General features: G+C 42.8%; 3 protein-coding genes across 5 annotated transcripts; 2 read left to right on the forward strand and 1 right to left on the reverse strand.

Moving 5' to 3' along the window:
• Nucleotides 1–5,641: 5,641 nt before the first annotated feature.
• On the reverse strand, nt 5,642–37,536 carry LOC139413006 (gamma-aminobutyric acid receptor subunit beta-3-like). 3 transcript variants are annotated; one of them, XM_071159968.1, is made up of 10 exons: nt 37,494–37,536; nt 36,728–36,819; nt 36,522–36,589; nt 19,167–19,387; nt 17,146–17,228; nt 15,806–15,943; nt 11,468–11,620; nt 7,867–8,114; nt 7,654–7,737; nt 6,768–7,201 (listed from the first exon to the last, which is right to left on the reverse strand). In XM_071159968.1, the coding sequence occupies exons 2-10, from the start codon at nt 36,798–36,800 to the stop codon at nt 6,845–6,847; spliced, it is 1,425 nt and encodes a 474-aa protein (XP_071016069.1). In that variant the 5' UTR covers nt 36,801–36,819; nt 37,494–37,536; the 3' UTR covers nt 6,768–6,844. The 3 variants fall into 3 exon arrangements, with proteins under 3 accessions (XP_071016068.1, XP_071016069.1, XP_071016067.1); XM_071159966.1 differs by lacking the exon at nt 37,494–37,536 and adding an exon at nt 36,906–37,041; XM_071159967.1 differs by lacking the exons at nt 7,654–7,737; nt 37,494–37,536 and adding an exon at nt 36,906–37,208 and having other exon boundaries at nt 5,642–7,201.
• An 859-nt stretch (nt 37,537–38,395) lies between these two features.
• Nucleotides 38,396–75,977, forward strand: LOC139413007 (gamma-aminobutyric acid receptor subunit alpha-5-like). The gene is made up of 10 exons (XM_071159970.1): nt 38,396–39,215; nt 39,858–39,942; nt 40,127–40,251; nt 41,742–41,809; nt 49,594–49,814; nt 52,770–52,852; nt 64,276–64,419; nt 68,946–69,098; nt 72,565–72,776; nt 73,039–75,977. Exons 1-10 carry the CDS (start codon nt 39,197–39,199, stop codon nt 73,342–73,344), a joined length of 1,416 nt encoding a protein of 471 aa, XP_071016071.1. The 5' UTR covers nt 38,396–39,196; the 3' UTR covers nt 73,345–75,977.
• Nucleotides 75,978–77,134: 1,157 nt separating this feature from the next.
• On the forward strand, nt 77,135–120,095 carry LOC139414144 (gamma-aminobutyric acid receptor subunit gamma-3-like). The gene is made up of 9 exons (XM_071162025.1): nt 77,135–78,015; nt 78,603–78,754; nt 91,214–91,281; nt 96,641–96,861; nt 98,707–98,789; nt 109,437–109,574; nt 112,429–112,581; nt 115,733–115,941; nt 118,348–120,095. The coding sequence occupies exons 1-9, from the start codon at nt 77,963–77,965 to the stop codon at nt 118,627–118,629; spliced, it is 1,359 nt and encodes a 452-aa protein (XP_071018126.1). The 5' UTR covers nt 77,135–77,962; the 3' UTR covers nt 118,630–120,095.
• The last annotated feature ends 24,084 nt before the right edge of the window (nt 120,096–144,179 follow it).

Raw genomic sequence — 144,179 nt, forward strand, 5'->3', positions numbered from 1 at the left:
GGGGGAGAAGAGAGTGTACTGTGTGGGGAGGAGAGAAGGGAGGAGAAGAGAGAGTACTGTATGGGGAGAAGAGAGGGAGGAGAAGAGAGTGTACTGTATGAGAAGAAGAGACGGAGGTGAAGAGAGTGTACTGTATGAGAAGAAGAGAGGGAGGAGAAGAGATTGTACTGTATGAGAAGAAGAGAGGGAGGAAAAGAGAATGTACTGTATGAGAAGAGAAAGGAGGAGAAGGGAGGAAGAGAGTGTACAGTATGGGGAGAAGGGAGGATGGAGTGTACTGTATGGGGAGAAGGGAGGAGAGAGTGTACTGTGTGGGGAGAAGGGAGGAGAAGAGAGTGTACTGTATGGGGAGAAGGGAGGAGAGAGTGTACTGTATGAGGAGAAGGGAGGAGAGAGTGTACTGTATGGGGAGAGGGGAGGAGAGAGTGTACTGTACTGTATGGGGAGAAGGGAGGAGGGAATGTACTGTATGGGGAGAAGGGAGGAGAGAGTGTACTGTATGGGGAGAAGGGAGGAGAGAGTGTACTGTATGGGGAGAAGGGATGAGGGAATGTACTGTATGGGAGAAGGGAGGAGAGAGTGTACTGTACTGTATGGGGAGAAGGGAGGAGGGAATGTACTGTATGGGGAGAAGGGAGGAGAAGAGAGTGTACTGTATGGGGAGAAGGGAGGAGAGAGTGTACTGTATGGGGAGAAGGGATGAGGGAATGCACTGTATGGGAGAAGGGAGGAGAGAGTGTACTGTACTATATGGGGAGAAGGGAGGAGGGAATGTACTGTATGGGGAGAAGGGAGGAGAAGAGTGTGTACTGTATGGGGAGAAGGGAGAAGAGAGTGTACTGTATGGGGAGAAGTGAGGAGAAGAGAGTGTACTGTATGGGGAGAAGGGAGGAGAGAGTGTACTGTATGGGGAAAAGGGAGGAGAAGAGAGTGTGCTGTATGGGGGGAAGGGAGGAGAGAGTGTACTGTATGGGGAGAAGGGAGGAGAAGAGAGTGTGCTGTATGGGGAGAAGGGAGGAGAGAATGTACTGTATGGAGAGAAGGGAGGAGAAGAGAGTGTGCTGTATGGGGGAAGGGAGGAGAGAGTGTACTGTATGGAGAAAAGGGAGGAGAAGAGAGTGTGCTGTATGGGGAGAAGGGAGGAGAAGAGAGTGTGCTGTATGGGGAGAAGGGAGGAGAAGAGAGTGTACTGTATGGGGACAAGGGAGGAGAGAGTGTACTGTATGGGGAAAAGGGAGGAGAAGAGAGTGTGCTGTATGGGGAGAAGGGAGGCGAGAGTGTACTGTATGGTGAGAAGTGAGGAGAAGAGAGTGTACTGTATGGGGAGAAGTGAGGAGAAGAGCGTGTACTGTATGGGGAGAAGGGAGGAGAGAGTGTACTGTATGGGGAGAAGGGAGGAGACGAGAGTGTACTGTATGGGGAGAAGGGAGGAGAAGAGAATGTGCTGTATGGGGAGAAGGGAGGAGAAGAGAGTGTGCTGTATGGTGAGAAGGGAGGAGAAGAGAGTGTGCTGTATGAGGGGAAGGGAGGAGAGAGTGTACTGTATGGGGAGAAGGGAGGAGAAGAGAATGTGCTGTATGGGGGAAGGGAGGAGAGAGTGTACTGTATGGGGAGAAGGGAGGAGAAGAGTGTGCTGTATGGGGGGAAGGGAGGAGAGAGTGTACTGTATGGGGAGAATTTGGTAGCCGTATCCTACACTAAATATGGGTGACTCAAAGAACGTATGCCTTATTTCAACAATACAGGAATATCATCCAGGGTTGAATGTGTTGATAATTATTTCATGAAACAAACTGGGTGGGCAAATTACCATACCTCTGCCTGCTCAAAGTGCTGAGTCCTGTTATCTTTAGATGATTCTAATAATGGTATGTTATGTAATGCAACTTTGGGATCGAGATCCATGGAGCCCAAGTTTTAAGTAAGAAAGTATACAAATCTATCATGAGCAACCCTATTGAAGCTGGGGGTGCCTGGGGTTTGAACTGCCTACCGCAGCAGTTTCCCTGCAATTATTCATATACACTATTGTTTTTTACCTCAGAGAACTGGTAGGCTGCAAAGAAATTCATTTCCACCGTCTATATGTAGTCGCCAGATCCCCATGGTACCTTAGGGTGGATAAATATTGCATACTGTATATGATTAACTCTTGAAACCACTGCATATTAGGTATTTTATACCGATACTACGTAAAGTTTAATCACAATGTAGAGTGCTTGTGATTGGCTGTATTTTGTCATGGGGTTTGTGCCTTCATATCTGTAGAATCATAATAGTAATGGATCAAATGAGGTTGATCATTGGTGTAATAAAAGTGAGAATTAGTTCAATGGTGCCTACTGGTCAGTCAAAGCCTGAATATCACCATTATTATCAGGAATGAAGGTAAGACCCAGATGCAGACAATGTCGAATTAACAATGGTTTAATAATCCAACAATGGCAGGCAATAGACAGGTCAAGGCGGCCAGGGGTCAGTAAAACAGAGGTGGGGCAAAGGTACAGGACGGCAGGCAGGCTCAGGGGCAGACAGAGTAGTCAGGCAGGTGGGCTCAGAGTCAGGACAGGCAAGGGTCAAAACCAGGAAGGTGAGAAAAAGAGAGATGAGCTGAGACAAAACCACTGGTTGACTTGACAAACAAGACGAACTGGCAACAGACATACAGAGAACACAGATATAAATACACAGGGGATAATGGGGAAGATGGGTGACACCAGGCGGGGGGTGGAGACAATCACAAAGACATGTGAAACAGATCAGGGTGTGACAATTATTCCACAGTTGCCTCTGTCACCTTTCTGGCAGCTGTACACTCTAAAGCTGGGTTGAGATCCCCTCTAGGAAATACAGAATCATTTTCCCTCAGCCTGTTATTACAACCAATTTATCAACCACACCTCCTACACAAAATAGGTGTATTCTATGGCGACCCCCACAATCACACCACTTGCCCCATAAGGTTACTGGTAACAGAGTCATAACACTTATGTCTCTATCGTGTTATATTGCCTATAGTGTATAAGTGCGTTTTATTGGCTCCATCTCAACGTCTCCTTAGATGTGTTGTTTTGTTGGCGGCAACCACGATGAGTAGGCTGCACTTTGGCATACAAAACCCTGTTGGGCTTACTAGTAACAGGGGTGGCAGCAAGCCTAGTGGTTAGAGCGTTGGGCCAGTAACCGAAAGGCTGCTAGATCAAATTCCTGAGCTGACAAGGTAAAACAAAATCTGTCGTTCTGCCCCTGAACAAGGCAGTTAAACCACTGTTCCTAGGCCGTCATTGTAAATAAGAATTTGTTCTTAACTGACTTGCCTAGTTAAATACAAATAAACAGTATGATAAATTCAGGACTTGGAGTCGCATGATTCATTGATGCCATAACTTTGAAGGGAAAGGGTTGTGTTTTGGGGCACTTTATGACATAGTGTAATCCCTCGGACCGTGCGGGTTAAGTGTGTTGTTGGTTCTGTGCCCCAGACAGGTTGACCTAAAGTGTGGATGGTTCCTTACTCAGATAAAATGATCGTATGTCTAGTGGGTCCAACTTTAGAGTAATGGACGACTTATACTGTAGGTCACGGCCCAGGGCCCTTGCTTTAATTAAGCTAGATGGCTGGATGGTGGAGAGGCAGAGTGTGAAGCATTTTTTGGACTTGTACTAGAGTATGAATACCCAATTTGTAGGAGGCACAGACCTACAGTCCATGATTGCCGTCGAAGATCATAATTGTAGCAAATTAAACTGGGACAGTGTTAAATGTAACACTTTCAGTGTACACATGAATCCCACTAATCCAGTGTTAAATTAAACCCTTTGAGTAATGAAAAAAACACTTCCTTAAGAGTTAATATGCACACTGTGAGAGATAAAAATGCATTTATATTCAGTGTACATGGCTATGAACACCTATTTTGTGTATTTACAGTCACGGAAGGCATATCAGAACATGCAACACACACACACACACACACACACACACACACACACATGAATTGATAAATACAGTTTTAATCACAATCCAGGAATACTGGTAATCATTTGTTTATCTTCACCGGACATATAAATCATAACCTATTGGGCTTTTTCTAGATTCAATCATTCAACAGAAATGCATTAGGAACAAGAAATGTTGTCTTTGACGTCTGTCCATTGTTCATCCTGTTGCTATAGCTTATAACAGAAGTGTTACAGAAAACATGGATTTGAATGGATGCAAAACCCGATATTACTGTCATACAATTTATATTATTTCATTAATAGAGCAACATTATAACCTAAAGAAATAAGGGAGAGAAACATAAACACAGATATCTATACCTAAATATACATTTATGGCAGAACAGAACATGTTGACATTCCATAATGGGCCAGACAACATTAGAAGCCAGCAAAGATGAGTGCACTTAATGCATGAAACAGTGTCAGATTGAAGGTGCCAATGTGAATGACTGGGATTCAAACCCAGGTCTCCTGCATGCCACAAGACCGTCAGCCCTCTGATCTAAAGACTAGGCATTAGCTCTGAAGGGCTAACTCAAGTCTTTACGTCTCGGGAAAGATTACTCATCTTACACCAAGAACAAGATATTTGATTAATCTTGCACCAAGAACAAGATAAATGACTCATCTTACACCAAGACCAGGATATATTAGTCATCTTACACCAAGACCCAGCCAACACGGCCTCATCTACACAGTAGAGAAGGGAAACCCCGGGGTCTGGAACTGTTATAGGCCAGCGTGTGCAACCACACACATTACCATTATATCACTCAAACCCAAAACACACAACAAGCTTAATGATCAAGTAGCAAAGCATATTTACATACCAGAGATACATGTCACTACTATAAGCAATTGGCTGCAAGTTGGTAATGGTAAAATACATGGGCACGCGATTTATTCTTTATGCGTATATAAATGTGTTATATATTTGAAGACTGTCGTTGTGAATCCCAGCCATTGACCCCAGGATATGATTGGTTGCTCTGTAACCAACCAGTGAATGGCAGTTTATCACAATCTCTTGGAACTATACTTGTAACCTGCGATACAGGTTTTTTGTTTTTAATCGACATTACTCATGCAATTTAACATGCATAGAGAAACAAGAGACAGTGCCATCTAGGCATCGTCTCTCGCCTAGAGCAGCATGATATGAACAACGGCAATGTTTCACCAAATGTTAGCTACTTCCATGCCGTTGATTACATTTCCTAATGGGATGCGTTAGATGTTTGGTTACAATCTAATGACTATGGCTCGTTGTCCTTGCCCTGTAGAACAGAATTCATGCATCAGTTGTAAAACTGAGAGACTGACACGTCGTATGGGCTTCTATGATAGCTGTGCAGAATAGATGTACTGTGTATATCAGTGGTTCGCAATGCCCTTGATTTACAATGTGTTTCGTTGTATTATTTATATTGTCTGTGCATTTGACAGATAGTCTCATGGCATTCATCGCTACTAAACCTGAAGAAAGGAATTTTAAAAAATATGATCAACCCCACATGTTCATTCAATAGATTTTCAAGCATTTAAAGAGGACAGAAATGTATTTCACACTGTCTTATAAAAACAGACAACTAATTAGACAACCCCAAATAAAAAAAATGCACACTTACATCAAATCTGTTATATACATTATATTTACAGTTGGAGGTCATTTCAGCAGTAAATATCAGTCAAATGCTAAAAACCAAACAAACCCTCAACCCTGCCACTTCCATGGAATGCTGTGAACCGAGGGAATCTATTTTCTACAATGCTAGCGCGCAAGAGAGGGAGTTAATATACTGTAGCTTTAGTCAACGTTACACCTTACAAAAATATCTGAACATTTCACAAAGACATGTGATACAGTATATAGCACTAGGCCGTTGGCAGGAGAGTTCGACAGCTATCAAAGATGGAGCTGATTTAAAGGAATGTCGTCAATTTACTGAGTGAAATCCTGTCAAGCATTCACAATATCAGGTAGAAAATATGTGAACCGTGACAGATTCATTGAGTGCAGTGGTGGGTATGTTTAGATTACCAATCAATATTCCAATTTCAAGACTGTTTGACAGGATTTTGAAAACGTAATGGTTGCCAATTAGCAAAATGCAGAACCTGAGATATGAAACCCTCAACAGTAGACATTAATTTGCACCTATGTAATAATAGCAACACTACTACTAATAATAATACACTGTACATAGACATACATTAACAGGACCACTTCACTGTAAAATTTGCAAATACTGTATGTGCACTTGAAAATTATATTATCTGACCAAGACAAAAAATATATACAAAGCATCACAAAACATGAGTATATATTTTTTGCATTGATTCGCATAAATGACAAATAATATGTAAATAATGATAAAGTATTCATTACAATTCATTGTGTATATGCATAATACATTACATAACATTTTTATTTTATTTGGGTTTGTTAAAAAAAAAAAAAAAAAAAAATGTAAGAATGACCTTTTCTTTCTTGCAAATTGCACATATTGAATTGGGTATAAAGATCTCCATTATCAAACTACAGAGGGGCAAGACTACTGGGAAATATACAGTACCAGTCCTACGGTATGTGTATTTATTCACATAGTTCTGTACAACATTTTCAGAATTAGCAATCCACCGCAATCCATAATTTGAGTATGACTGCAAATATAAAAACTTTAACAAAGAAGTCAACGCATTTTGTCTGTGCCATATAGAGGCAGTCCTTTGTTTTTCGATAGCAAAACATTTCCTGTCGCGTAAAAAAGACAAAACAATGACAAAGGGATTTTTTTTTTAAATACTCTTAACACCACCTAACCCTAAAATCAGTCAATCAGTTGACATAATACATCCAGTAGATTAGATTAAAGAGGGAGAAAACGGAGGGGAAGATAATCCGCGACCACCTGTCGATGGCGTTTACGTCCGTCAGGTCAGGGATTTTGATTTTGAGCTGCGACGAGCGCCGCCGCAGTTTGTGCCTCTTGAGCTGGGCGTGCCTGTCGAGGCTGTGGCGAGGACCCGAGGACCGGCTCGCCTTCCTGCACTGGACGCCGGTACCTGTGCTGGTGTTGTCAAATCCCATGACGGAGGAGTTCCTGCTGTCCGCCAGGCTGGTGGTGACCTCATTTCCTGCCACCTCGTTATGGATCTCCAGGGTGGTCAGCAGGATATTACCGTGGGACTCCGCCTGGAGACGGAAGTAGAGCATTGATGTATTATCTGGAGCTACGACAACATGATGGTCCTGCTCTGGACGGGTTCAAGGGTGAGATGAGAACCGGAACTATGTCCACGATAAACCCATTTAGACTAATGACATACATTGGAGAATCAAGATATGAGACTATGCAGGAATGAGAACAAGGCACTTTGAATGAACGTTCGAATGGACAACACAGCACAATATCTTTTTTTGTAGCGACACTATGGAACATAGACATTAGCGGGCTTGCAGACTTGCATTGGACGTGCAAACGTCAAACCAGAAGTTGAACAAAGGACAATGACAACTTCGGTAACAAGCGACACGTACAGACTCATTCAATTCTCATGCGGACATGAAACATGTAATGTCAGTCAATGGTGACAGACAAGTCAGACAGATCGTGAAAAAATACGTGTCCGCTGGTCAAGACTCACCGACTGTGAGACACGGAGCGTTTTTGCTCTATTAGGCTGCTTAGTCAGCTTAAGAGATGACGTTTTACCTCCTTCCTGAGGAGACTAACCACAAGAAACACAACACCATATTTATAGAGTTTCTGATCTGCCGTCGTAAGAGTGTGCGGACCGCAAAGATAACGCCTGACAACTTGGAAGAACTTTGAAGAAGTTAGAGCATCTTAGACTTACTCGATTGGTGTCATATTTGGCCGCCCTCTCATTGTTGGCCCTCTCGGCTTTCTCTGCCAGCTTCTTCTGCATTTGTGGTCCTCGGCCGAAGAAGATGTAGTTGACGAAGGCGTACTCCAGCAGGGCCAGGAAGACCATGACGAAGCAGCCCATCAGGTACATGTCGATGGCCTTGACGTAGGGGATCTTGGGGAGCGTCTCTCTCAGATGGGTGTTGATGGTGGTCATGGTGAGCACAGTGGTGATCCCTGGATTACAACAGACAGATTAAGGCAGGGTTCCCCAAGTGGCCCCACAAGTTTTCTGAGAATATTTCTAATTTTCATTGTTGGACATAAAGACTGTAAAAAAGCCAGGAAATCAGCTCCAAGTGATTTTAATTAAATAAATATGTTCCCAAGTATGGGAACTAAAACATATTCATTAACAACCATGCTTACATTTGAGTATGATCACGTATCTCTCCATTAAACGTGGGGACGTTTAATGGAGAGACACGTGATCATATTCAAATGTAAGCAAGCTTTTAAATAATTATGTTTTGGTCAAACATTATGTCTGTTTGGGATTCTTGTGGTCAATTTTCAGTCTACTAATTATTTGTAATTACGTTCTGGCCAAACCACCTCCCAGGACAGAGCAGAAAATTATTTGATTGAATTTTGGATTGCGTCGTTGTAGCTTGGTGCTCCAGTCTGTTTGTGCTTTGGCCAATTAACTCCTCCTCCAAAACACGCATGGTGTGACAATGGTAGAAGAGTTGGCTACAGTATATAACGAATGGGACTTGGCTAGTCTTGTTGTGCTCTGAGCCAAAATAACTTCCCCTGGTAGAAATTCAAAAATGTGCCCTCTACTTGCCCCTCGGACACCACCGACCCCAAACAACTCATTGAATAATTGTGTACATTCAGCCTCCAGCTGTGAGTGACATTTTAACAGTGGAAGAAGTTGAATTGAATGTCTCATGTTAAATATACTATATGTTATGTCCTAAAGAAAGGTCTCTTTATGGAGACAATGCTTTCTTTGCACATGCTTAATCTGTTGTCCATGCAGAAATGTATTCTCCTTTACAAGAAATATAAACCATGTGCACCAGTAGCTAGTACTGTCATAAAGCAACACTGGAGGTAGTTAGAGTGTAGGATCAATCTGGCCCTTTCCTTGATTTATTGGTACATTAAAGGGGACAGTTTTAAGTATTACCGGTTTGCTGTGTCAGTGTGTGTGTGTGTGTGTGTGTGTGTGTGTGTGTTTTTCTCGCTCTGAGGAACAGCAGCGTTCTCCCCCTTTTGCTTTTATTCATTGCAGCGATCTCTGGGGTTTTGCTGAACGGCAGCCATCTTCTTTATCGGTGTTCCCTCTGTGGTTCTATTACTCTCTGTCCTTCACTGCACCCACCGACCTGACAATTTAATCACAGGGCCATGTGCCCGTGGGCCTCCCTCCTTTTTCATCAGGAGACCGGACTCTCTGGGGATAAACATATTTTTATGGAGCTTCTCTCACTCTCACTGCCTCTCTCTCTCTCTCTCTCTCTCTCTCTCTCTCTAGCCACTTTCAAAGGAAAAATGTCAGATGTGTAGGTATTATGCATTTAAATAGTACCTCCCATAAGTGAGAAAGTGGTAAGTACTCCACATCTGCTAACATACTGGTCTGCTACTGAACAATAAACTAGATGTATAATAATTGCTCCCACAGGTGATTTCTTCAAATCAAGCTGCTTACCTATTGCAGATTTAGTCTTCCCAGCCTGGTGCAGGTCTACAATTTTGTTTCTGGTGTCCTTTGACAGCTCTTTGGTCTTTGCCATAGTGGAGTTTGGAGTGTGACTGTTTGAGGTTGTGGACAGGTGTCTTTTATACTGATAACAAGTTCAAACAGGTGCCATTAATACAGGTAACGAGTGGAGGGCAGAGGAGCCTCTTAAAGAAGAAGTTACAGGTCTGTGAGAGCCAGAAATCTTGCTTGCTTGTAGGTGAACAAATACTTATTTTCCACCATCATTTGCAAATAAATTCTTTAAAAGTCCTACAATGTGATTTTCTGGATTTTTTTTCTAATTTTGTCTGTCATAGATGAAGTGTACCTATGATGAAAGTTACAGGCCTCTCTCATCTTTTTAAGTGGGAGAACTTGCACAATTGGTGGCTGACTAAATACTTTTTTGCCCCACTGTATATACAGTATATATCATTCATTTAAAAGTTTTTAAAAAATGGATCCACCAATCCCAGACTGCCCCTTTAATGTCTCTCTAATTGTATGTTTCAGACAGCCTCCCTACTCTATTTCTGCTGCATAATCATTATGAAGACGCCACTAAAGCATCGTGCAAATGACTTCAGATCCTGTAGCACTCTGCTTGCTAACGGCATTATCGATACCTTATTCCTATCGTCTGTTCTCTGAAATTGGGTGCGAGGTTATCAAGAAATGAGATTTGGTCCACACTCAGGTGTCAGAAGATACCCTAGTCTAAAATTGAGGAAGTATGATCACATCAGCCTTAGCAACTCTAGAGGCACAGTTGCTTTGAACAAACATTCGGAGTGTTACATTGCTGAACACTGCACGTACAGGTCCAGGTTATTGTACCCTGCTTTACTCGCACCATGCATCCTGTATATCACAGAATGCATGGAGTTGGTGAGCTACACTGACTGCGCTGTAGGTCCTGCGTGGCTCAGCTGGTAGAGCATGGTCAGAGTTGTGGGTTCAATTCCCACGTGGGACCCAGTATGAAAAAAAAGGATTGCTCTGGATAAGAGAGTCTGCTAAAATGTACGTACTGTAACTCAATGGGGAGTTTTATTTCTTTTTGCTCAGAGTTATTGAGTAAAGGTACACCACGAGAGAGTGAAGAAAATGTGCTGGAACAAGATTAGGGCCAAGTGGGTCGTCTGGATTTGGAATTCACTGTAACATTGCTCCCTAATCAATTTTACCTTCAAACAATTCAATTGTTTCCCCACTGCATTGATATCTTGATTGCTGCTCTTACCGGGATGCAGCCTCCACAAAGCACCCTTCTGGGTGGCAACGGAAATCCCATAACGATCCATCACTGAGGGAGTTAATGTTTTTCTCTGGTGGACTCCTTATTAGCAAGCCACCGGATATTGCAGGCCTTTGCAAAGACCTCCCAATTCTCTGCTTTATGTTCATGAGAGAGTGCTGGGGAATCTGTCCACTCAGCAATACAGAGTAGACCATCAAAATAGAATTAGAATATAATTATCTCACGGACTAGACCGTATGTGTGACCCTACAAAAGTGTTCCAAAAGGGTTCTTCGCCTGTCCCCTTCGGAGAACCCTTTTTGGTTCCGGGCAGAACCCTTTTGGGTTCCATGTAGAAGCACCTGTGGAAAGGGTTCTACATGGAACGCAAAATGGTTCTACCTGGAACCAAAAAGGGTTATTCAAAGGATTCTCCTATGGGGACAGCCGAATAACCCTTTTGAGTTCTAGATAGCACCTTTTTTTCTAAGAGTGTATAATTAGTGGGATGTTGTGATCAGTCACACATGATAGGGAAACGGAGGAGGCCTGTTAATATTGTACAATGTGTAACATATGGGGCTGTACACCAACCTAATGCCACTCTTGCAGCCGAGGCATCGTAATTGATCCAGAAGGAGACCCAGGACAAGATGGTGATCAGGATGGAGGGCATGTAGGTCTGCAGGATAAAGTAGCCGATGTTCCTCTTTAGCTTGAAGCTCAAAGACAGTCGTGGGTAGGCACCTATGAAAACAAGATGTTGAGCGGTTGAATAGAATGAACGACTTCTTGGTTCGAGGAGCATACTGGAACACCTCGTGTTTTTGTTTTTGTTTCTATGGCAATGGCAGCATGGGTTGAATTTATCACTATGGAAACAAGCATCCTTGAACCATACTTCACAACAATTTGACACACGGTGGCTGAATGCGAGGCAAATAATAAAATATTTCAATACTAACTGTGATGATAGAAAATGTTGCACTTTCAATCGACATATATTATTTATTTTAAACTATTTCATAATTTATGCATGTATAAAAGTCTTGGAGCTTGATATGTTAGGCATTTGGTAATGTACGTATTTCTTCTCTGACCTGGCTTATGAAAAACACACTTTATCACATATCTGTCATCGTAAATGTCCATTTGAGTTGCACATTCCTCTCTGTATAGCATTACACCAGTGATGCATGACTCTGGTCCTCAAGGGTCATAGCGTCTGCTGGTTTTCGTCCATGCCTTGCCTTGTTAATCAGAGACAAATTAACATCTGGGTATCCAAGTGTGTGGACTCCTCAGCCAATCAATGACACTTATTGATCCATTAAGCGCCAAGGGCAAAACGAGTACCAGAAGGAATGCAGAACTCAAGGGTGTCAGTTGTACACCTCTAAGCGATAGGAAGAAGTCCTTTCACTGCTACTAAAGTTGACCTAAAAAATGTCCTCCAATACTACACATTACCGTGGCTATTTATTTAAGCACGGGGTTTGAGTCACGCTAACATGGATCATACCACTCCCACTGATTTGCACACAAACATTCAAAAAAAAAAAATCTAACTCTCGAATCACAAACTACCTGGATCCACGGATTGCTGTCCGTGTACTGTATACGTGAGATGTGGTACATTCGTCAAGGGAGGGAACTGTCCCTTTAAGAAAGGTAACATTATGCAAGGGATAGTGGGAGGCGAAAGTAGGTGTTGAAAGAAGATTGGTGATACAGAGGATGTAGGTGTGCAACTAAGCGTTCACACTAGCTGTGTCTCTGGACGTACGTCAGCGAGTGGGAGAGTACACCATATGTTATGAGGAGGAGGAAGAGGGGGATGAGAAGGAGGAAAGGAAGGAATAGGAGGATGGCGATGATGGTGATACGGTAACCAGGACAACACCCTTGACGACCACGACCGCGAAAACTCTCGTAATGCAAGGGTGCGATGTCCGACAACGTTCTGACAGCGTTCACCAGTTCAACACAGATCCCCTTTATGCACTACTAAAGTGAGGGGGGGGAGGGGGGGGGAGCATGGGAAAACAACCAATCTGAAACAACCAATCGGATTTGACCTTTGTATTTCATTTATTTACATTGTACTTTCTCTATGCACACTCACAGGGCCCTGCACACTCACGCACACAGACACTCCAACACACAAACACTCAATTCATAATTTGCTCACACACACATAATATTATGCACATACATTTATACTGACTACACACCCGCACACCGACTCATATACAATCATCATATACGCTGCTACTACTCTGTTTATTATATATGCCTAGTCACTTTACCCCTACACATACCCCGCTACAGTATCACTGCACATTGTAAATATGGTACTGGAACTGACTAACCCTGTATGTAGTATGCTTACTTACTTTCTTGTGTACTTCTTATTTCTGTTTCCTGTGTGTTTTTGTTCTACCTCATGTTATTTTTAGCACTATATTGTTGATTGATTACTGCATTGTTGGGTTCAAGAAAAAGGCATTTCACTGTACTCGTGTACATGACATTAAAACTTAAAATCCTTATGGCAATGTTTCCTTGTGAGCTTGGGGGGGAATAATTGATGCTCTGGGCCTTATTTTCCACATGAATTTCTGATGCCCTGTTTCCCAGGCTGCTTCTCCGTGGCTTCCCTCTTTTAAAGAGCTGAAGAAAACAGCTGGGTAATTGCCATCCTACCATCATTCACTGCTCCTGTGTGAGTCTCTGTGAGTGAAGCCAGCAACAGTAGCACATGGAGGAAAGTTGGTCTTTAGCCAGGCTCGGGGAGGGAGACAGGCCTTTGAAGTATGATGCAGGGGTCCTCAGAGGAGCCAGGGAGATAGTAGAGAGGGGGCCCTCCAGGGAGAAGGGAGACGGGGTCACACCAAGGACCCAGGGAGAGGGAAGAGGGGGGGCCCACACTGAGGAGCCAGGGAGAAGGGAGACAGGGGGCCACAGAGGAGCCAGGGAGAGAGGAAAGAGTATAGAGGGGCCACACTGGACGCTCAAATGTAATGGCTGCCATCGGGTTCTCAAATAAAGGTAAACGAGGAATTCTCCCATACAAGCAAGTGCATATACAGTGCCTTGCGAAAGTATTCGCCCCCCTTGAACTTTGCGACCTTTTGCCACATTTCAGGCTTCAAACATAAAGATATAAAACTGTATTTTTTTTGTGAAGAATCAACAACAAGTGGGACACAATCATGAAGTGGAACGACATTTATTGGATATTTCAAACTTTTTTAACAAATCAAAAACTGAAAAATTGGGCGTGCAAAATTATTCAGCCCCTTTACTTTCAGTGCAGCAAACTCTCTCCAGAAGTTCAGTGAGGATCTCTGAATGATCCAATGTTGACCTAAATGACTAATGATGATAAATACAATCCACCTGTGTGTAATCAAGTCTCCGTATAAATGCACCTGCACTGTGATAGTCTCAGAGGTCCGTTAAAAGCGCAGAGAGCATCATGAAGAACAAGGAACACACCAGGCAGGTCCGAGATACTGTTGTGAAGAAGTTTAAAGCCGGATTTGGATACAAAAAGATTTCCCAAGCTTTAAACATCCCAAGGAGCACTGTGCAAGCGATAATATTGAAATGGAAGGAGTATCAGACCACTGCAAATCTACCAAGACCTGGCCGTCCCTCTAAACTTTCAGCTCATACAAGGAGAAGACTGATCAGAGATGCATCCAAGAGGCCCATGATCACTCTGGATGAACTGCAGAGATCTACAGCTGAGGTGGGAGACTCTGTCCATAGGACAACAATCAGTCGTATATTGCACAAATCTGGCCTTTATGGAAGAGTGGCAAGAAGAAAGCCATTTCTTAAAGATATCCATAAAAAGTGTTGTTTAAAGTTTGCCACAAGCCACCTGGGAGACACACCAAACATGTGGAAGAAGGTGCTCTGGTCAGATGAAACCAAAATTGAACTTTTTGGCAACAATGCAAAACGTTATGTTTGGCGTAAAAGCAACACAGCTGAACACACCATCCCCACTGTCAAACATGGTGGTGGCAGCATCATGGTTTGGGCCTGATTTTCTTCAGCAGGGACAGGGAAGATGGTTAAAATTGATGGGAAGATGGATGGAGCCAAATACAGGACCATTCTGGAAGAAAACCTGATGGAGTCTGCAAAAGACCTGAGACTGGGACGGAGATTTGTCTTCCAACAAGACAATGATCCAAAACGTAAAGCAAAATCTACAATGGAATGGTTCAAAAATAAACATATCCAGGTGTTAGAATGGCCAAGTCAAAGTCCAGACCTGAATCCAATCGAGAATCAGTGGAAAGAACTGAAAACTGCTGTTCACAAATGCTCTCCATCCAACCTCACTGAGCTCGAGCTGTTTTGCAAGGAGGAATGGGAAAAAAATTCAGTCTCTCGATGTGCAAAACTGATAGAGACATACCCCAAGCGACTTACAGCTGTAATCGCAGCAAAAGGTGGCGCTACAAAGTATTAACTTAAGGGGGCTGAATAATTTTGCACGCCCAATTTTTCAGTTTTTGATTTGTTAAAAAAGTTTGAAATATCCAATAAATGTCGTTCCACTTCATGATTGTGTCCCACTTGTTGTTGATTCTTCACAAAAAAATACAGTTTTATATCTTTATGTTTGAAGCCTGAAATGTGGCAAAAGGTCGCAAAGTTCAAGGGGGCCGAATACTTTCGCAAGGCACTGTACATACAAGCTCTCACACCCTGACATACATGAACATGCAAGCACCCACGCACCAAACGATGTCAATGATACTGATAACATTTCTTCCGAACTGGAAGATACAGCCACTAGAAAACTGAAGTAGCAGTGAAGAGTTTCATAGTGGAGCACTGGTTGGGTAAAACGCTAGATGGAAAATAACATGGTCGGGCTTTGTATTTTCTGAGAATGTGTTTTTTTACCTGTGGAAAAGACAACATTTCTGGACACCAGCTTGTAGTCCACTATGGAGAACTGTGGCAGCTCAATGCGTGTCACCCCCGTCACCGCATTGTCTCCTCCCTTCCAGTAGAACTCAATGTCATCTGTCGTGTATCCATCTGAACCACAGAAAGAAAGACAGGGTTAGAATGCACCTCCTGGAGTGGGATACCATGTGAAGAAACTAAGTCACAGATCATTAAAACTCCACTCTCTCAATTTAACCATTAAAAAGCCCCAGGGCAATTAAAAACATGATTTTTCTGTGTTCTGTATACAAGTATACAAAACATTAAGAACACCTGCTCTTTCTATGACATAGACTGACCAGGTGAATCCAGGTGAAAGCTGTGATCCCTTGTTGATCTCATTGACGCAACTCTAACACTTGTTAAATCCATTTCAATCAGTGTAGATGAAGGGGAGGAGACAGGTTAAAGAAGGATTTTTAAGCCTTGAGGGTGAATTCAGAGGGTGAATGAGCAAGACAAAAAATGTAAGTGCCTTTGAACGGGGTATGCTAGTAGGTGGCAGGCACACCTGTTTGTGTCAAGAGCTACAATGCTGCTGGGTTGTTCACGCTCAACAGTTTCCCGTGTGTATCAAGAATGCTCCGCCACCCGAAGGACATCCAGCCAACTTGACACAACTGTGGGAAGCATTGGCAGCATATGGAGGAAACGTGCTGCCAATGTAGTTAAAACACAGGCCAGCATCCCTGTGGAACGCCTTCGATGCCTTGTAGAGTCCTTGCAACTCAATATTAGGAAGGTGTTCCTAATGTTTGGTGTACTCAGTGTATATTTCCACACTCAGAGGTTGCAATAGTACTGTGAACTTGTGAAAATTATGATAATGCCCTTTTAGACATTTCAGCGTGTTTTGGTGGGATGGAGTTTTGGCCTTCCTGGTGACATAACCATGTGGTAAATTAGTATAATAGACGAATAAGAAAGAGAGTTCCAAACATCTCTGCCAATAACAGCTAGTTTTCCGTTTTCCCCTCCCCATTCCGACCACTCCCAAAGAGTCCATTTTTGTTTCTCGTTTAACATTTGAACTGAAAATAAGATGCTTATTAAGGTGCTTAATTGTTACCCAGAAGTGATTTGATATTGAGATAAAAACGTCTGCATTGGACATTTAACATCCAGTCTCACCGTAATCTCCATTGTGGTTGTATATCTTTTACTAAAATGTTATTTATACTGAAATAGTAAAATGGTATACACAATTTTGTTTTATATAGTAAAATATTGAAATACTGAAATCTAATAGAGAAATAGTCATTTCAGAGGTTGATGGTATTGAGGTCACTCACAGCTCTCGATCTCCAGAGTGCAGTTCTGCTCGTCCAGAGGGTACCTCCTCAGGTCCATCATACAGGCTGCCGTCGTTGTGATCCTGAGGTCAACACACACACACACACACAAGGGGGAAAGAGGATCATGTTAACTTAAGCTTTACCGGAGCCCACACACACGTTCTCCAGCCATAGTGCCTGCTGTGGATCCACCTAATCTTCTCACCTGTGCATGAAACCATATAATTACAGTATGATGTTATTCACCCATCACGTTATGATCTCCTGAACAACCACAGTCAACTCCACAGAGAGAAAGGCTCTCTCTCTGGTCCCACTTGTAAGCAAGAAGAGCTGAAACTGAATACATACCAGTATAGACTATAATTGTATTAGAGAAACTATATATGTGCATTGATCTTCACTCATAGTGTTTCAGTTGGTATCAGGTTCAGCCAGGTAGACCAGATATGACAAAATAAGCCTTCAGAACCAGAACTCATCATTACAGTACACTCACGTCTCGGTTACTTCACTGGACAGGTAATGTAACATCTGAACATTCCACATAGTAATGTCTGGAGATCCTACTCTGGGATTCCATTCCATACATTATCACTTACAGTTTGACCGTGGGTTTCAGGGTGAGTGATTGATTGAGTTGGGATAATGACGAGTGGACTGTGGTCCTGTATGGCTCAGTTGGTAGAGCAGGGTGTTGCAGTGCCGGGATAATGGGTTTGTTCCCAGGGCCACCCACACGTAAAATATACGCACTCGTGACTGTAAGTTGCTTTGTATGAAAGTGTCTGCTAAATGGTATAGCTATGAACCCTAGGGGTTTTGTCCTTTTGGTCAGATCGTGAGGTTGAATATTTTCGGTACAACAACGATTGATCTTCCCCAAGTACCCTTGGCTTGAAGAAGTCAGAATCTAATCATGTTTGCACAAGTTGCTGAATTCCTGGACTCCATTAGTGAAGCTGTGACCACTAGACAGTTTAAGCTCCACAATCTAAAACATATATGTCATATATGTCTTTATGGATAAGAATGCCAGGTCACATAGCTATACTGTCATCTCAGAAATGCATTACATCCAGACGAGTGTGTTCGTCAGAAGCTATTAGACAAGATGGATGATTCCACCTACACACGTGCAAGCACGCACGCACGCACGCGCGCGCGCACACACACACACACACACACACACACACACACACACACACACACACACACACACACACACACACTCTTTAGAGGGGGTACATGAAACAGATTTACAGGATGTTAAAAGAACAGAATCAATGCATTGTATTGAATCCAACTACGTATAATTCAAAACGAGTCCAGTGTGAGTGAATAATATGCTAAAATCATTGAATTTCCATGCTGGATGGCTCAATTTGGAAGAAAACCCTGCATCATACATATTTATTATCCTGATGAACAATTCAGGACTTGTCAAACAACAAAGACCAATGGCTATGGATATTGAAACAGGCAATCATAACAAAGCAACAGCTGAGCCTGCATCATCATCTATACATTATCTATATATTATTATTTATTTTTTATGTTGTTTTCTTCTGATCTTACCATATGTTTTAAAAATACACATTTCAACAAAGCTTGACAATGCACACGCTACTGCACCAATATGTCGAAATTGAGCCTATAGGAAGGGATTATATTTACTAGCCAAAAACATAGCAGCTGGTGGCCTAGAGGTGGACCAGTGGTCTAAGCCACTGCCTCCGGAACACAAAGATCACTGCAGCATGGTTGATAATCTGGTCCACTGCTATTTTTGGGCTCTCTCCTCTATTATTCCTCTCCGTCTATGCTATCCAATAAACAGACAAAAAGAGAGGAGTGGGAATGTCCCACTTCTTTAAAAACACATTTAAAAAAACTAGCATACATACCATACAGCATTTATTACTATAAAAGTATAAAATATTGTGATATCCCTTCAAATGAATCAGTCTTGGATGCATTCATCTAGAACCCATCGGTTCCACTGCCTTGGAACCCACCTCAGGCCGTAGAGCACTGTTCCATCCGGGTGGAGGCGGATCATGCGGTTCTTGACCGTCACACCGTGGACGAAGGACTTCTTGTCATTCAGGAAGTAGGTGTCAGGGACCCAGAGTGAATCTGCTACCCGGTTATCCAGGGTGAGGTTCAGTGGGATCCCTAAGTACGCCAGCCTCTTGTCCCTCCAGTACTGCTGGAAGTACATGGTTAAAGTGTAGTCCTGGAAGGAGATTAACACATGGTGATGTTAGTATACTGTAGTATATACACTTCCTTATTTTTTATTGACATACAGTGCATGTGTGTGTGTTTCTTGAGTCTGCACCCCATAGTCCTGAGAATGATTGTGGATAAGCCTTTTTTGGGAGGAGAGATGTGGAGTTTACAGTCACAAGCTGTCTGAATCGTGAGGGGAAAGGTTGCAACGTGATGGCACACAGTGTGCTACTCTGACACATCCTCCTGCCAACCAAACTGATTTTCCAAATTTCCCCTCAGACCCACTCAACCCACTCCACTTCTCCTCAAAACCGACCCTCTGTGTCAAAATGGCCGCCGCAGTAGAAGGCTTCCCACCAGGTAGCAGGAGGAACAGTGTGGCATGGCTGTGTGATTCAGCCACAGTCCTAATGGCGATTACACAACAGCCATACTGTAGGCAGGGCCAGGCTGTACCAGGAGTCTGTCCAAGTGGCTCCGCCACACACTCCAAAATACCCGACAGCAATGTGTTTCTCTCTCTACGCCAGCAGCACTGTTATGAGTGGAGCCAACCACATGGTCTCTGACTAAAGCCAATTACATTGTGTAGTATTGGGTCCAATATTTCAGTGCAGCCTACTCAGTCTTTGCAGCTTGCTATGGAGGAGAGCCAGAGGCAAGACATCATGCCAATTGAAAGTGAGGGGGCACGTACTCCCTCCATTTGATCAGTTTTTAGGATAAAGAGATACAAAATGTACACTAAATGTATGACTCCGTACACCTCCAACCAACTGTTCAATGATGTCCCCAGAGATTATTTCAGGTATTTCAAGATGGGAGTGTTCCAGGGGTGAGAAGTGTGAACCAGTCAGGGTTGTAGTTTTAGATAAGTCTTTACATGAAAGAGCATGAATGATTTAAATAACCACTGTAGACGGGTCCTGCATTCAAAGCCGCAGCTGCCTTGGAATTCTTATAAATCTTGCACGGGGACAATCACAGAGCATTTCAAATAAAGGAGTAGTTGCTCCCCTTGTGAAGTCTGACTCTGAATCAGACAGTTTATCACACTGATGCTGTCATGCTACAGTGGCAATTGTGGTGATTCCAGGAATCAACCTGGTATCAACCTGGAAGGACTGAGGGGAAGGCTCTTTGCATGTTTAATGCGCACTGTTTAGCTCTGTGTGTGTGTGTGTGTGTGTGTGTGTGTGTGTGTGTGTGTGTGTGTGTGTGTGTGTGTGTGTGTGTGTGTGTGTGTGTGTGTGTGTGTGTGTGTGTGTGTATGCTTGTGTATAGCCATTGATTTATTTTCATTCAATAACGCACCCTGTAAGGAATGGTCAGTCATGGTCATCCATATTACTGCAATTTTACTGCTACTACATTCTCCAAGAGAGCGTTTTTTTTTTGTTGTCCTTCTGTAATTCATTTAGTGACCTAATGTTACTGATGACACTGGGCGGCGTCCCAAATGGCACCCTTACACAGTGGACCCTGGGCAAAAGTAGTGCACTGCATAGGGAATAGGGTGCCATTTGGGACGCAGACTTTGAGGGAGTTGAACCTGCTCTTGTTTGGTGGGGTCATTTAAATCAACCTACAGTGTGTGATGATCCCCTGTGTGATGATCAACCTACCGTGTGTGATGATCCCCTGTGTGATGATCAACCTACCGTGTGTGATGATCCCCTGTACACTGACCGACGCAGTAGCCTACTATTCTCATTTGTCATTGCATCTGCTCCCTGTCTCCAACAGATGCTCCTCATTATCAAACAACTAGCTTATCATGATCATGCTTTCACACAAAACCACTCTTTATGAACCGGGCCCTATCCCACCAACAACGTCCGTAATACTTTGATCTCACCCCTTGCCGTAAATCCGTGTATGTTTAGCGCATTTACAAAATGGTCTCCTTGTGACATCATGCATTCGTAGAAAGATTAAGTTATGCGTAGACCCCAAAGTCATTAGCCAATACAATTCAAACTGACATTGTGAGTAGCTATGTAAGGCTTATTTGCATGCGGTGCCCACATGCCATCATGTACTGTAGGCACAAACACAACCTCTATAAGGTGCTTAGCTATATATTATCAAACAGATTGATGTAAATCAGGTAGCCTAGTGGTTAGAGTGTTGAGCCAGTAACCAAAAGGTTGCTTGATCGAATCCCCGAGCTGACAAGGTCTGTTGTTCTGCCCCTGAACAAGGCAGTTAACCCACTGTTCCTAGGCTGTCATTGTAAGTAAGATTTTGTTCTTAATTGACTTGCCTAGTTAAATAAAATGTTAAAACAGGAGATATTCATAGTGCAGTTACAATAGTCAGCTAACATCTTAGTAACCATCAATAACAACATACTAAGCCAAACAGCGATAAACTACACTAACAGTGACCCTCAAATTGCAAACAGTTATAAAAACAAATCAATCTCGCTAATTCGGTTATACATTATTGTCAATCCAAACTCAGTAAAGAATCATTTGACGCAGTCGGTAATTTTGAAAGCAATTCCACAGGCTTCCCCAAGAGATTTCTTCTTTGGAAGCCCATTTTTCACTGCGGGTAATCACCCTCTCTCCCCATTTCTGTGGTGAACCTCAACAGCATATTAAAAATAGCATGCATGGTCTCTGATCTACTCTAAGGGCCTTTAGTGGTAGGAGCTGATTACCCCAGAAATGATCTTACATACACTATGAGAGGGGAGACCCAGAGCCGTATATAGAGATGTAATGGATAATAATGGCTTCTAAACACACAGAGCTTTGGCTGCGATAACAATGAATCTCTCTGTACGTGCATTAGTGGGGTTTGATAGATGAATTAAAACTGTGATAAAAGGATTCATACAGGATTTTACAAGTGATTCCCCAGGGGCAGGAATCGACCAAGAATTACACAGAAGACTGAAGGGATAAATAGCTGCCTGTGTACACCGACACAAATAACATGCTATGATGCTGGGCCAAAGCATTGCACCGGAAATGTGGGCACACATCTTCAGCTTTGCCATGCACAAAAGGAGGCACTCGCGCACGCACATGCAAACGCACACACACACACGCTCACACTCGCTATATAGACTTTGTAGCGGGATCATGCTACTGCAGAGAGCTGGTTTCTTGGATCGATAGAATCATGTCCGATAGCAATCAAAAATGATAAAGTGAGGGTCAGCGTTTAAGCATAACCCCATTACACCTCTTTTAACTCTCCTACAGCACTCTGGGAATTACGGCCGTAACTTCAGGAGACCAATTGCCTCACAACCCCTAGTAGACCTGCCAATATTCATAGGGGTTATGGTGATAATGGTGCCCTTCGACATCTGGTTGCACATAGTTCCTGAAGGAACGTTAAAATGAACCTATATGTAAATTCCAGGGTCAGTATGGTCTATGGGCTATAGATGGGGCAGGATTTCTTCAGATAGACACAGAGAAAAGCTAACATTAATGACAGGAACAGTTGGAGAGAGAAAAAATATCCACTCCATATGACAGATTTTCTGCACCCACACACCCACTCTGCAGAGGGACTGATGGCTGGTTACTCGGGCTATCTCATAGCGAATTCAAATCGGTATCCATTTCTGCAGTCCCTTATGGGTTCATATCTTCTCCATACAACAACAATTTGACTGAAGCTACCCTACAACATTTCTTCTCTTTTTACTCCAGTTGCTTGAGATTCAACTAACCTGAAATGGACAGTCATTTAAGTAAAAATCTATTGTTCAATAAACTGGGGAAATATAACAAAGGAAGTGCACAGTGTCCATTCAGATGGGTCATCAATTTTCTTTGGTCAATACTGTTTTTCAAGTTCTACCATCACCTGGGTGCAGTCAATACACAGTCATACAGTATGTGTTAGTAATTACCCTAGTTCCCATGGTAACTGATGGCTACGGCTATGACAGTCTCTCCCCTGCCTCCTCCATGCAGTGTTAAGAGTAGAGAGAAATCATCCCTTTGGAAGACAAACTGCAAATGTAGCCATCACTGAGGTTCTCACAGAGAGAGAGAGAACAGCTTATTAACCCAAGATCACTGACTATACACAAAGCAGTTTTTACCTACACATGTAGGACCAGCCAGTGTTTTAGAGCTAATTCTGCCATTTCAAAGATATAGAGTCCCCACGGGACTACATATTATCTTCAAAGAGATTCTTCTATCAAAGGGAAAAAGGAGCATCTCATTTACACATTTCCTACAGGCTACTTCCATTGTCTCGGCGCAAAAGAGCCTCCTGTTCCAACGTAAACAACTGTCCCTGGTTTCAGGAAGATCAAAGCATATTAATGGTTTACTTGGTCGGGTTACAGTGCTTACTAGAACGATCGCAATCACTACAAGACCAGGGTCCGTATGTGTCAAGTGTCACAAAAGGAGGAGTGCTGATCCAGGTTTAGGTCCTCCGTGTCAACGTAACCTCAATTTATTATGATCTAAAAGGCAAAACAGATCCTCGATCAGCATCCTGAGACGCGTGAACATCCTCCAGGATGAATATTACATCATCCAAAACTTGTTGTCTTAATTGAACATCACCCAGAACATTCATTATGTAATCAGTGAATTAATTAGTTCATCTCTTTCTTCTATTTTGGCTCTCTGTATATTCAATTTTGCGCCTTGTTCTTGAGAATGTCATGTGTATGAAAAATTGCCACATTTTTCACACTGCTGTCTGTTTTTTTATTTTTTATTTTTTTATTTCACCTTTATTTAACCAGGTAGGCTAGTTGAGAACAAGTTCTCATTTACAACTGCGACCTGGCCAAGATAAAGCAAAGCAATTCGACACATACAACAACACAGAGTTACACATGGAATAAACAAAACATAGTCAATAATACAGTAGAACAAAACAAAACAAAAAGTCTATATACAGTGAGTGCAAATGAGGTAAGATAAGGGAGTTAAGGCAATAAATAGGCCATGGTGGCGAAGTAATTACAATATAGCAATTAAACACTGGAATGGTAGATGTGCAGAAGATAAATGTGCAAGTAAAGATACTGGGGAGCAAAGGAGCAAGATAAATAAATAAATACTGTATGGGGATGAGGTAGGTAGATAGATGGGCTGTTTACAGATGGGCTATGTACAGGTGCAGTGATCTGCTCTGACACCTGGTGCTTACAGCTAGTGAGGGAGATATCAGTCTCCAGCTTCAGAGATTTTTGCAGTTCGTTCCAGTCATTGGCAGCAGAGAACTGAAAGGAAAGACGACCAAAGGAGGAATTGGCTTTGGGGGTGACCAGTGAGATATACCTGCTGGAGCGAGTGCTACGAGTGGGTGCTGCTATGGTGACCAGTGAGCTGAGATAAGGCGGGGCTTTACCTAGAGACTTGTAGACGACCTGTAGCCAGTGGGTTTGGCGAAGCGTATGAAGCGAGGGCCAACCAACGAGAGCGTACAGGTCGCAATGGTGGATAGTGTATGGGGCTTTGGTGACAAAACGGATGGCACTGTGATAGACTGCATCCAGTTTGTTGAGTAGAGTGTTGGAGGCTATTTTATAGATGACATCACCGAAGTCGAAGATCGGTAGGATGGTCAGTTTTACGAGGGTATGTTTGGCAGCATGAGTGAAGGATGCTTTGTTGCGATATAGGAAGCCAATTCTAGATTTAATTTTGGATTGGACATGCTTAATGTGAGTCTGGAAGGAGAGTTTACAGTCTAACCAGACACCTAGGTATTTGTATTTGTCCACGTATTCTAAGTCAGAGCCGTCCAGAGTAGTGATGCTGGACAGGCGAGCAGGTGCGGGCAGTGATCGGTTGAAGAGCATGCACTTAGTTTTCCCTGCATTGAAGAGCAGTTGGAGGCCACGGAAGCAGAGTTGTATGGCATTGAAGCTCGTCTGGAGGTTAGTTAACACAGTGTCCAAAGAGGGGCCAGAAGTATACAGAATGGTGTCGTCTGCGTAGAGGTGTACCAGAGAATCACCAGCAGCAAGAGCAACATCATTGATGTATACAGAGAAGAGAGTCGGCCCGAGGCTAGAACCCTGTGGCACCCCCATAGGGACAGCCAGAGGTCCGGAGAACAGGCCCTCCGATTTGACACACTGAACTCTATCAGAGAAGTAGTTGGTAAACCAGGCGAGGCAATCATTTGAGAAACCAAGGCTGTTGAATCTGCCAATAAGAATGTGGTGATTGACAGAGTCGAAAGCCTTGGCCAGGTCGATGAATACGGCTGCACAGTAATGTCTCTTATCGATGGCGGTTTTGATGTCGTTTAGGACCTTGAGAGTGGCTGAGGTGCACCCATGACCAGCTCTGAAACCAGATTGCATAGCGGAGAAGGTACGGTGGGATTCGAAATGGTCAGTAATCTGTTTGTTAACTTGGCTTTCGAAGACCTTAGAAAGACAGGGTAGGATAGATATAGGTCTGTAGCAGTTTGTGTCTAGAGTGTCATCCCCTTTGAAGAGGGGGATGACCGCGGCAGCTTTCCAATCTTTGGGAATCTCAGACGATACAAAAGAGAGGTTGAACAGGCTAGTAATAAGGGTTGCAACAATTTCGGCAGATAATTTTAGAAAGAGAGGGTCCAGATTGTCTAGCCCGGCTGATTTGTAGGGGTCCAGATTTTGCAGCTCTTTCAGAACATCAGCTATCTAGATTTGGGTAAAGGAGAAATGGTGGGGGCTTTGGAGGGTACCGGGCAGTTGACCGAGGTAGGGGTAGCCAGGTGGAAAGCATGGCCAGCCGTAGAGAAATGCTTATTGAAATTCTCAATTATCGTGGATTTATCGGTGGTGACAGTGTTTCCTAGCCTCAGAGCAGTAGGTAGCTGGGAGGAGGTGCTCTTATTCTCCATGGACTTTACAGTGTCCCAGAACTATTTTGAGTTAGTACTACAGGATGCAAATTTCTGTTTGAAAAAGCTAGCCTTAGCTTTCCTAACTGCCTGTGTATATTTGTTCCTTGCTTCCCTGAAAAGTTGCATATCACGGGGGCTATTCGATGCTCATGCAGAACGCCACAGGATGTTTTTGTGCTGGTCAAGGGCAGACAGGTCTGGAGTGAACCAAGGACTATATCTATTCCTAGTTTTAAAAAAATTAATGGGGCATGCTTATTTAAGATGGTGAGGAAGGCACTTTTAAAGAATAGCCAGGCATCATCTACTGACAGGATGAGGTCAATGTCATTCCCAGGATACCCAGCCAGGTGAATTAGAAAGGCCTGCTCGCAGAAGTGTTTTAAGGAGCGTTTGAGTGATGAGTGGAGGCCGTTTGACCGCTGACCCATTTCGAATGCAGGCAATGAGGCATTGGTCGCTGAGATCTTGATTGAAAACAGCAGAGGTGTATTTGGAGGGTGAGTTAGTTAGGATGACATCTATGAGGGTGCCCGTGTTTACGGATTTGGAGTTGTACCTGGTAGGTTCATTGATAATTTGTGTGAGATTAAGGGCATCAAGCTTGGATTGTAGGATGGCCAAGGTGTTAAGCATGTCCCAGTTTAGGTCACCTAGTGGCACGAGCTCAGAAGATAGGGGGAGCAATCTGGATTAACCTGGATTAACCTCTACATCACCAGAAGAACAGAGGAGAAGTAGGATAAGGGTACGGCTAAATGCTATGCGAACTGGCCGTCTAGCACATTCGGAACAGAGAGTAAAAGGTGCAGGTTTCTGTGCACGATAGCATGGATTAAAGGTATAGTGTACAGACAAAGGTACGGTAGGATGTGAGTACATTGGAGGTAAACCTAGGCATTGAGTAATGATGATAGAGATATAGTCTCTAGAGACGTTTAAACCAGGTGATATCATCGCATATGTAGGAGGTGGAACAACATGGTTGGTTAAGGAATATTGAGCAGGGCTAGAGGCTCTACAGTGAAATAAGACAGCAATCACTAAACAGGACAGTAATGGACGAGGCATATTGATATTAGAGAGAGGCATGCATAGCCAGGTGAACATATGAGTCCAGTGAGTGGTTGGGCTGACTGGGAACACAGCGATTCAGACAGTTAGCAGGCCGATGCTAACACGCTAACAGTTAGTAGGCCGGGGCTAAACAAGCTAGCAGTTAGCAGACCAGGTTAGCAAGCAAGCAGTTAGCAGGGGCTAGTAGTTAGTAGACCGGGGCTATCAAGTTAGCCTTTGGCGGACGTCGCGATGGGGGTAAGTCTGTTTTTGCCTCTTCGTTGGGTGACGCTGATAGACCAGTCGTGGAATTAGTAGGGTTCCAAGTAGCTCTAGGTAGCTAGCAGGTTAGCAGAATGGGCCTTCAGCGGCGTCGCGCCTGAGGGGCCTGTTGGAATCCATTGATTATTGATTGCCATTACCATTAGTATGTATCTATTTATTCTGCTACTGGTCACTATTACACTGTTAAATTGTCAGAGCAAAAACCAAGCCATGAGGTCGAAGGAATTGTCCGTAGAGCTCAGAGACAGGAATGTCTCAAGGTACAGATCTGGGTAAGGGTCCCCCAAAATTTCTACAGCATTGAAGGTTCCCAAGAACACAGTGGCCTCAACCAAGATGGCGTAGCAGCAAGACGTGTTTGTTTTTGTCCCGTGTAAATATTCAGCTTTTAAAAATGTTCTGTATACATTTCAATCTCTTTTTCCATTTTCAAATTAAGTATACCTTCCTGCAACCCGCCTCACCCAACGTGGTACGGATCTGCTATTTTTTTAGACCTAATAACTGGTACCTGCATCAGAAGCTATCCTTCAGAAGCTAGCCATCTAATTAGCTACTAGCTATTTAGTCATTGTTAGTCACTGCTAGCAGTCTTTACCTTTAGCACAGACACCAGCCGCTTTAGCCTGGATAGCCCAGATAATATCTGCCAGTCTGCACAGCGTGATATCAGCCCTGAACATATCAAACTGCTTTTTTCCCCCACTACATCACTGGATTCCTGCCGCATGCTCTGGACCATTACACCGGATCATCGTAGCTAGCTAGCTGCTACCGAGTGGCTATTGTTGCTAACGCCTTTGTCCAGATGAAAGCACCAATTAGCCTCGAGCTAGGCCCATTCCCCCGGCTAGCAAACAAAATACACCAACTACAATCCCTCTCTTGCCAATTGGCCTGGACCCTTTGTCGACACCAAGCCCCGCCGATCCATCACAACTGGTCTGCTGACGTATTTCGGCCGATGTGCTCTCAACCGGCCTCTGCGTCGTTGATGTCGGTGAGGACCCAGCTACTAGCCCCAGCCCGCTAACTCTCTGAGCGCCGTGTCTCCTGCTCGCCTAGCGTAGTGACGACTGCCGAGCAGCTCCCTGTTTCGTCCATTGCTGCTTATTGGACTCTATGATCACTTGGCTACACAGCTGATGTCTACTGGACTGTTCATTAACACGGTACTTCATTTTGTTTATCTGTCGGCCCCAGCCTCAAACTCAGGCCCTGTGTGTAGCTAACTGACCACCCATTCATCTCCATTTACCCGTTGTTGTTGTTGTTGTCTTAGCTGTTTATCCGTTGTTGTCTTAGCCCTCCCAATCAACACCAGTGATTGCTTTATGCCTCCTTCTAATGTCAATATGCCTTGTATACTGTTGTTAAGGGTAGCTCTCATTGTTTTGTTTTACTGCGAAGCCCCTAGTCCCGCTCTACATGCCTCAGTTGCCCCAGCCCCCCACACATGCGGAGACCGCACCTAGCTTAACTGGCGCTTCCAGAGATGCAGCCTCTCTCATTGTCACTCAATGCCTAGGTTTACCTACACTGTACTCGCACCCTACCATTCCCTTGTCCGTGCATTATGCTCTGAATCTATCCTACCATGCCCAGCGTTCTGCTCCTTTTACTCTCTGTTCCGAAAGCATTAGACAACCAGTTGTTATAGCCTTTAGCCGTACCCTTATCCTACTCCTCCTCTGTTCCTCTGGTGATGTAGAGGTTAATCCAGGCCCTGTGTGTCCCCAGGCGCTCTCATTTGTTGACTTCTGTAACCGGAAAAGCCTTGGGTTCATGCATGTTAACATCAGAAGCCTCCTACCTATGTTTGCTTTATTCACTGCTTTAGCACACTCCGCCAACCCTGATGTCGTAGCTGTGTCTGAATCCTGGCTTAGGAAGGCTACAACATTTTCCATCAAGATATAACTGCTAAAGGGGGCAGAGTTGCAATCTACTGTAGAGATAGCCTGCAGAGTTCTGTCCTACTATCCAGGTCTATTCCCAAACAGCTCGAGCTACTACTTTTAAAAATCCATCTCTCCAGAAATAGGTCTCTCACTGTTGCCGCTGGTTATAGACCCCCCTAAGCTCCCAGCTGTGCCCTGGACACCATATGTGAATTGATTGCCCCCATCTATCATCAGAGTTCGTAATGTTAGGTGACCTAAACTGGGATATGCTTAACCATCCTACAATCTAAGATAGATGCCCTCAATCTCACACAAATTATCAAGGAACCTAACAGGTACAACCCGGTACAAAAATCCGTAAACATTGTACCAGGTACAAAAATCTGTAAACATGGGCACCCTCATAGATATCATCCAGACCAACTTGCCCTCTAAATACACCTCCGCTGTTTTCAAGCAGGATCTCATCAATCACTGCCTCATTGCCTGCGTCCTTTATGGGTCAGCGGTCAACGACCGCCCCTCATCACTGTCAAACGCTCCCTAAAAAACACTTCTGCGAGCAGGCTTTTCTGATCGACCTGGCCCAGGTATCTTGGAAGGATATTGACCTCATCCCGTCAGTAGAGGATGCCTGGTTGTTCTTCAAAAGTGCCTTTCTCACCATCTTAAATAAGCATGCTCTTTCACCCAACTAAGAACAGATATAGCCCTTGGTTCACTCCAGACTTGACTGCCCTTGACCAGCACAAAAACATCCTGTGGCGCACTTCACTAGCTTCGAATAGTTTTTCAGAAGTCAAGAAAAAATGTACACAGTCAGTTAGGAAAGCAAAGGCTAGCTTTTTCAAACAGACATTTGCATCCTGCAGCACTAATTCCAAAACGTTTTGGGACACTGTAAAGTCCATGGAGAATAAGAGCACCTCCTCTCAGCTGCCCACTGAGCTGAGGCTAGGAAACACTGTCACCACCGATAAATCCACAATAATTGAGAATTTCAATAAGCATTTCTCTACGGCTGGCCACACTTTCCACCTGTCTACCCCAACCCCGGCCAACAGCTCTGCATCCCCCCGCAGCAACTGGATTGATGGCAGCATTCACGCAAAACAGAAAGCGCGAACCACTGCTTTTAAACAGGGCAAGGCGACCGGAAACATGACAAGTAGTGTAGCTATTCCCTCCACAAGGCAATCAAACAAGCTAAGCGTCAGTATAGAGACAAAGTAGAGTCGCAATCACGGACTATAAAAAGAAAACCAGACAAACTAAACAACTTCTTTGCTCACTTTGAGGACAATACAGTGTCACGGACACGGCCCACTACCAAAACCTGCGAGCTCTCCTTCACTGCAGCCAACGTGAGTAAAACATTTAAACATGTTAACCCTCGCAAGGCTGCCGGCCCAGACAGCATCCCTAGCCACGTCCTCAGAGCATGCACAGACCAGCTGGCTGGTGTGTTTACGGACATATTCAATCAATCCTTATCCCAGTCTGCTGTTCCCACATGCTTCAAGAGGGCCACCATTATTCCTGTTCCCAAGGAAGCTAAGGCAACTGAGCTAAATGACTATCGCCCCGTAGCACTCACTTCCGTCATCATGAAGTACTTTGATAGACTAGTCAAGGACCATATCACATCCACCCTACCTGACACCCTAGACCTACTCAAATTTGCTTACCGCCCCAATAGGTCCACAGACGACGCAATCACACTGCACACTGCCCTAACCCATCTGGACAAGAGGAATACCTATGTAAGACTACATCTCATCATTTAACACCATAGTACCCTCCAAACTCATCATTAAGCTCGAGACCCTGGGTCTCGACCCCGCCCTGTGCAACTGGGTCCTGGACTTCCTGACGGGCCGCCCCCAGGTGGTGAGGGTAGGAAACAACATCCCCACCCCGCTGATCCTCAACACTGGGGCCCCACAACGGTGTGTTCTCAGCTCTCTCCTGTACTCCCTGTTCACTCATGACTGCGTGGCCATGCATGCCTCCAACTCAATCATCAAGTTTGCAGACGACACTACAGTGGTAGGCTTGATTACCAAAAATGACGAGACAGTCTACAGGGAGAAGGAGATGATCGTGGACTTCAGGAAACAGCAGAGGGAGCAGCCCTCTATCCACATCAACGGGACAGTAGTGGAGAAGGTGGAACATGTTAAGTTCCTTGGCGTACACATCTCGGACAAACTGAATTGGTCCACCCACACAGACAGCATGGGGAAGAAGGCAGAGCAGCGCCTCTTCAACCTCAGGAGGCTGAAGAAATTCGGCTTGTCACCAAAAAACTCACAAACTTTTACAGATGCACAATTGAGAGCATCCTGTCGGACTGTATCACCTGGTACGGCAACTGCTCTGCCCACAACTGCAAGGCTCTCCAGAGGGTAGTGAGGTCTGCACAACGCATCACCGAGGGCAACTACCTGCCCTCCAGGACACCTACACCACCCGATGTCACAGGAAGGCCAAAAAGATCCTCAAGGACAACAACCACCCAAGCCACTGCATGTTCACCCCGCTATCATCCAGTAGGCGAGGTCAGTACAGGTGCATCAAAGCTGGGACTGAGAGACTGAAAAACAGCTTCTATCTCAAGACCATCAGACTGTTAAACAGCCATCACTAACATTGAGTGGCTGCTGCCAACATACTGACTCAAATCTCTAGCCACATTAATAATTAAAAATTGGATGTAATAAATGTATCTCAAGCCACTTTAAACAATGCCATTTTATATAATGTTTGCATACCCTACATTACTCATCCCATATGTATATACTGTACTCTATACCATCTACTGCATCTTGCCTATGCCGTTCGGCTATCGCTCATCCATATATTTTTATGTACATATTCTTATTCATTCCTTTACACTTCTGTGTTTAAGGTAGTTCTTGTGAAATTGTTAGATTACTTGTTAGATATTACTGCATGGTCGGAACGAGAAGCACAAGCATTTCGCTACACTCGCATTAACATCTGCTAACCATGTGTATGTGACAAATAAAATTTGATTTGATTTAATTTGATTTCTCTAATGACTGCCTCAACTGGTTCACTAACTACTTCTCAGATAGAGTTCAGTGTGTCAAATCGGAGGGCCTGGTGTCTGGAACTCTGGCTGTCTATGGGGGTGCCACAGGGTTCAATTCTCGGGCTGACTCTTTTCTCTATATACAGTAGGGCAAAAAAGTATTTAGTCAGCCACCAGTTGTGAAAGTTCTACCACTTAAAAAGATGAGAGAGGCCTGCAATTTTCATCATAGGTACACTTCAACTATGACAGACAAAATGAGAGGAAAAAATCCAGAAAATCTCATTGTAGGATTTTTAATGAATTTATTTGCAAATGATGGTGGAAAATAAGTATTTGGTCAATAACTAAAGTTTATCTCAATACTTTGTTATATACCCTTTGTTGGCAATGACAGAGGTCAAACGTTTTCTGTAAGTCTTCACAATGTTTTCACACACTGTTGCTGGTATTTTGGCCCATTCCTCCATGCAGATCTCCTCTAGAGCAGTGATGTTTTGGGGCTGCTGCTGGGCAACACGGACAAAATCTCACGATACATGGCCCCATTCATTCTTTCCTTTACACGGATCAGTCGTCCTGGTCCCTTTGCAGAAAACCAGCCCCAAAGCATGATGTTTCCACCCCCATGCTTCACAGTAGGTATGGTGCATTCTTTGTCCTCCAAACACAACGAGTTGAGTTTTTACCAAAAAGTTATATTTTGGTTTCATCTGACCATATGACATTCTCCCAATCTTCTTCTGGATCATCCAAATGCTCTCTAGCAAATTTCAGATGGGCCTGGACATGTACTGGCTTAAGCAGGTGGACACAGTCTGGCACTGCAGGATTTGAGTCCCTGGTGGTGTAGTGTGTTACTGATGATAGGCTTTGTTACTTTGGTCCCAGCTCTCTGCAGGTCATTCACTAGGTCCCCCCGTGTGGTTCTGGGATTTTTGCTCACCGTTCTTGTGATCATTTTGACCCCACGGGGTGAGATCTTGCGTGGAGCCCCAGATCGAGGGAGATTATCAGTGGTCTTGTATGTCTTCCATTTCCTAATAATTGCTCCCACAGTTGATTTCTTCAAACCAAGCTGCTTACCTATTGCAGAGTCAGTCTTCCCAGCCTGGTGCAGGTCTACAATTTTGTTTCTGGTGTCCTTTGACAGCTCTTTGGTCTTGGCCATAGTGGAGTTTGGAGTGTGACTGTTTGAGGTTGTGGATAGGTGTCTTTTATACTGATAACAAGTTCAAACAGGTGCCATTAATACAGGTAACGAGTGGAGGACAGAGGAGCTTCTTAAAGAAGAAGTTACAGGTCTGTGTGAGCCAGAAATCTTGCTTGTTTGTAGGTGACCAAATACTTATTTTCCACCATAATTTGCAAATAAATTCATAAAAAACCCTACAATGTGATTTTCTGGATTTTGTTTTCTCTTTTTGTCTGTCATAGATGAAGTGTACCTATGATGAAAATTACAGGCCTCTCTCATCTTTTTAAGTGGGAGAACTTGCACAATTGGTGGCTGACTAAATACTTTTTTGCCCCACTGTATATCAATGATGTCGCTCTTGCTGCGGGTTATTCTTTGATCCACCTCTACGCAGACGACACCATTCTGTATACATCTGGCCCTTCTTTGGACACTGTGTTAACTAACCTCCAAAGGAGCTTAAATGCCATAAAACACTCCTTCAACTGGCCTCCAACTGCTCTTAAATGCTAGTAAAACTAAATGCATGCTCGTCAACCAATCGCTGCCTGCACACGCCCGCCCGCCTAGCATCACTACTCTGGACGGTTCTGACTTAGAATATGTGGACAACTATAAATACCTAGGTGTCTGGCTAGACAGTAAACTCTCCTTCCAGGCTCATATTAAGCATCTCCAATCCAAAATGAAATCTAGAATCGTCTTCCTATTTCGCAACAAAGCCTCCTTCACTCATGCTGCCAAACATCCCCTCGTAAAACTGAATATCCTGCCATTCCATGACTTTGGCGATGTCATTTACAAAATAGCTTCCAATACTCTACTCAGCAAACTGGATGCAGTCCATTACAGTGCCATCCGTTTTGTCACCCAAGCCCCATATACTACCCACCATTACGACCTGTATGCTCCCGTTGGCTGGTCCTCACTAAATATTCGTTGCCAAACCCACTTAAAAAAAAAGAATCTTAAATGGAAGAAGTTTGGAACCACCAAGACTCTTCCTAGAGCTGGCCACTCGGCCAAACTGAGCAATCGGGGGAGAAGGGCCTTTGTCAAGGAGGTGACCAAGAACACAATGGTCACTCTGACAGAGCTCTAGAGTTCCTCTGTGGCAATGGGAGAAACTTCCAGAAGGACAACCATCTCTGCAGCACTCCACCAATCAGGCCTTTATGGTAGAGTGGCCAGACTGAAGCCACTCCTCTGTAAAAGGGACATGACAGCCCGCTTGGAGTTTGCCAAAAGGCACCTAAAGACTCTCAGACCATGAGAACCAAGATTCTCTGGTCTGATGAAACCAAGATTGAACCCATCATGTCTGGAGGAAACCTGGCACCATCCCTACGGTGAAACATGGTGGTGGCAGCATCATGCTGTGGGGATGTTTTTCAGTGGCAGGGACAGGGAGACTAGTCAGGATCGAGGAGAAGATGAACGGAGAAAAGTACAGAGAGATCCTTGATGAAACCTGTTCCAGAGTGCTCCGGACCTCAGAATGGGGCAAAGGTTCACCTTCCAACAGGACAACCCTAAGCACACTGCCAAGACAATGCAGGAGTGGCGTCGGGTCAAGTCTCTGAATGTTCTTGAGTGGCCCAGCCAGGGCCCGGACTTGAACCCGATCTAACATCTCAGGAGAGACCTGAAAATAGCTGTGCAGCAACGCTCCCGATCGAACCTGACAGAGCTTGAGAGGATCTGCAGAGAAGAATGGAAGAAACTCCCCATCTTTCCCAAATACAGGTGTGCCAAGCTTGTAGCGTCATACCCAAAAAGACTTGATGCTATAATCGCTGCAAGAGGTGCTTCAACAAAGTAAAGGGTCAGAATATTTATGTAAATGTGATATGTTTTTTTTTATCTCACATCGTAGTTATTATTTAAATATTTTTTTGTTATCTATATTATTATTATCATTAATTATTATTAACACTGCATTCTCAAGGTAAGAATTCCACTGTACTGTTGTATCCTGCGCACATGGCGAATTAAATGGCTTCTCACCTGAAATGCCAGTCCCAGATAGGGGAGCAGCCCAGAGATCATTATTTCTGATAGATACGCGAACAGCTGCTGTGCACATGCTGCACCACTTTCCAGGATGCACACTGCACATGCACAGTTGTAAAAAGTTGAGCCCAGGTGTATTCAAAGACAAGCCACAGATGCAGGAGGGGTAAAGGTGTGTGCGGAGTGTTACTTCAGGTCAATAAGGCAAATTTAATTGAATTGAATTGAATTGAATTGTGTGAGAGAGAGAGAGAGAGAGAGCGAGAGAGAGAGAATGCCCATGTCTAAGTTTCTAATACTCCTCTTTGAAGTGCTGGAGTTGCTGAACATACTGTACTTTTCACTTTCCAATGCCACATACCAATACAGTTAGCACAAATGAAGAACAAGATCAAGGGGAGAATGACTCAGAAATGTTGAGTTGAGTTAGAGTAAAAACACACATACAAACACAAGACAACTGACAAAAGAGTGCAGAGCAGAGTACCACTCTGCATCCTACATGTAGACCATATGTTTTCAGCACTAGTCTGATGGACAGCGGCTGGTATCTAACGTGATATTGGCTGAATACAAACATTGTGAAACATAGTTAGGCACACAATAACTCTAATTGTAGGACATTATTGTATGACTTTGAATGAAAGTTTACGCAGTTCGTGAATCCCAGGAGAAACATATTCAAGTACTATATGAAAGTGGGCAAAGCAAAAAGAACAATTGTGTGAGTCCCAATGTTTACAGTATGGGGGGGGGGGGGGGGGGGGGGTTCACTCACCATGTTGACTTCGGATACCATGTCTATGCTCGCCACATCTATACTCATGCCAACTGCAACAGGGGCCCCTGTAATGCAAATGCAATGGTATTATTTACAATGACAATGAATTCGAAAAATGGCTGCAATATGAGCCCAAGATGTGCGAATCTGCATAGTAAACATGGACACGCTGCAACATGGTTGCCCCACTTTTGAAAACGTACCTCCAAAGTCTGGTCGAAGACGAATATCATATCCCTTTAGTAGTTTGTCCACCGTCTCTTTCACAAAAGACATGTTCCCTGGTTCATTCACGCTGAAACAACAACAAAAAAGATAATGTTTACTACAAAATTGCACGTTCGTTTTTCCCGTCACACTTTTACTAGAGAAATCACTCACCTTTGTGCGCAACAAACGACAGCTACAATCACTGGTGCTGAAAGAACACTAAATAATTTTCCACTCAGAAAAGCCCACATTCCTTACTGTTTAGGTGGGAAAAAGTGCAACGCAAAAACGGTACAATATGTTTACAAATCAGATTATTCCATTGGCAAGTTCTCGTGGAGGAAGTCGTTGGCTTTTCACACCCTTCAGATCTGTTCGGTTTGACATCCCTCGTATTTCGGATTTCTCTCCTCTCTCTCTATGCAACCGGGAGACATGAAAGAACTATACTCCTCACTGAAATGTATGTAGGCTACTGGCAAAGACGCCACCGGTGGAGGCAGTAAAGGTAATGGCTTGGATTGGAGCCAACCCCGCTCACTCCAGATATTCATCTAATTGACTCTAAACCTGAATATGTTCTAATCCCTATAAGATTTCACATAATGGGCCAAATAGATATAGGCCTAGACTGAATTGCTATACCTGATGCAAAGTGTCATAGGGGGTCTATCTCCCTTCCTCCAAGCCCCATTCAATAATCAAAATCGACAATTCGAGCCCGTGGGGACTGTCAGTCTAACTGACTGATGTACTTACCTGGTATCATAGATTGCAAACAACTTCTTGTTTCCATCGACAGCATTCCTGGGGGGGGGGGGGGGGGGGGGGGGGGGTTGGACGAAAAGAGGAAATATGACTCAGTACAACACTTTCATTTACACCTGCACAGTCACACAAGGTGATTATGATTTATATATACGGTGATAACGCACACCTGGTAACATACAGCACAGTGTAAAGTCTGTAATTGAGTCAATTTAGTTGTAGGCGTCGCTATAGTAGGTATGCAGTGGGTTAATTGTTTCTGGACCATGTGATGTTTTTATAATAGGACACACTTGGCATACTCTCTTTCCCAAACACTGGAAGTGCTTTATATGATAAGCATTGTACTTTATGAATGAGTGTTTTCCATGCACATGTTAGTTTCAGCACCACCCGATGGAATTACGGTAAGGTCAGAACGCGCTATAGGGACGGAGCTGTACAGCTCAAACTTGGAGCTGAAACACTTTAGCACCACTTAAATAACTCAGACATACCTAGCAATTTACAATACAGTGCAACATGTGTCTACTTGGTGCAAATAATTCACGCATTATAGATATGTCAAACTGAACTGTCAACTATTGATTGTAATGAATACCGTGCTACAGTAGAGTGAAATATGATTAGTCAGCATAATGTTCTGTCAAAAGATATGGAGTTAGAGTACCCTCTCATGGCAATTGGTATAACGACTTTGTTTGATGTAGTATAACTGTAAAAAATAAAAATAAAAAGTTGTTGTTGATTTATTGCGATCCTTCTTTTAATATTTTATATCTCGATTTCCTCTAGTCATTACCGTTATAATTCTCAATGATAGACCTTAGGCTGGTGACTCATCGTGGCATAATAGGTCGGATCGAAATCATAGGCAGTACTCTGGAGGTAGCAGTACCATGTGCATTAAAGCTATAATAAGCGGTCATTTTCTTCTCAACAAAGCTGACGCATTTCCCACTGAATGAGAGAAAAGGCTAGGTAAACAGAGAGGACCAAAATTGAACATGTAGCTGAATAGGTAAACCGTTTTATTGGGTCCTTGGGATATAGCCTTATTTTTTTCTTCTTCTGGATGGATCAACCCACTGCCCCTCATTCATTAAATTGATTTCGACTAGACAGTATATTAGCTTGCGGGAGAGGATTACGTTTCAACTAATCACAGCAATGTGCATAGGCTAGAGTAGCCTACAGTGGCAAGTAAGATAACAGGGGAAAGTTAAGTGACGCTTGGAGTTCCTGGAGGATCGTTTTCACTGTCGCACCTATGATAACGCACCGGTTAGCAAATCGTTGCAGTGTGTGCATGTGAGCGGCAACTGGAGGTGAGTGTGATTTCTGATTTAGATGGGGCGCCGGGCCGCTAGTCCGCTCTGAGTGGACAAATTACTTGAGACCAAGGGTATGTGACACGAAAAACGTTGTTGTCACGAACAAAGATGAGGGCTCGGCATTAAAACCTCTCATCTCCAAAAGGCGGGAAGGAGGTGGCAGCACAAGACGCAAACATCTGCTTGACATGAGTAAGAAGTCAGTCAAGCAAATCAGGAGAGAACAATACACGATCGAGACTGCCTGCGGTGGCAAATATAAATGGAGAATATCTATATCCCTCTGAAGGAGCAGCAGCATACCCTTGACTTTCACTGCTGCGGGTTTTGTATCGTTTTCTAACCTGGATTTAAATCAAAATGATGGCTCTCTCTACAGGTAATTAATTTCCAACCCTCTTTTATGCATGAGGATGGCATCAGAAGCACCCTCACCCTCCTTCCCTCTTTTGTTAGGGGGGTATGAGTGGGGGGGGGGGGGGGGTGGTCTGGGGAAAGGGAACAGCGAGGGTACATCATTAGCCTACATTGAAAACCTATTGCACTGCCTGCGAATTCATACGCAGTGAGGACCACCAATACAGTGCTACTGCGAACACGAACAGTTGCAGCAAAATGGGGAGATGTTATAATACTGCTGCAACAAGGTGTTTAGCATTGGGCAAAATTAATGCACACAAGGACGTCAGCCAGGAATGTAGAAAGACATGATTGGTATATTCACAGTTTCAAACAGTTATTGTATCAAGGTTAGCCTACTGATTACTCTTGTAGGTCCAATATAGGGCTGCTAGTTGAAAGTGTGTGTGGTCAGGTGTGTGTATTGGGGAAGGGTGGGGTACAGTATAACACCAACGTACCTACAGTATCATTAGTGTACTATAGTGTTAGTAGTACTGTAGTAATAATTGTCTGGTAGGAGTATAATGTAGGAGTATAGTGTAAAAGGATAAGTAGGAGTGGAAGTATGATGACAATACTACTGAAAGTACTGATTGTGGATTATATGTTGTTATTCCAGACATAGAGGACAAAATGCCCAGCTTTTCTACAATGAAACACGTGTGGATCTCTGTCTTGCTGGTGTGTATTACATGTCACGTGGGGTAAGTGAAACGTTTACAATCCAATCTGACTATAAACTGCATTACATCCTCATTTGAACAGTAGATATACTGTACATGCCCAACTATGATGTGCTTTATTTCCATCAACACTAGCCTTGTCAAGCAGTCTCCATGTTACAGTATGTGGAACTAACCAGCCTGATTGATGTTCTGTCTTTCCCAGTCTTGGCCAGACCACAGCAGAAGCATTGAAAGAGGCAGAGGCTAATGACAACATCACCATCTTCACACGGATACTGGACGGACTGCTGGACGGCTACGACAACAGACTCAGACCAGGACTTGGAGGTAATGTATACCGACTTACAGACCACTCTGATCCAAACTCATATCACTAGAGGTTACAGTACAACGCAGTACAATGCAATACAATACAGTACAATGCAGTACAGTACGATGCAATGCAATACAGTACAGTACAATGCAGTATTATATCCGTATTAATTTTCTTGGGGCAAATGTCATTCACTAATACTCTTGTGTTCCGGAAAATCCCTTATTTGACATTAGATTTCCTCAGAGTACACTCAAGCCAGGTGCAGCAGAACCATTGTAGCATGTTGATGCAGGAGATTTATAGAACCAAAATACAGTGTGAAATGTGGATTTTTCTGTTTCAACGTACAGTTTGTCTTTGTTAAAATGTATACTGAAATGTATTTTGGTTCTTTTGCAACTTGAAGGGATTTGATGGGAAAGAGAAACACTAAGAGAGTGTGCCTGCGTGTGCACTGATTTAAAGCAATTCTATTACTGTAGCCTAAAGACTATGCAGGTTATGCTGCAGCAAATTGACCTGTCACAAGAAGAAAAGTTACCGGCTGATGAGATGATAAATGCATTGTGAACTGCGCTCCATACCGAGAGGTGCTGTGTGGGGGGGGGGGGGCAAGCTCTGGGGCGTTTTCTTTTTGGTTGGGGGCCCCCTGGAGGTCACCTCTCCCCCAGATAGCATATGAACACATCATGAGCCATGGCAAAATGTTTAGCAAATTAACTTTAAAACCGCAACATTTTCTCTCAGTTTCATGGCAAAATGTTTAGAATAGCATGAGATAAGCTATTAAACTTGCTCGGACCTTGAGGGGGGGGGGGGGGGGGGGGGGGGGCGCGTGAAACTGCAGTATGCCAATGCTTAGCCTCATACATAATTTGTGATCCAGCATAGCATTTTCCCCCTCTGTAAAATCACACTCGATAGACTTCTTGGATTCAGTGAGAAAAATAGACGAGACTGTTCTAATATACAGAATTGCATTGACTGGAATACATTCCAAGAGCAAAGCAATCACAGTAATAGATCAATCCTAAGTGAGAAGGAACTGCACTGCCAACAAGCCATATATATCACACAGCCCCCCTCATGACCACCACCTCCATCTGCAAAAAGTAACCTTGAGATCCAGACCTCTATTCAGACGAGAGAGAGAGAGGGAGTCGAAGAGTGTTCACCGGAAGATAGAAATATCTTGCATCTCTTAGAGGAAAGAAAATGCTCTTCCACCGATTTGTTCTTAGTGATTTTTTTATCCATTCCCCCCGTTCTAAATCTTGTTTTATAAATGTCGCTAATGTAACACGGATACATCCAACATGGATGTGCCAAAATGGGGTTGGAGAACAGAGCTGCACTCACTTCCTCAGAATGGTTTCTGTCATAGAAGGCTGTAAAGATTTGAAATGGAAATCTCGATGATGATTACTCATAAATTGAATTTGTCCCTGTCCCTTGTCTCTTCATGTTCACGGTCATATTCCAAACCCCATTCTATCCACAGAAAAGGTCACGGAGATCAAAACCAATATATTTGTCACAAGCTTTGGCCCAGTTTCAGATACTGAAATGGTGAGTCAATTTACAGCCCATTTCATAATGCACGGTTTCAATGACGCCCATTAATGTAATTATTTGCGATAGGAGCAACACCAAACCCTCCTGTAGATGTTACGAACACACAATTATCCTAGATGCATATACATGACATGTATTCATAGTTTTTTGTTAAGTAATACATCAATACTTTTATAAAGAAATACATGATGGGCCTGTTTTCCAGGATGCAGATTAAGCACAGTTCTGGACTGAAATGTTATTTCAAAGGAGAATCTGCTTTTAGTATTTTTTTGTTACAGTTTATTATCTTAATTTGACCAGTTTCTCACAGCAGGAAAAGAATCCTGCAGCAACAGGAAATGTGAATTATTATGTGGATTATAATTCATGGATATTTTTGTGGGCGTTGATACACTTTTTGTTAGGGCAAATCAAGTCTGACATTTTAAGGTGGGAATTGCAAACTTTAGAAAGCTTTTTATTCTCATAGTTTATACAGATTGTAAATCAAATATTTTTTGGGGCCAAAAATATGATTCTATTACTGATCGATTGATTATGACTTTGCAGATCACCCATTCTGTAGAAACTATGACATTAGAACGGTTCAGAACTTTTGTGAAACATCACAGCACAGTTGAAATATATATGGCAAATGGAAATCCAACATGGATGGTGTTAAGAGATACAGTTGAAGTCGGACGTTTAAATACACCTTAGCCAAATACATTTAAACTCAGTTTTTCACAAGGTCAGTTAGGATCACCACTTTATTTTAAGAATGTGAAATGTCAGAATAATAGAAGAGAGAATGATCTATTTCAGCTTTTATTTCTTTCATCACATTCCCAGTGGGCCAGACATACACTCAATTAGTATTTGGTAGCATTGCCTTTAAAATGTTTAACTTGGGTCAAACATTTTGGGTTGCCTTCCACAAGCTTCCCACAAAAAGTTGGGTGAATTTTGGCCCATTCCTCCTGACAGAGCGGGTGTAACTGAGTCAGGTTTGTAGGCCTCCTTGCTCGCACACACTTTTTTAGTTCTGCCCACAAATTTTCCATAGGATTGAGGTCAGGGCTTTGTGATGGCCACTCCAATACCTTAACTTTGTTGTCCTTAAGCCATTTTGCCACAACTTTGGAAGTATGCTTGGGGTCATTGTCCATTTGGAAGACCCTTTTGTGACCAAGATTTAACTTCCTCCTGACTGATGTCTTGAGATGTTGCTTTAATATATCCACATAATTTTCCATCCTCGTGATGCCATCTATTATGTGAAATGCACCAGTCTCCCCCAAAGCACCCCCACAACATGAGGCTGTCACCCCCGTGCTTCACGGTTGGGATGGTGTTCTTTGTCTTGCAAGCCACCCCCTTTTTCCTCCAAACGTAATGATGGTAATTATGGCCAAACAGTTATATTTTTGTTTAATCAGACCAGAGGACATTTCTCCAAAAAGTATGATCTTTGTCCCCATGTGCAGTTGCAAACCGTAGTTTGGCTTTTTTTATGGCGGTTTTGGAACAGTGGCTTCTTCCTTGCTGAGCGGCCTTTCAGGTTATGTCGATATAGGACTCGTTTTACTGTGGATATAGATACCTTTGTACCTGTTTCCTCCAGCACCTTCACAAGGTCCTTTGCTGTTGTTCTGTGATTGATTGGCACTATTCGCTCCAAAGTACGTTCATCTCTAGCAGACAGAACGCGTCTCCTTCCTGAGTGGTATGACGGCTGCGTGATCCCATTGTGTTTATACTTGTGTACTATTGTTTGTACAGATGAAGGTGGTACCTTCAGGCGTTTGGAAATTGCTCCCAAGGTGTAAACCAGACTTGTGGAGGTCTACAATTGTTTTTCTGAGGTCTTGGTTGATTTCTTTTGATTTTCCCACGATGTCAAGCAAAGAGGCACTGACTTTGAAGGTAGGCCTTGAAATACATCCACAGGTACACCTCCAATTGACTCAAATGATGTCAATTAGCCTATCAGAAGCTTCTAAATCCATGCCATTATTTTCTGGAATTTTCCAAGCTGTTTAAAGGCAGAGTCAACTTAGTGTATGTAAACTTCTGACCCACTGGAATTGTGATACAGTGAATTAAAAGTGAAATAATCTGTCTGTTAACAATTTTTGGAAAAATGACTTGTGTCATGCACAAAGTAGATGTCCTAACCGACTTGCCAAAACTATAGTTTGTTAACAAGACATTTGTGGAGTGATTGAAAAACAAGTTTTAATCACTCCAACCTAAGTGTATGTAAACTTCCAACTTCAACTGTATGGGAGGGGTTGACTAGAGCTTAAGGGTGGGACTAATAACAACAAGATAACAAATGTAAATACCTACTGTGTCCGTAAAATGTATATAGGTTCAAAACTTTAGTGAAAAAGCACGGTAAAAAATACAAGGCAAATAGAAATCAAACTGGATGGTCTTCAGAAATAGGCGGGAGGGGTTGAGGGTAGTGGAAGGATAGGAGTGAAAACAAATAAAAGATAACTATTGCAAAATATATTGTGTCTAAAATGTACAGTGCCTTCAGAAGGTATTCAGACCCCTTGACTTTTTCCACATTTGTTAGGTTACAGCCGTAGTCCCTTTACTCAGGACTTTGTTGAAACACCTTTGGCAGCGATTACAGCTTTGAGACTTCTTGGGTATAAAGCTACATGCTTGGCACACCTGTATTTGGGGAGTTTCTCCCATTCTTCTGTGCAGATCCTCTCAAGCTCTGTCAGGTTGGATGGGGAGCGTTGCTGCACAGCTGTTTTCAGGTCTCTTCAGAGATGTTCGATCGGGTTCAAGTCTGGGCTCTGGCTGGGCCACTCAAGGACATTCAGAGACTTGTCCCGAAGCCACTCCTGCGTTGTCTTGGCTGCGTGCTTAGGCTCGTTCTCCTGTTGGAAGGTGAACCTTTGCCCCAGTTTGAGGTCCTGAGCGCTCTGGAGCAGATTTTCATTAAGGATCACTTTGTACTTTGCTCCGTTCATCTTTGCCTCGATCATGACTTGTCTCCCAGTCCCTGCCGCTGAAAAACATCCCCACAGCATGATGCTGCCACCACCATGCTTCACCGTAGGGATGGTGCCAGGTTTCCTCCAGACATGATGCTTGGCATTCAGGCCAAAGGGTTCAATCTTGGTTTTATCAAACCAGAGAATCTTGTTTATCATGGTCTGAGAGTCTTTAGGTGCCTTTTGACCAACTCCAAGTGGGCTGTCATGTGCCTTTTACTGAAGAATGGCTTCCGTCTGGTCACTCTTCCATAAAGGCCTGATTGGTGGAGTGCTGCAGAGATGGTTGTCTTTCTGGAAGATTCTCCTTTCTCCACAGAGGAACTCTAGAGCTCTGTCAGAGTGACCATTGTGTTCTTGGTCACCTCCCTGACCAACTCTTCTCGACCGGAAGAGTCTTGGTGGTTCCAAACTTCTTCCATTTAAGAATGATGGTGACCACTGTGTTCTTAGGGACTCCAATGCTGCAGAAATATTTTGGAACCCTTCCCCAGATCTGTGCCTTGACACAATCCTGTCTCGGGGCTCTTCAGAGATGTTCGATCGGGTTCAAGTCTGGGCTCTGGCTGGGCCACTCAAGGACGGACTTCCGGCGCCGACAGAGATGGCCGCCTCGCTTTGCGTTCCTAGGAAACTATGCAGTTTTTTGTTTTTTTACGTGTTATTTCTTACATTAGTACCCCAGGTCATCTTAGGTTTCATTACATACAGTCGAGAAGAACTACTGAATATAAGATCAGCATCAACTCACCATCAGTACGACCAAGAATATGTTTTTCGCGACGCGGATCCTGTGTTCTGCCTTACAAACAGGACAACGGAGTGGATCCTATGCAGCGACCCAAAAAAACGACTCCGAAAGAGAGGGAAACGAGGCGGTCTTCTGGTCAGACTCCGGAGACGGGCACAGCGCGCACCACTCCCTAGCATTCTTCTTGCCAAGTCCAGTCTCTTGACAACAAGGTTGATGAAATCCGAGCAAGGGTAGCATTCCAGAGGGACATCAGAGACTGTAACGTTCTTTGCTTCACGGAAACGTGGCTTACTGGAGAGACGCAATCCGAAGCGGTGCAGCCAACAGGTTTCTCCACGCATCGCGCAGACAGGAAAAAACATCTTTCTGGTAAAAAGAGGGGCGGGGGCGTATGCCTTATGACTAACGTGACATGGTGCGATGAAAGAAACATACAGGAACTCAAATCCTTCTGTTCACCTGATTTAGAATTCCTCACAATCAAATGTAGACCGCATTATCTACCAAGAGAATTCTCTTCGATTATAATCACAGCCGTATATATCCCCCCCCAAGCAGACACATCGATGGCTCTGAACGAACTTTATTTAACTCTCTGCAAACTGGAAACAATTTATCCGGAGGCTGCATTCATTGTAGCTGGGGATTTTAACAAGGCTAATCTGAAAACAAGACTCCCCAAATTTTATCAGCATATCGATTGCGCAACCAGGGGAGGAAAGACCTTGGACCATTGTTACTCTAACTTCCGCGACGCATATAAGGCCCTGCCCCGCCCCCCTTTCGGAAAAGCTGACCACGACTCCATTTTGTTGATCCCTGCCTACAGACAGAAACTAAAACAAGAGGCTCCCACGCTGAGGTCTGTCCAACGCTGGTCCGACCAAGCTGACTCCACACTCCAAGACTGCTTCCATCACGTGGACTGGGAGATGTTTCGTATTGCGTCAGATAACAACATTGACGAATACGCTGATTCGGTGTGCGAGTTCATTAGAACGTGCGTTGAAGATGTCGTTCCCATAGCAACGATTAAAACATTCCCTAACCAGAAACCGTGGATTGATGGCAGCATTCGTGTGAAACTGAAAGCGCGAACCACTGCTTTTAATCAGGGCAAGGTGTCTGGTAACATGACCGAATACAAACAGTGCAGCTATTCCCTCCGCAAGGCTATCAAACAAGCTAAGCGCCAGTACAGAGACAAAGTAGAATCTCAATTCAACGGCTCAGACACAAGAGGCATGTGGCAGGGTCTACAGTCAATCACGGACTACAGGAAGAAACCCAGCCCAGTCACGGACCAGGATGTCTTGCTCCCAGGCAGACTAAATAACTTTTTTGCCCGCTTTGAGGACAATACAGTGCCACTGACACGGCCTGCAACGAAAACATGCGGTCTCTCCTTCACTGCAGCCGAGGTGAGTAAGACATTTAAACGTGTTAACCCTCGCAAGGCTGCAGGCCCAGATGGCATCCCCAGCCGCGCCCTCAGAGCATGCGCAGACCAGCTGGCCGGTGTGTTTACGGACATATTCAATCAATCCCTATACCAGTCTGCTGTTCCCACATGCTTCAAGAGGGCCACCATTGTTCCTGTTCCCAAGAAAGCTAAGGTAACTGAGCTAAATGACTACCGCCCCGTAGCACTCACATCCGTCATCATGAAGTGCTTTGAGAGACTAGTCAAGGACCATATCACCTCCACCCTACCTGACACCCTAGACCCACTCCAATTTGCTTACCGCCCAAATAGGTCCACAGACGATGCAATCTCAACCACACTGCACACTGCCCTAACCCATCTGGACAAGAGGAATACCTATGTGAGAATGCTGTTCATCGACTACAGCTCGGCATTCAACACCATAGTACCCTCCAAGCTCGTCATCAAGCTCGAGACCCTGGGTCTCGACCCCGCCCTGTGCAACTGGGTACTGGACTTCCTGACGGGCCGCCCCCAGGTGGTGAGGGTAGGCAACAACATCTCCTCCCCGCTGATCCTCAACACTGGGGCCCCACAAGGTTGCGTTCTGAGCCCTCTCCTGTACTCCCTGTTCACCCACGACTGCGTGGCCACGCACGCCTCCAACTCAATCATCAAGTTTGCGGACGACACAACAGTGGTAGGCTTGATTACCAACAACGATGAGACGGCCTACAGGGAGGAGGTGAGGGCCCTCGGAGTGTGGTGTCAGGAAAACAACCTCACACTCAACGTCAACAAAACTAAGGAGATGATTGTGGACTTCAGGAAACAGCAGAGGGAACACCCCCCTATCCACATCGATGGAACAGTAGTGGAGAGGGTAGCAAGTTTTAAGTTCCTCGGCATACACATCACAGACAAACTGAATTGGTCCACTCACACAGACAGCATCGTGAAGAAGGCGCAGCAGCGCCTCTTCAACCTCAGGAGGCTGAAGAAATTCGGCTTGTCACCAAAAGCACTCACAAACTTCTACAGATGCACAATCGAGAGCATCCTGGCGGGCTGTATCACCGCCTGGTATGGCAACTGCACCGCCCTCAACCGTAAGGCTCTCCAGAGGGTAGTGAGGTCTGCACAACGCATCACCGGGGGCAAACTACCTGCCCTCCAGGACACCTACACCACCCGATGCCACAGGAAGGCCATAAAGATCATCAAGGACATCAACCACCCGAGCCACTGCCTGTTCACCCCGCTATCATCCAGAAGGCGAGGTCAGTACAGGTGCATCAAAGCTGGGACCGAGAGACTGAAAAACAGCTTCAATCTCAAGGCCATCAGACTGTTAAACAGCCACCACTAACACTGAGTGGCTGCTGCCAACACACTGACACTGACTCAACTCCAGCCACTTTAATAATGGGAATTGATGGGAAATGATGTAAATATATCACTAGCCACTTTAAACAATGCTACCTTATATAAATGTTACTTACCCTACATTATTCATCTCATACGCATACGTATATACTGTACTCTATATCATCGACGGTATCCTTATGTAATACATGTATCACTAGCCACTTTATACTATACTATGCCACTTTGTTTACATACTCATCTCATTTGTACATACTGTACCCGATACCATCTACTGTATCTTGCCTATGCTGCTCTGTACCATCACTCATTCATATATCCTTATGTACATATTCTTTATCCCCTTACACTGTGTACAAGACAGTAGTTTTGGAATTGTTAGTTAGATTACTTGTTATTACTGCATTGTCGGAACTAGAAGCACAAGCATTTCGCTACACTCGCATTAACATCTGCTAACCATGTGTATGTGACAAATAAAATTTGATTTGATTTGATTTGATTTGATGGACAATTCCTTCAACCTCAGGGTTTGGTTTTTGCTCTGACATGCACTGTCAACTGTGGGACTTTATATAGACAGTTGTGTGCCTTTCCAAATCATGTCCAATCAATTGAATTTACCACAGGTGGACTCCAATCAAGTTGTAGAAACATCAAGGATGATCAATGGAAACAGGATGTGCCCATGAGGTCAATTTTGAGTCTCAAAGCCAATGGTCTGAATACTTATGTAAATACATTTTTTTATTTATATTTTTTTTAGCAAAAATGTCAACCTGTTTTTGCTTTGTAATTATGGGGTGTTGTGTGTAGATTGCGAAGGATTATTCATTCTTCAATCCATTTTGGAAAACTGCTGTAATATAACAAAATGTTGAAAAAGTCAATACTTTCCTGAAGATAACATGTAGAAGCTGGAAGTAGAAGCTTAAGTGTTGTTGTTTGTTAGTTTACTCCAATGAGGAGAGGGGTTGTAAGGTTAGTCGAAAATATAAAATAAAATAATCAACAAAATAATAATATTTTTAAACCTTTTTAAATCTCAGGTACACCACACGTTGCATTTCCTCCTGCACAGGAACATCCTCTGAGTCTGAGTGATCAAATTAAAATAGCAGATCTGTATGTGTCCATGTAATTGGCTCCATGGGCTTTGACTCTTGAGTGTTTTCACCATGTATCAACACCATGTTTCTCTCCACCTTAGGAATACACCATCGATGTGTTTTTCCGACAAAGCTGGAAAGATGAGCGCCTGTGTTTCAAAGGACCCATGGAGATGCTGCCTCTGAACAACCTCCTGGCCAGTAACATCTGGACCCCAGACACATTCTTCCTCAACGGGAAAAAGTCTATCGCCCACAACATGACCACACCGAACAAGCTACTGAGACTGAAGGATGACGGGACGCTGCTCTACACTATGAGGTACCAACCACGGGACCGTTCAGTGCTATTTCAGTTAGAAATGTATCACATAGATAGGAGTAATGTAGAATGGGGAATCGTGTCAGGTCTATTCATCGCATTTCTATCTGATAGAAAGGTATGGTGTAGAACAGAGATAGGATTGTCTGTCATTCTAAATCAGTAATCATTCATCACATTTCTATCTGCAACGTTCTATATGTTTCACCTCACTGAATACATCCTTGAATTTGGACTCTGACCATGTGGACTGACCAAGAGAAACTCTGACCCTGAACCATAATCCTTAAGAGTCTATTTACACACCCATGCGTCAAACTAAGTAACATAGTAAAAATATCTCCATCAAAATCTGTCAGTTTAAGCTGGAGATGTCCGTTTCTTTGATTGGGCTGCGTCTCAATCCACCACATCTGCCTATGTCAGAATTCCGCATCTATGGTGGAAGGTGGCCGAGCTGCAGCAGTGCTTTTCAGACCATGAGACATCCCCAAAATCGATTTTCTCACGAAAACCTCTGTAGCGTCTGAACCGTTTGGGCTACAAACTAATATGACCCTACTATGGAAAGGAGAGATTCTCACAAATATGATGGTGTTCTCCGTTTTGGATTTATGATCTCCACAAGTGTCACTCGTCTGAAGGTAACTGTTAAAAAATAAATGAATGGGGGAAAAAAGGGGGTTAAATATGTATCCAAAAAACAAGAATATTTACTTAGCTTTCTTATATCTCTTAAATATAGGAAAGACACTTCAAAATCTGTTTGGCCATTTATGAATGTGTTATTCAATGCATTTCTATGGGCTATAGTAGTAAAGACCAAATTAAATATTTTTGTGGAATACCTACAGGGGTCCTACAATTCCAAATCAAATAGCTAAATGATCCATGGTATGACCATCATAAAACAATTCCATATGTTAGCTGAACCTCCCCTTCCCCACCCGAAAGGCTTAGACTTATAGAGAATAATATCTGAGCTTTGTGTCTGAAAAACAAACGTTACGCTCACTGAAATACAGCCAGCCACGATTCACATATGGCCCTGAACTGGTTTGGTTATTGTTGTTGTCTGTGTGTAGGAGGTAACAAAAGCCTCTGCACAGCTGTTCTACTCAGCCCAGCTCTTGGTAACGTAGGCTCAGACAACTTTCTGTTCTTTTGTTCTTTGTGATGCTGTATTATGTATGTTATGGAACACTGACCAATATGTGGCAGATTAGATGAAATATTCACCCTTGAATTCATAATAGACAGGAACAGGAAGTGATGACAACCAATAGGAATCATACGAATAGATCAGAACTTCCTGGTATCATTTTAGGAGGTATAATTTATTCCATATCAATACCACAAACTAAGATCATCTTAATGCCAGATAAACAGATGCAAGAGAAATAGATTAACCATATTAACCCCTTACGGCCATGTGACCGGGCACTATTTGGCACGATCAGGCATCGCCGTCGCTGGAATCAAAGTCTGATGAGTGAAAGAAGAAGAAGCGGATATCAGGCCCATCATTTAAAAAGATAACAGATTTCCCAACGACTCAGGAAATGAAACATCAGGACGTTTCTGCTTTTAATCGGTCCGGTTTTACTCCTGTCTCCTAATGTATTTCCATTACCAGGAAGGAGATTAGCGCGCTACCTAGATTTATTGCATGGTCCAGCCTTTCAGAATCCACCGACATCAGGGGAAAGCTCCTTCTCTCCAGTGGAGATAATGACTAAATGTGATTGCATTCTCACCCCCCCCCCCCCCCCGAATTCCCGAAACATTAGCCCGAGAGCAACAGAGTTTTCAGAGCAAGTCATACATTTGTCGCCACAAATAATTCATACAGTGTTCTAATCCATTTCCATCATAATGTATGTGCTTAACGAGAACAGGCTGCACCCCATTATATTATGATGCAGAAGAGGTTAAAGCACGAGAGCATCATGTAGTATTCTCATTTCCATAGCAAACTGTACCTCTGATGCATGAAATAAGCATATTAAGGAACTAGTGCAGTCTTTTTGGCATGTCCATTACTTTGACGTGCACTGGTGACATCAGCACATAACACGTAAATGTTAATCACACAACAAATGCAGGTTCATTATTGTGAATGCAAAAAAATGGATTACATGGGATGTTTTAGAATAGATGACACCTGTTACATGTTACTTGAGGGGGGATTTGTAGCCCTAATTTTGTAAGGGAAAAAGGCAGCTCTCTATGCATGGACCTACATTAGGATATAGCTTATCATACCTGTACCTATACCAATATACTTTCCTTGTGAGACAGAAAAAGCAGGTTATTCAATTTCCAGTCCTGCAGTTTCTCTTATAACCACATGATGGCAGCCTTTCCTGTTCATAATGCAGACCAATGAGAATTGGGCTTCATATGATCCAATAAGATCTTGAAACATGTCAGCTGTTTCTGACACATAGAAGCAAAGTAATAACATTGAATAATGATGCAGTGAAGTGAACACAACCTGAGTCCATATGGTCCTCAAGGACTAGAGGTGGCCTCATTTCATTGTTTTATCAATGTGTTACTATGTGTGGTTACTTTGTGGAGAAGTTCTCTGTGAATACACTCTTGACATACAGCACATGGGGGATTTGACATGAACCACAGCCGGGAATTCACAAATAATACAACCACCACAAGATGGCAGTATAATCCATGTAATGCCATGTGCTTGGATCAGGGTGAATTCTTGGTGTTTCTGTCTAGAAATGATGAAGCCTACAAGGGGAGAAAAAAAATTAAATAATAAAAAATAAACCCTGTGATGTAATCGTACAGGCATTGTGCTATCTATGCAACTAACATTAGCGCTGGAGACGAAGATGTCGATGATGACGGCAGCACTGGATTTGTAATGAACAGGATTATCACAGTAGGAGATTTGGGTTTATTGTCTTGATATTTTGGGTCTTTCTCTAGGTTAACCATATCGGCAGAGTGTCCCATGCAGTTGGAGGACTTCCCAATGGATGCTCATGCTTGCCCTTTGAAGTTTGGAAGCTGTGAGTACAATGCCATGTGTTGATATTCAGTGTATTACGCTTTGCCACCCCAATAATACAACGGCACAGATCCCATACGTATAAACATTACTAGGCCCAGACTTCTTATGATCGGAGTATGAGTCAATGACAGCATTATTTATACCTCGGTAAACCTCCAACTCAGCAAACTACCAAATCAATTCCTCTAAAGAGACAATTGAGCTTGCACAGTATAGGATGGTACCTATGGAACAAGGAAAGAACACAGGATCCAGCCACAACGACGGCTCCGCAATAAGGAAGGACCTGAATCCTGAAGCCGGAGGAGCTAAACCTGGTTCAGTTAAACTAGGTGGAGGGTCAAAAGGTTTATCCATCCTTTAATCAAATTGCTTGGCCTTAATTACCTCAGGTAACCTGGCCCTTAATTACCTCAGGTAACCTGGCCCTTAATTACCTCAGGTAACCTGGCCCTTAATTACCTCAGGTAACCAGGCCCTTAATTACCTCTGGTAACCTGGCACGTGGCCTGTGTCCTCAGCACCTGGGCTATCCTACTGTACCACCTCACCAGGGCTCCCAGGGTTGTATTACCATTTACCAATTAGACCTAAAAGCAGACTATGGTCAGGCAGGGCTGGCCCTAGTCTTTGTGTGCACCCTCAGCGAGATTTGGTTGGGGGACCCCACACCTCGCTGGCAAAACATTTTAGTAGCCCCCCCTCTTGAGGGCGGAGAGAAAAAGTTAAAGTACATTTCCTGCAATTCCACACATTTTGCCATGGGCATAGAAAAAAATGTAGCAATTTAAAGCATGTTTTCTGCAATTCTACAAGTTTTGCCATGGGGCGGAGTTTTACAGCTAATTTCCTGTAATTCAACACATTATGCTATTGGGGTGGAGCAAATTATTTGAAGTTTTAAAGCTAGAAATTTGACACATTTTGCAATGACTTATGCCATGTTAATATAGTATTTGAGTGAGAGGGACTAACAAAATCAATGGCCCTTCGTGCCTGGTCGGTAATTCAGCCATGATTACTACATTTACATTTGAGTCATTTAGCAGACGCTCTTATCCAGAGTGACTTTTAGCAGCAATTATGGTTAAGTGCCTTGCTCAAGGGCACAGAGAGAGTGCACAGAGCCGGCTCAAGGATTCAAACAGCAACCGTCCGGTTACTGGCCCAACACTCTTAACCTCCAGGCTACCTGCCGCCACTACAACAAGTTTAAATAGCTGGCTAGACCTATTCACCTTTTTTTTCATGCTGACATGGGCTAATTGGGTGACTGTCAGTGACTGGCATAACAAGAAAAAAACTGCTTATGCACAACCGAGTTTCGAAATTTCACCCGGCGTATTCTACTATTTGAATTCTCAACAGTTAGGTGAAACCCCTCGACCCCCCTCTCAAGTTGAAAACCATACGTTCCTAAACCCAGAGGATTTCCAGAACTGGAAACTGCTTGTACTGTTTTATCCAGGTGTCACACCAGCATCTGCGGCTAAGCATCTCATCCTGTTATGTTAACATTCTCCTGAAGTGTTGTCGGTTGGGGCAAGGCGGGGTTGGTATGGGTGTTGCCTGCCTGGTTTAAGTGCTGGCTTGAAATAGCTCAGCCGTACCTTGACCTTTTAGAAGGGGTCACCACAGATGGATAGTCCCAGGGAAGCTAATAGGAATGCCCTGGGCATGTCACACTATAGTAAACACTGGGCTTTGTCACACCATAGGACGTATATAGCCAGATTACCTAGCTGATTGGACTGCCCCTACAGATGTAGGATCTTAATTTGATCACTGTTTTGTTGCTGAGAATTTTTCTGCTAAGCAGGAAACGCAAACTTGTAGTGTATTTGAGTTTTAAAAAGGCTTCTAAAGTTTAGAATTTCCACTTTGAAATTTCAGACTAGATTTGCCCTAACAAAAAAAGGCCAGACACTCAGAAAACATTTGCATTTGAGTCATTTACATACAGAGCATACCGATACAGCCACTACAGTATAGCCAGTTGTCTGAGCACTGTGACCACAGGCTCTATTTCTCATTCCATCACCCACACATCCCACTTCACCACCAGATACAACTGCTTTCCTGTGCAGCCCAGCTCACAGGGGATATGAAGGACGATGGAAAGTGCATCTTGCCTTAACTCTCCACAGTTGACCTTTTTTTTAAAGCGGCACAGAAAAACTAAGTCTTATAAAATAATGTCCATGATAAATACAATGGATGTGCTAGTGTGTGGGGAGGAGGAGGGTGTATGTGTATGTTTGTACAGATGTGGGATTGTAATTTGATCACCCTGTTGCAGGAGAACTGTTGCAGGACATTTCAAATGTGTAGTCTATTTGAGAGTTAAAAATGCTTCTGAAGTTTGTCATTTCCACATTGAAATTTTAGACTTGATTTGCCCTAACGAAAAATGTATCAACCTCTACAAAAATGTCCATTCATTATTTCCTGTTTCCTGATTATTTTCCTGCTATAACAAACTGGAACAAATAAAGAGCCTACATTTGTATAGGTCTGTGGATTAGCATGGAAAATGTCTGACTTGACCATGCTGCTGCTGCTAAGACGTCATTCGGGGGTCAATGCAACGTCATACTTGAGATGTGGGATCGCCGCCTTCTTATGCTTTTTTGACACACTATTGCATATTGTATTTTTAGCAGGCACTCTTTTTTTGAAGATTAACTCATAACTAGTGCACTGTACTAGAAGGAACAGTGAAATATTGAAATTACCAGCAAAAATACATCACAGGTCAAAAATGGGCACTTTTGACACTATTCCACATCTAAATTCATAAAATGGTTAAATTGGTGTAAAAAACTATATCATGATACAGAAATAATCTACAAGAGTGCTGTAATAAACAGTCATTGAAGTCTATGGAATGATGGCACTCAAGTCTCTCTCAGTCTTCAACCGATCAGAGCTGTGGTGAACTGAAGTGCTTTTCGGGGCTGGGTTCTCTATTGTCGTCCATGCATTACTAACACAAGGTTATCTGTATGGAGAGTACAAAGGACCGCATGCGCCCCAAATGGCACCCTATTCCCTATTTTGTGCACTACTTTTGACTCAGGTCAAAAGTAGTGCACTATATAGGGAACAGGGTGCCATTTGGGACCTAGGCACAGCCTCTTTTGATATACGAGGCTGATTTAAATGGGTTGCGTATTACAGGCAAGGCTCAATCAGTGCATTGCTGTATGCACGGTGTAGCTCTTTTCTATTCCCATGGTCAATTAAAATCACAGGAGGGTTTTAGACGCTGTAAAACCATCCTATTACTATTAGGTACTAGCACAGTCTCCTCACAGGTACAGTAGATGGCTCAGGTTTTCAGATTAAGATGTATGGGTGTGTGGACAGTATGTAAACAAAGATGATATCAAATCTATCCATCCTTTCATTTGTTCACTTGTTCATTGTCCATGTATTTGTTTGTTTGTTTATTCATTTGTTTATTCACTCATTCATCCATTCGTTCATTCAGTTACTCATTCATCTATCGCAACTCCTAATGTTCATGTTATGTAATAGATGGGTTTGTACCGTGCAATCTCAGTCGGGGAGAGGTTGCCGTTAAGTTGGCATAGGTGACAGGCACCGCCTGCCAAATCCTTTAGCTCTACTACTAAATCGTGGTATCTCCCGCGTCATTATCCTTAATGCTTCTAAACCCACCCAACTTTACATTTTGGCCCTGGCTTTCGGGCTAAAGCCATCCAAGAAGTCTGACTGTAAATAGCAATCCACTAGGCATGGCAAGTAGTACCAGTACTACAGCAAAGTGCTATGACATGCTATTGAGCTTGGTTGCTTAGTTACTGCACTTTACATTGATCCATCACTTTCTTTTTCTTTGTTCTTCCCACCCAACACACGCACACGCGCGCACACACACACACACACACACACACACACACACACACACACACACGCGCATTTTCCTCCTACAACGAGGGAGAAATGCTTGTTTAGTCCCTAGGAACATTCACAGTGTACCTCATTTGTATTATTTTCTTTAATCCAGAAAGACACTTTGTCATCCGGGGATTAAACTACAGTCATTCTTTTCATCCTTAATTTAAAAAAATAAAAAATATTTACAAAAATTACATGGAACATGGAAATTAAGTTGAAATGAAGTAGACCGGTACTGTGTATAGCCTTGAAGAACATGACTCACCCTCATATTTTCTTCCTCTCTCTCTCAGTCTCATTTTCTTTCTTCCAGGTTCCTGTGGTTCATCCCTTTCTTAACCTGGTTCTCTAGGCCTTTGTGTTTTTCAATTTTATATACAAACCATCTACAAATGCTGAGGACTCTATACAGATGCAGGATATTAATTTGGTCAACCTGTTGCAGGATCACTTTTCTTCAATGCAGAACATGTACATGTAGTGTATTTGAGGATTTAAAATCCTTCTCAAGTTTGTAATTTCCACCTTGAAATTCATTTCAGACTGGATTCTAACTTATGAAAAATGTCCGTCAATTACAATCGAAATAACAATTCAAATTTCCTGTTGCTGTAGGATTATTTCCCTGCTATAACAAACTCTCTCAAATTAAGATCCTATATCTGTACCTCCACTTATTTCCCATGGTTCTGACTGGCCCATTATTCCTCACTATCCACTTTCCTCTGCATCTCCCTGCATGCTTAAAGAGACCTAGGCCTCAAATTGATAGCAGATAGGAAAGGTGCTGTTTCTGAGGTTCCTCTCAGAATGTTGGCGCTGTATTTTTAGGACAGGTGTGGTTTCACGTCAATATCCAACACTGTTTCTACAGTGACAGTGTCCAAGAGAGGAACAGCTTGCTAGATGTTTCAGTTTAAATGAGGTTAACACCTGATAAAGCGTAAAAGCTTTCCTGAATCCCGAGACTAGGTTTCTGACTACCCTAAAGGTTGCACCCTTATACTTTACATACAATATAAAACGCAGCGTGCAACAATTTCAAAGATTTTACTTAGTTACAGTTCATATCATGAAATCAGTCAATTGCAATAAATTCATTAGGCCCTAATCTGTGCATTACCATGCTGAAACATGAGCTGATGGCAGCGGATGAATGGCATGACAAATATACTCAGGATCTCTTCACGGTATCTCTGCATTCAGATTGCCATCGATATAATGCAATTGTGTTCATTGTCCTTAGCTTATGCCTGCCCATACCATTACCCCATAGCCATCATTGGGCACTCTGTTCCCAACATTGACATCAGCAAATCGCTTGCTCACATGACGCCATACCCGGGGTCTGCAGTTGTGAGACCGAGTGGACATACTGCCAAATTCTCTAAAACAACGTTGGAGGCGGCTTATGGGAAAGAAATTAACATAAAATTATATGGCAACAGCTCTGGTGGACATTCCTGCTGTCAGCATGCCAATTGCACGCTCCCTCAAATCTCGAGACATCTGTGGCTGTCACACCCTGATCTGTTTCACCTGTCTTGTGCTTGTCTCCACTCCCCCACCAGGTGTCTCCCATTTGTTCCCATTATCCCCTGTGTATTTATACCGGTGGTTCCGTTTTTCTGTTGCCAGTTCGTCGTCTGCGTTTTTCCGTACTCCTGTTTTTCTAGTCCCTGTTTTCTATTCCTCCCGGTACTGACCTTTTCTGCCTGCCCTGACTCTGAGCCCGCCTGCCATACCATTCTGCCTGCCCTGACCTTGAGCCTGCCTGCCGTACTGTACCCATCTGACTCTGACCTGGTTTACAAACTTCTGCCTGTCCTCGACCTGCCTCTTGCCTGCCCCTTGTCCATTAATACATATCAAACCATCTGCCTCCTGTATCTGCATTTGGGTCTTGTCCTGTGTCGTTATAGTATGAACTGGCCATGACTGATCCAGCACTCTCCCTGCATTGAGGCACCATTGGAATAATTAGGAGCTACCTTACGGAAGGACATACTTTGGCGGAACGCCATGTCCAGTGTTTCAAATCATTACTGGAGAAATTCCATGGACTGTCAATCAGGCAACATGCCACAACGGAGACCTCCCAGCTGCTCAGTAATCGTGCTACCAATGGTGATTTTGTCCAGCCTACCCCGGCTTCCTGAGAACCCCACTTACCTCCTCCGGAGCGCTATGCTGGGGGTCCTGGAACCTGCCGGGCGTTTCTTTCCCATTGCTCCCTCATCTTTTGAGCTGCAACCCTCTTCGTTTCCTTCGGATCGTTCGAAGATAATGTATCTCATAACGCTGATGTCTGTAAGGGCTCTCACCTGGGCAACGGGGGTTTGGGAGCAACAATCTGCCATTTGCCTTCATCTGGAGGATTTCGTGGCAGAGGTGAGTAAGGTGTTCGATTCAACGGTGTCTGGGAGAGAGGAGGCCCGAAAGCTACTTCTACTACGTCAAGACTCCTGTAGTGTGGCAGACTACGTGGTAGACTTTCGCATGTTGGCCGCCGAGAGTGCCTGGAACCTGGAATCCCTGTTTGACATCTTCCTTCATGGAATATTAGCGGAGATTAAAGACGAACTCGCAGCTCGGGAGTTACCCTTAGACACAACTCCATCATAGCCTTAACCATAAGGATCGATGGGCGCCTACGGGAACGCAGGAGAGAGATCTGTTCTCGGCCACACTCGTCCATGACTGCTTTCTCGCCTCCGAAGAACCCAGGAATTCCCCGACGCCTGCATTCTCGAGAGGATCCGAGTCACCCGAGCCCCCTCTGGAATCATCAGGGACGGGCGACTCGTTTACTCCAGAGCCTATGCAACTGGGCAGGGCTAGATTGTTGCCTAAGGAACAATTATGCAGGCTGAGCTCCAACAGTTGCCTGTATTGTGGTGCTACAGGGCATTACATATCCACCTGTTCAGTAAAAGACCAGGCTCATCAGTAGATACGAGTACGCTGGTGGGCCATACTGGGAGTCTTCTAACTCCTATTACTCATACCCCTTTCCATGTTATCCTGTTGTGGGGTGATTGGTCTAAATCTCTCCGGGTGATCATTGACTCTGGGGCTGACGAGAGTTTTGTGTACGCTACTCTAGTATCTGAGCATCTCCACACAACTCTTCTCCATTCCCATGGACGCCAGAGCACTGGACGGACGCTCCATTGGCAGGGTCACTCACAGTACGGTTTCCATTAACCTGTGAGTGTCGGGCAATCACATTGAGTCCATACAGCTTCTACATATTGAATCTCCCCATGTTCCTGTTGTTTTGGGATTTTCATGGCTCCAGAGGCACAACCCCCTGATTGACTGGACCACTGGCTCTATCCTGGGTTGGAGTCCGTTCTGCCACTCACATTTCCTTAAAGCGGCGCAGTCTGTCCCAGGATGTCCTCCTGCGGGCTCTGGAAAAGCCTTGGATTTCTCCACCGTTCCCGCGGAGGACCAGGACCTCCTGGAGGTTTTCAGCAAGGCTTGCGCCACCTCCCTTCCTCCACATCGCCCCATGATTGCGCCAATGACTTCCTCCACCACACTGCCTCATGGGCGGCTATATTCCCTCTCTGGCTGCTGGGAGACGAGTGGAAGAACGTCTTCAACATCCTTGTTTGCTCCCGTTCTGCTCAAGCGCATGTCCGACATGTCCTCCAGCGCCTCCTGGAGAACCAGTTGTTTGTGAAAGCTGAGAGTGTGAATTCCATCGCTCCACTATCTCTTTTCTGGGATACGTCATCGCTGAAGGGGACGTTCAGATGGAGCGTGACAAGGTGAGAGTGGTGATGGATTGGCCCCAACCCACCTCTAGAGTGCAGCTGCAATGTTTTGTACTGCTGCTTCATTCGGAGCCACAGCACCCTGGCTTCTTCCCTCTCTGCACTCTCTTCTCCTAAGGTTCCCATGGTCTTAAGCTGCCGACAGGGTATCCTGTCAGTTCGTGGTGGAGGTTTACTCCTCGGACATTGGAGTGGGGGCCGTTTTGTCCCAACGTTTGGCCCAGGACCAAAAGTTGCACCCCTGCACGTTCCTTTCTCATCGCCTGAATTCTGCTGAGAGGAACTATGACATTGGTAATCGAGAGCTTCTTGCGGTCAAGTTGGCGCTGGAGGAGTGGAGGCACTGGCTTGAAAGGGCAGAACACCCATTCTTAGTTTGGACCGACCTTAAGAAACTTGAATATCTTCGCACCGCTAAACTCCTCAACTCCAAACAAGCTTGTTGGGCTCTGTTATTCACTCGGTTTAACGTTACCATCACATACCGCCATGGGCCCAATAATGTTAAGCCTGATGCTCTCTCTCGCCTGTATAGTTCTGTGGCTACACCAGCAGACCCAGAGACCATCCTCCCCTACCTCCTGTCTCGCTACTACACTTGTCTGGGGAATCAAGAGCCTGGTCCACAAGGTGCAGCATTCCCAGCCGGACCCCAGGGGGCCCTGATTCAGACCCCCTCCCCAAGTCCTGGAATGGGAACATTCCTCGACGCTTACCTTTCATCCCGGCTCCTACCGGACCCTGGCTTTCATCCAACAAAGTTTTTGGTGGCCCACTATGTTTTCTGATGTCTCCACACTGTGTACGCTCAGAACAAGATTCAGCGGCAAGCTCCGGCTGGCCTCTTTCAAACACTCCCTGGTGCCTCATCGCCCCTGGTTGCATATATCCCGGTCACTGGTCTCCCTCTGTCTGATAGCAACAGCACCATCCTTACAGTGATGAATAGGTTTTCTAAAGGCGCCCATTTCATTCCCCTCCCCAAGTTACCTTCAAGTTACCATCAAGTTACCTGTACCCTCATTGGGTTGTCGGCTAGCCTGTCCTCCGGGTTTCATTCTCAGTCCAACGGCCAGTTGGAGCGTGCCAATCCCATGATGACACTCCGTGCCTCGTCTCGGCCAATCCCACCACCAGGAGCCAGCAACTCGTGTGGGTGGAGTACGCCCGGAACGCCCTTCCCTGCTCGGCCACTGGGCGCACACCTTGCGAGTTTTCCCTGGGTTACCAGCCTCCACTCTTCCCAGAGCAAGAGGAAGAGGTCAGCATACCCTCAGCCCAGATGTTAGTCCGTCGCTGTCGGTGTACCTGGAAGAGATCCCGGTCCGCTCTCCTTAAGAACTCCTACCGTTATCGTCTCGGGCAGAGGGTATGGTTCTCCACTCGGGATCTGCCCCACAGGGTGGAATCCCGTTTAACTTTCCCCCCTCTTTATCGGCCCCTTTCCAATCTCTAAAATCCTTAGTCCCACTGCTGTTTGTCTTCTGTTGCTTCCCTCCGCATACATCTCATGGTTCATGTGTCTAAGATTAAACCTTTGTCTCACAGCCCTTTGTCTCCTGTTTCCAGGCCCACCCCCCTCCCCGTCTCATTGATGGCCATCCGGCATACACGGTGAGACGCCTCGTGAGTGTTCAACCTCGGGGCAGGGGTTTCCAGTACCTGGTTGACTGGGAGGGTTATGGCCTGGAGGAGAGGTGCTGGGTCCCCGCTAAGGACATCCTGGACCCGGCCCTCATCGCAGACTTTCACCGCCGGCATCCCGGTCAACCAGGTATGCGCCCGGGTAGGACGCCAGGTGGTGCCCCTAGAGGGGGGGTACTGTCACACCCTGATCTGTTTCACTTGTTTTGTGCTTGTCTCCACCCCCCACCAGGTGTCTCCAATTTGTTCCCATTATCCCCTGTGTATTTATATTGGTGGTTTCTGTTTGTCTGTTGCCAGTTCGTCTTGTCTCGTCAAGCCTACCAGCATATTTTTCTGTACTCCTGTTGTTTTTTTAGTCCTCCCGTTTCCAACCTTTTCTGCCTGCCCTGACCCTGTCTGCTATACCATTCTGCCTGCCCTGACCTCGAGCCTGCCTGCCGTCCTTTACCCATCTGACTCTGACCTGGTTTACGAACTTCTACCTGTCCTCAACCTTTTCCCCCGCGCAAGGTGCACCTGTGTAATGACCATGCTGTTTAATCAGCTTCTTGAAATGCCACACCTGTCAGGTGGATGAATTCTCTTGGCAAAGAAGAAATGCTCACTAATGGATGTAAACAAATTTGTGAGAAAAGAAATTGCTCTTTTTATGTGTTTAGAATAATTCTGGGATCTTTCATTTCAGCACATGAAACATGGGACCTACACTTTACATGTTGCATTTATATTTTTGTTCAGTGTAGAATGTGCATAGTATATATCTCATGAGAGTAACAATACTTTTGTTAATTAATTTAAAAAAGGAAAAATAGATACATTTGTACTTCAAATGATAACTGTCTGTCATGAGTAGTGTAAAAAGTGTGTTTCTGGTTGTAACAAATCTTAATATTTGACATGCCCTACCTGGCTACTGTAAACTGTAGCTGACCTGACCTGAACTTTGTATTACTCCTCGATCCAGAATGTTCTATTGATACAGCCTATTAAGAGATCCTAATGGTTGGCAGGCCTTTGTGTTCTATCTTGGGTCAGTGTTTCAGGAGAGGAGCCAATGCAACTCCTTGTGGATGTCATGAGTCTTTAGGGCTTTGCCCCAGCTTTAGAGTGACCTCCACACTGGACCCTCCTGTAATCCACACAGAGAGCTGACAAGATAAATAATTTCCCTTTTAGATTAATTGGGAAATAATTTGATTACAGATCACTGACTTGAGCAAAAAAACTAGTAGGCTACAATCTGAAGTTGGTGGGTTTGTGTGTGTTTCTGCCTGCCTGCCTGCCTGTCTGTCCGTCTAACCATTTGTCTGTCTGTCTACGTATGCATCTGTGTCTTTCTGTATGTCACGATGCCTGATGACCCTCTCTGCTGTGGCAGAGGCGTAATTTGGACCAGACCTTGGGGGTCAGCGTTAGCAGACACTGTCAGCTACAATCAGCCACTGTGGCTATGTGATTAACAAGCTGTGTTGCGTTGCAAACATGCACTCAACCACAGTTCAATCCAAGCCTGAAGTCCCCAGAGGGCCAAAGTTGGCAGAGTCCCTTATTCTAGTCTATACTGTACAGCTTCCGGTGGATTTCCTTACTATGGTAAAGGAAAAGAGATTGGGTATAGCTATGTTGTCTTTTAAGATCTGTTCTTAGAGAGAAAACCATTCACCACATAACTGACAAATCCACAAATGCAATGGGTGCCTAGCTGTACTCAACACAGCAGGATCAGAAGCAACTTTTTGGCACTGCTAAATAAATCAACTTGAACACCAAACCACTACATAGTTTCACTTAGAGTAGAATATGAGGAACCTTGTGTCCTGGACATAAGTAACAAACTTGTTATGTTCCTTCCCCAGCATGCATGTCATGCTTACACGATATAGGCCTCCGATTGTGTTGCCAGAAGAACGTTTAGCCCTAGAAATAGCTTCATCCTAGTGTCGCTTGACTCTAGATCTGAGTTTCAACTATAATTTCTATCTGAGACATGCTAGTTCCTGATATGTTCCCTGGCCTGTATAATATCTCATTAGCATCCTTACAGTGTCCTGTTTCTCTCTTTCAGATGCCTATCCAGTCTCTGAGGTGGTGTACCTCTGGCAAACCGGTGCTGCCAAGTCTGTAGTGGTGGCAGAAGACGGATCCCGTCTCAACCAGTACCACCTGATTGGCCAGACCGCAGGCTCTGAGGACATCTACACCAGTCGAGGTGAGGTACAGTTAAAGTCAGAGGTTTACATACACTTAGGTTGGAGTCATTAAAACTTGTTTTTCAACCACTCCACAAATGTATTGTTAACAAACTATAGTTTTGGCAAGTCGGTTAGGACATCTACTTTGTGCATGGCACAAGTAATTTTTACAACAATTGTTTACAGACAGGTTATTTCACTGAATCACAATTCTAGTGGGTCAGAAGTTTACAGACACTAAGTTGACTTTGCCTCTTTACAGCTTGGAAAATTCCAGGAAATAATGGCATGGCTTTAGAAGCATCTGATAGGCTAATTGACATAATTTGAGTCAATTGGAGGTGTACCTGTGGATGTATTTCAAGGCCTACCTTCATACTCAGTGCCTCTTTGCTTGACGTCATGGGAAAATCTAAAGAAATCAGCCAAGACCTCAGAAAAAAATTGTAGACCTCCACAAGTCTGGTTTATCCTTGGGAGCAATTTCCAAATTCCTGAACGTACTTTGGTGCGAAAAGTGCAAATCAACCTTGTGCCGGAAGTAACAGGTACAAAAGTATTTATATCCACAGTAAAACGAGTCCTATATCGACATAACCTGAAAGGCCGCTCAGCAAGGAAGAAGCCACTGCTCCAAAACCGCCATAAAAAAAAGCCAGACTGCGGTTTGCAACTGCACATGGGGACATAGATCGTACTTTTTGGAGAAATTTCCTCTGGTCTGATGAAACAGAAATACAACTGTTTGGCCATAATGACCATCGTTATGTTTGGAGGAAAAAGCGGGAGGCTTGCAAGCCGAAGAACACCATCCCGACCGTGAAGCAGGGAGGTGGCAGCATCATGTTGTGGTGGTGCTTTGCTGCAGGAGGGACTGGTGCACTTCACAAAATAGATGGCATCATGAGGAAGGTCATAGTATTGGCTACTTGCCGAGTACACTCGCTAACGTGCTAACGTATTAGCTAGCATGGCTAACTGAAAATGATGTGGATATATTGAACATCTCAAGACATCAGTTAAAGCTTGGTCACAAATGGGTCTTCAGAGTGGACAATGACTCCAAGCATACTTCCAAAGTTGTGGCAAAATGGCTTAAGGACAACAAAGTCAAGGTATTGGAGTGGCCATCACAAAACCCTGACCTCAATCCTATAGAACATTTGTGGGCAGAACTGGAAAAGGAGGCCTACAAACCTGACTCAGTTACACCAGTTCTGTCAGGAGGAATGGGCCAAAATTCACCAAACTTACTGTGGGAAGCTTTTAAGCAATTTAAAGGCAATGCTACCAAATACTAATTTAGTGTATCTAAACTTCTGACCCACCGAGAATGTGATGAAAGAAATAAAAGCTGAAATAAATCATTATTTCTACTATTATTCTGACATTACACTTAAAATAAAGTGGTGACCCTAACTAACCAAAGACAGGGAATTGTTACTAGGATTAAATGTCAGGAATTGTGAAAAACTGAGTTGAAATGTGTTTGGCTAAGGTGTATGTAAACTTCCGACTTCAACTGTATATACACTCAACCTGTCCCAGGCCTCTTCCGATATCCACACTTACATACCCTAGAATTAAGCTATGTATTACGGTATGCATTCTAATTGCTATGCACATATGGATGTTGGAATGGAATGTAGATTGAGACATTTTGATTTAGATTTGTAGGACCCCTTTAGGTATCAAAGAATATATTCAAAAAATGTTTGATCAAATATTGTATTTTGGCCTTTACTACTATAGCCCATAGAAACGCATTGAGTAACACATTCAAAATTGATTAAAAAGAAGGTTTTGAAATGTCTGTCCTATATCTAGGAGACATAAGAAAGCTCAGGAAATATGTGTTTTTTTTTGACACATTTAACCCATCATTTTTGTTGCCACAAAACTACCTCCATTCTTCCGTTCATTTGTATGGGTTACCTTCAGACGAGTCCTGTGACACTTCTGGGGGTCGTAGAGCAAAACGAAAGCCTCATCTTTCCATAGAGTGGTCATCTTAGTTGGTAGGCCAAACCGTTCGGACGCTACAGACGTTTTCGTGAGAAGACCAAAGCCTGGGATGTCTCATGGTCTGACAAATACCGATGTAGCTCGGCCACCTTCCACCGCAGGTGCGGAACGCGGACATAGGCGGATGAGGTGGATTAAGAAATAGCCCATGCAAATATCTCCATCTTAAACTGACCGATTTTCATGGAGATTCTGTTATTATGTTACTTAGATTGACGCACAGGTGTGTCAGTAGACTCTTGGCGATTAAGTTAGGGAATTTATATTTTGGGGAAAGTGTCCTATTCCTTTCAATGTAATTTTTAGTTTGACTTCTCCAAACTCCACTGTACTTCACTATAGGCTAGGGGGGGGGGGGAAATAGTTTGGAGAAGGAGCAAGAGCAGGAAGGGAAGTAGCCAGCTGTCACTTAGGCTACACGTGGACTCACTTATTCCTGTCCTGAGTCAAGGGTTAATCCCATGTTGACTGCCCCATCAAGGCTTTTGCATAAGAGGACGACATCACAGCCCCCCAAGGGATTGGACATCCCAGGCTCCCGGGCAGGGACACGTGGGACTGAAAGGCTTAATTCCCTTATGTAAAGTGGAACTGTAATACACATCAGCTGCTGTCTGCAGAATGGCTATTAAAAAGTGTGGATTTCCCTAGTATTGTGCGTAGAATAGCAGAAACCATCCAGCCCAGTCAGAGTCATCATCACAGCCGTTTAACTCTTTGGCCATGAAAGGAGAGGAGAGGCAGGACAGTCCCTCCATGGCAATCTCCCTTGATCATGGATAAGAACTAAAACCCTCCCTGCCTGTTAAGTAGGCAACGGGATCCTATAAGCTTCCCTGCGGGGCCACTGTAAAGTGTCAACTATAGTCCATTTGTGGACTGACCCCAAACTTCAGTAGGCCCGTGAGCTAAAAGTGTGTTTATGCGCATCTCCTTTCCTCCACCTGCTCCTCTCTGCTTGCCAGCAAGTGACAAATGGGAGCTGCGGAGGTCAGGCGGTGGCTGTAGGCCGTCTGTCTGGCCCAGGGCCAAGTCTTTAGAGTTCACTGTCCCCAATGGGAATCCAGTGGGTCAGTTCTGTTGTGGTTCTTGAATTAGCATGTGCCTAATCTTAGGTACAATCCCTCTATGGCTAAATCAAGACGAGATTATCAAACGGCTCGGTTTAGAGACATGACATCCTATACCCCCTCACAGTACATTTACAAAATAAGTACCGTACTCCCCTAAAATGATATAGTACACTGTTTGGTAAAAGAGGGAAATATAGTTTATCCTGCAAAATGTAGTCCCTTAGTTGGGTTTAGAACAGTGTGCCTTTATGCAATGTCTCCTTTGGACATAATCCCAAAACCCAGCCTATTCCAGTTGTTTTCTTATTTATATTTGCATATTTACAAGGAAGTAAAGTATTTCAAGAACATTCTGGGACCACCGTTGCCTTAGTACTCACCAGTTGACCAACATGACTGCGTTATTGTCTGCAATGAATGGAAGTTCCCCATAAACGCTCCAGAATCCTTGCAGTAAAATCCACCAAAGGTACATGTTCATTCCTCTATGAGTCTCATCGGGCTCCATGCATCAATAGCAAACAGTCCGGATGGAAGATCGGTCCCCGGTCGGTCGCTCGCTCGAGGCGGAGAGAGGCTGGGAGTCATGGGTGTCTCCCCGGTGGGCCGAGAAGACGCCGGCTAGCTGGGGCTTCTGGGGCTGGAGACATGATGGTGCCTGCGTTGGCCCTGCGTCCTTTTGGCTCACAGAAACACAAACCTCCCATGGGGCACCAGGTCAGCCCCCCTCCATCACACCCCTGGGAGAATTGTGATTAACTAGGAGCTAAGGTGTGCAGATATCTGTCCGTCAGTCGCTTGAGATTTGGTAGCGTCGCGTCCTTGTCGAGTGTGTGAGGCCAGAGCACAGCAGAGCCGAGCTGAGTGAGTGGGCAGGACTGAGCTAGCGTTTTCCCTGATGGCAGGATGCAGATTGTGACAGGGGATTAGTGAGATACAGAAATCGGATTTTGCCTGGAGAACGCAGCAGTCATCAGTGGATTTTCTATAGTTTATCAGGCGCCGGCTGTGGGAAGCTGGAAAGGATTTTTTTTAAAGCTTCAAATGCAATCTTCAGTTGGTTAACAGGATATGTTTTTTTTTTTTCTCTCCCCTTTTTTTACCTCTAAACATTTACCTCACACAGCAACTGTCACATTATTGAGTGTAAAACATACATATTGTAGCGACACCATTTTCTATCATATTTTATTCATCTGCATAGTTCTTTTCTTAGATAATTATATTTGTTGCCGATTGTTGCATCCTTGTCATGTGTTTTTTTTATATATCGCTTAAACAAAAGAGCATATTATAAAGTTCGATAAAATTATCAAATATATAATACAATTATATAAAAATGCAGGATGACTTAGCGATTCACTATGTCCTTCTACTGTATATCTCCATCGTTGTTACCACCGCAATAATTCATTTCTTTGTCCCACCGTCCTCTAAACCAACAGGACAGTACACAGTCATGATGTGTCACTTCTACCTGAAGAGGAAGATTGGTTACTTTGTCATTCAGACATACATGCCATGCTTCATGACCGTGATCCTGTCCCAGGTGTCCTTCTGGCTCAACCGTGAATCTGTACCAGCCAGGACCGTTTTTGGTTAGTATGACCTCAACACAACCACTTGGATCAACTCCAGCGAAAAGTGTACTTTCAACTCAAAATGGACACTATGTGTTGCCCCATCACCCAACACATACAGTGGGTCAAAAAAGTATGACTATGACAGACAAAATGAGAAGAAAAAAAATCCAGAAAATCACATTGTATGAATTTTAATGAATTTATTTGCAAATGATGGTGGAAAATAAGTATTTGGTCAATAACAAAAGTTTATCTCAATACTTTGTTATATACCCTTTGTTGGCAATGACAGAGGTCAAACGTTTTCTGTAAGTCTTCACAAGGTTTTCACACACTGTTGCTGGTATTTTGGCCCATTCCTCCATGCAGATCTCCTCTAGAGCAGTGATGTTTTGGGGCTGTTGCTGGGCAACACGGACTTTCAACTCCCTCCAAAGATTTTCTATGGGGTTGAGATCTGGAGACTGGCTAGGCCACTCCAGGACCTTGAAATGCTTCTTATGAAGCCACTCCTTCGTTGCCCGGGCGGTGTGTTTGGGATCATTGTCATGCTGAAAGACCCAGCCACGTTTAATCTTCAATGCCCTTGTTGATGGAAGGAGTTTTTCACTCAAAATCTCACGATACATGGCCCCATTCATTCTTTCCTTTACACGGATCAGTCATCCTGGTCCCTTTGCAGAAAACCAGCCCCAAAGCATGATGTTTCCACCCCCATGCTTCACAGTAGGTATGGTGTTCTTTGGATGCAACTCAGCATTCTTTGTCCTCCAAACACGACAAGTTGAGTTTTTACCAAAAAGTTATATTTTGGTTTCATCTGACCATATGACATTCTCCCAATCTTCTTCTGGATCATCCAAATGCTCTCTAGCAAACGTCAGACGGGCCTGGACATGTACTGGCTTAAGCAGGGGGACACGTCTGGCACTGCAGGATTTGAGTCCCTGGCGGCGTAGTGTGTTACTGATGGTAGGGTTTGTTACTTTGGTCCCAGCTCTCTGCAGGTCATTCACAAGGTCCCCCCGTGTGGTTCTGGGATTTTTGCTCACCGTTCTTGTGATCATTTTGACCCCACGGGGTGAGATCTTGCGTGGAGCCCCAGATCGAGGGAGATTATCAGTGGTCTTGTATGTCTTCCATTTCCTAATAATTGCTCCCACAGTTGATTTCTTCAAACCAAGCTGCTTACCTATTGCAGATTCAGTCTTCCCAGCCTGGTGCAGGTCTACAATTTTGTTTCTGGTGTCCTTTGACAGCTCTTTGGTCTTGGCCATAGTGGAGTTTGTGTGACTGTTTGAGGTTGTGGACAGGTGTCTTTTATACTGAGAACAAGTTCAAACAGGTGCCATTAATACAGGTAACAAGTGGAGGACAGAGGAGCCTCTTAAAGAAGAAGTTACAGGTCTGTGAGAGCCAGAAATCTAGCTTGTTTGTAGGTGACCAAATACTTATTTTCCACCATAATTTGCAAATAAATTCATTAAAAATCCTACAATGTGATTTCTCATTTTGTCTGTCATAGTTGAAGTGTACCTATGATGAAAATGACAGGCCTCTCTCATCTTTTTAAGTGGGAGAACTTGCACAATTGGTGGCTGACTAAATACTTTTTTGCCCCACTGTACACTCATCACAATTTTCATGAATCGTGTTAGATTTTTTATTTAAACCTTTAGTTAGCCCAATAAGTAATTGAGAACACATTACCTTTCACAATAACGACCTGGTTAAACTACAATTATCTGTATCATCCATGATAAGGCCAATTTGAAATAGATTTTCAGGCAATTATAGACTTCACAGGTGATGAACACCTTTCTCTTGTCCCTAAAAAAACCTTAAATGTTTTCAGGGTTCCCCAACTGGCGGGTGACTTTATTTGTTTTCTGAGCAATAATAAATGCATTGTTTTTTTTATACTTTAATTTATTTATTGTTGGAAATAAGACTGTAAAAACACCAGCAAATCATCTCGAAGTGATTTTCATTTTGAAAATCTATTCCAAATTATTCCCACCCATAATAGAGAGAGCTATTATTAGTGACCAAAAAAAGTATGTGGACACCTCATCGAATATCTCATTCCAAAATCATGGGCATTAATATGGAGTTGGTCCCTCCTATGCTGCTATAACAGCCTCCACTCTTCTGGGAACATTGCTGCGGGGACTTGCTTCCATTCAGCCACAAGAGCATTAGTGAGGTCGGCCACTGATGTTGGGCGATTAGGCCTGACTCACAGTCGACGTTCCAGTTCATCCCAAAGGTGTTCAATGGGGATGAGGTCAGGGCATTGTGCAGGCCACTCAAGTTCTTCCACACCAATTTTGACAAACCATTTCTGTATGGACCTCTCTTTATGCACGGGGGCATTGTCATGCTGGAACGGGACTGAAACAGGACTGTTGCCACAAAGTTGGAAGCACAGAATCGTGTAGAATGTAATTGTATGCTGTAACGTTAAGATTTCCCTTCACTTGAACTAAGGGGCCTAGCCCGAACCATGAAAAACAGCCCCAAACCATTATTCCTCCTCCACCAAACTTTACAGTTGGCACTATGCATTCGCGTCTCCAGTCCAATGGCGGCAAGCTTTACACCACTCCAGCTGACGTTTGGCATTGCGCATGGTGATCTGAGGCTTGTGTGCTCGGCCATGGAAACCCATTTCATGAAGCACCCGATGAACAGTTCTTGTGCTGACGTTGTTTCCAGAGGCAGTTTGGAACTCGGTATTGAGTGTTGCAACCTAAGACAGATGATTTTTACACGCTACGCACTTCGGCACTCGGCGGTCCCGTTCTGTGAGCTTGTGCGGCCTACCACTTCGCGGCTGAGTTGTTGTATGACGGTTCCACATTGAAAGTCACTGACCTTTTCAGTAAGGCCATTCTATTGGCAATGTTTGTCTATGGATATTGCATGGCGGTGTGCTCGATTTAATACTCCTGTCTGCAAATGGGTTTGGCTGAAATAGCAGAATCCACTAATTTGAATGTGTGTCCACAAACTGTTGTATATACTGTATACTGTATGTTATTGAATACAAATGTAGCAATGTTTGAAATTATTATGTTTTAGTCAAATATATCTGTTTGGTCTTCTTGCGGTCTATTTGCAGTCTACAAGTGATTTGTAATTATGTTCCGGCCCCCTGACCACCCGCTCAAGAACAAATGTGCCCGCGGCTGAATCTAGTTGATGATCCCAAAATGTCTACAGCTTCCACACGTCACTACAGATTATGTCAACCACTCGATTCCCAAACACTAAATAATATATTACAACCTGTTGCTCACTCATCATACATGGGTAGGGTTCATTAGGCAGAGAATGGAAGAAAACGGACTGAAACAAGGAGGGACTACATGGCCTTGTCCAATTAGTAACTCTTAATTGATTTTTTTCATTGCAAAACATTTGAAAACCTTTTCCACTGTGTGCCCTAATGAACATGACGTCTCTGCTTTTCTATCAGGTGTCACTACAGTGCTGACTATGACTACTCTCAGTATCAGCGCTCGCAACTCGCTGCCTAAGGTGGCCTACGCCACAGCCATGGATTGGTTCATCGCTGTGTGCTATGCGTTCGTCTTCTCCGCGCTTATCGAGTTTGCCACCGTCAACTATTTCACCAAGAGGAGCTGGGCGTGGGATGGCAAGAAGGCCATGGAGGCTCAGCACCCAAAGGTGAGTCCATGGAGGGTCCCAGCACGTATCCCACCATTGAAAGTGATAGAGAGCTATGGTCGTATTTTTGGGATGACGTGATGGAAACGTTGATGCTGTACATGCATAATAATTACTGACAGAAATCGTTAGGTTAAAATAAAAACCGTTTAGCCCCGGTTTGTGTGGGTCGACATGTAACACAGACTATTTGTATCCATGCAACACAAATAGTACCGTATTAAATATTAAATGATACATTTTAAATGTTTTATCTCAACAGAAAAGGGACCCTATGGTGCTTTCTAAGAAGCCCAACAACGTCTGTACAGCAGGAGTGAACTACACCCCCAACATCACTAAGGATATCTCTATCTCCACCATCTCCAACAGCACCTCCATACAACTAAGATCGTCTGAAACAGAAGTCCTGGACCCCAAGAAAACCTACAACAGCGTGAGCAAAATCGACAAAATGTCCCGGATAGTTTTCCCTGTCCTATTTGGAACCTTTAACCTAGTGTACTGGGCTACTTACCTCAACAGAGAACCGGTCATCAAAGGAGTCAACATATTGGCTCCAACATAGTGTCTTTGTCAAACACACCACCCTACCTTCAACCGTATTGGCCTACAAGCTGCTGAAGAAAATGATACTGTGTCACAAAGGATGGGAGATGGGTTCTGTCTTTCTCATACTGTCATTTGCATGAAGCTTTTTAGAGAGATACTCTACCCATGTTTGCCTTGATATTCCCTCTTTATACCTACTGTACATTGCTTTAATTCAACAATGACATTTTGAAAGTGAAAATCAATGGCATTTTGAAAGTGAAACTCGACAAGGACCTTTTGAAATGCTGCAGTGTGGACATTTGTCCTAGCCTCAAATGAATTGAAAACGGTCATGGCATTTATGTTGTTGTTTATAACCCTGTCATCTTGAAGAATAGGAGACTGAGAATCACATGCTGTGTTAGTAGTATGAAGTAAGATAGCGGAAGCTAGGATGTTACGGAAAGTGGTGAATAATGATTTTCAGTGTCATTTCCAGTCAATTTGTGAAGTTTGTATAATGCTGCGGACAAATCTCTCTTATCTCTATTGGATACATACGTTGTTATACTTTTGTCATTTTTGCCCATCTCACATGTACTGTTTGTACAATTTAAAATGTTACTATTTCTTACCTCTATCTATATAATGTACAGATTAATAATTTTTGACAAACGTGGGTCTAACTGTGGAGACAGAGCCCAAATAAGCTAGCAAGATACAACGCTGTGATGTAATTGATGATACAGTCTAATCAACCTAGGTGAAAGTGCACAGTCGGAACATTCTAATCATTACCAAGTTATAAAATGGTTGGTTGATTAGGTCTGACTTTTTCAATTGCAATGAAAGTGTTTTCCCTAAGCTAGAGGGAGAGGGTGCCTACTTTGAAGTATTGAGCTGCCCTTTGGTGTGAAAGGTTGAACTCATGTACTGTAACAGGATACGTTTTCCTTAGGCATCAAAACGGACTGAAACAGGAAGGGACTTCCTGGATTTGTCCAGTAAGAAACACTTATTTTCATTTACCGTTTCAAAACATTTTGCTACCATTTGCCCTACTGAACACAGCCCTCCTACACTGCTGTCCTATCCTCATTGTGTCATGACCAGATTGGCCCCAGTCCCTGAAGTCCGCTAGGATCTAATTAGCCTGGGATAATGAGCTTGTACCTGTTAAACACTATCTGATATGGCCCCTGGAGAGAGAACCAACCACATGGGGACGACCACCCACCCTCACCCCAAGCCCAGAGCGCTTTGTTCAGGGTACGGGAAGGGGAGCATGTGGGTATGGCTCTGGTGCACGGTGCCTCTGTGGTAACACCTACTTTCTTGTTACAGACTCAAGAGACTGAGAGACGGTATCTTTTTTTTTAAAGAGAGAAAGAAGAATAATGGATGAAACAAGAAAGAATAAGTTTGTGCTTCAAGGTCTCCATACTGGGAAGAAAAAAGAATCCCTACTTCAGTAAAAGATGGAGATACAGCCTATATGTAACAAGCTGTTGCTTAGAATCATGTAAACTCGTCGACACAGCATGTACAGAGAGAGAATAGATGGATAATTATGGATATGATATTGGTGACGGATGGATAATTTAAATGTCACTGACGTTACAGTTCTCATTAAAGTATCATGTTGTAGATAATGCAATAACTACATGTATTATTATTATTATTTTATATTCAAATCTCCTAGGCAACAAAGACATTCTTCGTGTATATAGAGACAGTGACTAAAATACTTCTTTATTTGTATGTCTCTATGTGACATCTTGTGTTAAAGGAATAATCCACAAAAAAAAAACTTGTATGTATTTTTTTCATTAGTCCACTATTGACACAGTCCCAAAATAGTTTTGCATGTCAGCAATCATGTTTTCAAGATAAAGGACTTTCACAAAGTAAATTGCCACTAGCCACACCATTACATGCTGTTATTCCAATACAAATCAAACCTATTTAATGTAATTTCAGATACAGTATATTAATTAGTTATGTGTACTATTCTCCTTGTACTGGTGTAAATGTGTACATAATTTGAGGTTGCAGTCAAATGTTTTTATTTTGTTAAGCACTTGACAATGAAGCATCCCTCTGAAAGAAAATCCACCAATCAGACTTAGAGTACATCTTAAACGGGACAAATGGAACATGACCCCATGGAGGTGTCATGTATGAGCTATCCCTTGTCACTAATAGCAACTAGCAAAGGATGGGAGAGGAGGGGACTGCACTGATGACTCGATGGATTACAGAAATACTGGCCCAGGAGGTCCTGTTGTGTAGGGAGAGAGAGGACTGATTCCATCCCATCAGTCACTGTGGCAGCCACATCTGCCATACATCTGTTTGTCAAGGATTTAGTTCCGCTTAAGTTGCTTTTCCATTCAGGAGCCCTGTGTGCTTTCCACCAATTTAAGCCCTAACTGATGACAAATGGTGGTGCTCCTATGGAGTGGACAGCTGCGGTGAGTGTTAGCAGGCAGGGGGAAATTTACAATTTCAATGCTACGCTGAGAAAAAGACACATGATAGCTCATCGATATGAGGGTGTAGCTTAGCATAGTGCATACACTACCACCCATGTGTGTGTCTGGATTATGTGACTAAAAAGTGTCAATAAATGTATGTACATTATTTGATTAAATTAGTACACTGAAATCACTTTTTACCACATTATTATATTCTGTTTTCAGGAGGGAGAAATTATCAAACAGAATGGATGGTTTTCAGTCACAGTAGCCTATATCCTCTGTGTATGCATGTTGCATGTAGATAGGCTATACAGTAGCCTATATCAGGCTACTTGTATTACACAGTAAAGCCACATACTCCATCTATTTGAATCAAACCTGTGAGAAAGCAGGGGTATTGGTCTACTGGTTGGAGAATTTGGAAGAATACTTCCTGATTCAGATGTATTTATATGTCATGAACATATTTCAAAATGCATTAGCTTGACAAAATGGGAGAGATGGGTGCTTGCTTTCTAATTGGTGTGGGATTATAATATGCATCCAGGGAAAAATAAGCCTCTCTCTCCCTCTCCTGTGGCTGCGTTCCTGCTCCATACATGGGAAACTGCTATTTCCTACTAGGGCAGATTATATCTTGGGTCTGAGACATCAAAAGGTAAATCCGCTGTACAGTATTATTCCACTGGCATACAGACCAGCCTGGTCTCATAGACAAGATGTAACATAGTCAATGAAAACCTGGGACACTCAAATTAGTATGATATGTTTGGTATAAAACAGATGGTTACTTAAAGCAAAACCAAAAGTAAGGTGGTTGGTGGGGGGGTGAGTAGGTGTATAACGAGAATGTCTAGCAACCTAAAGGTTGTGAGTTTGAATCTCATCATGGACAATTTTAGCTAGTTAGCTATTTTCCAACTACTTACTACTTTTCATCTACTTTGCAGCTACTTAGCATGTTAGCTAAACTTAACCCTTTTAGCTAACCCTAACCCCCTAGCCTAGCTAACATTAGCCAGCTAGCTAACGTTATCCACCTAGCTACCTAGCAAGAATTCGTAACATATCGAACGTTGTACAAATCCGTAACCTATTGTACATTTGAAAAATCGTAACATTTTGTATGTTTTGTAAATTCGTAACATATAATAAGAATTGTAATTTGTAGGATATCGTACGAAATGGGTGGTGGACATTCACTAATTAATACATACCATATGAAACAAACATATCATACTAAAAACGGTATATCAGATTTACGTACAGAATAATGTGAAATGCTCTGAGACCAGGTTGGACACACAGTTATAGTAGCCCTAAATTGCAGTACTGCCGCCAGCCGAATGGAAGTGGTCTGGCTTCTCAGTGCAAACTTCCTCACGTTTTGTTGATTATTTTATAGGTTTAATCGAAAGTAAAGGATACTAAAAACGAACGCTACCAACACGAAGTGGCCAATAGCATTATGTGTCAGGGTTTAGCCTGCGATAGTTTACTGTACATTTTTATGTATCCTAAAAACAGAGAGAGCACGACTTTGGTTGGGAAAGCATTGTAGGCAACCAGCCTTTTCTCAGAAAGGGAGCAACTTTGAGAGGATATGGTGCCATTTCCATGGCTTTCTGCTTGAAATGTATCAAGTGATAATTTATCTTAAAGTAAAAGCGTTTTATAGCAATATTGATAATGATATGTAATCCAAGGAGCTACAATTTGCAATGAAAAACGTGTGAAAGTGAATAGGCTAGTCAAAGTTAAGATGTTGCTTGCATACTTTAATGTTTAAGGCTTTTTACGAGTCTCGTTCTGTAGGTAGACGCCCTACTGTACCTTGTGAACAATAACGTCATCATGTCGGTGCATAAACTGGTTACTGTAATTGAATGGAACGGAAGGAGGTGGGGTGCTGCTGTTTAAGACGTTGATCATTGACGTTGCAAAGAAGGACCCGAGCGACTCAAACAATCTCGGCGACTTCCGAACGCGGATGAATTCAACCTAATCCATGGTCGACTATCAGGAGATTTGATGGATTTCCTATAAGAAACTATACACTGGGTGAATAGTTCCAGTTTATATATACCGCTCCTTCTCCCTGGCTCCCTATACTCATCGCTCTAACAACGCAGAAGTCTCCACCGTCTTCATCATAAGTCATTTTCATGAACAATGACAACCAAGTTGCTGGTGTCTTTCTTACTTCTGTCAGTCCAACGGGTGCGGTAAGTCTCTTGGCTGTTATGATAATAGGTGTTGTTTTTACATAGTCGAAATGTGAATTGTGGTAAAATGAATTAAATCAATTAGAGCCTATTATGTGCTGTGTATGTCGCGCGCCTTTGATACGCAACAACACCGTCGCGCTTGCAGATAATTAATTGAACTTCAGATTCAATGTTTGGACAAATAGCTATTTATACTTACCATTTGTGTTATTCATTGTCGAACGTGTTTTCATATTAATGGTATATTCTATCACATAATAAATAGGTAGCCTAAGTAGTTAAATTCTGTAGTTAGCCTAGTTTAATTACTGTGTGTAAGACCGGGAACGTCCGCTGTAAATGGTTTTGTGTTGAGGAGATGTGTTTGATTTTGGATTATATATTTATATATAAATTACTTATTGTACGATTTCACTTTAAAGTCTGGTTTCATCTGCACTTGTTATGCACTGAATTCAAAAACCTAGGCCTGTAAGACTTAAGACTGATCGATTTTTAATGCATTAATTATAATCTAATGTCTGTGATATTAAGGATTTTGCTTTTGATTAATAAAACTAACTTCTTTTTTCTATGATGTTTAGTTCCGACCCAGACCCAAGGGACTACGATGGGGACTATGAGGACACAACTGTCAATCAGATGCTGGCTCCCAAAAACCACCAGGCCGAGGCAACGCTCATATTAAATAACTTACTTAAGGACTACGACAAGACACTACGCCCTGATATTGGAGGTGAGTTACATTTGTCTATTTTTTTTACTGCGGATATTATAAAAACTTTCAATGGAGTGTCTAAATTGCTTTGGTGATACGCGCACCTTCAATGGGTATGGCGAAGCGCGCTGTCCATAGTGTTGAAAGGGCCTCCTCGGGCGCGGTGCTCACTCACTGGTGGTTTTGTGTGTGTGTTTTTTTTTCTCCATCAACAAGCTCAGAGCTTCACCTGACAACCTAATCAACCAAGCAGGAGTAGGAAATCATTCCAGATAAACGGATACACATTTTGGTAGCCTATTTGTTTACCGGTACATGGCCAACCCAGATTACAGGAATCATAGTAGCCCATTAACGATGAGTGGGACACTGTATTGTACAGTAGGCCTAGGTTAGTTTCCGTGACACAACCCTCTCCCTTATGTCCCTTGTTGATTACAAATGGAATCTAGATTAAAGGCAGTTGTCAGAAACTGAATGCTGGTCATAAAATATTAACATTTGCACTTGAGGATAGCATTCAGCCAAAGACAGATTCATGATATTTATGTTAATTATCTCAGGAGTAAACTGAGTTATTCCCACAAGGTTGTCTTCATACAGTACACACATACTGTTTCTCTTAGCTTCCTAAGCCTGACAACTAAATGATAGAACTATACTGAACAAAAATATAAACGCAACAATTTATTGATTTTACTGAGTTACAGTTCATATGAGGAAATCAGTCAATTAATTCAATTAATTAGGCCCTAATCTATGGATTTCACATGACTGGGAAGACAGATATGCATCGGTTGGTCACAAAATAGGCCTCACAATGGGCCTCAGGATCTCATCACGGTATTTTTGTGCATTAAAATTGCCATCGATAAAATGCAATTGTGTTCCCTTACGCCTGCCCACACCGTAACCCCTCCGCCACCATTGGGCCCTCTGTTCACAACGTTGACATGAGAACTGCTGGCCCACACGCCATACACATGGTCTGTGGTTGTGAGCCTGGTGGGATGTACTGTCAAATTCTCTAAAATTACGTAGGAGAAAGCTTATGGTAGAGAAATGAACATTCAATTCTCTATTAACAGCTTGGGCGGACATTCCTGCAGTAAGCATGCCAATTGCATGCTACCTCAAATGCACATTTTAGAGTGGCCTTTTAATGTCACCAGCACAAGGTGCACCTGTGTAATGATCCTGCTGTTTAATCAGCTTCTTGATATGCCACACCTGTCAGGTGGATGGATTATCTTGGCAAATGAGAAATGCTCACTAACAGGAATGTAAACAAATTTGTGTACAACATTTTTGAGAAATAAGCTTTTTGTGTGTATGGTAAATTTATTGGGTCTTTTATTCTAGCTCATAAAACATAGGACCAACACTTTACATGCTGTGTTAATAATTTTGTTCAGCGTACATACAGCAGAAGCATAATTCAATACAATAATTTGATGAATATGATAATGAACGCCACCACAGACACCACTGTTTTATTTGTTTTCACGATTCTAAAAGTTTCACATGTACATATAATCGTGGCATCTAAGAACCAAATCTTGCGCTGTCCGGACCTCTGGCAGTCTCTATGGGGGTGCCACAGGGTTCAATTCTTGGACCGACTCTCTTCTCTGTATACATAAATGATGTCGACTCTTGCTGCTGGTGAGTCTCTGATCCACCTCTACGCAGACGACACCATTCTGTATACTTCTGGCCCTTCTTTGGACACTGTGTTAACAACCCTCCAGGCAAGCTTCAATGCCATACAACTCTCCTTCCGTGGCCTCCAATTGCTCTTAAATACAAGTAAAACTAAGTGCATGCTCTTCAACCGATCGCTGTCTGCACCTGCCCGCCTGTCCAACATCACTACTCTGGACGGCTCTGACTTAGAATACGTGGACAACTACAAATACCTAGGTGTCTGGTTAGACTGTAAACTCACCTTCCAGACCCACATCAAACATCTCCAATCCAAAGTTAAATCTAGAATTGGCTTCCTATTTCACAACAAAGCATCCTTCACTCATGCTGCCAAACATACCCTTGTAAAACTGACCATCCTATCAATCCTCGACTTCGGCGATGTCATTTACAAAATAGCCTCCAACCTATATTATAGCCTATACCCTATTCAACAAATTGGATGCAGTCTATCACAGTGCCATCCGTTTTGTCACCAAAGCCCCATATACTACCCACCATTGCGACCTGTACGCTCTCGTTGGCTGGCCCTCGCTTCATACTCGTCGCCAAACCCACTGGCTCCATGTCATCTACAAGACCCTGCTAGGTAAAGTCCCCCCTTATCTCAGCTCGCTGGTCACCATAGCATCACCCACCTGTAGCACGCGCTCCAGCAGGTATATCTCTCTGGTCACCCCCAAAACCAATTCTTTCTTTGGCCGCCTCTCCTTCCAGTTCTCTGCTACCAATGACTGGAACGAACTACAAAAATCTCTGAAACTGGAAACACTTATCTCCCTCACTAGCTTTAAGCACCAACTGTCAGAGCAGCTCACAGATTACTGCACCTGTACATAGCCCACCTATAATTTAGCCCAAACAACTACCTCTTTCCCTACTGTATTTTTTAAATTGTATTTATTTATTTATTTTGCTCCTTTGCACCCCATTATTTTTATTTCTTCTTTGCACATTCTTCCACTGCAAATCTACCATTCCAGTGTTTTACTTGCTATATTGTATTTACTTTGCCACCATGGCCTTTTTTTTTTGCCTTTACCTCCCTTATCTCATCTCATTTGCTCACATCGTATATAGACTTGTTTATACTGTATTATTGACTGTATGTTTGTTTTACTCCATGTGTAACTCTGTGTTGTTGTATGTGTCAAACTGCTTTGCTTTATCTTGGCCAGGTCGCAGTTGTAAATGAGAACTTGTTCTCAACTTGCCTACCTGGTTAAATAAAGGTAAAATAAAATAAATAAAAAGACAAATATACATTGCATGATGATGTCAGGGGCAGATTGGTCATCTGGCAATTCTAGCAGATGCCAGATGGGCTGGATCATTTTGTAGATGGGTGTGCTGGTCAAAATTGACACACACCATTAAAAAAATAATTAAAAAATATGAAAAAAGTGACATGGCTGGCGGCCCATGGGCCTGTTAACACTTTTTAATTTCTCTGTTACACTAATTTGTAATGAGCCTTTGGCTGATCAGTGGGCAACAGCCAACCCCCCCCCCCCCCCCCCCCAACCTAAAGAGGCTGAAGAAATTTGGCTTGTCACCAAAAGCACTCACAAACTTCTACAGATGCACAATCGAGAGCATCCTGTCGGGCTGTATCACCGCCTGGTACGGCAACTGCTCCGCCCACAACCGTAAGGCTCACCAGAGGGTAGTGAGGTCTGCACAACGCATCACCGGGGGCAAACTACCTGCCCTCCAGGACACCTACACCACCCGGTGTCACAGGAATACCATAAAGATCATCAAGGACAACAACCACCCGAGCCACTGCCTGTTCACCCCGCTATCATCCAGAAGGCGAGGTCAGTACAGGTGCATCAAAGCAGGGACCGAGAGACTGAAAAACAGCTTCTATCTCAAGGCCATCAGACTGTTAAACAGCCACCACTAACATTGAGTGGCTGCTGCCAACACACTGACTCAACTCCAGCCACTTTAATAATGGAAATTGATGGAAATTGATGTAAAAATATATCACTAGCCACTTTATATAATGCTACTTAATATAATGTTTACATACCCTACATTACTCATCTCATATGTATATACTCTACTCGATACCATCTACTGCATCTTGCCTATGCCGTTCTGTACCATCACTCATTCATATATCTTTATGTACATTTTCTTTATCCTTTTACACTTGTGTGTATAAGGTAGTAGTTTTGGAATTGTTAGGTTAGATTACTCGTTGGCTATTACTGCATTGTCGGAACTAGAAGCACAAGCATTTCGCTACACTAGCATTAACATCTGCTAACCATGTGTATATGACAAATAACATTTGATTTGATCATCCTCATGATTCCTGTAATGAAAGTGTCTGCCCTGCCCATGTTTCACTGGGGCCTGCTGTTGTGATGACCAAGCCACTCTCCTCTCCCACCATGCGCTCGAGAGAAAAATTATGTTCTGATTGTATAACATTTCAAAATGAAATTGCGGGAAAAACACTGCTTTGGAAGCTTCGTCCCGTTGTCCCTGTCGAGGAGAGCCTCAGCTTTCTGTAGGTGTAATTGTTATTTCTCAACTCTCAATATTCACCTCAATAGCAGCTATTTTACAACCAAGGTATTTGATATGGCTTTGACATGTGGAGCGGTGTGTGTGAAATGCACACCGGCCATTGCGAGGGCCTATAACTGTTCGTTTTTTTTTTGTGACATTCAATGTACTGTTGGATGAATACATGGTTACTAGCAGTGGGCATTATATTTAGAGTTAGCTATCTAGTTCAAAAGCTTTGAGTTTATACTTCCTCGGGTGTTGAACCCCAAAGTAATTAGCCTATGATATTGGTGCACAAAAAAACGGAGAAATTCTGGAGTCCTATTTTGACAGTAGAATATAGAAACTATAGTCTAATTGTCATACCAAAGTACATGACAATCACTGTATCAGGTTGCACATCAAAATATATTGAATCACACCTGATTGGATGTATTAGATGATGTGTTGGATGAAACAACATATTACTTGATTACCTCAGCAGTCTATTTATAACACTTCTTAATAAATCACTATGAATGACTTCATAAGATGATTGCTCATGATTTGGGTCCGACCAAATCCGGGGCTGGTGCCACCAACTGTAAAAGGTAGGGGCACCAGTTACACCTTGGGATAATGTTAGTAATTAGTAATTGATACTTAGGGTATGTGTTGATTCAGGGGAACACACATGACAGGCTCTAATTTGCAATATATCCTAAGTCATTAGCTTGGCTTTTATAACGTATAAAGCTTAAAGGAATAATCACCTTAAAAAAAACATTTTAAAAAAAATGTATTTTAGTACACTGTTGATACAGTCCCATAATGTTTTGCATGTCAGCAATCACCTTTTCAAGGTATAGAACTTTCAAAAAGCAAATCGTAATTTGCCACCATCATCATGAGGATGTGGCAAGTGACAGTTTGCTTTGAGTTGGTAGTGCGCTCAGTGATGTGGGCTGGTGTGGATAAAATACCAGGGCCAAATTTTTGTCCCAGTCCGCCCCTTTTGCATGTAGGGGTTTTACAGTAATGTCTGAAGGTCAGATGTAATGTATTACAAATAGGGTCAAATGTACTCTTTATTCTAATTGTATTATGTATTATTGTCTCTTATTCACGTGGCCATGTAAACCACAGATTTACTGTAGACATATGCTCCTTTTGAATGCTGTACAATCCCATAATATGCATTGTATATTCATAAACATGTATGAATATATTACATGCCTGTTATACAAGCCGTATACTACAATGCTTTGCACCTTGGAACATTGTAATCCCCGAGTTCAGAGCTCCAACCTCACAGATTATGGATATTGATGCATCTCCCGGTTCAGCTCACATGGGTTGAAGTGGCTGCTTTTGTGTCCTTATTATGTCAGCTTCCTTTTGGGTTGTCAGGGGATCCTAGGCAAAGTGGGTCAGAATATTATTCCTCAGCATGCCAAGATGATGCACCACCCAGTTTGGGAATCACACCACGGTACATCAGCATCAAACTCAGGAAGTAGCATTCCTCACGTGGCACTCTTCCAGTGCAGGCACGGGCACAGTGGAGAGTTCAGAGGGATTCATTCACAGAGAACAGAGTTGAACCTTGGCTGCTTCTCTAGCAAGGTTGCTCCTTTAGATCTCTATGGGGCTAGGCTGGATGTGTTGGGCTATGTTTGATGGCTGACAGGGCATGTCCGCTTGAAAGATCTAAGTCACGGGTTTATTTCCAGGTTGAAGGGTGTGAGAGTGTGAGTAACACTTGATGTTGCTAATTGTCTGAGTGGCATGGCCACCCGCTGCCAGCTGTTGTAGCACATGGGAAAGTGTCACGTTCATCAGACACGTACCTACACCAGTCTGTTTGTGTGTGTGTGGACTTGTTTTCCTATTTGTCTGGACCAGAATGTCCTGACAAGACAGGAAGACAAGAACAATTCTGAAAAGTCAGGACATTTTGCGTGTCCTGAAAAGTTATAATGCTATTTTAGGTTTAAGGGTTAGGTTTAGGGTTAGGATTTCTAATGGGAATACATATTTACTTCCCAAAAAGTTCTGACAAGTAACTAAAACATGGCTTATATATATATATATATATATGTGTGTGTGTGTGTGTGTGTGTGTGTGTGTGTGTGTGTGTGTGTGTGTGTGAGAGAGAGAGAGCGTGCTTGCCTGTGTGTGTTTGAGCATGGCATGTGAAGGTGTGTGTGAGTGTGTTTGCATAGAGTGTGTGGGTGGGTAAGAGGAGATCCTCACTCCAGTCTATCTTTTTGAAGTGTGAATTAACAACCCCGGCATTAGTCAGGCTGCTGTTGGAAATGATTGAAGAGGGACTTTGATTTCTGACAAAACGCAGGTGCATCACTGTTAAATATAAATTGCCCTCAGACACGAATGGATTTAGAATGAATGCGGCTGCTCTTCTCTGAACATCCCTGTTCATGGTGGCCGATTTGTTCAACGGAAATGCTTATCCCCTCCCAAAGATGCATTTTAAACATTAGTTATACATTTTCACCTATGACAATAACTCTGGAGGGGGTAGCACTGCTGTAGTTTAGCACAAACTGTAGTTTAGCACAATGTAAAGCTTGGCCCCACGTTGAGTTTGAACCATTTTCAAAATCGCACCATCCAGATTCACAATGAAGGCAATCCAAGGCCAACACTCATGTTCCTTTCTGACTCTGGATGGCACTTATTCAGGGAGATGAACCTTGCTCACCCAGACACAATGCTCGACTGGCTGTACAGCGAAGAACAGCACACCCACTACCCATTTCCACTGACCCATTTCCACTGGGTCAGATGTGACTGCACAGCCTCCACATTTGCCCTCAGCAAATGTCTTCAGGCAATCTCTTCAGGATGGAGATTCCAGCGCTAAAGCTGCATTGGCTGGATCCCAATCAGATGGAATCTGTTTTTAGATATTTCGGCAAGGTTGGCTGGAGAAAGTGGTGCAACTTTACCTGGATTGTGTCGACTGTTTGCTATTGGACGGTATTGCCATTGAGTTTCTTGTGCTGTTTGTGCTGCGTTAATATCCTTGACGATAGCTATGTATTCTTCCCGAGCCGTTATCCCCGGTTTTAAGTGATGTCATCAGAGACACAGGACACAGTTTTCTGTCAAAACGTTTTTTTGAACAGAGGGCCACAGAATTGGTCTGGACATTTCATCTACTCGGGTTTAGTAGATGGACAACGGTCAGAGGGCGGTAAACTTGTAGAATCTTAAATGCTTAGCTTGACTGCACTGGATAGTCTCAGTCCTCTCGCAAAATCCAGTTCGCTATTTAAATTGATTTCAGAGCAGGGGCCCACAAAATTGGTCTTGTCATTGTATCTACTTCAGGTGTAGTAGATGGATAATGGCCGTAGATTAGTAGACTTTTAGAATACTATAGGCTTAGCTTGGCTAATCTGGGAAAACGCAGTCCTCTCAAGCTTCTCCACAGTGACATATTGACGCAACCTTTCAGCAGACAGGGAGTGCCTGATACCCCTTTCTCTATTTTAAGCCCCCTGAAAATGTAATTAGATTAGATCACCCACCGGAGAGTAGAGCCGAGATTCCCAGACAGACAGACACTCAATTAAATGGAACCCACATCTGATCAGGGAGCACTCATCTCTGACTCCTCATTTAGTTCCACCATGGCCATCCCCACTTCCTGAATCTAGCAGTTGCCCAGAGAATCATGCAATACTTTGATTGGTTTGATACGGGCACTGCTGAGGTGCAAGGGTGTGAATGGAGGTTATCCTTATGGATGTTCAACTTCTTAAGAGTGTCTTCCACCCTCCCATTGTTAAGGATTACTAGGGTGTTTAAGGGGGGAATACAAATGATTATTTCCACAGTTCAAATGCAAAGGGCTTTGGAACCAGCTCAGTGTAATCCCCAGACTTTGTCAGAATCTACTGTGAAATATACAGTATAATACTAATGGAAGCAACAGTTTCTGACGATTTTAATGCACAACTAATCTTTATTCTGTTTTCTTTTTAATGAAAGAGGGGATGTAATATGGAACTGAATATGCTTCAGGGTGGGTGGTGGGGTGTGTCTGTCTGTCTGTCTGTCTGCTTACTCTTTACATTCCCCATCTGCCCTTTTAGAATGTGTAAGACGAAACATCTTTAATACAGTACTTTCAAAGTTCTTGACATTTTCCGGATTGACTGACCTTCATGTCTTAAAGTAATGATGGGCTGTCATTTCTCTTTGCTTATTTGAGCTATTCTTGCCATAATATGGCAAGAATAGCCCTATTTGGTAGGAATAGCTCTATCTTCTGTATACCAACCCGACCATGTCACAACACACCTGATTGGCTCAAACGCATTGAGAAGGAAAGAAATTCCACAAATTAACTTTTAACAAGACACACCTGTTATTTGAAATGCATTCCAGGTGACTACCTCATGAAGCTGGTTAAGAAAGAGTGTGCAAAACTGTCATCAAGGCAAAGGGTGGCTACTTTGAAGAATATAAAATATATTAGGAATTTTGGTTACTACATGATTCCATGTGTTATTTCATAGTTCTGATGTTTTCACTATTATTCTACAATGTAGAAAAACTCTTGAATGAGTACCTGTGTCCAAATTTTTGACTGGTACTGTATATCAACCAACTTGTCCCACTTCTGGACCGTACAAGATTGATGCTATAAATTACCCACAGACACATCGAGGAAACAACCTCACTGGTCATATCAGGCAACTGAGCATCCAACTTGGATAACCCTCCATCAGAAAATAACAGCGATCACTCAACCTAATGTCACCTGTTTCCCATCAGATAAAGTTCAGCCGTCTCCTCTGGCTCTACAGTGATCAGGTTAGCAGGAGCCACAATGGCAGGACCTGAAACAGAACCACACATCCTAATGAAGATAGGATCGCCAGAGGTGCACAATGCATGTTCAAAGTCTCTCTCATATAATGAACTATAGCCATATGCCCCCTCTCATTCTGCTGGTCTTAATACTGTTAGTGTGGGTCTCACAGGTCTCAACTCCAGTAAAGCAGGGCCTGGTTGATTAATAGGCTATTAACCCATTCTCTGTGCTATCATTAAAGGGACTCTCAGATATTTAGCCGGGGCATTCACAAACACTGGAACCCAGCAACAGATTAATTTGCTGTTGTTTTCTCCTCCCAAAGCAGCCCCATATACTCATGCTATTTGGTGCGTAATTGGTGAGATTAGATCGAAATACATGTCCCAAAACATGGTGTCCCAAAACATGGTGTCCCCAGTCTATGTCTACTTTTCAAGAAAATGGCCTAATAAGTCTTGTTAGGGACCCTAACAAGACATGGGGAGAAGATGAAAATCAATTCAATGGTTAGAGGCAACATGAAATTATGTTGAGATGATGTGGACTTGGGTCCCTAATTCAATCAATTGCAGATAAAGGAGAAAACAATGCAGGTTCACTCAAAATGTTAGTCAGAGGTTGCGTATTTGACAGGCAGCCAAAACAGACCAATCAAATCAGCTCTGAAAAAGATCTGATGTGATTGGCCAAAAGACCAATTTGTGGAAAAACAACGAGAATTGGCCTGCCTGTATAAATGCAGCCAGTGTTAATTGTGACAAAACCAACACACCACAAATCAAGTCTTAGAGATCCTGTATGGATTATATATGTATTTCTCAGCAAATCAACACAAAAACTACACCTGTCCTTTCTGTAGTTACATTATGTTTATACCCATAGAATTTATTTTCCATTATGTGATTGATCGAATTGGGTCTCATTAACATTTTCAAATGTACTTTTTTAATTGTACAGCAGTACTGTCACCAATAAATGCTTTGTGGTTATCAACTACAGCTCTCTCTGGCTTTCGTCCCCTAGTCTCTCTCTTGATCAGGACAATTAGAGGATATTAGTTTCAGGATGCAGCTGAGACCAGGGACACAGCCATCTGAGATGTCTTACTTCCTGTTTTAATATAGTCTGTCCCCAAACTCCCAGAACACACTAGGTCATGTCTGTCTACCACCTTGCTTTTAATGACCTCTGTCTGTCTGGCAGAGTGAAGTAGAAGACCGAGTGCAGCAAGGCTCGATCTAACCCTCACTGCATCCCATATGGCACCCTGTTCCCTTTATAGTGCACTACTTTTAACCAGAGCCCTATATGGGGAATAGGGTGCCATTATGGATTCAGACACTGTTAACACAACTCCTAAGACAGATGACAGATATCACCCGGCGCCCATTGATCTCATCTGAAGATGTTTGTGTTTGGATTGTTGTTGTGAAAGATGAAATTAGCTTGTCACAATTCTGGCTGACAGGAGATAGAGGGGAAGAAAGCGACTGGAGGCTGACGAGAGAGGCTTTACTGAGGGTATTGTGCTCATTTACTGGGCTAGAGACGCAGACCTTGGACAAGGCATAATGTCTGTCACGCGGCTCACCACGGCTCAAACCCAGGACATCTGCTTTGTTAGCACACGTGACCACCCTCCCGAATTGTCTACCAAACGGCGCCACCGAACAGTTAATGAATCAGCGGCGCAAGTGGTGACACAGGCTGAGTAGTACGTTTCACACATCCCCATGTGCTACAAAGACACTGGAGAGCCTGTCATATAGCTTATTACCGTCTCAAAATAAGGGTGCTGATCTAGGATCAGGATCCCACTGTCCATGGAATCATATTCAATGTAATCTAACAGTCAACACTGATCCTAAATCAGAACTCCTACCTGAGACACTTGATACATATGACGCCAGCTCAGTAAAGATCAGACCAGACAACAGCAATGCAAAGGCAACAGAAAACATTTTAATACAATGTACGGGGAATTAAACTAGGAGAATTGAGCGGTCATGGTGAATGAGACCGGCGGGGCTGACTAGGGCAAATGTATTTCTCATCACATTGACAGGCTAACTGGGTGTAAAAGCTGCTCCTCCATTAAAACCCTCATGGGGGAATTTTACTCTGCAGATGGGGAGTTGTAATCATGCTTGCTTGATCAGGAAGGGGAGGGAGGGAGGGCCGGCCTTGGCGCGAATAAATCACAGATAACAGTAACTGAACAAACTCAAGTCAAAGCAGCGTAGATTAAACATATGGGGAAACTCTACAGAGGATTCGTATGGGCAGTGCATTCACCTTCCCATATGTCATGATTATATTGAATTTGACAGTAAAACTACTGTACTACAACTTTGAATAACATTCCAATAGCACCATTTTACTTCCTTTAAAGCAGGGTTTCCCAAACTCGGTCCTGGGGCCCCTCCTGGGGACATGTTTTGGTTTTTGGTTCTTGTTGGTTCTTTGAATCAGATGTATAGTGCTAGGGCAAAAAAACTAAATGTGCACCCAGGGGTGCCCAGGAACCCCAGGAAAGTACTTTAGCAAGTGACTTCAAAAAAGTTGCTGCCACACATGTACATTGTGTTATTTGATGATAGTGGCTAAAGTGGAACTTAATCATGTCTTGTCAAATCAAATTGTGTTCGTCACATGCGCCAAATACAACAGGTGTAGGTAGAACTTACAGTGAAATGTAAAAAAAAAAAGTATTTACTAAGTAAACTGAAGTAAACAATAAATACATAAAAAGACACATTTAAAAAAAGACAAGATGTACTCTGCTATTTTCTTGCGTCTGAATTCTGCAAAACTCTCAAATATCTATTCCTCCATTACACCCTGTCGCAATTAAAATAGGTCTTTGTGTGTATTTTTCTGTCATAGTCTGATGTGTGTACTGCACCAGCTCAACAGTTAATTGCCGAAGTTGCCAAAGCCTATGAAAGAGGCTAATGTGCAATGACAGAGGTGCACTTAGCCACGCAAGCGTGAACTGCTCATTACAGCGACGCCTTGTAAGATTAGGTATAGAGAACAGGCTTTAAATTGAATTGTGAAATGTAGGGTTGGAATCGTGTATGGCATGTTATTTCAATAGATTTGAGCTGTGCGGAAAACAGTTTCCTATGTCTCAAGTGAAAGGTGACTGCCTGGAATGAAACTGGTGAACCGGTGAACCACTTCTCGTATAAGCATCACTTATGATAAGTGATAGTTCACCCTCAAAATCAATATGTGTCAGGTGTTTTCCTCCCTCAGACACGGTTGAAAGTCAACCAGAGTCAACGACAGATATGTAGGCATGTCCTTTCAAACACTCTCGACATGGCACCCTAGGCTTGGCAGTGCTATTACACTTGGTTGTGGTTAAAATGTGCTTTTACAGTGATTTCTCCTTCTGTCTTTTACAGTTAAACCAACGCTTATCGACGTCGACATATACGTCAATAGCATCGGACCTGTATCATCAATAGACATGGTAAGTGAATATTTATCTCTCTCTCTCCTGCTTATCATGAACATAATTGGATTACTTTGGTTTTCTGTGCCGCTTGAAAAAAAAAGGTCAACTGTGGGCCAAGAGAGTAAAGGCAAGATGCACTTTCCATCGTCCTTCATATCCCCTGTGAGCTGGGCTGCACAGGAAAGCAGTTGTATCTGGTGGTGAAGTGGGATGTGTGGGTGATGGAATGAGAAATACAGCCTGTGGTCACAGTGCTCAGACAACTGTTATACCCGTAGTAACTGTATCGGTATGCTCTGTATGTAAATGACTCAAATGTAAAATCGCTCAAATGTACATGGCTCAAATGCTTAGCAGTGATAGCGCAATGGATATTGAATGCACACTGTGTGAGGGTGTAATACAACTCTAGCTCCCATTGTAGTAAGAACAACCCTTAGTGTGTTATTCATGATATACATCAGAGTGCTTAAGCCTTGTTGCTTATTTACTTCAATTGATCCTATATGTAATATCCCTATGGTTTGTGATCTTGGGTAGTGTAGTGTGCTGTTATTTTTTATTGTTGTGAAGTTCATTCAGGCCATATAGCCATTTTTGTTTAGAATCAACAGCTACACCTACTAGTGAGTCACCAGACTATCACATAACTGAATGATGTTCACCCCACCTTGGATTTTTACCTGATTATTTCAGATACACAGTGATTGGTGAGTCGCACAGATCTCCACCACGATGTGACTTTGGCTAGACTACGATAGCCTATAGGAGCACCCAACACCCTCCCTTAGCCCCGCCCCTGTAACTGTTTGTCCTGGCAACATTACAAAAGCCAGGAAGAAAAGAAAAACAACCGATTTCTTCAGCTCGGCTTAGCTGCAAACCCCCCGTCACACTTCAGTGCACCCCGAGCGTCACCCTGTGAACTGTGGATGCCTCGAATGTCCATTTAACGCATTTAGATCATCAGAACTCTGTTTCTGGAAGACAAAGCAGCAGGTCAAGTCGATGGGTTGTATGGAACAAGGCATCCATATTGATCATCAACCGTAATTGTTACATGTTCATATACAGTAGGGTTGGCAGTCAATAGACTCACCCAGGTATGATGTTCTATGGACATAGTATTTGATATAATTTGGAACTGTGTAATACCCATCCATATTGATAATGTGCAATAATATATATTGGGTTTGTATAGTCAACAAAGGCTACTCACTCAGACATGATGTTCTATGTTCATGGTATGTACTCTACTATAATTGTTTCTGTTTAAGCCATATCTACAGTATAAGCCTAGTATGTAGTCACCCAGACCTGATGTTCCATCGGCATTGTTAGTGATCCAAAGAGAAGGAGAGTCTTTTTTTGCCATCGGGGAATGGTTAGGGTTTATTTACACCGACGGGACTGAGTCCTCGGATGAGTCAACGTCACTGAAGCAGATATTAATCTAGGACAGAGTGTGATGGGAGCATGTCTGATTAAGTACCATTATCTCAGAGCGCAGTGGTCATAGTTGCTGGTGCTATTCAGGAAAGATAGCACGTCGAATTAGCCGACCAAAAGAGGACACTATGCCACAGTAATCTCGGCCTACAGTCCATCAGTTAAATATAATGACTCTCTCTCCATGAGATCTCGTAACGCTACAGTGCTTCATGTGGTGCCATTGAAAAATGAGGGATCTATGATGTTATTTGGTGCATTTTTGCTGAGTGAAAAAAGATTGTGTTAATATGAGGAATCAATATTCTTCTCCAGGGCATGGTTATTTTTATGTTCCACAGGATTAGTGCCAATAAAGACAAAAAATAAGTTCTTCAGAACCTGTCTGATTGTTTGCTCTCCTCAGAATGAAAATAGATTGATAAGAGTCTGCCAAAATGTCTAACCTAGATAACAATGGCTTACATAATGTTAACTAGTGAGGAGCCACCCCACAGAGAGGAAGAGGGATATTTGACGACGCCATGTTTAAAATGGAGTGCATCTAAGATGTGACACCAGGTCTCAGGGGAACAACAGTAGATCAGTGGGTAGTGTTTACTCGACCAACAGAGAACTCATCCTATTATGCAGTCTGTCTAACCTTCAGTTTCTGATAGATCTCTAAAGGATTGCATCAGGACATTTGTCTCAATATCCATACTATACCACTTACATGTACATTTTAGTCATTTAGCAGACGCTCTTCTCCAGAGGGATTTACAGTAGCATAAGGGTTTAAGTGCCTTGCTCAAGGGCACAGCAACAGTTTTTTCACGTAGTCGGCTTCGGGATTCAAACCAGCAACCTTTCAGTCATTGGCCCAATGCTTTTAACAACTCATATTCATAATGTGGTGTGTATTCTATGTGGTGTGCTAGAATGAACTTTAGACTTTGTCTACCCTCCTCCATATTCCAGTAGATCGCTATAGGATTATATGGGACTATATGAAGGCTACAGGCCCAGATCGTATCTCCCCTTTCTAATAATTGGTGTCATCATACCTCTGTCGTCATAGAGCAATGAGCATAGGAAATACTTTGTCTGTTGGATTCCATTAGCTTTGCTATCCAATATCCATACTCATGTAGTTTGACAGCTGTCAGCTAGGATTTACAGTGACAATTAGTGTTAAAAATATATATATATATTTTTGTTAGTCAACAGAGGAACGCAGTGGTTCCCTTGGGCTAATCCAATACCATTACTTTAGTACAGTATATATCAGAAAATAAAAATGTGAGACATTTCAAAATGTTTTCATTGTCTTGTTTTCAACAATTGTTTTCACAGATTCTCCCAAGTATCCCACACATTGAGTTTCTGGATTGTAGATTTCAACCACAATGACCATCGTTTAATGACACTGGTTACTTGATGTACTCACTGAATTATTGACACGTTTTGTTTGAAGGGACATCTTCACAATTTTCCGCAAAAGGAATTGCTATTTTTAGGCTATATCTGGGAGGCTCACTCTGTGTCCAAGGCAACGGGGCTACCCGTAGCAAAAGCCACAGCCAGCCATACACAACATGCAAAAGTTCAAAGCTCTCTACAAGCAAGCTGCCCATTGTTGGCCAACCTTTTACACAAGACTGACCTTTTGGTTCCTCACTGTAAGCCTTTCTAAAAAATATATATATATAATTTGCAAAAAAAAAGTTTGGCTTGACAATGACAGCAATGGAGTTGGCAAGATCACAAACAGATCTGGGACCAGGCTAAATAAACAATGTAGAACAGAAATGTGTGTGGAAGCAAGTGTAATGAATCATACACAAGACTGTGAGTACTTCTAATGGGTTGATATTTTGGATTTACAGATCGTGGCATTGTACTGTAATGCTGTAATTCCTCTGAACATAATTTTTTATCACTTGACCTTTCATAATGTCGCAATTGACATGCTCATTTTAGTGCCTGCTGTTGGACTTTAAATTCATGAGGGGTGCTTAGTGTTGGCCTGGAAGTTGCGCTCTGGGAGTAATTCTTAGCCTTGTAACGACCGACAGAGAGGCTAAGGTACATTCATAAGTTACCTCTTTTTTTACATGTTTAATTTGAACTCACGTTCATCGTGGTAAGACTGTTGCTTTGCCTTTTTCACGTCTTGTAGCATCAGTCATTAAAAGCGTGGGTATGAGCTTTCATAATGATTTCCATAATCGTTAATGACACAGAACGAGGAAAGAGGATGTGGTTTTTCCATCTCTACACTGATAAGCTGTTTGAGCACAGCGTGTATTTTATAACCAAATATTATCGCCAGAGTGATGATTTTAACAGTAGCAATCATATCCAGCTGCTTATGGCCCTCATCTGAGGTAGATAATAAGGCTTTTTCTAAATTCCTTACATTTAGTGTAGAGATGGAAAAGACTCCAGGGTAGACTGAATTTGGAAAATGTAGTCCCCTACAGGCATGTTAAGACCTTAATTAGAGACCTAGGCTACTCATGATTAGTGATGAGTGCACACGCCGGGATTGATTAGCTCTTTCCTAATGTGAGCATTTTGTACTGGGATCCTTGGGACATCCAAGGGTTAGGGTAATGCTAGGGGTTAAAGGTTAGGGTTTAGGGTAGGGACGTGCCAAGGATTCCGGATAGCACTGACCCTTGTAAAAGAGACCTGGATCTCAGTGTGACTTCGCTGTGTCCATAAAGGTTAAATAAATAAAAGATACCCTGAGTTACTGTCCGATGACATAGTAGTTTACTGTACACACCCTTATGATGTAAGGAAGCCGGGTCTAGCAGTGGTTTAGGAAGCAAGTCATCTTCTTTGTTTTAGCCATTTTTTCAAGACTATGAAATGTCATTGCAGTCTTAAGGTTGTAATTAAGTTACTGAAGTGAAACTAATTGTGATGCCTCTGAGGAAAATATCTATTCATATTTATACAAACAGTTTATTGACCTTCATCTTACATTTCAAGGGTATTACAGGACTACACATAAGCTGTTAGAGGGGGAGAGAGCGGAATAAATGCATACCTGGTATTTTGGGTTTTTCAGATTTCCTTAGCGATTAATCACTGATTTCATATCACATTTATCTTCCGAACTTAGCTAGTGAGAAACTCATGGGTGGAAAAACATTGTAAAATGTTAGATCAGCATTATTAATTCAAATGTAGTCATGTAGGTAAATGATGTATCTTATCTGTGATACTAGTTTGTCTGATCAAGCCCGTTTCACTTTATTTCTCATACATTAATGTATGCCATTTAGCAGATGCTGTTATCCAAAGCAACTTGCAGTCATGCATGCATACATTTTTCTTAGGGTTGCCCCAGCGGGAATCAAACCCATTAAACCTGTGCTATGCGCTACGCTCTACCAACTGAGCCAAACCAGATATTATAAATGACTGTGGCTATTGTCTGGGAGGCTTGAGTAATATACTCTTTAGACTGACGTATTGTGTGATCGACTGTCCTTTTACTCCTTAAGGTCATAGTAACAGCTACAGTCGCGCTGCACCCATCACACTCTAATTAGTGCTGCATTAAAGTCAGGTCCCATGTGCCTGTAAAAGTTTCCAAAAGGTCACCCGTCAGAATCCAGATGTGGTTTCCGGGGGACGTCAACATAAAGGATTAGGAAAAGAGAAATACTTCTATTTTTTAGCACTTTTAAATGTTAAGGCAATTTAAACTTGTCTTATCATAGAATCATTTATGGTATGTTTTGTCTAAGAGAACAAAGGTCTTGTCTCGTCCTGTCTCTATGTTCGGGTAGACCATCAACACAGCGATGTGCAGCTTCTCTCAATGAAAAAAAAAAAAATGTATTCTCCAGAGTTGGGACCAAAATGTATCATAAAATATGTAATAATAGATGTAGGTTAAAGGTCATTTTGTTCTGTTTTGTTACAGGAATACGAAATTGACATCATTTTTGCACAGACGTGGATCGACAGCCGCCTGCAATACAACAGCACTATGAAGATCCTGACTCTCAACAGCAACATGGTGGGAATGATCTGGGTCCCTGACACCATCTTCAGAAACTCCAAGAACGCAGACTCTCATTGGATTACGATGCCCAATCAGCTTCTGCGTATCTGGAACGATGGGAAGATATTATACACGCTGAGGTAAAATAAATGGCTTTTCTTTATCGGATGTCACAGACATTGTTGTTTTGAACAGCCAACTATCGTCCCATCTTAGTTCAGAATTTACAGCTTAGCAAACATTGGGGTTTCCCTTGAAAGGAAAGAAAAAGACAATATAAATTAAAATAGTGTCATTACTACCTGTCTTTGTACTGAAGATCTAGAATATTCTAACGTCCTCAGAACTCAGGTAGAGTTCAACACAGTATAAGAAGGTGGCACAAACACACTGACGTCTGTGCCACATACTGTTGCTACGCCATTACACAGAAATAAACATCTGTCTACTCTATGATAAGACAGACATTGTTTTGTCTCTTTCATCATTGCTCCATTATGTGGGTTAGCATACTTGGTACGCTCGCTTTACACACTGAAGTACACTGTCTTAGGGAGGTCATGCTTTTTAGGGCATAAATGTCATCCATTCAGTCCTTTTTTGCAACGTTTTAAACCGTGGACTCACCTCCATTGAGAAAAGAGACATCACCCTGCTGTTTGCGTCACTGACTGAGGCATTCCCTTGGCAACAGGCAAAGCACAGGACAAAGGAAAATAATGTGTGGGCAGGTTAATTATTGTCAGCACTGACCTGGCTGGCTCCACAAGGCGAAATCATACAAGATCTGCCATTATCAGCCATTCTCAGTGAGCTTTATCGGTTAGTATTATCTTTGAGAATGATCGTTTAGCATTATACAGTGTATGAGCACTATCACTGAACATTATTATTGAGCATTATCACTGAGATTTGTTATTTAGCGTCATATAATGCCCATAATGTTTATACACACCATCATATACATATATATATATTGATATTCCGGACACTGACATTGCTCGTTATAATTTTTCTATATTTCTTAATTCCTTTCTTTCGATTTTTTTGATTTGTGTGTATTGTTAGGTATTACTGCATTGTTGAAGTTAGGAACATAAGAATTTCGCTACACCCACAACAACATCTGCCAAATATGTGTACGTGACCAATAAAATGTGATTTGATTTACTGGTGATGATTATTGTTGAGCATTATAATTGAGCGTTGTCAGTGAGCAATATCAGTTTGCATTATTAATGAGCATTTTCAGTAAGCATTCAGTTAGCATTATTCATCAGCATTATCATTTAGCAGATCTATAAATCTTCTTGAGTGGCATCCTGGTCTGATTAAAACAATGGAGTGAATCAAGCTCCCATCTAAGCTCTCATTAATTCCTCTTCACTGTGAACTTCAGTCAAGCCAATGTAAACAAGAGTGACATTTTATCAGGGAGACAGAGGAAGAGGAGAAGGAGAAAAAAAAAGAGAAGACGAATAGGGTGAAATTCGGTCCGATGACCTACATAACTCCGGGACGAGAGCATTTCTTCATCCAGTCATTTTTCTTAACTAGTCTGCCGGAGTTTGTTACTCAAGGAAAATAATAATTTGAAGGGCTCACCAGACTCGGAGGCGACCAGCCGGCCGGCCGACCGGCAATCTCCAGACCCCTGGCACTGGCAGTCATGTCAGGATAATAGGTGGCCCATTAGGTCTCTCACAGGCATGCAACAAGGTGCCAGTTTGTTATCCCTGCAATCGCTCATTCTTTTCACACTAACAAAAAAAAATGGAAACAGCATAGCAGCGAAATTCAGCATTATGGCTCTCTGTCTCTTTCTCAGCATGTGCAGTATGTAAGAACAACACCAAGAGCCAGCCTTCCCTTATTTCACACCCTATGCTGTCTTCATCAATAAATGACACGTTCACATCACCAGTGGTGTATGTGAGAAACGATGGCAATGCTCACTCACGGCCTCTCTCTGACTCGTGCTGTAGGTTGACCATCAATGCAGAGTGCCAGCTGCAGCTCCACAACTTCCCCATGGATGAGCACTCCTGTCCCCTGGTCTTCTCTAGCTGTGAGTATTGTGCGGCCAGGCAATCATGTCACCCATTCATATGTCACATTTTGTCTAAACATATACAAAAATATATGGGGAAATCATGTACATTTATGAACAATATATGGGGAAAAGTTGTATATTTAATATATGAACAATACACCAGGAAACATCATATTTCATATAGATACATGAAAAATGCATGAGAATAGGTCATATATTTCATATAGATTTATTAATTGACGCCTCCACATACAATTTAAGAAAATCATCTAGGGTAACACAATAAAGCTTGAAAGCTTAGTTCCATTCTGATCCTTTTGAAGAGGGAAGGGCAGCAAGGTTAGGCAGCAATGGTATTTGCAACAAACAATGACAGACCAAATTGTTGTTTGTTTCATAAATTGAGCAAATTAGTATAGTTCCATTTCCTAATAATCAACTCTGGACACGTGCATCTCCCTTGTCTCACATACCCCTAATATATACAACAATCAACACCTTATTTATGCACAAGACAATCACAGTATGATACACAATAGACACCAAAAGTCAGACCATACTATCCCGGGCATTTTCTTCTCACCCACGTACTGTAGTCTTACAACTCACTTTTATATAAACGATGGAGGTATCTGCAATAAACGCCATTGGTCACTACAGGTCCAATGTACTAGATCCAAATGATACCGTTTCTATTCTGTCACAGTATGAGGTCGATGCACATACAACTGTTTTGAGTAGGAGGCTTGTTGGGCAGATTCTCTGAAAGGTATATAGGTTTGTAGCCTGAACGATTTTCTGCAGTCTTTCATGAGAATGTGTGAGTCACCAATGTGAAAGCTTGATGCAAACCTACTCTGTACCTCTTTTCCATTCTTTAAAGCCACATGGAAAAGGACCAGGCTTTCTGGGCAGTCCATTAACAACACAACAACAGCACGTCACCTGCAATAAAATGGGACAAAATTCAGCTCAGGCAGAATGGGAAGTGAACATAGAACGTTATTATTAAGTGAAGTAGAACACTGAATTTCTACCCTAATTAAAGAATTGGTGGGAACAGGATGTGAAGGCCATGCACACTGAAGCTAATGGATTTCCAGCTGTTTCCCAGATAAAGACCTTGATCTTACTTCTATTAAGTCTACAATAAATCGCGCCCCCCCACCCTCCATTTCCCCACCCTTCCAATGAACCACTATTGCTTCACCATCCACAGCCTGTGTACTCTATGTACATCCATACAGTAAGTCATCCTCAAAAATGTCACCTTCAGAAAATAGTCCTATCATATTATTCTGGATTTTAATGTTTTTTGTTGTTGTAAATCAACATCTTTGTCTGATTGCCCAGACACAGATTGAGCGTAGTCCTGGTTTAAAAAGCATGCTCAATAGAGAATAGGCTTAATCTCTGACCTGGAAACAGGGGAAAACTCTATCCAGTCCTCCACACCACCCACCCACTGGCGTGGCAGAGCCGACAGACACATCCTCGCTGTTTGATATTTTCACTTACCCCAGGGAAAAGAACATTGGACATGTGGCGTGTTGTGCTCCCATGGCGACAATGGCGGCAGGTAGCCTGGCAGTTAGAGCGTTGGGCCAGCAATCGAAAGTGGCTGGTTTGAATACCCGAGCCGACAAAGTGAACGATCTGCCGATGTGTCCTTGAGCAAGGCACATAATTTGCTCCAAGGGCACCGTACTGCTATGGCTGACCCTGTAAAATAACACATTTCACCGACAGGAGTTTGGTGGCATCTTAATTGGGGAGTACAGGATCGTGTTAATGGCTGGAGCAGAAAAAAATGGAAGGGCATCAAACTCATGGTCTCTACATGTTTGATGGCATTGCATTCACTTCGTTCCAGACATTATTATGAGCAGTCCTCCCCTCAGCAGCCTCCATTGATTTATCTAAAACATTTATTTTGTTATTAAATCAATGTGGACTTCTCATCTTTCAGATCTTTAAAGGGATAGGTCACCCAAACTACAAAATGACATATTTGGTTTCCTTACCCTGTAAGCAGCCTAGATATGACAGCAATCCGTCCTTTGGTTTACCTTTCCTGGCACTGTTTCAAATGCTCATGTTTTTGCATTTGTGTCATGGGACCGACATTACAAATGTTTGCACATCGTTCAAATCATCCCAAAGTATCTCAAATTAGTTGTGAAGCTCAGCAAAGTCACTTATTAGCGAAAAATGGGCCCATGACTTGAATGGGCTTTGTGCCACAAATGCTAAAACTTTAGCATTTGGAAACAGTGCCAGGGATACTAAACCAAAGCATGGAGTGATGTCATACCTTGTCCATATACTGCTTACAGGGTAAGGATACCAATGTCATTTTGTCATTTGGGTGAACTATCCCTTTAAGCAGGAAGCGCATCGTGACTCAATCTAATGAAAAAAAGAGAATCCCAGGTAAGAGATGAGTCATTTCTGTCCATTGAAGTGTTTATATACGACCGAACCCAGAGCACAGTGCATATAGGCTGCTATACAAGGATTAATAGACATCTGTCCCTTATACATTCTCTTTGCTTTGACCCAAGCTATTATCTGTGCAGAGGAGAGAGGAAGTTGGCTGGGCTGTCTACCATGGCTCGTTTCAGTGTAACCTACAGTACAGAGTGGGATATGTCAATAACTGACCTTTACCAGTGAAGAGACAATCTTACAGTGTACTGACTGTACTCCACCCATCTTAATGGAGACAGGAGAGTATGTGGCTTCTGTTATGTATTGGGTAATGTTGTTGTGGGCACGTTAAGGAGCGCGCACAGACACTCCCATATATAGCGTGCCCGCCCCATACAGTGGGTGTAAAAGTTCAGTCACCTGCCGACATGGCGTTCATGTTTCTTGCCTGCACCATGGAGTAAATAGCCTAAACTTGCCTTTCTGCCTCCTCAGTATTGGATTGTACTTTCACTATGTCACGGACATAGTACTGAACACGAGGCGACTCTGGACTAGAATGTTTGAAGAGGATTTGTGAGTAAACATAAAATGGGCTCCTGAGTGGCGCTGTGGTCTACGACACTACATGTCAGTGCTAGAGGTGTCACTACAGACCCTGGTTCGATTCCAGGCTGTTTCACAACTTGTCGTGATTGGGAATCCCAAAGGTTGGTGCACAATTGGCCCAGCGTCATCTGGGTTAGAGTTTGGCCGAGGCAGGCCGTTACTATAAATAAGAATTTGTTCTTAACTGACTTGCCTAGTTAAATAAATAAAAGTGGATTTTCCTTTTCTGACGTGATCATGGCTTTTTATGGGAAGAGTAAGGAGTTTGTTGATGAAAAGCATAGGTCTTGGGAGGAGTATGTTGAAAGGCTGGAATGTTTTTTTGTGGCTAATGACATTGGAAATGACGAAAGTAAATGCACTGTGCTGCTCTGTGTGTGCGGGACGGTGACGTATTCTACACTGAACAAAAATACCTCACACAGTTGAAGTCGGAAGTTTACATACACTTTTGTTTGGAGTCATTAAAACATGTTTCTAAACCACTTCACAAATTTCTTGTTAACAAACTATAATTTTAGCAAGCCGGTTAGGACATCTGTGTGCATCACACAAGTAACTTTTCCAACAATTGCTTACAGACAGATTATTTCAGTTATAATTCACTGTATCACAATTCCAGTGGGTCAGAGGTTTACTTGCACTAAGTTGACTGTGCCTTTGAACAGCTTGGAAAATCCAGAAAATAATGTCATGGCTTTAGAAGCTTCTAATAGGCTAACTGACATAATTTGAGTCAATTGGAGGTGTACCTGTGGCTGAATTTGAAGGCCTACATTCAAAGTCAGTGCTTCTCTGCTTGACATCATGGGAAAATAAAAAGAAATCAGCCAAGACCCCAGAAAAACAATTGTAGACCTCCACACGTCTGGTTTATCCTTGGGAGCAATTTCCAAATGCCTGAAGGTACCACGTTCATCTGTACAAACAATAGTACGCAAGTATAAAACCATGGGACCACGCAGCCGTCATACCACTCAGGAAGGAGACGTGTTCTGTCTCCTAGAGATAAACGCACTTAGGTGCGAAAAGTGCAAATCAATCCCAGAACAACAGCAAAGGACCTTGTGAAGATGCTGGAGGTACAAAAGTATCTATATCCACAGTAAAACTAATCCTATATCTACATAACCTGAAAGGCCACTCAGCAAGGAAGAAGCCACTGCTACAAAACTGCCAGCTCTGTCAGGAGGAATGGGCCAAAATTCACCCAACTTATTGTGGGAAGCTTGTGGAAGGCTACCTGAAACATTTGACCCAAGTTAAACTATTTAAAGGCAATGCTACCAAATACTAATTGAGTGCATGTACATTTCTGACCCACTGGGAATGTGATGAAAGCTATAATAACAGCTGAAATAAATCATTCTCTCTACTATTATTCTGACATTTCACACTCTTAAAATAAAGTGGTGATCCTAACTGACCTAAAACAGGGATATTTTTTACATGGATTAAATGTCAGGAATTGTGAAACTGAGTTTAAATGTATTTGACTAAGGTGTATGCAAACTTCCGACTTCAACTGTATGTACGGAAGTATATATTTCAGGCACACCTGTTGCTGACAGGTGTATATAATTGAGCTCACAGACATGCATTCTCCTTAGACGAACATTGGCAGTAGGAGAATGGCCCGTTCTGAAGAGCTCAGTGACTTTCAACATGGCAACGTCATAGGATGCCACCTTTTCCAACAAGTCAGTTCGTCAAATTTCTCCCCTGCTAGAACTGCCCCGGTCAACTGTAAGAGCTGTTTTTCAATTTAATTTAAAAAATATATATATTTCACCTTTATTTACCCAGGTAGGCCAGTTGAGAACAAGTTCTCATTTACAACTGCGACCTGGCCAAGATAAAGCAAAGCAGTGCGACACAAACAACAACACAGAGTTACACATGGGATAAACAAATGTACAATTAATAACACAATAGAAAAATCTATATACAGTGTGTGCAAATGTAGTAAGATTAGGGAGATAAGGCAATAAATTGTAAATAATTACAATTTAGCAATTAAACACTGGAGTGATGTGGAGTGATAGACATGCAGAAGATGAATCTGCAAGTAGAGATACTGGGGTGCAAAGGAGCAAAAAAAAATAACAATATGGGGATGAGGTAGTTGGGTGGGCTATTTACAGATGGGCTGTGTACAAGTGCAATGATCGGTAAGCTGCTCTGACAGCTGATGCTTAAAGTTAGTGAGGGAGATATAAGACCATAAGACTTATAAGACTATAAGAGAGAACTGGATGGAAAGGCAGCCAAAGGAGCAGCTGGCTTTAGGGATGACCTGTGGAATATACCTCCTGGAGCGCGTGCTACGGGTGGGTGCTGCTATGGTGAACAGTGAGCTGAGATAAGGTGGGGCTTTACCTAGCAAAGACTTATAGGTGACCTGGAGCCAGTGGGTTTGGCGACGGATTGAAGCGAGGGCCAGCCAACGAGAGCATACACGTCGCAGTGGTGGGTAGTATATGGGGCTTTGTTGACAAAACGGATGGCACTGTGATAGGCTACATCCAATTTGCTGAGTAGAGTATTGTGAACTGGAAACAACAATGGCTCAGCTGCAAAATAGTAGGCCACACAAGCTCACAGAATGGGACCGGCGTGTAAAAATATTTGGTTGCAACACTCACTACTGAGTTCCAAACTACTTTTGGAAGCAACGTGGAAGCAATGTGGAAGCACCAGAATTGTTTGTCGGGAGATTCATGAAATAGGTTTCCATGGCCGAGCAGCCGCACACAAGCCTAAGATTACCATGCGCAATTCCAAGCGTCGGCTGGAGTGGTGTAAAGCTCACCGCCATTGGACTCTGGAGTGATGAATCACGCGTCACCATCTGACGGATGAATCTGGGTTTGGTGGATGCCAAGAGAACAGGAAGGCCCTTTCCTGTTTCAGCATGACAATGCCCCCATGCACAAAGTGAGGTCCATCCAGAAAGGGTTTGTCAAAATAATTGTGGAAGAACTTGACAGTCCTGCACAGAGCCCTGACCTCAATCTCATCGAACACCTTTGGGACGAATCGCCCAACATCAGTGTTCCACCTCACTAATGCTCTTGTGGCTGAAGTGAAGCAAGTCCCCGCAGCAATGTTCCAACATCTAGTAGAAAGCCTTCCCAGAAGAGTGGAGGCTGTTATAACAGCAAAGGGGGGACCAACTCCATATTAATGCCCAGGATTTTGGAATGAGAGGTTCATGTAATGTATAAACACAGCGTGTAAAGTGTTGGTTTTATGTTTCATGAGCTGAAATAAAAGATCTCAGAAATGTTCCATATGCATAAAAAACATATATCTCAAAAATAATGTGCACACATTTCTTTATATTACTGTTAGTGAGCATTTCCCCTTTGCCAAGCTAATCCATTCACCTGACAGGTGTGGCATATCAAGAAGCTGATTAAACAGCATGATCATTGCAAAGGTGCAGCTTGTACTGGAGACAATAAAATACCATTCTAAATTGTGGCAGTTTTGTCACACAACACAATGCCACAGATGTCTCAAGTTTTGAGGGAGTGTGCAATTGGCATGCTGACTGCAGGAATGTCCTCCAGAGCTGTTGCCAGATTATTTAATGTTAATTTCTCTACCATAAACTGCCTCCAATGTAATTTTGTCAGTACATCCTACCGGCCTCGCAAACGCAGACCACGTGTAACCATGCCGTCGTGTGGGCGAGCAGTTTGTTGACATCAACATTGTGAACAGAGCGCCCCATGGGCAGGCATAAGCTACGGACAACAAACACAATTGTATTTTATTGGTGGCAATTTGAATGCAATTTGAATACTGTGATTAAATCCTGAGGCCCATTGTCATGCCATTCATCTGCCGCCATCACCTCATGTTTCAGCATGATAATGCATGGTCCCATGTTGCAATGATCTGTACACAATTCCTGGAAGCTGAAAATGTCTCAGTTCTTCCATGGCCAGCATACTCTCCAGACATTTCACCAATTGAACATGTTTGGGATGCTCTGGATTGATCTATACGACAGCGTGTTCCAGTTCCTGCCAATATCCAGCAACTTCACACAGCCATTGAAGAGGTGTGGGACACCATTCCACAAGCCACAATCAACAGCCTGATCAGCTCTATGCAAAGGAGATGTGTTGCGCTGCATAAGGCAAGTGGTGGTCACACCAGATACTGACTGGTTTTCTGACCCACGCCCCTACCTTTTTTTAAGGCATCTGTATCAATTTTCCCAGTCATGTAAAATCCAAAGATTTGGGCCGAATTAATTTATTTCAGTTGACTCATTTCCTTATATGAACTGTAACTCAGTATTTGAAATTGTTGCGTTTATAATTTTTGTTCAGTGTACATTAGGTTCTCTACCCACATAGTGGCATGTTTGAAGTGGCCTTTCAGCCCAGATCCGTCAGAAATTGTGCAGAGATTTTATTTTCATAATTGTAAACAAAAGGCAAATCAGAATATGTCCAGTTTCATTGCTGGTCTGCGCAGGCTTAGATCTCCAGTTTCATTTCTGGTCTGCGCAGGCTTTCGGTGCACTGGAGCCAATGCTGCTTGACAGAATTGTTAGATGAGTCTATTGGCTGAGCCCAATCTGATATTTAGAGTGGCTGAGGTAAAAGCCTTGGCAGCTGAGACTGCTGCAAATAATGCCTGCCTGCTTCACCCTGAAAGATCAGGTCCTCCGACTGTTCCTGTAATTCATCTCGCTGAACGTAGTAGGCCGGTGCGCACGGAGGGGGCGGAGTCAGAGTCCAGAGATGACTTCAAAGCCTGTTTCAGATGTGGAGGTGCTCATAATTCCAACAGCTGTAGGTTTAGGGTTGCAACCTGTCACTACTGTAAACGGAGGGGACATATAGCTCGACTTTGTTTGACAAAGGTCCCAGTCCCAGGCCTCAGGCAGTTCATTCATGCCCACTAGGACTACACAACAGACACACTTGGTAAACTGTCACCCAGACCCTGAGAAGTATGTTGTCTATAGTACCCATGGGGGGGCCACAGCCTGAGAGAGAGAAGTCCATTTTTGCTGCACCCAGTGTTGAGTTCCTGGGGTTCCACGTTGACAAGGAAGGCGTGCGACCAACCCAGGATAAGGTAAAGGCCATTAAGGAGGCACCTTCTTCCCAGAACAAATCTGAGCTTCCGTCGTTTCTGAAGCATCTCAATTTTTACAACTGCTTCCTGCTTGATAAAGCTACAGCCCTGGCATCGCCTACTGGACCTGGCCGCTCATGAAGAAGTCTATAATGAGGCTAAGCAGCTGCTGCAAGCAGATGGGCTGCCAGCCCACTATGACGATAGAAAACCCCTGTTACTGGTCTGTGATGAATCTCCATATGGGCTTTGTTTAGTCATGTGGAATATGATGGTCGGGAAGCACCTGTGTGCTACGCATCTAGGACCCTAACTGTCGCTGAACAGTAGTATGCACAGCCGGATAAATAGGCCATGGCGAACATTTTTGCTGTCATGAAGTTCCATCAGTATTTGTCAGGTCGCCATTTTTGTGGTCTACACCAACCACAAGCCCTTGCTGGGCGTGCTTCATCATATGAAGCCCATGCCCAAAAATATTTTCACTTGCATGGTCAGATGGAGTCTGAGTACTGGGACATAGTTATGAGCTCTGCTATCATCCAAGGAAGCAGTTGGCTAATGCAGATGCCCTGATTTGCCTGTCACTCACTACCCCTTTGTCTGAGCCACCACCTCCCTGGGAAGGGATGCTGTAGAAGGTGGTGCCCGATGCCCTTCTCCATGCTTCTAGGAAAGCCGCACTGACCTTCAAGGATCCTGTCCTGTCCCGAGTGCTTCGCTGGGTTCTGCATGGATGGGCCTCTGAGGATCCTGGCAGACCGTTTGGGTTTCAATGGTATCGTCGGAACGAGCTGTCGGTTCACAAGAACTGTGTGTTGTGGGCCAGTCGGGTTGTGGTACCTGGCATGGCGAGCGAGGGGGTCTTTTCCATGATTCATGATATGCATCCTGGAATATTGAGGATGAAGGCACTGGCACAGAGATATGTGTGGTGGCCCGGGATGCACATGGAAATTTAGGCTGTGGTGCGCCGCTGTGTTCCCTGTCAGGAGTCACCCTGCTCACCCAAGGCTGCCTTGCACCCATGGGAGTGGACCACAAAGAAATGCTTGTCTTCATATGGACTTTTCTGGGCAATTCAAATTAAATACTTTTCTCATTAGAGTAGATTCCCATTCAAAGTGCATGGAAGTAGCCATGGTTATCTTAATGCCCTGTGGTGCTGTAATAAGAACCCTCCATTTGCTGTTTGCCATTCATCGGTTGTGTGACGTCCTGGTGTCAGATAATGGAGCTGCCTTCACTTCTACTGAGTTGAAGGAGTTCGCTGGGTGTAAATTAATCAGACATTTCACCACAAACCCATATCATCCGTCCCTCAATGGCCAAGCTGAACATATGGTTCAGACAACCAAGGAGGATCTATATCTTGGTGGGTGACTGGCAGGCCTGACTGTCAAGGTTCCTCCTGTCTCAACATGTTACGACGGCGTCTACTGGCAAGATTCCAGCCGAGCTGTTAACGAACAGGCGATTGACAACTGCTTTAGATCGGCTGCACCCGGACATGGCAAGTGACATGCGTCTAAGGCAGGAGGGTGATGCAGACAGGGGGCGTGATCATTTAAGGTGTTTTCTACCTGACGAGTCTGTGTACACGAGGAACTACTCTCGAGGCCCTATGTAGGTCCTTGCAGTTGTGGAAGAAGCCACTGGACCGGCCTCTTACAAGACTCGGACGCCTGACGGTAAAGTGCACCGCAGCCATGTGGATCAGCTGCAGGGCCATGAAGCTGCAGCCCCCTCTCTCATTGGCCTGGATGCCCTGGACACCACACCTTTAGGAGGCAGTGCCAACTCCAGAGCCAAACCCTGATACCCAACTTGCAGCTGAGCCCTAGCCTAAACATAGCTTTCTGCCTCCTCGTTATTGTATTGTACTTTCACGGCATAATAGTTTCTAAGATATGGACATGCACTCAGGACATTCCACATCATCTCACCAGCTTCCCTTTGTTGTAGCTTTCGCTAATGTGAATAACATTGTCGCTTTGTGCGTGTGTGTGAGATACACACCTCATAATAACTTGTCAATGGGATACAGTTCACCTGCTTGAAATCATCAGAGCACAATGAAGTGATTCATTTCCGTTGCATGGCTTTCAAATTAGATTTCACAGGCACACACACACTTCTGTGAAAAGGGAAGGTCAACTCTAGCATCAACACAACACTCTCACAGTAACTCAAAGTATCCTATTACACTTGGTTCTGTCCCTTTTCATTTGCTCTTACAGCACTTTACTATGGCACTGTTTTTTACTTTTTAAAAGTCTAGTGGTGCTATACTGTGCGTGTGTGTGTGTGTGCCGGCGTGTGCGTGTGCTGTTCCCGTATTTAAGTGTATTTAACAGTATGCAATTAGTAGGTTATATAATACATACATAGGAATATGTCCAGTAAGACCCATCAAACAATGAAACATGTATGGGTCAGATTGAAGCATAAATCTTATTTTATTAGAATTAAATGCTACCATAGGGTCACAGGGTCACTGTGTGTTTACTTGACTTACAGATGGTTACCCCAAGGATGAAATGATTTACAGATGGAAAAGGAACTCCATTGAAACCTCAGACCAGAAGTACTGGCGCCTCTACCAGTTTGACTTTATGGGCCTGCGGAATACCACAGACGTCCTAAAAACAACAGCAGGTACAGTAAATTAGTTATTGTACATTTAATACCCAAACAGCTGACCTGTTTTTCACAACCAATGAAATAAATCCTCATCACAGCCCTTCACTGGCTCCTGTGTTCTCCATCCCATTTCTCTCTGAATTATTAGATACTGATTCCAAGGAAAAAGGACAAAGTGCTATTTTTAGCTGTTTTTTAATAAAATTATCTACATTTACTGTAAATGATCTGTCATATTCTCCTGTCTGTTAGCAGCGGGAGACAGCAGGCATTACCAGCTGGTGTCTTGAGGTCTGGTGCCACCACTCTGGCTTAAGTCAATTGCTTTTCCAGTCTTTGTAAACTATCGCATTGCAAAGACAATTGCTTTGCCAGTTTTGCAAGATATTGCCAGAGAGCAAAGACAATACATTTTCTTGGAAGATAGTCAAGATATGTAGTATTATTGTATCACGGAAATGACAAAGACAGCATTTGGCAGGTCAGAAAACAGGTTGAAATTGCACTTAGGAGTAGTACTCTGGTAGTAGACTTAGAAGTAATTTGGTAGTAGATTTAGGAGTAGTAATTTGGTAGTAGATTTAGGAGCTGTACTCTGGTAGTAGACTAACATGCTGACCAGACCGGACACGTCCCGTGCGCGAGCGTCGCAAAATAGATGTAGAAATCCAAGTTATTCAATTATTGCACCCACTGCTCACGAGCGTCTGCGATGCCAAGGGCTAAAATAGAACTCCTTTCTATTTCTGACGCAGATCGCGCTGAAAGTCCTGCCTCTCCCATCTTCTCATTGGTTTATAGAAGCAGGTACCCATGTGCCATCTCCTCATTGGTTATGCCCACGTGGGTGATTGAAAGACGAACTGTTTTGCCAGTCGTCGTAGTAATACTATGAAAGTTTAGATGCGGTCACCATATAAGTTCAAAGATGAAAAAGCCTGGGAGGAGAAATGACTAGAAACGATTCGGTTGGCCATTTTATGTGTGGATCAATTTTCGGAGTAGAGGACCTTGTTCATTTCAGGTAAAATAACAACCCAATGTTTATATCCCAGGACAAATTAGCTAGCAACAGCAAGCTAGTTAAATAGGACAAATAGGCTAGCAAGTGCAAGCTAACTAGCTAAATTGCCATACTTGTATAATGCTTTTCGACCTGTCCCCACATGAATGTCATTGGTTCAGAGTTTGTTTTGATATTTTAACCTGCGTGTCGTGATTGCGTTTGGTGTGGGGGTACAAAATAAATGTATGCACGATAGCACACGCGCGCAGCCGGTTTGGGTTCTGTGTTAGGAGTAGTACTGTGGTAGTAGACTTAGGAGTAGTAATTTGGTAGTAGATTTAGGAGTAGTACTTTGGTAGTAGATTTAGGAGTAGTACTTTGGTAGTAGACTTAGGTGTAGTACTTTGGGAGTAGACGTAGGAGTAGTACTGTGGTGGTAGTGAACTTAAGAGTAGTGCTCAGGGAGTAGACGTTGTCTTTATCATTCACTGTGTAATAAAATAGTGCACAATGAAAGTGCATTTACCTGTTTTCATAATTCAATGTGACATTTAACATATTGTTTCTCTGTAGGCTGCTTGAAGCTTATCAGTAGTCCCATCCGGTATAAAGGCAAACATATTTTTATACAAACCATCAGGATTAAAGATTCAAAATATTTAATTATTCACTTAAATGATTTTCAGAGGCCTAGGATGTGGTTTGGTTTTAATACTGAATTCTACATCTATTTATTTCCAACCATCATTCCTTGCGACTAAGGTCGTGTTTTACAAACAGGTATCTAATTATACTCATGAGTGGTGCTTGCTGGAATGACTTTGCAATACATTTTTAATGCATTCGTGACAGCATCGAAGATTAATGTAGCAGCGTTTTAAGGGGCTGATAAATTGATCTCGTGTATGAATCCTCAAGCTGTAATTAACCCATATTGACCCTATTCTCAAATTTCATAGGTGACAATGCTCTACTTTATTCCTTTTGGAGAACGGTGATTTCATATCCATTTTGAAAAGAAAGTCTTGAAGTCTTGTCTTGAAAACTCAGGTGATCCAATAAATGATGTATTCTGCGTATGGTGCACTGTGACACAAGTCCACGTTCTGAGTGGAGAACTCATGAAAGCCAGAGTTCTTCCACAGATCTTCCCTCAGTTCTGTTCAAGGAAATTAGACATTTCTCATCTTGTTTTCACTTTTTCTTGACTCCCAGCCTGCATCATGCTGCATGATGATTAGCTAGCTTGCTCCTGCAGCTAAAAATAGCATGTCATTAATTTACATCTCGACAAACTCGGGAAAACAAAGCGTTACGTTTCTTCTTGTTGTTTTTCATCCAGCATGAAATTAATAGGTATTGTGCTGTAGCGTGGTAATGAGGAAAATGGCGAGTGGACAGTTCCCATGCCACCTTGCCCTCAGGGACTTCTGGTTATACCGCTGTCATATCTGCCTCCTTTCTTTCTATTGTTACAGCATCCCTCTTCAAAACCCACCAAAGTAGACTCCCTGAAGCATTGTGTATGGTGCCATCTTCTGTGGTTCCCCCTGATGCTATATCTCATGATTCTCTCTCGCTCTCTCTTTCTCCCACCCTCCACCCCTCTCTCCCTCCCCATGCTGGCTCGTTCTTGTTCCACCTGACGCTCTGATTCTCCCTCAATCGCTCTCTTTCTCCCACCCTCCACCCCTCTCTCCCTCCCCATGCTGGCTCGTTCTTGTTCCACCTGACGCTCCGATTCTCCCTCAATCGCTCTTTTTCTCCCTCACCCCCCCCCCCCCCCCCCCCCCCCCCCCCCACTCTCTTCCTCCTTAACTTGCTCCCTCCCCCTCTACGCCCCTCTCGCCCCCCCTCTCCCAGGTGATTATGTGGTCATGACAGTGTACTTTGACCTAAGCAGGAGAATGGGTTATTTCACCATCCAGACCTACATCCCCTGTATCCTCACCGTGGTGCTCTCCTGGGTCTCCTTCTGGATCAATAGTGATGCCGCCCCTGCCAGAACAGCACTAGGTAACTGATCTGAAGAATACCATTTGGCAGGATACACACTGATGTGATAATACGTAGATTAAGAACCCCAAGGATTCAATCAAACCTGTTCCACCAGTGTTTATGTAGTGCACTGTATGTGTTCAGAAATGACTACCTCTGCATGTGTTATTCTGAAAGGGGAAAAAATATGTCTGAGTCTAGCTGGTTGGTTGAAAAGAAGGGTACCACAATGGCAGATTGCATGAAAAATCAATATTTTATTGTTTAGAGCAGAGACCAATTACGCAATGTTATGTTCTGCTTTTCAGATTCTTGTACCATTTTATTTTGTATATGCGATGTGCTTGTAATTCATCAAGGCTTAACAATCACCTTTTTTTGTTTACACTTGTAATTCATTCATGATTTTCCCCCCGATGCATGCTTTCCATTAGTGCATGTGCATTCGTCTGGATTATGTAGTTGAAGGTGATTTGGAGTTTGAGTTGAACTTTGCGGTAAGTACGATTCAATTCCTCCAGACAGCTCTTGTAGGTGACCTTGACCAAGTCATTTTTTGTCTTCAAGGTCAAATATATCACATTTAGTCCAAATTACAGTATTAGCCTTATACATGACCTTTAACTAAGTGACAACACAACCACATTTGCAATGGTGGTTAAACAAGTCGAAGCTTAAAGTGTATTAACGAGTCCGTTTCATCACCAAACCATCCTTGAACCACCACAATCACATTGAATAGTCTCCCTCGGCAGTCTTGACACCTGTTACGACACCGTACAAAGATAAGCCCGGAAACATGTTTGTCTTTCCCCTTGCTAACAGGTAAGGATGCCGACTGTAGGAGTAAAGATAAATATCCCATTCTCGTTGACAAAAGAAGTAATTTAGTGTCTATTCTGGGGCACAAAAGCGCAGCGTTGATTTTCCGGGCCTCCCCGCTGATCGATAGCAGGTTGAAAAGAGGAGTGATAAGGAAAATGGGCTCTGACTGCAAAGAGCAGGAGATATGTCAGAGTGGCTGGTGGTGGTGGTAGGGGGCTAAGGAGGAGGCAGGTGCTGACATGCAGGTGCCCCCTGAGGGTGTAGTGTGGTTTGGGAGCAGTGACTGGGTGTACTGGGTGACATTCCCAAAGAGCCAGGTTCACAAGGGCCACCACAGATGGTAATGACTATCAGGCTATACCTGACAGGGAGTAAGGGCCACCACAGATGGTAATGACTATCAGGCTATACCTGACAGGGAGTAAGGGCCACCACATATGGTAATGACTATCAGGCTATACCTGGCAGGGAGTAAGGGCCACCACAGATGGTAATGACTATCAGGCTATACCTGACAGGGAGTAAGGGCCACCACAGATGGTAATGACTATCAGGCTATACCTGATAGGGACAGGGACAGGGAGTAAGGGATAGGGATGCTCAGTTCAGTGACTCATACAGTGTGACCCCTCCCTTTTTTTTGTCACTTTCTTTTCAATCTCTCTTTCTTTCTCTCTCTGTGTCACGACAGCACTGTAGACTATCTTTGTATAATGTTCTTTCTATCTGTTTATTTTCTATGTGCTGTATCTGTTCATATGACATCTATGGGTCTTTGTGTCCCTAATTTAGTGTAGGTGTACTGACATCTTTCCACATGCATTCTTTGTATCTATATTATTTTCTGTTCTTTTCTGTATTTTTTACGATACCTTTTTGTCATTTATTACATTTTTGCCATTTTATTTGGAGGAACCAGTTAAAGTTGCTCTTACACCTTGCCTGTTTGAAAGTTAAGAAGGAACTCTGCTGACTAAGTGCCAAAGTATGTATAGAAGGTAAGGGAAATAGGTGAAGGTAATCATCGTGGCCAGCAGAGTCTGAAGGAAGGGGGGATTGAGTATGAAATATCAGCTCAAAATAGATGGGCCTTCTTGTCTCCATGGTAACTGCTAGGAAACAGCACCACATTCAGTCATCAAATGAGAGGTTCCTGGTGATGTGCATAAAAGAGCGAGAGAGAGAGTGTGTGTGTGTGTGTGTGTACTGTATATAGAGTGTGTGCATATGAGTGTGTGTGCGTGTCACACCCATCACTTTATATCAAAGGCTCTATACATGCAAAATCTCAGCCGGTACATTTAGCTCACTTTTCACTATATATACTCAACAAAAATATAAATGCAACATGTAAAGGGATGGTCCCATGTTTCATGAGCTGAAATAAAATATCCCAGAAATGTTCTACAAGCACAAAAATCTTATTTCTCTCAAATGTTGTGCACAAATGGGTTAGTGAGCATTTCTCCGTTGCCAAGATAATCCATCCACCTGACAAGTGTGGCATATCAAGAAGTTGATTCAACAGCATGATCATTACACAGGTGCACATTGTGCTGGAGAGAACAAAAGGCCACTTTTAAATGTGCACATATGTCTCAAGTTTTCCAGAAATTTACACCAGAGCTGTTGCCAGATAATTTAATGTTCATTTCTCTACCATAATCTGCCTCCAACGTCGTTTTAGAGAATTTGGCAGTACGTCCAACCGGCCTCGCAACCGCAGACCAACGTGTAACCACGCCAGTCTTGGACCTCCACGTCCGACTTCTTCACATACGGGGATCCTCTGAGGTGTGGTGCTGAGGTGTATTTCTGTCTGTAATAAAGCCCTTTTGTGGGGAAAAGCTCCTTCTGATTGGCTGGGCCTGGCTCCACTGTGGGTGGGCCTATGTTTTCCCAGGCCCACCTATGGCTGCACCCCTGCCGAGTCATGTGAAATCCATAGATTAGGGCCAAATTTATTTATTTCAATTGACTGATTCCCTCATATGAACTGTAACTCAGTAAAATCGTTGAACTTGTTGCATGTTGCCTTCATATTTTTGTTCAGTATATTTAAGCACTGACAATGTATTGATGTAAACGTCCATTTATTTCTAAAGCTAAAACCCTCGGTAATTGATAAAATATCTTAAAAACGTATTTGCAAAATATATTCAGACTATTGCCAGAGAAACATATTGCAGCCGTTTTGCCAAGAGCGATATCAAACAGCTAGTACAGGGTGGCAGGTAGCCTAGCAGTTAAGAGTGTTGGGCCAGTAACCGAAAGGTCGCTGGTTCGAATCCCCAAGCAAACTAGGTGAACAATCTGTGTTATGACGCTGACTTTGTTCTTTCAGGTATCACCACTGTGTTGACAATGACCACCCTTAGTACAGTGGCCAGGACCTCCCTACCCAGAGTCTCCTATGTGACGGCCATGGATCTCTTCGTCACTGTGTGCTTCTTGTTTGTTTTTGCGGCCATGATGGAGTACGCCATCCAAAACTACTACGCCTACAGGGCACAGAAGCCCCGCTACAACAAGACAAACAAGACACAGAGACTGGTGAGCTTTCCTCCGTACCATGTAATGGTGTACCTTTCCTCCATACGATGTAATGGTGTACCTTTCCTCCATATGACAAAACGGTGTAACTTTTCTCGATGCAGTGTAATGCTGTTATAGACATGGACCGAGGTTGTTTGTGTTGTCACAGTCAATAGCTCTAGCCATGGTAGCGATTATGGTCTCAGTGGGTGGAGGTCTAGTCCATCCTTCATATCTCCATCCTCTTGCATCAGTCACACTGTGCACGGGCTGTGATAGTATTGCAGTCAGTGTCTCTGGCCTGCATGGTAGCAAATTGGGAGGTTGCCCCCCGGTGAGGGTTGAGGTCTGGTCTATCCCCCATCCTTCATATATCCATCCTCTTGCACTAGCGACCGGTCACACAGTGTACTTGGTAAATGGCGTGTCATGTCATCATGTCATGTCGTGTAAGTGCTGTCGAGCCAGTGAGTGAGTCCCAGCTTAGGTAGAGCACTAAGCCGAGGGGTTCTATCTCATTGCCTGCCTGGGCTATGACAGCGTCCTGCTGGGTGTGGGAGGACACGGCCCGCTGCGGAGCTTTAATGCATGACAGCACAGCTCCACTCACAACGCATCAGCTCTCTTTCTCTCTTCAACTCTTTCTCTCTGTCTCTTTTCATCTTTCCATCTGTCTTTCTCCCTTGTTTGCCCACATGTATTTATTGTCTCCTGTCTGGCTTTTGTTGTCCCCCCGCCCCCTCCCTGTTGCCTCTCTCAATTAAATTCAATTCAAGGGGCTTTATTGGCATGGGAAACATATGTTAACTTTGCCAAAGCAAGTGAAGTAGATAATGTACAAAAGTGAAATAAACAATTAAAAATGAACAGTAAACATTACACTCACAGAAGTTCCAAAAGAATAGACATTTTTAATGTCATATTATGTATATATACAGTTTTGTAACGAAGTACAAAAGGGAAAATAAATAAACATAAATATGGGTCGTATTTACAATGGTGTTTGTTGTTCACTGGTTGCCCTTTTCTTGTGGCAACAGTTCACAAATCTTGCTGCTGTGATGGCACACTGTGGTATTTCACCCAATAGATATGGCAGTTTATCAAAATTGGGTTTGTTTTTCGAATTTGTTGTGGATCTGTGTAATCTGAGGGAAATATGTGTCTCTAATATGGTCATACATTTGGCAGTAGGTTAGGAAGTGCAGCTCAGTTTCCACCTCATTTTGTGGGCAGTGTGCACATAGTCTGTGTTCTCTTGAGAGCCAGGTCTGCCTACAGCGGCCTCTCTCAATAGTAATGCTATGCTTACTGAGTCTGTACATAATCAAAACGTTCCTTAAGTTTGGGTCAGTCACAGTGGACAGGTATTCTGCCACTGTGTACTCTCTGTTTCGGGCTAAAGAGTGTTCTAGTTTGCTCTGTGTTTTTGTTAATTACTTGACACATTGGAAATAATTATCTTTTTGTTTTCTCATGATTTGGTTGGGTCTAATTGTGTTGCTGTCCTGGGGCTCTGTGGGGTGTGTTTGTGTTTGTGAACAGAGCCCCAGGACCAGCTTGCTTAGGGGACTCTTCTCCAGGTTCATCTCTCTGTAGGTGATGGCTTTGTTATGGAAGGTTTGGGAATCGCTTCCTTTTAGGTGGTTGTAGAATTTAACGGCTCTTTTCTGGATTTTGATAATTAGCGGGTATCAGCCTAATTCTGCTCTGCATGCATTATTTGGTGCTTTACAAGGATATTTTTTGCCGAATTCTGCATGCAGAGTCTCAATTTGGTGTTTGTCCCATTTTGTGAATTATTGGTTCACAACCATGAAGGGCAATGGATTCTATAACTGATTCAAGTATTTTTAGCCAGATCCTAATTTGTATGTCGAATTTGATGGCATAGAATGCCCTTCTTGCCTTGTCTCTCAGATTGTTCACAGCTTTGTGGAAGTTACCTGATGTTTAGGCCAAGGTATGTATAGTTTTTTGTGTGCTCTGGGGCAGCAGTGTCTAGATGGAATTTGTATATGTGGTCCTGGCGACTGGACCGTTTTTGGAACACAATTATTTTGGTCTTACTGAGATTTAGTGTCAGGGCCCAGGTCTGGCAGAATATGCAGAAGATCTAGGTGCTGCTGTAAGCTCTCCTTGGTTGGTGACAGAAGCACCAGATCATCAGCAAACAGTAGACATTTGACTTAAGATTCTAGTAGGGTGAGCCCGGGTGCTGCAGACTGTTCTAGTGCCCTCGCCAATTCGTTGATATATATGTTGAAGAGGGTGGGGCTTAAGCTGCATCCCTGTATGAGGTCTTCCTTCCTCTGCCCCCTCCCCACATTTCTTGCCCTACCTTCTCTCTCACACTCCCTCTCTTTCTCTCCCTTTATCGCTTACACATCTAAGGAGATGGCCTTCCTCTGTCCCCTCCCACAGACCTACTCGATGCTAGACATGGGGCCCAGGTCCCCCACCACCGTGGTACCGTTGAACAACAACTACTCATACTGGCAGGACTATGAGGATGTGTACGAGTGTCTGGACGGGAAGGACTGCCAGAGCTTCTTCTGCTGTTACGAGGAGTGTAAGGGGGGAGGGTGGAGGAAAGGCCGCATCCATGTCGACATTAAGGAGCTGGACGTTTACTCGAGAGTCTTCTTCCCTACGTCGTTCCTCCTGTTCAACATCGTCTACTGGGTCTCTTATCTCTACCTTTAGCAGTTTCAGTTGAACTTGATAGAATTCGTTTGGACAAGTATGAAAAGACTCAAGTGGGAAGAGGAGATGTCACAAGACATAAGATGTCACTCAGTGGCAGCTTTGTGCACGTTGACACTTGATTGGTTGGTGGGTTAGTGTAGCCAACCAATAGACAGCTGTGAGACCCTAACACCAGGATGCTAGCCAGATAAGAGATAATGAAGCATCCATAGTGCCTTCTTCAGGAAGGGGCCATCACCTATACAGAGGTGCAATAAGGGGACTAGAAGCGTTGGGAGTTTTTCCTACATAGGTTATCCCACATCCGCCATTTCAACGCATGCTATACTGTTCATTAAAAACGATCCAGGATCGAGGATGGACTGCACTATGAAATGATTCTATTGTTGCTTTGTATTTCTTAGTTAGTTGCATAGTCATTGCAAGCCATTTGAAATATATAGAACCTCAATATGATTTATTTTAGACATCAACAGGATCATTAAATATTAGGTCATTGATAACATTGATTTGGTTTAGATTAATATACATTTATATCATAAACATTTGAATTATGTTTCCTACCAAGGGTGATATACAACAAGAACATGCATAGTATACCTACAACACACCATAACATAATAATTGAAAGATGAAAATACTACTTTTGTAAAATAATGTATCTAATAAAGTTTTCTTTAGTAACATAGAGTTTTCCAGAGAGTATTAATAGACTATTTGATAATTAAATACATTGTCTGAGGACAAGGAATGGTAAGGTTTCAAACTAAAGTAATATTGAGATGTTGTTTAATTAATTTACAGAATGTGGACATACATTTATCTCCATACAGCAGGCCGACAATGCATCACAGGCTGAGGGCCAGGGTAGCATTTGGGTCAATACAGTACTGTATATATTGTGCTAGTATTCAGTACAGTAATAATACATTTTTTTTATGGTTTCTCTCCAGCAACACTATTGCTATTTTATTGAGTAAGAACATGTATAGCTCATGTTATATCATACAGTAGCTGTTGTACAAAAACAGATAATAACATCACAAAGAATTGTGAAAGGTGTGTTTTTGGAGTTAAAAATAGTTTTATTTACTGTAAGTAACACTGTTGTTTCTGCAGTGGTGTGACTTAGAAGTATGGTAGTATCCTGTATTCTATGTTTTAAGAGAACGTGTATGTGAGAGATGTTTTCATGCTATTTCCATAGTTGAATGTAGATCATACTTTAGACCAACAACAAATAGTGGTTTTCAACTCTGTATAACAACACAAATATTGCACTTCATAAGTGTCTTAGTTTGATATAATGTATTTACAATAAATCAAAGACTATTTTCTAAGTCTGATGGAACGCACCCTTTTGTTACAGCAGATCTGAGAGAACCACTGTCTTGGTACAGCTATGCTTTTTAGAGAATCCAGTCTGTGGTATTGCTTAAATTAATAAAACTATCTTTGCTCAAGGTCTGGAGTGTGTGTGCACGTGTGTGTGTAGGTGCTTGCATTCACATGTAGGTCATTTGAATCATTAGCAAACTGTGATCTTACTTACTTACACACACACACACGCACTGTAGTTATTTAGATATAAATATATTTCAAAATACAGGAATGGTTTTGTCTCTGATGTGGTTGCGATAGCCCACTTTAAACCTCACACTGTGCATCCTGTTGTTTCGAAGTAGTGAGGCAAGTCAATGAAAAGTCATTATGCACAATAATCATACCTATTAGGAAGTAGGCTAAGGAAATCCAAAACAGACCCTTTTATTCCCACAGAAGGAAATTAACTCTACACACGATTCATGTCTATTGCAGAGTAGATCGTTATACAATTAGTGTCCTCATATAGAAATAACCAGATGTTATTGTTCAGGGCCTGTATTCACAACATTTCAGAGTAGCAGTGTAGATCATATGAGATCATATGCACAGGGGACACCTGATCCTAGATCAGCACCTACTTTGAGATACTTTTTGAATACGGTCCCGGAGCTCACCACGGAATATGGATACCCCTGGTGTGTGTGTGTAAACATGCTAACATACAGTGCCTTGCAAAAGTATTCAACCCCCTCAGCGTTTTTCCTATTTTGTTGGATTACAACCTGTAATTTCAATAGATTTTTATTTCATGTAATGGACATACACAAAATAGTCCAAATTGGTGAAGTGAAATGGAACAAAATAACTTTTCGAAATAATAAAAAACAGAAATGTGCACATGTATTCACCCCCTTTGCTATGAAGTGCCTAAATAAGATCTGGTGCGACCAATTACCTTCAGAAGTCACGTAATTAGTCAAAAAAAGTCCAGCTGTGTGCAATCTTAAGTGTCAGTGTAGATCATGATCTCAATAAATCTACACCTGTTCTGAAAGGCCCCAGAGTCTGCAACACCACTAAGCAAGGGGCACCACCAAGCAAGCGACACCATGAAGACCAAGGAGCTCTCCAAACAGGTCAGGGACAAAGTTGTGGAGAAGTACAGATGAGGGTTGGGTTATAAAAGAATATCTGAAACTTTGAACATCTCACAGAGCACCATTAAATCCATTATTAAAAAATTGAAAGAATATGGCACCAGAACAAACCTGCCAAGAGAGGGCTGCCCACCAAAACTCACAGACCAGGCAAGGAGGGCATTAATCAGAGAGGCAACAAAGAGAACAAAGATAACCCTGAAGGAGCTGCAAAGCTCCACAGCGGAGATTGGAGTATCTGTCCATAGGATCACTTAAGCCGTACATTCCACAGAGCTGGGCTTTACGGAAGATTGGCCAGAAAAAAACATTGGTGTTCGCCAAAAGGCATGTGGGAGACTCCCCAAACATATGGAAGTAGGTACTCTGGTCAGATGAGACTAAAATGTAGCTTTTTGGCCATCAAGGAAAACGCTACAGCTTTCATCACCCCGAGAATACCACTACCATCAGCATGGTAGTGCAGGGACTGGGAAACTAGTCAGAATTGAAGGAATGATGGATGGCGCTAAATACAGGGAAAATGATGGATGACGCTAAATACAATACCTTCCAGCAGGACAATGACACTAAGCATACTGCTAAAGCAACACTCAAGTGGTTTAAGGGGAAACATTTAAATGTCTTGGAATGACCTAAATGACAAACCCAAATCTAACTGCCTGTAGCTCAGGCCCTGAAGCAAGGATATGCATATTTGTGATACCATTTGAAAGGAAACACTTTGAAGTTTGTGGAAATGTGAATTGAATGTAAGAGAATATAACACAATAGATCTGGTAGAAGAAAATACTAATTTAACAAATGTTATATTTCTACCACCATCTTTGAAATGCAAGTGAAAGGTCATAGTTCTAGCCATCACTCTGGTTGTAATTCCGATAGTGTCCCCAAGATGGCAGCAGTGTATGTGCAAAGTTTCAGATGGATAACTTTAAGTATGAGTGAACTACAAGACTTTTAGTGTGAAGTCCCCAGGAACATTTGGGCAAATCGTGAAGGAGAAATTTGCGTTCATATTACATTTTTCTGCAAGAATATCGTCAAATCTGTTTACTTGGACTTTGATTTAGCTTTCCAAGTATTAGTAGCCATATAAGTTCAACATTTACAAAACAACCAGTTTTCATAACTCCATAACTCTGAGTATCCTTATAATTTTTGACCAAAATGAAAAGGCATGCTGTTTTACAAGGTTAGTAGCTACATTTTATGACATATACATGGTTTCTGGATACTATCTAGCTTTGTCTTTGTTTGACCCCGATTGGTGCTTATTTGACAAAGATACAGTCGTTCAAGTGATGGCCGCAAGTGATGGCCGCCCGCATCATCGGCGTGAATTTAGTAATGAATTTAATGGTGCTTTGTGGGATGTTCAACATTTTGGATATTTTTTTATAACCCAACACTGATCTGTACTTCTCCACTACTTTGTCCCTGACCTGTTTGGCGAGCTCCTTGGTCTTCTTGCTTGGTGGTGCCCCTTGCTTAGTAGTGTTGCAGACTCTGGGGCCTTTCAGAACTGGTGTAGATATACTGAGATCATGTGACAGATCATGTGACACTTAGATTGTACACAGGTGGACTTTATTTAACTAATTGTGTGACTTCTGAAGGTAATTGGTTGCACCAGATCTTATTTTAGGGGCTTCATAGCAAAGGGGGTGAATACATATGCATTCACCACTATCATTTAGAATTGTTTTTAATTTTTTAAAACAAGTTACTTTTTCCATTTCACTTCACCAATTTAGACTATTTTGTGTATGTCCATTACATGAAATACGAATTAAAATCGATTTATATTACAGGTTGTAATGCAACAAAAGAGGAAAAACGCCAAGGGGGATGAATACTTTTGTAAGGCACTGTAATTGCTGCAAAAGGTGGTCTACAACTTATTGCCTTGGGGCGTGAATCGTTATGCACGCTCAAGTTCTGTTTATTTGTCTTATTTCTTGTTTGTTTCACAATAAAAAATATTTTGCATCTTCAAAGTGGTAGGCATGTTGTGTATCAAATGATATAAACCCCCCAAAATCCATTTTAATTACAGGTTGTAAGGCAACAAAATAGGAAATATGCCAAGGGGGTGAAGACTTTCGTATTCCACTGTACAGTACTTAACAAATGAACTTAGTCATGCATTCATGACAGAGAGTTAGGACACCTGGACAGGAAATCCCAGGGGTGTGTGTGTGTAAGTAAAGGTATGAGATGATGAGGGTTGTGGGGGTGTTTAAGGTCCAGTGCAGTCAAAAATGTTATTTTCCTGCATCTATATATATTTCCACACTATGAGATTGGAATAATAATGGGAAATTGTGAAAATTATGATAATTCCCTTTTAGTGTTAAAGCTGGATGAAAAGACTGCCTGACATTTCTGGCTGTTTTATTGGGATGGAGTTTTGGCCTTCAATAGTGACATCACTATGCGGTAAATTAGACCAATAAGAAAAAGAGTTTGAAACCTCTCTGCCAATAACAACTAATATCAGTTTTTCCCTCCCCACACAGACAGTCCCTTTGATAAGAAGATATTTTTGTTTCTTTTTGAGCATTTTATTTTAAAAGAATCACAGTAAGGTACTTAATTGTCACAGAAATGGTTTGCTATTAAGATAAAAATGCCTGTGTTAGACATTTAAAGCTGGATCTGGAGACTAACTGGGGATTTCCTCGTCCACATAGGGAGATTCTCCTGGAACAGCAGGCTCTCACAGATGCTACTGCTGACCTACTTTATGACATACAGTTGAAGTCGGAAGTTTACATACACCTTAGCCAAATACATTTAAACTCAGTTTTTGACAATTCCTGACATTTAATCCTAGTAAATATTCCCTGTTTTAGGTAAATTAGTATTACCACTGTATTTTAAGAATGTGAAATGTCAGACTAATAGTTGAGAGAATGATTTATTTCAGCTTTTATTTCTTTCATCGTATTCCCAGTGGGGCAGAGGTTTACATACACTTAAATAGTATTTGGTAGCATTGCCTTTAAATTGTTTAACTTGGGTCAAACGTTTCAGGTAGCCTTCCACAAGCTTCCCACAATAAGTTGGGTGAATTTTGGCCCATTACTGCTGACAGAGCTTGTGTAACTGAGTCAGGTTTGTAGGCCTCCTTGCTCGCACACGCTTTTTCAGTTCTGCCCACAAATGTTCTATAGGATTGAGGATAGGGCTTTGTGATGGCCACTCCATACCTTGACTTTGTTCTCCTTCAGCCATTTTGTCACAACTTTGGAAGTATGCTTGGGGTCATTGTCCATTTGCAAGACCCATTTGCGACCAAGCTTTAACTTCCTAACTGATGTCTTGAGATGTTGCTTCAATATATCCACATAATTGTCCATCCTCATGATGCCATCTATTTTGTGAAGTGCACCAGTCCCTCCTGCAGCAAAGCACCACCACAACATGATGCTGTCACCCCCGTGCCCTACGTTTGGGATGATGTTCTTCAGCTTGCTAACCTCCCCCTTTTTCCTCCAAACATAACGATGGTCATTATGGCCAAACAGTTTTATTTTTGTTTCATCAGACCAGAGGACATTTCTCCAAAAAGTACGATCTTTGTCCCCATGTGCAGTTGCAAACCGTAGTCTGGCTTTTTTATGGCGGTTTTGTAGCAGTGGCTTCTTCCTTGCTGAGTGACCTTTCAGGTTATGTCGATATAGGACTTGTTTTACTGTGGATATAGATACATTTGTACCTGTTTCCTCCAGCATCTTCACAAGGTCCTTTGCTGTTGTTCTGGGATTGATTTGCACTTTTTGCACCAAAGTACGTTCATCTCTAGGAGACAGAAAGCGTCCCCTTCCTGAGCGGTATGACGGCTGTGTGGTCCCATGGTGTTTGTACTCGCGTACTATCGTTTGTACAGATGAACGTGGTACCTTCATGTGTTTGGAAATTGCTCCCAAGGATGAACCAATTTATTTCTGCTGATTTATTTTGATTTTCCTATGATTTCAAGCGAAGAGGCACTGAGTTTGAAGGTAGGCCTTGAAATACATCCACAGGTACACCTCCAATTTACTCAAATTATGTCAATTAACCTATCAGAAGCTTCTAAAGCCATGACATAATTTTCTGGAATTTTCCAAGCTGTTTAAAGGCACAGTCAACTTAGTGTATGTAAACTTCTGACCCACTGGAATTGTGATACAGTGAATTATAACTGAAATAATCTGTCTGTAAGCAATTGTTGGAAAAATTACTGGTGTCATGCACAAAGTAGATGTCCTAACCGACTGGCCAAAACTATAATTTGTTATCAAGAAATTTGTGGAGTGGTTTAAAAACTAGTTTTAATGACTCCAATCTAAGTGTATGTAAACTTACGACATCAACTGTACACATACAGTGCCACATTTTATTACGTTACAGCCTTATTCTGAAATGGATTAAAAAAAATACTCAGCAATCTACACACAATATCCTATGACAAAGCGAAAACAGGTTTTTAGACATTTTTACAAATGCGTTAAAAATGAAAAACAGAAATACCTTATTTACATAAGTATTCAGACCCTTTGCTATGAGACTCGAAATTGACCTCAGATGCATCCAGTTTCCATTGATTATCCTTGAGGATTTTCTACAACTTTATTGGAGTCCACCTGTGGTAATTTCAATTGGACATGATTTGGAAAGGCACACACCTGTATAAGGACACAAAATTGACAGTGCATGTCAGAGCAAAAACCAAGCCATGAGGTTGAAGGAATTGTCCGTAGAGATCCAAGACAGGATTGTGTTGAAGCACAGATCTGGGGAAGGGTACCAAAAAATGTCTGCAGCATTGAAGGTCCCAAGGAACACAGTGTCCTCCATCATTCTTAAATGGAAGAAGTCTGGAAGCACCAAGTCTTTTCCTGGAGCTGGCCGCCTGCCCAAACTGAGCAATCGTGGGAGAAGTGCCTTGGTTTGGGTGGTGACCAAGAACCCGATGGCCACTCTGACAGTACTCTAGTGTTCCTCTGTGGAGATGGGAGAACCTTCCAGAAGGACAACCATCTCTGCAGCACTCCACCAATCAGGCCTTTATGGTAGAGTGGCCAGACAGAAGCCACTGCTCAGTAAAAGGCACATGACAGCCCACTTGGAGTTTGGTACCTAAAGACTCTCAGACCATGAGACATGATTCTCTTGTCTGATGAAATCAAGATTGAACTCTTTGTCCTGAATGCCAAGAGTCACGTCTGGAGGAAACCTGGCACCATCCCTACGGTGAAGTATGGCGGTGCCAGCATCATGCTGTGGGGATGTTTTTTCAGCGGCAGGGACTGGGACACTAGTCAGGATCGAGGGAAAGATGAATGGAGCAAAGTACAGAGAGATCTTTGATGAAAACCTGCTCCAGAGTGCTCAGGACCTCAGACTGGGGCAAAGGTCTACCTTCCAAGAGGACAATGACCCTAAGCACACAGTCAAGACAACGCAGGAGTGGCTTCGGGACAAGTCTCTGACCGTCCTTGAGTGGCCCAGCCAGAGCCCAGACTTGAACCTGATCAAACTTCTCTGGAGAGATCTGATAATAGCTGTGCAGCGATGTTCCCCATCCAACCTGACAGAACTTGAGAGTATAGAATAAGACTGTAACATAATTTATTTTTGAAAAAGTCAAGGGGTCTGAATACTTTCCAAATGCACTGTACATATGAATCATTGTTTATACGTCATTGCATACAAATTTTGTTCCAGTCCAATGTGACTTTAATACATTCAGTAGAAAATACCCATATGGATCACAAACATGTATTATTCCCAAGTAATGAGTCATAATCCATGGAAAGCAAGAAAAACATAAATCATTTACATCCTGGAAAACCAGAAACAGGGCTGAAGGCACACTCAATAAAAAAAGATCATGTTTTGCCTATATAACTGATTTGTAATTACAATTAGAAGTAAATTAAGGGCACACAAAAGACTGTGCATATGCCTGACTGGTCTCCCAAAAGGATTACGAGAATCCATGACCATGTTAGATGGGAAAAAGTGGCCCTGAGGCATACTTAATGATACCATCAGTATATTTGTCCAAATACCTATGAAATCAAATCAAATCAAATCAAATTTTATTTGTCACATACACATGGTTAGCAGATGTTAATGCGAGTGTAGCGAAATGCTTGTGCTTCTAGTTCCGACAATGCAGTAATAACAAGTAATCTAACTAACAATTCCAAAACTACTGTCTTGTACACAGTGTAAGGGGATAAAGAATATGTACATAAGGATATATGAATGAGTGATGGTACAGAGCAGCATAGGCAAGATACAGTAGATGGTATTGAGTACAGCATGTACAAATGAGATGAGTATGTAAACAAAGCGGCATAGTTTAAAGTGGCTAGTGATACAGTCGATGATATAGAGTACAGTATATACGTATGCATATGAGATGAATAATGTAGGGTAAGTAACATTATATAAGGTAGCATTGTTTAAAGTGGCTAGTGATATATTTACATCATTTCCCATCAATTCCTATTATTAAAGTGGCTGGAGTTGAGTCAGTGTCAGTGTGTTGGCAGCAGCCACTCAGTGTTAGTGGTGGCTGTTTAACAGTCTGATGGCCTTGAGATAGAAGCTGTTTTTCAGTCTCTCGGTCCCAGCTTTGATGCACCTGTACTGACCTCGCCTTCTGGATGATAGCGGGGTGAACAGGCAGTGGCTCGGGTGGTTGATGTCCTTGATGATCTTTATGGCCTTCCTGTGACATCGGGTGGTGTAGGTGTCCTGGAGGGCAGGTAGTTTGCCCCCGGTGATGCGTTGTGCAGACCTCACTACCCTCTGGAGAGCCTTACGGTTGAGGGCGGTGCAGTTGCCATACCAGGCGGTGATACAGCCCGCCAGGATGCTCTCGATTGTGCATCTGTAGAAGTTTGTGAGTGCTTTTGGTGACAAGCCGAATTTCTTCAGCCTCCTGAGGTTGAAGAGGCGCTGCTGCACCTTCTTCACGATGCTGTCTGTGTGAGTGGACCAATTCAGTTTGTCTGTGATGTGTATGCCGAGGAACTTAAAACTTGCTACCCTCTCCACTACTGTTCCATCGATGTGGATAGGGGGGTGTTCCCTCTGCTGTTTCCTGAAGTCCACAATCATCTCCTTAGTTTTGTTGACGTTGAGTGTGAGGTTATTTTCCTGACACCACACTCCGAGGGCCCTCACCTCCTCCCTGTAGGCCGTCTCTGACTTATTCACATGGGGGCGACTAGATACATTAAGTCAGTGGTAGCCAACCAGGTTTTCCTGGAGTACCGTTCCAACAAGGCACCACACCTGACCAAATGAGCTAATTGATCAGTTCAATGACTGCCTAAATTCAACACACCTGGTCTTCCAGGTCAGTTAAGTCAAAAACAAAAAGGGGCCTGTGACACTCCAGTATCCAGGAATGCCTACCCCTGCATTAAGTGCTCATTCAACAGATATGTATGAAAATAAAAGGTGACATTCTGTAAATTTGCCTCATATTAAACATTTGAGCTCAAATCCAAAATGTTGTAGTATAGAGTCGATCTCACCTGTACTGTCGACTACAGCAGCGGGTCCCAAACCTTTTTACTCTTTAATGCACATTTTCTTGCAATTCTATACATGTGTATTCATGTGATATTTGAGTGACAAAAAAAATACAACAATATATATAGGCTAAAAAAAATAAAAAATAAAAAATGTTAGCTGACATGGGCTATGTCATGACGTTGGCCTCTTTGGGTATAGCAAGCCCATCTTCCTCTCCCTGCCTCCCCCTTGCCTCCTTCAACTAGGCTGCTGTGGTCAGAGGTTGTAAATTCCTGAGACGACCTCATGGACACACAGTTATAGAGATTAGTTTTTCATGGAGACAAAGGAAATCCTTCCACCTCAGAACTTGAGGTACAAACAAATGTCATGTTCCGGAGAAAGTATAAGAGATCGGTGAAGAATCCAGCTACAAACTGGGTAATTTGTCACAACCTGGGAAGTTCATGGGAGACGGTGTGGCCACATTACCATAACGCTGTTTATATAATAGCCCCAGATATGGGGTTTACATATAATTGTTGTATAAGATGAATGAGTGAGTATGATACTGTTTACACAATTTTACAATATGATTTTGGACTGTTTGATGAAGGAAAACTCAAAAAGGGGATTGGAGTTAACTAAATCAGAGGACCGCCCCTGAGCCCAGTTAGGGTCAGACATCCTGGGATAGCCCTTTCCTGCCATTCCGAATAAAACCCAACTTTGAGAAATTATCACCAGACCATGTTTTTCCTCCATTAGGAGGGGAACAAAGGTTGTAGACCATTGCATAATTTTTTAACCATACAACGTGGTTAAACTCTTAAGACTATCGATACCGACAGAATGAGAACAAGTCTTTGATATTAATTACTAGTCTGCAACTAGGAATTCAGTATCATTGAACGCGAAGAACGACAACCGCCGAAACATCCATTCTATAACAAATGTCACTTTGAACTATCCCCTCTAACCAAGACAGAGAGAGAGAGAGGGAGAGAGACGGACAATTCTACAAAATAAAGACTTTTCACCAGCGATCAAGACGACACACTGAGCGTAAATATATATATTGATTGCAATTGTTCCCGATTGAGTGAGAGTTCATGTGTAAAGGATTAGCATTTCAATTGTTATAATTATTAACTCTGTAGTGACTTCTTAGTCGACCCTCACCTCTCCTTTGTCTAACAAGCCGCCATGCCGGTTTGGCCCACTAGGGCACATCCTCCTATCATTACATTTACCTTTGTTTGTTTGTTTACGACGTTTGGAATGAGACTAACATGAGGTAAAGTAAATAATTAATTAATTTGAAGACTAATTGATCAGATAAAATATCTGAAAAGTTATTTTAGGAAATGATAACTTTGTAATCTGGATATTTTTCCTTGGTGCCCCGACTTTCTAGTTAATTAGTTACGTGATTAATCAGTTGATCGCATACTAACTAATTACAGAGAATCTTTGATCAAAATTATCAGTCTTCAGTTAATGATAGTAAAGACACGACAGCTAGTTGATCTGGACATTTCTGACAAGTTATAAATAGCTCTCTACGGTATGCAATGACTAACATGACAAAAGGAACTGATGATGCACTTCCCGATTTGGAAATTGCACCTTGTGCATTCTACTTTTACAACTTTCAAAAGTAAGTTTAAAACTGGACTGAGTTCCGCACAATTCCACACTTAAATTAGATGTCTTGGGCCTCCCGAGTGGTGCAGTGATCTAAGGCACTGCATCGCAGTTGCTAGCTGTGCCACTAGAGATCCTGGTTCGAGTCCAAGCTGCGACCGGGAGACCCATGGGGCGGCGCACAATTGGCTCACCGTCGTCTGGTTTAGGGGAGGGTTTGGCCGGCAGGGATGTCCTTGTCCCATCGCACTCTAGCAACTCCTATGGCAGGCCGGGCGCATGCATGCTGACACCAGGTGTATGGTGTTTCCTCCGACACATTGGTGTGGCTGGCTTCCAGGTTACGCGGGCATTGTGTCAAGCAGTGCAGCTTGGTTAGGGTCGTGTTTCGGAGGATGCATGGCTCTTGACCTTTGCCTCTCCGGAGTCCGTACGGGAGTTGCAGTGATGAGACAAGATAGTAACTACCAATTGGATACCACAAAATTGGGGAGATTTTTTTTTTTTTTAAATGAGGTCTCGCAGCTCCAAAAAATGTAAATTCAAGCAACTAGTGTAACTCCAAGGCTGTCTACAACATAACATTAAGCTGCATAAAGTAGACGCTACACACCTGTCAACCACCTAGAATCTGCCCCATAACTCTGCTACTGTAGCTCTTCATTAGCGAAGGCATATCTATATTAATGCCATACCAGTCGGGCCGTTTTGTAAATTGTGTACACAAGCAGAAGTTGAGTAGAAGCACAGTAGGTACAACAAGCTGAAACAAACCCAGACTTGGAAGCCTATCTCCTTTGTCCTCTCTCAAGAGACACACGTGCAAATGTGGCACCATACGGCCATATCAATATTTTCCTCCTCACTTGTCGGAGTTGCTGCCTTTTGCAAATTGCTCTCCTGTTTGGCCAACTTTAATGTCTACTTGTGTACATGTCACAAAACGTGCAGGCTGAGGCTCATCGTTTGTCAAAGTGTCATTGACTTTAGTGTGTGGGTCAACCTTTCCACAGGCTCTCATTGGCCCTTCTGGCTTCTCTAAAATGTGTCTTCTTGATGAACATTGTGACCAATTGTTTCTTGACAAATGCAACTTAAGGTCAAGTTCTTGACCTACAGTAGGGCTTCCATTCACTGAAATTCAACAACAGGTCTAAAATGAATGACCAAAGCTGACCCAGGCATAATACTGAGATGCACGCATGGAAAAAGTATTCATTATTGATGCTCCGATGGGAAGGCTCCATTGTTTATTTCCCCAATATCCAGTGTGGGTCAACTAGTTACCGAATGCATATCAAATCTTGATCTTAGGCTTACCTACTACATTCATCGACAGTCACCGACCGAAGAGACTAAACTGTCAACACTAAGGTTCGATGAAAATAAATCTGAAGAATGTGAGAAGAACGTGACAAAGAAATTAAACTTGCTCAAATGTGAGGATCTGACAATAAAGGCAGTAAAGTGGGTAGCACTTCAATTGACACTACACTAAAATTGTGTGGTATCAATGCCCACATCACCCCAGTCTGTCCATATACATAAACCATGCATCAGTGCAAACATTCAGATGTCCCTCTCCCAACACCAAACTAGTGAGAACCTCGCCAAATGGAGTATGTTGATATTTCCAAAGACATTAGCTGCCCATAATGATTATCATCTTTAAATTGTATATGCCAATAATGGGGAAAGTGTTGATGAAGAATGAACCATTAGCCCTGCTTCTGTTATCACACTGTTCATTTTCTGGAATCTGTTATGAGACCCGAGGCTATATCATCGCATGGACTAGCTGTTTCTTCAAAGGCCTTTCCTGGAATTGGGCATTCCAAGTGTGTGTGTTTGGCATTACTATCCTTGTGGGGACCCGAAATCTTCACAAGAATAGTAAAACAAGGAGAAGTAGGAACATTTTGCCAGTTCCGACAAGGAAAAAGGCGATATTAGGCTTAGGGGTTAGGGGTAGGATTTAGGGTTTGGGGTTAAGGTTAGGGGGAAAAAATAATTGAAATGGGAATCAATTGTTTGATAGTCAAACAAATGTGTGTGTGTCACTTCCTGACCATAGAAAGCATTTATTTTCTATGGTGGAGTAGGTCAGGGCGTGACTGGGGGGTGTTCTAGTTTATTATTTCTATGTGTAGTCTAGTTTTTGTATTTCTATGTTGGCCTGGTATGGTTCCCAATCTATCGTTGTCTCTGATTGGGGATCATGTTTAGGTAGCCTTTTCCCACCTGTTTGTGGGACCTTGTTTTTGAGCCCTACAAGGCTGTACGTTCGTTTGTTTCTCGTTATTGTTTTTGTGTAGCTGCCTGTGAGCAGCCCAGAATGTCACTTTTTTGTTTTTCTTCTGTTTTGTTTGGTGAGTTTATTAATTATTAAACATGTGGAATTCTACGCACGCTGCACCTTGGTCCAATCATTATAACGATCGTGACAGTGTGTGTGTGTTGTGTGCATACTGGTTCCTAGAGAGGATACGGGGAGAACAACAGGCGATATCTATAAAACCAGAACAAAATAGATAAATCAGGGATGCAAACTGGTGAGAGCCCAAAAATGTAATACTTTTTCTTGGCACTGAAACATGCAAAAACAATCCCTGCTAGGGGGAAATGCAGGTTTTAACTAAATAAACAACAAAAAACAGAGAATTCGATCCAGCTAGCAAGATACTGTACTTAACAATGCTAACTACACTTTCTCCCTCACCTTAAACTTTCCAAATGCCAGTTGTTTTTTGGTTACAGCTCATGAAGTACGCTTCATCACCTTCTCACCCCCGTCTTCGTGGTCAAGCTTCTCACCCACTTCTTTATCATTCAGGGTACGCGCTGCTGTAACTGGCAAACTGTCTTTCCACTCTCCCGCTGACTTTCCAGAGCGCACGCTGATGCTGTAACTAGCAAATTGGTTGTCTCTTCTCTCTTCAGTCGTGTGCTGCATTATGTTATGTGAACTGGCTGAGCTTCGGATACAGCCAGTATTGTTCCAAAAGTAGTGATCCAAAGCCCCTCCCTCCCAAACATTTCTCATCAGATCTACACAAATCACGTAGGTCGCCTATTTTGGATTCAAAACGGCGAATTCCGCCAAAAGATGACTCGTTTGCATCCCTGTAAACACACACAGCTTATGTGTCATAGCTAAACACACACAGCTTATGTATCATAGCTAAACACACACAGCTTATGTATCATACCTAAACACACACACACACACACACAGCTTATGTTCATAGCTAAACACACACAGCTTATGTATCATAGCTAAACACACACACAGCTTATGTATCATAGCTAGACACACACAGTTTATTATCATAGCTAAACACAAACAGCTTATGTATCATAGCTAAACACACACAGCTTATTATCATAGCTAAACACACACAGCTTATTATCATAGCTAAACACAAACAGCTTATGTATCATAGCTAAACACACACACAGCTTATTATCATAGCTAAACACACACACAGCTTATGTATCATAACTAAACACACACACAGCTTATGTATCATAGCTAAACACACACAGCTTATTATCATAGCTAAACACACACATTTTATGTATCATAGCTAAACACACACACAACTTATGTGTGTCACATCATGTCACGTGTCTTTGAACCACAGGTTTATAATATGGTCACGTCTCTCAGTTTGCAAATTAGATATCTAAAATGGGTAAGTCAATAGATACACTGTGCTAGCCTTTCCCCAGAACACAGTCATACTCAAAATAAAATGAATGCATTCATGGAATGTTGCTTCTCATGCTTGATCTCGCTTAAAAGTGAGATCACTTCGGGCCTCCCGAGTGGCACAGAGGTGTATGGCACTGCATTGCATTGCTAGAGGCGTCACTACAGACCCGGGTTTGATCCCGGGTCATATTTCGGAGGATGCATGACTCGACCTTCGCCTTCTGAGCCTGTTGGGGAGTTGTAGCAATGAGACAAGATCGCAAAATACCTAACTGTATTCTTACTCAAAATAATGTTACAGCATATCTGGTAGGTAGAATAAAACATTTCTGTGTGACTTTGAATGCATGCTGCTTTTACTCTGCTTTTCTCTGTGCTTCAAAGGCCCATTATGAGGCAGAGACCCCCGTCAAGACTATTTATAACCCAATCAGCCATGTATTCGTTCCTTTTCCCCTTTTTCTAGTGGCACTGCTGATGCTACCAAAGCTGTGAAACCACAAGAGATCTGCCTCTGACGCCTGCGTGAAAACAACAGCCGCAGGTGGCGGGGCTCAAAGGAGAATCAGCAGCGAAAATAGATATTTAGCTATACACATAAAGGATCGACTTGTCTGCTTGTCACTGCCCTGTAAAATGCGTTGTCTCGTGGCAATCATCAACGTTTTTCAAATCAAGCTGCTTCGAGTGTCACCTGTGTAAAATCTCATTCGACACATATCAAAAGACAAGCTTGGCTGGTTCTACAGTATGTTGAATGGACTGGATTGATTTTCAGCAGCAATTTATATCAGTGATGTAATAAAGTAACTAAACCTCGAGTCCGAGTCGAGTCCCGAGTCACAAGTCCCCAGTGTTAGAGTCCAAGTCTCTGTCCTTTATAATCAAGTCACATGTCCCTTGGTAGCGCTGAAAGTTGTTGTCCAACCATTTTTTGTTGTTGCTACATTTCATTACAGTGTGGCACATTTGTAAGGCTAAACAGATAATACAGTTATCCAACATTTGCTGCTGTAACTAGTATGTTGAGTTATGCAAAAGGGAGAGATTTTCTGACTACAAAGTGATAACTGGTCAAGTCCGAGTCACCACTGGTTGAGTCCAAGTCGAGTCATGAAAATCCTAACTTGAGTCTGAGTCACTACAACACTGATTTATACTGTGGTTTACAGCGCCAACACTATGTAAAAAGAGATACACAGGAGGTTTTCACTGCATAAATTATAGGGCAGTTATTTTACTACTGTCACGCCCTGATTTGTTCCACCTGTCCTTGTGATTGTCTTCACCCCCTCCAGGTGTAGGTTATTTTCCCCAGTGTATTTATCCCTGTGTTTCCTGTCTCTCTGTGCCAGTTCGTTTTGTCTGTTTCAAGTCAACCAGCGTGTTTTTCCTGTGCTCCTGCTTTTGCTGCTCTGAACCCGCCTGCCTGCCCTGACCTCGAGCTTGCCTGCCACTCTGTACCTTCTGGACTCTGATCTGGTTTTGATCTTTTGCCTGTCCACAACCATTCTCTTGCCTACCCCTTTTGGAACAAATAAATATCAAACACTCAAACCATCTGCCTCCCGTGTCTGCATCTGGGTCTGGCCCTGAGCCCTTATAACTACATATCTGTTACCTAGCCTGGTCCCAGATCTGTGTGTGCTGTATTGCCAACTCCTGGTCATTGTCATGCCAAACATTTTTTGTTAAGCAATTGTTATAAGAGTACAATACAAACAAATCTGGGACCAGGCTATTTGTTCCCCACTTTATAGTACAAATACTGACTTTGCACATTCCGCAATATCCCTCCAGTGTAGAAATGTGACATGCCCTTTAGATATACCTGGGCAAACGTTCGGTTGGTGAGATTCCAGAGTGACACTATAATAAGACTAAAATAAGATGGGAACTCGTACCAGTCGCCGACAGCAAGGCAAGATGGTGCGGTTACACAAAGGGTCGATTGCTACGGATTCCAGGCCTAAAGTGGGATGGATTTCAGATACCTCAAACCTCAGTCTGTAGCCCGAGGGTATTGATGGCATGTTGACCAAACCATGCACAGACAGAAGTCATTTGTTGTTTTGCAGCCTATACGATAAAGTGAGTTTCTGTTGAGTTTCCTGCTGCCTGGTATTGTGATCTGCGTTGGCAATTTTCCAATAGCATGGCCTTGGGTTACAGTGGCATATTGATTGGTTTGAGAGAAGATAAATGCATATAGCCCCGCTTCTCTTCTCAGTAGAGCTACTTTATGGTGTCCATGTTAGGACACCCTCTGCCTCACTCGGCTTGAGGCTGAGGGTGTCCTAAAATGGACACTGTACTAAATATCTCAGAAAAAGAGTCACACATGGAAAAGCGACAGCAGAATTGCAATTCATTGCATTTTACTGAGCGATGCTCTATATTACTGATGGTGATTATAATTTATGCACTGACTGACGGCTGCATCTTCATCTGGGATTGGGACGAGTAAATCAAGAGATTAAGAGAAAAACAGTAACTGAATTGGCAGTTATGAAAATATGTATGGAATTAACTTGGTAGATTGGATATGAGAGTAGTTCCTAGACAGTGTTTTGTATTGTAGCTTGAAGGACCATCGGAAGGTCCAGCCTTGGAGGGTTGTCTTGGGAGATCAGAACTATGAGTGATGGATCGATTATAAAGAAAAGTCACAGAATGCTCTTATGGTCACTATATTTTCAACACCCTCAATTCTCAAAGACATCCCAATGTTTTATTTCACCTTTATTCAACCAGGTAGGCCAGTTGAGAACAAGTTCTCCTTTACAACTGCGACCTGGCCAAGATAAAGCAAAGCAGTGCGACACAAATAACAACACAGAGTTACACATGGAATAAACAAACAGTCAATAACACAATAGAAAACATCTATATACAGTATAGTGTGTGCAAATGGGGTAAGATTAGGGAGATAAGGCAATAAATAGGCCGTAGTGGCGAAGTAATTACAATTGATCAATTAAACACTGTAGTGATAGATGTGCTGATGATGAATGTGCAAGAAGAGATACTGGGATGCAAAGGAGCAAAAAAACAAAAACAATATGGGGATGAAGTAGTTGGATGGGCTATTTACAGATGGGCTATGTACAGGTGCAATGATCTGTGAGCTGGTCTGACAGCTGATGCTTAAAGTTAGTGAGGGAGATATGAGTCTCCAGCTTCAATGATTTTTGCAATTTGTTCCAGTCATTGGCAGCAGAGAACTGGAAGGAAAGGCAGCCCAAGGAGGAATTGGCTTTGGGGGTGACCAGTGAAATATACCTGCTGGAGTGCGTGCTATGGGAGGGTGCTGCTATGGGACGGTGCTGCTATGGTGACCAGTGAGCTGAGATAAGACGGGGCTTTATCTAGCAAAGACTTATAGATGACCTGGAGCCAGTGGGTTTTGCGACGAATATGAATCGAGGGCCAGCCAACGAGAGCATACAGGTCGTAATGGTGGGTAGTATATGGGGCTTTGGTGACAAAACAGATGGCACTGTGATAAACTGCATCCAATTTGCTGAGTAAAGTGTTGGGGGCTATTTTGTAAATGACATCGCCGAAGTCAAGGATCGGTAGAATAGTCCATTTTACGAGGGTATGTTTGGCAGCATGAGTGAAGGATGCTTTGTTTTGAAATAGGAAGCCGATTCTATATTTAATTTTGGATTGGAGATGCTTAATGTGAGTCTGGAAGAAGAGTTTACAGTCTAACCAGACACCTAGGTATTTGTAGTTGTCCACATATTCTAAGTCAGAACCGTCCAGAGTAGTGATGCTGGACGGGCGGGCAGGTGCGGGCAGCGATCGGTTGAAGAGCATGCATTTAGTTTTACTTGCATTTAAGAGCAGTTGGAGGCCACTGAAGGAGAGTTGTATGGCATTGAAGCTTGTCTGGAGGTTAGTTAACACAGTGTCCAAAGAAGGGCCAGAAGTATACAGAATGGTGTCGTCTGCGTAGAGGTGGATAAGAGAATCACCAGCAACAAGAGCGACATCATTGATATATACAGTACAATACTCTCCACTTCACTCCTACAGATAAAACTCTCAAATTATTTTGCAGAGTGATATCTGTAATGAAAATATAACCTCCTGTTCATAAATTCCATAATAATTCAAGGCAGGGTGGTGGAGGCAGCGGTGAGAAAGTCGTCAAGCAGAGACTCTGGGACGGTCTCAGTTACAAACAGCATAAATCAGCCGATGGGAAATGACATTGAAATGAAAGGATGACACGGGAGGAAATTGCTCCAAATGTTTACACTCTCCCTGTAAATGTATACATCATTCAATCAACATTGACCAAAACAGAACACTCAAAAAGATGAGTTTTTCTCACCAACGGCCTATTTACACTCTGAGTCCATAAGGTAAAGAATTGAAGTGGGCACATAGGAAGATGGGAAGATAGGAGATGGGAACAATAGATGGTAAAGCTTGCTTATTGGAGAGGTATCAGATTTTTGTAATTGGCAAAGTCAATAATATGCCTTTTCCGTTATTTCTGTTAATCTCCAACTCCTTAAAAATGTTTTTATGACATGAATAATGCATAAGGAAAACGATCCCTGACATATCCCCAAAACCTTGATAGATTTCATTCGGAACACTGAGACATGCAGTTATAACCTATGACACCAGTTGGTAGCAGGCTCCGGGCATTAAAGGGGAAGGATGTATGATGAGCTTCCTGTTCCTGTACGGCTGACAATAATGAATATTAATGACAAATGAAAAATGCATTAGTCTGGGAGATGTTGGGTCTGCTATGTAATGTTTTTCCATGGGAGCTGAGAGGAGCCAAAGATGCCCTGTGGTGGTAGGGCAGAGAATAGAACATAAACCAAGAGGTGTCTTGTCTCCACCGCTGTGTGGCTAGTCTGCTAGCAGGACAAGGGTTTAGGTCATTGTGACATTGTGATTCTACATTATTATCTAACACAACACTATCAGAATATTTCAGGATCATCCTTGTTTTCCCCTTTATCATTTTACCAGTTTCTCCCACTGAGATAAAAAAAAAAGAGGGATTTTTTTTAAGGACAAAAAGTGCATGTTTGAGACTAAACTGCTTTGAAACAAATCAGCAGTGTGGTGCTGCAGATTTGAATCACCAGTTAACCATCTACATAGTTTACATATAGGTATTGTTTACCTATAGTAGTAATTCATGCATGCTTGTGTGAAGTGATTATTTAGCAGAGAGCATAGATCATTAGTGGTCTTTTAAAACGGAAAAACTCAGGGACTTAAAAGTGCTAATTAGCGGAATCAGATTTTGATACACCACTGACTAAGTGACTTACTTATCATAAAAAACAAAGCCACAACCAATGCAATGCAATGTACTTTCTTCAAACCAAGTGTTTGGTCTAACATGCCACCAGCTATGCTTCGGAAGGTGAAGATTGAATCACCCTTGGCAAGTGGAGCGAAGACTAGCCAATCGCCAAGCGGCACTGACAATTACAGACACCACCTGTGGATGTGGAGAGATGGGGGGGCGGCACGGAGAACAGAAGGCTACAGAGACTGGTAGAACTCCGCTTAGAAACAAACAGGGAAAATAAAGCCCACCAAACTCGATTTACTTTGAATTAACTCGTATGATAGACACTGAGCAACTACAGTGAAGTGTTTGATTGAGAACTGGGTGTGTTCTTTTTCATGAATACCAAATCAAGGACGAAAATACTCCCTCCTTAGTTTATAATTGGTTTGAATATGTGCATCATACTTGATGTGGGAAAATTGAATCCAAACTGATTGAATCAAATTCAACTCTCAGTTGGGTACTGTATGTTTTTGGATTAGCATTCAGAGTGGTTTGCCACAGGTACTGTACGCTACCTGAGGAGTTTCTATTGTCAGATATACACTGTGCACAAAACATTAGCAACACCTTCCTAATATTGAGTTGCACCCCCTTTTGCCTTTAGAACAGCCTCAATTCATCATACAAGGTGTTGAAAGCGTTCCACAGGGATGCTGGCCCATGTCGACTCCAATGCTTCCCACAGTTGTGGCAAGTTGTCTGGATGTCCTTTGCGTGGTGGACCATTCTTGAAACACTTGGGAAACTGTTGAGAGTGAAAAACTCAGCAGCGTTGCAGTTCTTGACACATTCAAACCGGTGAGCTTGGCACCTACTACCATACCCCGTTCAAAGGCACTTGAATCTTTTCTATTTTGAGACATGTCATCCATGTCTCAATTGCCTCAAGACTTGAAAATCATTTAACCTGTCTCCAACCCCTTCATCTACACACGCATTTTGCTACACCAATTATAACATCTGCTACATATATGTACAGTGCCTTGCGAAAGTATTCGGCCCCCTTGAACTTTGCGACCTTTTGCCACATTTCAGGCTTCAAACATAAAGATATAAAACTTTATTTTTTGTGAAGAATCAACAACAAGTGGGACACAATCATGAAGTGGAACGACATTTATTGGATATTTCAAACTTTTTTAACAAATCAAAAACTGAAAAATTGGGCGTGCAAAATTATTCAGCCCCCTTAAGTTAATACTTTGTAGCGCCACCTTTTGCTGCGATTACAGCTGTAAGTCGCTTGGGGTATGTCTCTATCAGTTTTGCACATCGAGAGACTGAAATTTTTTCCCATTCCTCTTTGCAAAACAGCTCGAGCTCAGTGAGGTTGGATGGAGAGCATTTGTGAACAGCAGTTTTCAGTTCTTTCCACAGATTCTCGATTGGATTCAGGTCTGGACTTTGACTTGGCCATTCTAACACCTGGATATGTTTATTTTTGAACCATTCCATTGTAGATTTTGCTTTATGTTTTGGATCATTGTCTTGTTGGAAGACAAATCTCCGTCCCAGTCTCAGGTCTTTTGCAGACTCCATCAGGTTTTCTTCCAGAATGGTCCTGTATTTGGCTCCATCCATCTTCCCATCAATTTTAACCATCTTCCCTGTCCCTGCTGAAGAAAAGCAGGCCCAAACCATGATGCTGCCACCACCATGTTTGACAGTGGGGATGGTGTGTTCAGCTGTGTTGCTTTTACGCCAAACATAACGTTTTGCATTGTTGCCAAAAAGTTCAATTTTGGTTTCATCTGACCAGAGCACCTTCTTCCACATGTTTGGTGTGTCTCCCAGGTGGCTTGTGGCAAACTTTAAACAACACTTTTTATGGATATCTTCAAGAAATGGTTTTCTTCTAGCCACTCTTCCATAAAGGCCAGATTTGTGCAATATACGACTGATTGTTGTCCTATGGACAGAGTCTCCCACCTCAGCTGTAGATCTCTGCAGTTCATCCAGAGTGATCATGGGCCTCTTGGCTGCATCTCTGATCAGTCTTCTCCTTGTATGAGCTGAAAGTTTAGAGGGACGGCCAGGTCTTGGTAGATTTGCAGTGGTCTGATACTCCTTCCATTTCAATATTATCGCTTGCACAGTGCTCCTTGGGATGTTAAAGCTTGGGAAATCTTTTTGTATCCAAATCCGGCTTTAAACTTCTTCACAACAGTATCTCGGACCTGCCTGGTGTGTTCCTTGTTCTTCATGATGCTCTCTGCGCTTTTAACGGACCTCTGAGACTATCACAGTGCAGGTGCATTTATACGGAGACTTGATTACACACAGGTGGATTGTATTTATCATCATTAGTCATTTAGGTCAACATTGGATCATTCAGAGATCCTCACTGAACGGGGCTGAATAATTTTGCACGCCCAATTTTTCAGTTTTTGATTTGTTAAAAAAAGTTTGAAATATCCAATAAATGTCGTTCCACTTCATGATTGTGTACCACTTGGTGTTGATTCTTCACAAAAAATACAGTTTTATATCTTTATGTTTGAAGCCTGAAATGTAGCAAAAGGTCGCAAAGTTCAAGGGGGCCGAATACTTTCGCAAGGCACTGTATGTGACCAATACATTTTGATTTGATTTGATTTACACTGATTGAAGTGGATTTCACAAGTGACATCAATAAGGGATCATAGCTTTTAGATGGATTCACCTGGTCAGTCTATGCCATGTAAAGAGCAGGTGTTCTTAATGTTTTGAACACTCAGTGTAGAACACACAGACCACCCTATTCAGGGTTGGGGCCAATTCCACTTCAGTTTGGTAAATTCAGGAAGTAAACTGAAATTACAATCCCAAAAATGTTAACGTGCCTAATTGAAAATCACTTCCTTGTTTATAAAGAATACATCCCTGACCTCAACGCCAAATTACCGTCGTCAGGGAGTTTACTATTAAGATTTGAAGCAAAATAGAAGGTTAATATGTCAGTGTAGAGAAAGAGACATTTCGGGTGAGGTACTACTGTATTGCATACACGACACGGCAAGAACAAATGATTCACCACGCCAAACTTGACAGTAGTCCCTCATGAACTACACGCTCAGCGGTCTGAATAAGTGATGAGCCTTTTGAAAGGTTTAGTGCTCCAAGGGCGGGCTGCTCCCTCTGCCTTAGTAGTAACATTTCTGCAGTTCTGTCCCAACAAGGAAACTTCATGTGCAGGACTCTCTCTCCAAGATCCCATAGTTCTTTTCCACTGGAGGCACATGCAGGGAAATCTCCGGTAAAGACACACGCATACAAGTCTGTTACTGTTACCCCACTCTAATCCACGGAGCTCTCTCTGTATACGGCACATGAGACTGTCTGTCTGTCTGTGTGCAGAATGCGGAATTGTATCAGATTACTACTGTTGTAGTTAACACACACTAAACCAGTTCCTAATGTCCGTCTGTGTGTGTCTCTCTCTCTCTCTGCGTGTGTGTGTGTGTGTGTGTGTGTATGTGTGTGTGTGTATGTGTGTATGTGTGTGTGTGTGTATGTGTGTATGTGTGTGTGTGTGTGTGTGTGTGTGTGTGTGTGTGTGTGTGTAAATGCATTGTGCTGAGCTTTAATGGGAGGCTGGAATAGCTAAGAGGGTTTTTTATGTTTTCCTACTAACATTTCACACAAGGTTAAAATGTTCCATTAGGGTTCATATTGTTTCATTAGATATTTTTAAATAAAAGAGAGAAAATATTGAATTAATAAATGGTGAAAAATAGATCATAAGAAATAAGGTTTTGAAGTGTATGTCCTATATCTAGACAGATATCTCTAGTTTAAATTGACGGATTTTGAAAAGGGATTTTTTGATTATGTTACTTCGATTAATGCAAGGGTGCGTCAAGAGACTCTAGAGGAGTAACAAAATATATATTACATTTTTTTTAAATGAACTTGTCAAGTCAGTTAAGACCAAATTCTTATTTACAATGACGGCCTACCCCGACCGACGCTGGGCCAATTGTGCGCCGCCCTATGGGACTCCCAAACACGGCCGGATGTGATACAGACTGGAAACGAACCAGGGACTGTAATGACGCCTCTTGCACTGAGATGCAGTGCCTTAGACCGCTGCGCCACAATAAATAGATTTTCAACATATTTTATTTGTACATTTCCAGTAGGAAATGTTCACTACTTCCGCTATCAGGAGCAGTAGAACAAATACAGTTAAGTGTGAACTCTATTCATGTCACGTTCTGACCTTAGTTCCTTTGTTTTGTCTTTGTTTTAGTATGGTCAGGGTGAGTTAGGGTGGGCAGTCTATGTTCTTTTTTCTATAATTTGGGATTTCTGTGTTTGGCCTGGTATGGTTCTCAATCAGAGGCAGCTGTCAATCATTGTCCCTGATTGAGAACCATATTTAGGTAGCCTGGTTTCACCCTTTGAGTTGTGGGTTGATTATTTTCTGTTCAGTGTTTTTTGTATTCACCGTTCAGGACTGTTTCGTTTCGTTCTCTTGTGTTCATGATAATAAATTGTCAATATGGACACTTACCACGCTGCGCATTAGTCCTCCTCTTCTTCCACCAACAACGGCCGTTACAAATCAGAAGTCACCACTTTCCCTTCTCCTTTGATTTAATGGTTGATATGCAATCACAAAGGTTTGAAATTCCATAGCAAAATCACCTTGGGCCACATACGTATCCTGGTAGTTGGGGTAAGTGGGAAATGGTTTCATGAGTTACACAAAATACATACAAAAAAGTAGAGACAACGATGCAAAAGGATCATATTTACTATACCCGCTATTATCCTAATTACGACTCTTTACAGCTAAATATCTTGAAGTAGAGGCTGGAAATTTGCCATTGTGATAACAAGTGGGTGTGTG

The sequence above is a fragment of the Oncorhynchus clarkii genome, chromosome 7, assembly GCF_045791955.1.
Source record: "Oncorhynchus clarkii lewisi isolate Uvic-CL-2024 chromosome 7, UVic_Ocla_1.0, whole genome shotgun sequence".
NCBI classification, from domain to species: Eukaryota; Metazoa; Chordata; class Actinopteri; order Salmoniformes; family Salmonidae; genus Oncorhynchus; species Oncorhynchus clarkii.

Coding starts and splice junctions, on each gene's coding strand:
- LOC139413007 (XM_071159970.1), top strand. Junction 39,943..40,126: donor TGTATTACATGTCACGTGGG/GTAAGTGAAACG, acceptor TGTCTTTCCCAG/TCTTGGCCAGACCACAGCAG. Junction 69,099..72,564: donor ACCAGCCAGGACCGTTTTTG/GTTAGTATGACC, acceptor CTTTTCTATCAG/GTGTCACTACAGTGCTGACT.
- LOC139414144 (XM_071162025.1), top strand. CDS start 77,963: ATGACAACCAAGTTGCTGGTGTCTTTCTTACTTCTGTCAGTCCAACGG. Junction 109,575..112,428: donor CGTCCTAAAAACAACAGCAG/GTACAGTAAATT, acceptor CCCCTCTCCCAG/GTGATTATGTGGTCATGACA. Junction 115,942..118,347: donor CAAACAAGACACAGAGACTG/GTGAGCTTTCCT, acceptor CCCCTCCCACAG/ACCTACTCGATGCTAGACAT.
- LOC139413006 (XM_071159966.1), bottom strand. CDS start 36,985: ATGTGGGCTTTTCTGAGTGGAAAATTATTTAGTGTTCTTTCAGCACCA. Junction 36,590..36,727: donor TCTTCGACCAGACTTTGGAG/GTACGTTTTCAA, acceptor TTTGCATTACAG/GGGCCCCTGTTGCAGTTGGC. Junction 11,621..15,805: donor AAATGTTGTCTTTTCCACAG/GTAAAAAAACAC, acceptor TTGTTTTCATAG/GTGCCTACCCACGACTGTCT.